General features: G+C 45.9%; 1 protein-coding gene across 1 annotated transcript; it reads right to left on the minus strand.

The window, feature by feature from the left end:
- Window positions 1-44,465: 44,465 nt before the first annotated feature.
- On the minus strand, window positions 44,466-102,090 carry IGFBP3 (insulin like growth factor binding protein 3). Its single transcript, XM_078688175.1, has 4 exons — window positions 100,072-102,090; window positions 87,873-88,093; window positions 77,457-77,576; window positions 44,466-45,224 (listed from the first exon to the last, which is right to left on the minus strand). The coding sequence occupies exons 1-4, from the start codon at window positions 100,451-100,453 to the stop codon at window positions 45,099-45,101; spliced, it is 849 nt and encodes a 282-aa protein (XP_078544301.1). The 5' UTR covers window positions 100,454-102,090; the 3' UTR covers window positions 44,466-45,098.
- Window positions 102,091-144,179: the final 42,089 nt, after the last annotated feature.

Raw genomic sequence — 144,179 nt, forward strand, 5'->3', positions numbered from 1 at the left:
ATATGAGGGGTGGGTGGATATGACTCCCAGCAGTGTCCAACAGTATGGGGGTGGGTGCAGAGGACTTCCAGCAGTGGCCAGACATATGAGGGGTGGGTGGATATGACTCCCAGCAGAGGCCAACAGTATGGGGGTGGGTGCAGAGGACTCCCAGCAGTGTCCAGACATATGAGGGGTGGGTGGATATGACTCCCAGCAGAGGCCAACAATATGGGGGTGGGTGCAGAGGACTCCCAGCAGTGGCCAGACATATGAGGGGTGGGTGCATAGGACTCCCAGCAGTAGCCAGACATATGAGGGTTGGGTGCAGAGGACTCCCAGAAGTGGACAGACATATGAGGGGTGGGTGCAGAGGACTCCAAACAGTGGCCAGACATATGAGCGGTGGGCGCGGGGGACTCCCAGAAGTGCCCAGACATATGAGGGGTGGTGGAGAGGACTCGTAGCAGTGCCCAGACATATGTGGGGTGGCTAGAGAGGACTCCCAGCAGTGCCCAGACATATGAGGGGTGGGTGGATATGACTCCCAGCAGAGGCCAACAGTATGTGGGTGGGTGCAGATGACTCCCAGCAGTGCCTAGACATATGAGGGGTGGGTGCAGAGGACTCCCAGCTGTGCCCAGACATATGAGGGGTGGGTGGATATGACTCACAGCAGAGGCCAACAGTATGGGTGTGGGTGCAGAGGACTCCCAGCAGTGCCCAGACATATGAGGGGTGGGTGGATATGACTCCCAGCAGAGGCCAACAGTATTGGGGTGGGTGCAAAGAACTCCCAGCAGTGGCCAGACATAAGAGGGGTGGGTGGATATGACTCCCAGCAGAGGCCAACAGTATGGGGGTGGGCGCAGAGAACTCCCAGCAGTGGCCAGACATAAGAGGGGTGGGTGGATATGACTCCCAGTAGAGGCCAACAGAATTGGGGTGGGTGCAGAGGACTCCCAGCAGAGGCCAACAGTGTGGGGGTGGGTGCAGAGGACTCCCATCAGTGGCCAGACATATGAGGGGTGGGTGCAAAGGACTCCCAGCAGAGTCCAACAGTATGGGGGTGGGTGCAGAGGACTCCCAGCAGTGCCCAGACATATGAGGGGTGGGTGCAGATGACTCCCAGCAGTGGTGAGAGATATGAGTGGTGGGTGCAGAGGACTCCCAGCAGAGGCCAACAATATGAGGGTGGGTGGATATGACTGCCAGCAGAGGCCAACCGTATGGGGGTGTATGCAGAGGACTCCCAGCAGAGGCCTACAGTATGGGGGTGGGTAGAGGACTCCCTGCAGTGCCCAGACATATGAGGGGTGGGTGCAGAGGACTCCCAGCAGAGACCAACAGTATGAGGGTGGGTGCAGAGGACTCCCAGCAGTGCCCAGACATATGAGGGGTGGGTTCAGAGGACTCCCAGCAGTGGCCAGACATATGAGGGGTGAGTGCAGAGGCCAACAGTATGGGGGTGGGTACAGAGGACTCCCAGCAGAGGCCAGACATATGAGGGGTGGGTGGATATGACTCCCAGCAGTGGCCAGACATATGAGGGGTGGGTGCGGAGGACTCCTAGCAGTGCCTAGACATATGAGGGGTAGGTGCAGAGGACTCCCAGCAGAGGCCAACAGTATGGGGGTGGGTGCAGAGCACTCCCAGCAGTGGCCAGACATATGAGGGGTGGGTGGATATGACTCTCAGCAGAGGCCAACAGTATGGGTGTTTGTGCAGAGGACTCCCAGCAGAGGCCAACTGTATGTGTGTGTGTACAGAGGACTCCCAGCAGTGGCCAGACATATGAGGGGTGGATGCAGAGGACTCCCAGCAGTGCTCAGATATAGGGGGGTACATCATGATCAGCATACCACAACTACATGGGGGTATGTGCACATCCCTAACTTGTGACTATAATGATAGTGCCATAGCAACACATCACTTACAGCAATGTCCCACTCCCTGGAGGATGGATTACTTTCACACACTGCGTGACACACCACATGTGGGTGTGATGTCAAATTCCACATGCATACCCTCCCATGGAGGTTGCTGGCAAAATACACACCCTATCATCATGACACAATAGTGTATAATGATGTAACAGCTTACCAAACAAAGAGAGTGAAAGGGAACACACACTGTCTCGCACATCCCAGGACTGATATGAATGTCCAAGTGGTGGTCAGACCACCAAGATGTAGTCTATCATGGAAGGAATAAGGTTGAAACCCCTTAGATACAATGCACAAAATGTTTAATCATGTGCCCAAATATCCTGCATAACAATCCCCAACTTAGGGGTAGGCTGTGATTATACACATGCATAGAGGTGAACAAGTTGAATGTGTCCATGAAGGCATTTGTACATACTCAAAACACAAGTACAGTGATTTGCAAGCATGGCACAGATTAATCCGTGGACGTATCCTCCTCAGTGGTGTGCGCAGGGCCGAAGGTGGACTCATACACTGCACTGCACACTGCAGCCAGTTCGGCCAGCCCAACCCCTAAACCCGAGGACACAATTGGAGTGGAGGGAGAGGGCTGGGAGGGTTGCGCACTGTGACTCTGGCTGCGTGTATGCGGTCTAAGCCCAGTCCCTGTGGGTGTGCCTGCAGCCCCCTGAGTGTGCATGGCAGAAGGTGTGCGCTTCGCCATATGTGGGGGGTGCTGCCTGTGTCTGTTGGGGTGCGCGATGGTGTCTTCTTGCGGATGCGTTGGACAGGTATGGGAGAGGGGAGTGTGGATGGGTCTGAAGGAGCAGGGGGACAGACCGCTGCAGCAGGGAAACTGCTGCCGTCAGTGATGAGTCCATGGACTGCATAATCCGACGTTGGGCAGACATCTTTGCTGACATGCCCTCCATGAAAGACAACAACTGGGTCAGTATTTGAGTGTGGCCATGGACGACACTCAGCATCGATGTCTGACCAACCTGCAGCTGGCGGAGTAAGTCCACAGACTTCGCCCTGAGGGCAGCAGGGGTGACATGGGCAGGGGCTGCGGTGCCGGGGCTGAAGGAGACATGGGGGGCTGCATGGACAGAAGTGATGGGAGCAACTGGGAGGGATTGAGATGGTGCTGGAGGGGGCGGGTACAGACTCTGTGAAGCTGCCTGGTATTGCTGCATATTCCCCCTCCTCCAGGGAGCCAGAATCGGATCCGTCGGCATGGTAAGATGTTTCGCCTTCCAACAGGTCTGCAGACCGACTCCCCTCACCCTCCATGCCACTGGGTCCCTCTGACTCCTCCACGCTGGTGGCACTGTGGCTGGGTCCCTCCTCTTAGTCCGTGCAGCTGTCTCCTCCTATTTCTGGTGATAATGCTGTGGGCAAGGAAAAGAAACAGAAATGCATCAGTCACCTGTACACATCTGACACATGAGCACAAAATGAGTAGGTCACACTGCAAATCATGCCATTCATCATGAGTAACAACCAGATAACTCTGCACATATTTGAGCCTTGTACTGCTCAGTTGGTATAGACACAATGCTACCTGGACACAGTGATCCAAAGAACACACCAGGCCACAACTTGAATAAGAAATACACAGAGAAGCTAGTGTTTGTTTACAGGAGAGCAGATCAATACAATGAAGTGATGCCACCTGAAGTTCAAAAATAAATAAACAGTAGTGGTGCCCCTCAGGGCAAACTAACCCACCTCACTCCCCAAGGTGACACCATACTCAGAGCCCTGTAAGTACATTGGGCAAAATATAAATGTAAATAAATGTTGGTATCTTGGGACTCACCATACTTTACACAATCGATATGTATTGAATGTGGTTATTCGCCATCTTGTGAAGAGAACACGTATGTGCCTGCATGAAAGATATCTCACAATGAAATGCACACTAAAAACATTTACAAATTAATTGAAAAAGCTGGTACCCTTTAAGATAAAACACTGTTAGAAACAAATGGCGTTGCACATTGTCCAGATACATGGTCCAACGGAGGTCTTGATGTCTTGACACTCATTAGTTTGTGTAATTGACAACAAAGGAGTTTCAAGACCTCAAGACCACTATGTGGACATGTATATGGAGATCAAGGCACACCATTAATCGCTAACACTGGTCTCTTTGAATAGGTGCCAGCTTCTTTCAAGAAAGTGGAAATGTTGTTTTGTGTGCATTACCTTGTGAGATATCTATCGTGCAGGCACATAAGTGTCATTTACACATTTCCTCATATTAACACATTATAAACATGAACAATTTTTAACAAGTGTTGTTGCCAAGGTACAATCATTTATGTGACACAACTTGAAATATGTAAGTCCTCACATGGGCATCCATTCCCTGATGACACAGTTGCTCGCACATAAAACCTACTGGCTGTCATGTGGAGTGGCACACATGTCCCGACTCAGGACAAAGCTTAAGCTATTGAGCCAGCAATTGTGATGAACAAAATCATTGCTGCATTGTGGACACACCGTTATCCCCAGGCAAAATGTCAACACAGAAGTGTGCACACTAAGACAAAACAGCGTTGCATCTGAACTACATACATATGGCAAACATGTATGAGCCTGAATCATGTCTGGAACAAAATGACATAGGCTGCCAAGCCCCAACTGAAATCACTGGCCACCATCACAGGGGCAGTGCATGGTGAATCATTGTTCAGCCACTTCTCACCCACAGGTCAGACCTGGCAAGGCTAAATCAGGCAGGCCCATGTAGACCTCTCCTGCACAACACCCCCATCCCTCAGTCAATGTGATTGATACAGCTCAAGAAATGAGACCTCTGAAACGGGGTAACAAAAACTGTGCAGTAACAATTCCAAAAGTAACCCAAGCTCACCCTGTGGGGCTGGCAATGCATATTTGTGACAAACAGCCATCAACAGATTGTTGGGAATAGGCACACAGGCATTACCTAGTGTGAGTACGCACAAGCCAAATGTTGTATCCCTGTCCAGTGGACACATGTAGCAGACACAGGAAAAATACAAACTATGCCAGGGACCAATGCCACAGAGGCAGACCCATGCTGAACCCACATAGAATGGGCACAGTGTTGGATGACAAACATGATTAGGAGGCCAGGGTGTCTCAGGGAACTGTAGTGGGCACACTGATCTGTATGTCTGGAATGAGCTGACTGTACCATGAGTAACTGTCATGGCACTATGCATATCTCCCACTGATGTACATCATGCCTGAGAACACAACATAAGTCATGCATGCTGCAAGAGTATGCAGTTGAAACCTCACACTCCTATGTTGAGACTCATCATCAGTGCAAACAAATATGAAGGCCAAACACAGTGCACAGGTAATGGCACAGGCAAGGTCCCAACACATGTCACAGACCACCCTCCCACATGATGCGAAAATCAATGTGCAGTCTTATTTTCTTGCACCCTAGATGAACATATGCAAATGTGATGACACACAGACCAGGGGACACATGTTAAGGAGGGGAAGGGATGAAAATGAGCACCAGGTGACTATGGGGAACCGAAAAGACACGGTGCATATAACCTGTCTGAGAAAACACCCCAACTGTGGGAGTGTAGCCAGGCTTCAGAGCACTTCAAAAAACAGGTGACACACAACACAACAAACAGCCATGTACCTACCCCCTCCTTACTGCTGTCTCTCCTGCAACTGCCCACCTAGGTCTGGGAACATCACTGCCAGGACACGGAGCATGTGGGGGGTCAGGTGACGGTGTCCACCACGCCGGCGTGGAGGTGACAGCTTCAACTGGACCCGAGCGATACACCGGTTCCAGCACGGATGTCCGCCCACCTCTTCTGCACGTTGCACAGCCACCGGCGAGGGCCCCCCGCAGACCTGACAGCCCTGACGATGTCCCGCCAGATTTCCCCCTTCTCGTAGGCAGTTACCTGTCAGGAAGATACAGTGAAACAACATTACTACACCTGCTCCATGTCCCAGAGACACACACTTGCACACCTTTGATAATGTGAACAGGGCATGGGATGCTAGCAGGACTTGCATCAATGTCCATGTGAATTTGGCCTGTGTGCAAGCCACAATACACTACATGTCATTGAAGGCCAACAGATAGCGTAACGGGTGCAACACACTCACTGATCATGGCACACATTGGGTAACACATGCAACTGCAGGGTGTGGGACAGCACATGCCAAGCAGTCACATATCCCACTCCACTGAAGAACCCTCAGCAGATCAGGGCACAGATCACTCGCCTGTCACTGACAACAGCGGATACGACCCTCACTTTGCACATGTGCCACTTGCCACTGGGGTGTCATGGATGTCGTGCTAGCCTTGCAAGCCAGGCACGCAGCACTGCTTACTTGTCACATCAGATGTTTAGAGCTGCTGCATACGCCATGCAGGGATGTATGACGTTAGAACGCATACTTTTAGCACGCATACCTTTACCACGCATTTTTTACAACGCAGGATCCATTACAACGGAGTACCATTACCACGCATTTTTTTACAACGCAGATACCTTTACAACGCATACCATTACAACGTAAGTATTGGTAAGTATATAATTTTTTTTTAAATGTAAGTAATTTAAATTATTATAATTTAATTTAATTTTAATTTAATTTTATTTTAAACCCAAACCTAGCCCTGAACCCTAAAAATACCCCTTTACCCAAAAACCCAAACCTAGCCCTGAACCCTAAAAATACCCCTTTACCCAAAAACCCAAACCTAGCCCTGAACCCTAAATATACCCTTTTACCCAAAAACCCAAACCTAGCCCTGAACCCTAAAAATACCCCTTTACCCAAAAACCCAAACCTAGCCCTGAACCCTAAAAATACCCCTTTACCCCTTTACCCAAACCTAACCCTGAACCCTAAAAATACCCCTTTACCCAAAAACCCAAACCTAGCCCTGAACCCTAAAAATACCCTTTACCCAAAAACCCAAACCTAGCCCTGAACCCTAAAAATACCCCTTTACCCAAAAGCCCAAACCTAGCCCTGAACCCTAAAAATACCCTTTTACCCAAAAACCCAAACCTAGCCCTGAACCCTAAAAATACCCCTTTACCCAAAAACCCAAACCTAGCCCTGAACCCTAAAAATACCCTTTACCCAAAAACCCAAACCTAGCCCTGAACCCTAAAAATACCCTTTACCCAAAAACCCAAACCTAGCCCTGAACCCTAAAAATACCCCTCTACCCAAAAACCCAAACCTAGCCCTGAACCCTAAAAATACCCTTTTACCCAAAAACCCAAACTTAGCCCTGAACCCTAAAAATACCCTTTTATTTTTCGAAATGCGTTGTAAACGTACATGCGTTGTAATAGTACTTGCGTTGTAATAGTATCTGTTGTAAAAGTTTTTGCGTTGTAAAAAATGCGTGGTAATGGCATTGCGTGGTAAAAGATGCGTGGTAAAGGTTACATACCGCCATGCAGCAGTGGTGAAACACATCACATACACACTCACCCACATGATACCACCATGTACACTCCCTGGGACTCACTACAAAACACATTGCATGTCTGTCCCACCAATACACAATGCCTGTTGTGACACTCACACAACAGGTGCACAGTCAAAGGTAGTGGAGTCAGCACTCACCTGCTCCTCTGGTCTCCCATACTGCTTGCTGTACTGTGGTAGGAGGCTGTCCAGGAGGGCCTGGTTCTCCTCCTCAGTGAAGGCAGGGGCCCTCTCCATAGTATGAGTCATGATATGCCAGAGGATGCAGAGACAGCCGCAGTGTGGTCCACTCCAATGTTGTGCAGGCAAGTGCCCTCTCAGGGGTTCATGCTGCCTTAAATCAGTGCTGCTGAGGGGCTTTCAGTTCAAGGAGTACAGAGTGATAGGTCAGATTAGTTCGCATCGGACGTTTCCTCCAATCCCTTTAAACATATGGCTCTGACAGCATTCGCATCATTTAAAATTTGAGCTTATGCTCAACAATCAATTTGCAACATTGTATTTTGTTGGCCAACTTACTTTTGCAGCACACCTGTTAGACACATAGCTAGTCTAAACTCAGTATCCATGACACCCAGTATGCATTCAGGGCCTACTACATGTCCCCTAAGTAATTTTGAGATCAACACACATATACGGTGCGTTTCATGCGTTCGCGTATGGCACCATTACAATAGTAATACGAGCAGTGCACACACGCCATGAATGTTGGGGTACGGTGCGTTTCACACACTCTCGTATGGCACCATTGCTATAGTGATACGATGCGCACACACGCCATGCATGCTGGGGTATGGTGTTTTTCACGCGCTCGCTTATGGCACCATTGCAATAGTCATACGATGCGCACACACGCCATGAATGTTGGGGTACGGTGCGTTTCACACACTTGCGTATGGCACCATTGCAATAGTGATACGATGCGCACACACGCCGTGAATGTTGGGGTACGGTGCGTTTCACATGGTGATGCAAATGCAGGGGTACGGTGCCTTCCACACGGTGCGTTTCACATGGTGATGCAAATGCAGTGGTACAGTGCCTTCCACACGGTGCTTTTCACACTCAGGGGTACGGTGCATTTCACATGGTGATGCAAATGCAGGGGTACAGTGCCTTCCACGTGGTGCTTTTCACATGCAGTGATACTGGGCATTTCACATGGTGCGTTTCAGACACAGGGGTATGGTGCATTTCGCATGGTGATACGAATGCAGGGGTACGGTGCCTTCCACACCGTGCTTTTCACACACAGGGGTACGGTGCGTTTCACATGGTGCATTTCAGATGGTGATGCAAATACAGGGGTATGGTGCCTTCCACAGGTGCTTTTCACATGCAGGGGTACGGAGTGTTTCACATGGTGCGTTTCAGATGCAGGGGTACGGTGCGTTTCACATGGTGATGCGAATGCAGGGGTACGGTGCCTTCCACACGGCGCTTTTTCACACGCAGGGGGTTTCAAATGGTGCTTTTCAGATGCAGGGGTACGGTGCGCTTCACACGCTGATGTGAATGCAGGGGTAAGGTGCGTTTAACCCACTGATGTGAATGCAGGGGTACAGTGCGGTTCACACACTCATGTATGGCACCATTACAATAGTGATACGAGGTGCACACACGGTAGGGATGTAGGGGTACGGTTCGCACAAGGATGTCTATCAAGTACTTGTCATTGCATACTTTCATGTGCAGGCCCTAGGTGTGGCAGCCAGTGATATAGTACAGGGCATCTTATCTTGTTGCACAATTGATGTGTGATGACCTGTGGACACATGTCATGTGTGATGGGGCACTATGGGGCACACATCACCTTGACACTTGTCCCATGTGTATCATTAGGCAGATTTTGTCATGCACTGCAACAGTGGGATGGCACAGTCATCACTACCGGCACCTTTCTCCTGATGCCAGGGACTGGGGCACTTTGTCAACTGACATGTCACGCTCAGCATGATCCTATGTGACTATGTCAGTTGTGTGTCATGTGTTACTATGAGCTTGCTGTTTGTGTTCCGTAAACTGCATCTGCTGTTGGTGCATCTAACATGGGTCTGTGTTGAGATGGGAATAGTTTCACATCTACGCAACCCATGCCACATGTCCATTCCCATGGCTGTTGGATCTGATGGCATCAGACATCATATTTTCCCAGGCATACATGTCTGGGTCATAACAAAGGCTGTGTTGTTTTGTTGTCACGTGTACACCTTAATCGCAATGTGGTTGATATGTACATTTGACATTCCATGTGACCTGTGCATGTGCCTTGCAGTCATCTGTCTGGATGGGATGACAACCTTCCACTGCAGGTATGGTGACGTGAGTCACTCCAGTGATATCTCGGGCTGTTCACTCAGACCGGCCCAGCAGCACATTTCAGGGCATGTCATGTTTATTTGTCAATCAACAGGTGTATCTGGCTTTTCGTAGGAGTGCCATCAAGCTGGCATATGTGTCCTGGATGTATTGCACATGCCAGACTCCATAGTGACATGATGTCTAGTAGCAGTTTTGCATGTGCTATGTACATTGCCATTGATGTTGGCTGGCTGTTAATCTCCATTATTCCCAAATATGTCCTCCAGGGCACCGCCTCTACCAAGGCCATTCCCACACTTGGCTACCATGAGGGAACGTGCCTGCATCCGACGTTACAGATTCAGGAGTTGACGAACAAGCTGGCACCACATCTCCAACCGCAACACACGTATCCTACTGCGCTGACCCCCAAGATAAAGGTGATGGCAGCACTCCATTTTTTTGCTACAGGTACGTTTCAATTAACCATAGCTGATGTTGGTGGAATGCACAGACAATGTTCAGCCGTGTCCTGCGTGATATTTTGGCAGCCATGTTGGAGCACATTGATGAATTCATCAAATTTCCTACTCCTGAAGAGTTAAGAGATGACAAGGGGGATTTCTATGCCCTGGGAGGGATACCACATGTCATTGGGTCCATTGATGGGACACATGTGGCTTTGGTGCCCCCATAGGCACAGGAGGAGGCTTACCGCAACCGTAAACATTATCATTCAATAAATGTCCTTGTGGTGTGTCTTGCTAACATGCTGATTTCCCACGTTTGTGCACGCTTTCCAGGATCGGCACACGATGCATTCATCATGAGGCGTAGCAGGGTGCCACAAATGATGCTGCAGCTGCGCAACAAGCGGGGATGTCTTGTTGGTGGGTAAACTCTGTTTGTCCTGTGTGTTTCAGTATCTTTTGCTCTGACGGCTTCTCCTGACCCACTTATTTACATGATGTATCTATGTAGGGGACTCATGATATCCCAACATGCCATGGCTAATGACACCTCTCCGCAACCCAAGAACAGCTGCAGATCAGCAGTACAATAATGCACACGGGCAGACCAGGCGAGTGATTGAGAGGACGTTTGGCCTCCTGAAGAGCCGATTCTGGTGCCTCGATAAGACCGGCGGATCCCTCCCATATGCACCGGACAAGGTCTGTAAGATCTTCATAATGTGCTGCATGCTGCACAACATGGCAGTTCAGAAGGCAGTGCCACTCATCCTGGATCCTGAGGAGCAGGAACATCCACCCATTGAGGATCAAAGGCTTGGTCACGATGCAAGTGATGAGGAGGAGGAGGATGATATCCGGAGTCAGATCACACGCAACTTCTTCTCATAATTGTGAGCCACTGGGAATGAGTGAGCAAGCATGTAGCATTGAGTGGCATGTGTTGCAATGTGTGTGTCCAGCTGACTGTATGCAAAGTGACTTTGATATGTGTTCTGATGTGTCACGCAAGTGCTGATGTCATGCCACACAGTAATGCGCAATGACTTTCCTTGAAATTTGCATGTGTCCTACATAGTTCCTGTTTCGTAACTGCCCATGTCTTTTGCAAAGATTTTTACCGGTAATCTCTTGTGTGTCTGTCATTCCCAGGTTGCTGTGCCTGTTGTCTTTTCGTGTCATCTTTGTCCTCCTGCTATTCCTCATGATGATTGCAACGTGGGCTGAATCAGCGTTCCATGCACGGACATGTGTAAATGTCAGTTCGGGTAAGAGATCCAAACAGGCTTTGTTTGTGTTGGTAAGGTTTGGGAATGTGTGGGAACTGTTTCTGTGCATGTTGTAGTACCATGCCTACATGTCTCATTAGCAGGATCAAATTACATGTTGCACCACTCCCATGACATGACAGTCACCCTTCTTGACAGTCATCTGTAGTTTAGTGTGGACTCTGGTGAAGGCATCAATGTGTGTAAACCTTGCCCCTGACACATTGCGGATACCACGTGTTGACATTGTGTGGGACATCACAACAACAGGCACTATGGGGAATTGTAGCCTCGCTGTGTGCAGCAGGATGTGTGCAGCAGGATGTGTTTGGCTCATCCACTTAATCTTGTGTGCCAGTACATTTTGATTTCCAACAAACATGTTGTGAAGGTGTGGGCCAGCGTATGTACCACATGTTCGGTCAACTGTCCTGTGAGTCTGTTCGTATGGATGCATTGCCCTTTGTGCCAGTATGTCATGTCACTGTCACGTCACTTCCTCAGGGCCGGTGGAGAACACTGCTTTGCAAGCCTTCTCGGTAAGTTGATAAGAAATTTCTGTTCCCATGAAGTAAAGAACGTTGCGCTGATGACGTCACAACGTTGCGCTGTAGCAAATGTAAACGCTTCCGTGGCACCAGTCGGGTGCCGTAAATTCCAGGATTCTCTTGTGGTGTGCTGCATTTCCTGGTCACGGTAGGAGTGCTCTTGTGCCATTGCTCCTCATTAATCTCTCTGTTGAGTTCCGGCCCAGCAGCTTGTTCTGTTTGGCATTTCAAAGCCCAGTTGGACGAGCCGATGACTGGCTCTTGTGGGGCTTCCTTGTGTTTACCTAATTCCCTCCCTCGTTGGACGAGCTTCTTAAGGCTCTTGCGGGGGATGTGTAATTTCCATTCTTGACCCGCACTGATTCCCTTGGGTAACTATGGATTGTTGGCTTTGTGTGAGTCGCCCTGCAGCGCTTTTGAATTTCTGTTTATTGGACCTTATTCATACACCGTGATTTTCAGGATTACCGCATGTCTTAATTTGCCTTGAAGCAGCCTGCAGAGCGTCATACCCCCTTCGTATCGCTGCAATACTCTGCTACCTTTTATGTTTCTTCTGTGATCCCTGTGCTACTTGCAAAATCCTTGGAACAGGATCATAATATTGGCCATTTCCTTTGCAACTCGTACAACATAATCTTTGGTGTATTATGGTGTTTCATCACCTTTCAATGTGCTATGGATTCATGTGCATTGTTCATCTATGTTTTCACAGCAGGGGCTTGTAGAGCTCGTCCAGAAGTAAGCTCAAATTTCCCAGTTACGTGGCTATTAAGACTTTTTTGGGTATGTTGATAACTGCTGGATAAATACATGTAAACGTATGGAACATCCTTCTTTGTAAGTGTGTAGTAATGTCCTTGTTTGATCCTCAGATCTAGTAGCACTTTCATTACTGTGATCCCAACTCGGATACAGTGGCTGTTATTTTCCTTTACAGGTGTAACTGTTACAGTATAGGTCCTGAGGTATTCTGTGATTCAGTGACAAAAAGTGTTGAATCCTTATGCTTGTTTACCTTTGTTTCAGATCTCCCTCCCTGCTGTTCCCTTCCTTTCCTTCCCTCGCCTGATCACCATTTTGAGTCTGTCATTTCTACTCAGACCAAGGGGCTATCGGGAGATGGACAACTTTGAGCATCACACATTTCAGAGGATTCAATGCCCTGACAGTCACAGGCAGTCCTGTGCACATTGTTTCACCAGCAGTACAGTTAAACTCATTACATGACTGTTAATTTATTCAGAGCAATGGCACTGGCCATGGACATTGGCTCATGCAGCATGGCCTCAACACATACTTGATCCATTTGTGTAGTAAATGTGTTCACCACAGTACAATGTGCCTCATCACTGTCACCACAGATCTCTTGCCACTTTGCATGCGTCATCTATGGAATAATTGGCAAAGATTGTGCATATGGGAGTATGTGTATTTTGCCAACATGCATGCAGTTCTTCATGGCTAATGATCCCTATTGTGCATGAAGTACTTGGTTGTGTATGTATTTGTGCAGGTTGCTACCCACAAAGGGCAGGCAACACCTGTTGATGCTGTGTGTCCTGGGCGCAGCTTAGCCTTTTGATGCCTGATCCTGTGCCCGTCATTTTTGGTGATTTTTCATCCATTTTCTTTGAGTAACCCATGAGTAACCATACACTCCTTCCTTTCCATACACCTGTTACACTGTACTTTTCTAACGTGCTTGTCATTGTGGGCTACATTTTGCCTGGTGTCTAACCCCTTCCCCTGAAAGGTGTTCACTCATTCCTGCTGCTGCCTCCCCTGCGGCACCGCACCATGGAGTGCCCTGATTCTGCAACCCACATGCCTCCGAGATGCTCCTCCCTCCACCCATTCTTAATGCAGGCAGCAGGTTGTCTGTGCCACTGTTGCACCACCTCCGTGCCAAAGGCAGGACTGTCAGCGCCTGCAATGTGCACTGTGCAAGACCCTCTGGGCCTTGCATGACCCACGTAACACAACAGGCTCATGCTCCAGCCACCCTCCAAACAACGAACACCAGACAATCAACCACCTGCTATCAGGCAACCCCAAAGCGCACACACGACAGCTTCACATGCTGTGTGTGCAACTCCTCCTGCCTACACCGCTCTGCCCCACCTCACAGACCATGTCCATACAACCAGGTCATGTGTCTCCTACTGCACACCTGCTCCATCCACCAGCACGCCATTGGACTCTGTTACATCCTCAACACAACAGCCCCACACATCGCCTTCATTACAATAACCTGGTTGAACGCATCCTCAGCACACAACTTCACCATTGCCATTACAGACGGATATAAGATCACCTGCAGGGACCGCACCAACAATCCAGGAGGATGAATTGCAATTTATTCAGAAGTACACTCTCAGAGTCACATACAACAACAAGGACACACTCAGCATTGTGAAGCACCTGCACTTCAGGTTTCACACCAACCCCCTGACCACCCTCAGTCTAACACTCATCTACAGATCTCCAGGCCTACACCCACAATTCTGCTAAGCCATCAACAACTAAATCAGCATGCAGGCCCTCACCTACACAGACTACATGTGGCAGTGGGACAGCAACTTCTGGCTGGAGGACAACCACACCACCATCCTTCATTGGTACATCAACATTTGCATCCAGTTCTTCAACAAACAACACACTGCCCCACACTCCGCTACAGATGTCCCAGAGATGCTTGACCTAAGTCACCACAGACGAGCTGTGTGGCACCCTCGCCCAGGATACTCCAACCAACACCACTGCCACACCCTGCAACCTCACACACTGGATCAGCGACTGATCCAACACTCTTGCCACATTGGCGGACTTTCCTGTGAAGTACAACAACAGTGAAGCCACCTGGGACAAGGCAGACCTACTGGACTCATACAGGTCTAGCCGGACTCTCGTGCATACTTTGCGAAACAAACAACCATCAGTTACCTTTCAGCCCTGAAACCCGCCACACACAGACATCACCATATTATCAGCACGGACAAGAGGACATCCTTCAGGTAGGGCATAGGTACCAACACACACAACATCAAGGAGCTCATCGGCATCGTGTGTGAACTATCTAACCCCAGCTCTCCATCCAAAAGACATCCCACACTTGCAAGGCCAAGGGGATCCCTCGCAACATTCTACCACTGCAAACTCATGAACGTACACGACAGCCTCACCACACAGAGGCAGACATCGCTATTATCCACAGGACATACCCCCCTCAGTTCCTGGACTCCTGTCAGCAGCAAAGAACCCACCCAGCTCATGTACACAGTCCACTCCGGCTCTCCTTCAGGACCCTTCCCACACAACATCTCAATCACAGCATACCCCATCCTTGGAGCCCACCTCCAGCATGTCATGAATGTCTCCTTTCAGTACGCCACATTCCATGGGAGCTGGAGGCATGCAGAGACCCAGGCCCTTCTTTAACAATGGACAGCAGTAGTGCAGGATCGCCAGGAACATCACCCTGCTGCCCTACCCGGCAAATGTCAATCAAGAAGACAGTCAACGAGCAACTGAGCATTTCCCGCCAAGCAAACACCTCCAGGCAACCCGCCCAGTCCATCTTCCACAGTCATCACCCCACTGCAACAGCCCTCATTGCAACCACCAACAACATCTTGGATCCTGCTCAACAATGGTGAGACCACCACCCTCACCCCTTTGACCTCTCAATGAAATTCTACACCATGTGCCACCACACTGTCAGATCACACATCTCCAACACTGGGATTCAGAGGAGGGCCCAGGATGAAATCGCCAAGTACCTCACCAGCAAGGCCCAGGGAGTCTGCCTCCCCCCTTCAGCACGTAGTACACTGGTGTCATCTGGCCAATGCCGCAGGGCTCATCTCTCAGCTTCACAATCTTCAATGTCTCCATGACCCCCTCTTCACCATCACATGTGCACACGACCTCATCATCATGTCCTATGCCATTTACACCCAGCTGCTCCTCACCCTCACCAGAGACCCAGCCACTCCCAGATCCAACCTTCAAGAGGGCATGAGGTGCGTTGACGAATGGATGAACATCAGCCACCTGGGGCTGGACTTGGACAAGACTGAGGGCCTCATCTGAGGATTGTCCCCTTACAGCTGGGACAACTCCTTGTGTCACATCGGCCTGGGCAGCACACCAGCACACTGTGCCCACGCATGCAAGCAGGTGTTCATCATACTCTCCTCGCTCACAATAACCATGCAACTCAAAACAATCTCTACCTCATGCTGCATCTCGCTCCGCATGCTGCAAATGATCTTCAGATAGATCCACTCCTAGGCAAGGCACACATTAACCCAGGTCCACGACACCAGCTGACTCAACTACGTCAATACCCTCTACGCAGGAACAACAGCCAGACTCCAGGAGGACTTGTGCATATCCAGGGTGCATCCGCATACCTCATCCCCAACATCCCCTGCCACAGCCACATGACCGTCCACCTGAGATACCTACAATAGGCTCACTGTCAACTGCAGGATTACCTTCAGACTCCTCAGCCACACTCAGGAGGGAATCCACAACCCCAGCCCCAAAGACAAACATGGATTTCTCCCATCCTTCACCCCATTGCCCCAACTCTGTCCATCCAACCTTGCCCTCGGCAACATTCATCACATCCACAGTACAACTGCATGCAGGAGATAGTTCTCCTACCTCACCAAACAGACCTGGTACTCCCTCCCTGGGCACCTCCACATGATGACCCATGACCTCTACGCCTTCATAAAACTCTTCCAAACCTGTCTGTCCAAGCAGCATGGCAAGCCCACCCCCCTCAGCAGCTTGAAACCATCACGGGTGAGTATTGCGCTCCATGTATGTATTTGATGATACATTATGACCTATGTGTGTCCTCGACCAGACTCAGATCCCAGTGTATGGATGGCTTGAGTTTGTTCCACACTCTGGCATACTTTGACATATACCCACACGTATGTTGTTGACTCATACTAAATGACTTGCAACACCAATTTTACTTGTGATTGTTTTGTTTATTTATCTGTCTTGTGCTTGAAACATGAGCAAGTGATAGGTGCTGTACAAAAATGCCGGGAATCCAATGTTCACAAAGGGAGATGTGATGCCTTGCAGTTTGAGTCAACAGAGTCCAGACCCCAGTGCTTGGCATCATTGTTTAGTCTGCAACCAGAAAGTCCATGTGGGAGAGTAGGACAGTCAATGAGGTGATGCTTTTGCACACAAAGTCAAGGTGCCAGACCAGGTGACCTGGGAGATGCACATGGCCCGCTGCCTCTCACTGTCTTTTCCGTGGATGACCCACCTTCCTTGGGGGACCCTCATATGCAGGCCTTGACGATGCATGGGATGCTCCGTCGGACGATTCCTCCTCCTCCTCCCTCCCTGTGCCTGGTGGCGGTATTCGCCGAGATGTTTCTTGCCTGGTGACACAGGGAGGGTGCTCCATGTTGTTTGCGATCCGAAGGAGTGAATGGCTTATGTCCCTTTGCACCGCCAGGAGCTCAGCCAGTCTTGCCTCCATCCGTCCTTGGTGTTCTCGTTGACTGGCGTGTTTCTCGGCCTGCAGGTTTTTGATCTCTGTAAGGGTCCCCACTACCTGTCAGAACTCCCTAGTGTCCTGCCGGTATGCCTCCATAATGTTGCGTAGTTCAGACATACCGGGCCCTACAGCTGGCTGGTCAGGTTCTCGCCTCCGCCTGTCACCACTCCCACCACCCTTGCCCACACGAGTCTGGCCTGCCGTTGTGGGCACATCGGGTCGACGGGACCCCTGATGGATGGCAGTGGTGGTGCTGTCTGCCACCTCCTGGGTGCCCGGCGAACCTTGTCCCTCATTGTCAGACTGGCTCAGTTGTTGACTGTGGGCAGGGCTCCGAGATGTCTGCTGGGATGTGGCAGGAATGATGGTGGTGGTTGGCGCAGATGTTCCTGATCCAGGTGCTGCACGGGTTTGGGCATCAGAGTTGCCAGGTTGGTTGGGGTCATGCGTGGAGTGGTGAGAGGCGTCGCTGTCAGTGGGATCAGAGTTCTGCGGAGCCTGAGACTGTGATTTATCTCCCCCTTGTTGGGTGTAGATTCCGCGCGTTGCCCTGTGGGTGTGAGAGACAGACAATGTTAATATCATTTAATGCAACGTCCATTTTTCATACACATTGTAGTTGGCACTGTTCCACCTGGTAGTTGTCTATGCTTTGGATTGTCCTCAATGTTCACTTGTGGATGGGTATGTTGTGGGGTCAGATTGATCTGTGCTCAGGAGTCATTGACATGTGGGGGCATATTTACAATACCTGGCACAGCCCTGTATATCACCATGACATTGGCCAGTCATTGTGCACCACAGCTATGCCAGCATGGATGCAACACATTTACAATGCGGAGTTCCATGGGGAACAATGGCACAGCTACGTCACGCATCTGTGCAGTAGAAGTGGCGCATTGCTGGAGTTGCGTCACCGACCCAACGCAGCTCCAGCAATGCTCTATGGGGCCCTATATGCACAATGTTACATCAATCCTTATGCCTGCTTCAAACATGCACTGGGTTTTGACGCAGCATGTGCTTAAAAGTGACTGAGTGAAATCTTGTAGATTTCACTCAGCCACTTTTGTGAGGCGTTGCTGAGGCGGAACGACCACCCGCACCCTGTGCCAGAACACCTACTTCTGGGGCAGGGCTTTAGAACTTGACACATCTCCCAGATGCGTCACCTTGTAAATACACAGCACCATGGCACCACTTTTGTGCAGCCGCTGCGTCACAAAGGTGACGCAAGGGCGGCATGAAAGAAGCGCAAGTGGCTTGTGAATCTGCACCTTGCATTTTTTGCTTGGATGCTTCAGCAGATCTGTATTTGCTTTGTTGTGTTACATGACCATTGTGACAGTGGGGCACTCCATTGCCTGTCCCAGGAGGGTATGTTTGTGTAAGGGGTGTGTGACAGACCGTGCTGGTAGTTGCAGTCTTATTTAGAACTGGGCCTCCCTCGTGGTGTGGCTGTCCCCCCATGGAGCATGCTGCCATGACAGTGGTTGTGAATTCCTGTCAAAGATATCTGACCTTGTTGTCCTGGTGTTTGTGTTTGCACTGGTCCCAGGGGGCCTTGTGCTGCCTACACTAGGGCCCAGTGTCAGCTATCTTGTCAGTACTTTCCCACTCTCTGTGCATTGAGCATGGTGCATGGTTGTGTACCTGGGCCACATGGGATGAGTGCAGTTGGCCATGGGCGTCCACAGAAATGTTTCTAGTGGTGGGTAATGTTCCACCTCCGCCTTGAACCCTTTTCTACCTTGCACCCTTCTTCCCTCTGCCTTGCACCCTTCTCGCCCTCCCCATTGCACCCTTCTCCCCCTCCCCCTCGCACCCTTCTCCCCCTCCCCCTTGTACCCTTCTCCCCCTCCCCCTTGTACCCTGCTCCACCTCTGTCTTGCACCCTTTTCTACCTTGCACCCTTCTCCCCTCTGCCTTGCACACTTCTCCCCTCCCCCTTGCACCCTTCTTGGACACCCCCTTGCACCCTTCCCACCTAATGGAGGGGGCTGCCGCCTGGAACAATGTCACCATTTCAAAAGCATGATGGACTAGGTCCTGCCCTGACTGGGCCCACACCAGATGCACTGGCGATCCGGGGGGCAAGAGCCCCCCTTGCCCACCCCTGCGGACGCCCATGCAATTGGGTCTGATTTGGAGTCCCACAATGCATTTTGTGACACCCACCCTCCCAGCATACCGGACGTCCATTTTTGGGTCTGAGCTTCCTGTAGCATGGGACATAGCATGGCCTTGCTTTCTCAATTTGGCATACACATGTTAGTGGCATTAGCGTTGTTTTTGGATGTAGTTGTGGGCGGTGGGCGCTTGGGGGTTGGTGCTGAAAGTTTTGTACTTGGGGTGTAGATGCCATTACCCCCACGTTACAGGAGTTGTTTGTGTACTCACCAGGCTCTACTTCTCCTTCAATTCCATGTACTCCCAGGGCTGGTACTGTACTGGTCTGTGGGGACCACCACCTCCAGTGTGCTGACTCTGATTGTACTCCTCGTCCATCTTCCGCTTGATCATCCTCCCCAGATTGTAGCACCTGGCCTGGCACTCCTTCCTTGTGCGTCTGATGGGTGCAACAGCATTCACCCTATTGACTATCCTCTCCCACAACTGTGTTTTCTCAGCTATGCTGGTCCGTCTGACCAATGCGCCAAACAGCTGTGGCTCGACTCTGATGACTTCATCTACAAGGATCTCCATCTCCTCCTTTGTGAACTTTGGTTTCTAGTGTGCGGACATGGTGTGGGGTGAGGGTGTGTATTGATGTGGGTGTGTGGGTCTGAATGTGAAGGGGGTGTGGGTCAGAATGTGATTGGGGTATATGGGAAGGTGGATGTGTGCAGTTGGTGGTGTGTTGTCAGTGTGTCTTTCTAATTGTGTCTGTTGCAAAGGATCATGGTTTGTGTGTGTGGGCCCTTTTTATTGGTCCATTTGTGAGTGGGGCTTAGTTTGAATTTTTGGTGGGTGTGTTATAAAGGGTGTTTCTGAGTTAGCCCCTCTGTTTGCCTGCTTGGATCTGGCCAGGGCATTCATTTCCATGGTTTGTACACTGGAGGCGTGTTTTGTGGTGTTGTGTGAGTCGTTTTTACCCTCCTTGTGCTGTTTTACAGTGTCTGCGTGGTTCAGAACGGCTTGTTTACTTGTATTTGCTTCTGTTTATTTGTGTGTGCAACGCGACGTTGTCGCGGTACGAGTCGCTTTCTACATCCTTGTGCTGTTTTTAGGGGTTTGCATGTGCTTCGTTCAGGAGGGGTTAGTCTCGTATTTGATTTTGTGGCTGGCTCATACGCGACGTTTTTACGGGGTTCGCGTGCGCTTCGTTCAGTGTGGGTTTGCGTTGTATTTGATTTTGTGGCTCGCTCATACGCGACGTTTTTACGGGGTTCACGTGCGCTTTGTTCAGGGGGCTTCGTATCGTATTGGATTTTGTGGGTTGCTCATACGCGACGTTTTTACGGGGTTCGCGTGCGCTTTGTTCAGGGGGGCTATCTCGTATTTGATTTTGTGGCTTGCTCATACGCGAAGTTTTTCGTACGAATCGCAGCTCATATTTGACGTTTTCCGTACAAATCGTATTCTGATTCCCTGGTCTGGATCGTACTTGTCGGGTCGTACAGCATGTTTACGATTTGTACGGTTCACTTTCAGGGTCCGTTTCGTACAGATTTTCCCTTGCTTTTCGTACGGTTCGCAAAGATTCGGACGTATTTTTTACCTAAGGATCATACTACGCGATTCGGACGGATTTGTACGATTCGTACGGAAACAGATACGAATTCGAATCGTCGTATGGATTTGTTTCCCGAATCGGAATCGACCCCCTAATAATCATTACAAAATTTCCATAATACATTTTAAAATAATAAATTAATATCTATTAACAACTACTTAATAACTAATTAAAAATAAATTACTTGCCACCCTTTACCACTATAAACTTCACAAATCACATCTAAAATTAATTACGCAATTGCCATATTTAAATTTGAATTAATTAATTATCATTAATTAACAAATAGTTATTAATTAATCAAAAATAAATTACTACCCACCCTTCCCCCCTATAAACCCTAGAACCCACTCCTCTAAAATATGATAAAATTAACATAATTAATGACCAATTAATTAATCAATAATGATTAACAACCAATTAATTAATAGTTACTTAATAATAAATTACTTCCTAGAATTAGCACTATGAAATATAAGTTAAATAAATATTAATAAATTTAAAAAAAAAAAATTTATGAAAATTAAATTACTCCCCACCCTTTACCCCTAAACCCCACAGCCCGCTCCTGAAAAAATAACACTATTACCATATTAATTAACAACCAAATAATAATTAATTAATAATACATTACTTCCCACAATTAACGCTATAAAATCCAAATTAAATAAATATTACCCAATAAATATAATCATTAATTTCTATAATTAAATTACTTCCCACCCTATTCCCCTATAAACCCACAACCCGCTACAGAAGTAAAAAACACAAAAGAGTAACACATATATTAAAAAACAAAAACAATACTTATACAAAAAAAAGATCACATACATTTAAAATACATACTAAAAAACATAACACTAATTAAAAAAAATCGATATTTTTGCAAACGATACCAATGATTTCAATATTTTTTAAAAACAATGGGGGTCATTAGGATGGCGGTTGGACTTTGTCTGCCCGCCATCCCACCATGAGGGCGGGGGTCCCGTGGGGGCCATTAGGATGCGCCCGCCACAGTGGCGGGCACATCCTGCATTCCTGACATTGTGTTGGGTGGTGCACTCAGCACCGCCCGCCACAATGCCAGGAAGGCATGTTGTGCACTTCCATTCACAACCCGGGCGGGTTCCTGCCATGTTGTACATGGAACTGCAGGGGGGTACCATAGGTACCCCCATGTGCACCCTCTTCCCCCAGAGTCCCTGGGGTGCCACAACAAGCCCCGGCAAGCAATTCCCACATGCCTTTCCGTGGCAAAAGGCATGTTTCTGCCCCCATAATAATATGGCTGGCAGTGTTGAACAGACACCGCCACCATATTAATCTCTTTTCCGCGTGGTAGACTTGTTGACCGGGCGGAAAAGTGGCAGACGGTCTTTCGTGTTCCACCACGCCATAGTAATGTGGTGGGGGAAATGGGTGGCAGGTGGGGACGGATCTCGGGCGGATCGCCATCGCCATGGGGGTGGTGTTGATCCGCCCGAGATCCTAATGGGCCCCTATATTTCTTACCTTAAATTCGATATTCTTGACCACGCTATTCTTGCCGTCGATATTTGTGTGTCGTGCTATTTCGACATTTCCAACTCTATACTCTGTCTGCATAATGATTTACAAGCCCTGACACCCTCCATCCACTTTACTAGGGACTTACTAGTAAATCAAATATGCCAGTCATGGAAACATCAATCCATAATACAATTTACTATAGAAGCACTTGCACTTTAACCCCTAACAGCAGTGAGAAAGTGTGCAGAGACACGAAACCAGCAAAAACCGGGAAGCCAGAAGCAAAAAAGACAGGGGAAACAAGCCAAAAGGTGTCAGGTCTGTCGCATGTCCCCTCCAGCTGGAAGTAGGAAAAACTGCCCATCCTCCTTGGAGTTCTCTTCACTAAGGCAGAAGAACTTGGGGACAGACCATTAGCTTTGGTGTGTTCTGTGCCAGGGTGGTGTTCCACCGTAAAATCCATTCTGTGTAGGGAGATGGACCACCTCAACAGTTTTGGGTACTCACCCCTCATCTGCATTTACCGTCTGAGGGGCCTGTGGCCTGTCTGATCTCGGAACTGAGTCCCAAACAGGTAGGTTTTTAGTAAGGGTGGGTGTAGTTCACGAAGAAGCTCTACGCGAAGCTACGCGAAGCTACGCGAAGTGCTCTTCGCACTACTCGAACTTCACGTAGCACTACGCGAGCTGCGTAGTAGCATGTTCGCACTGTGCAAGATGCATTTTCAATGATTGTACTGTGCGAACAAGCATCCGGCACTGTGCAATAATTGAAAACGGCATCTTGCACAGTGCAAGCTGTAATTTTCTGCCGCTCGAGTAGATTTTTACTCGAGCGGCAGCTATCTCAACGCGAACTGGTAGATTCTCATCGCGAGTGGACGCGAGCATGCACGACCACTCGCAATGAGAAACCTGACCTCCCCGCGTTGAGAGTCTCGCCGGGATGTCATTTTGCTTGTTCACGGTCGCGAACATGACGTTGAGGACCGCGAACAAGCAAACAAATACCGCTGCACTACGCTACGCTGTGCTACGCATGTTCGCACTGTGCTACGTGAAGCTCGCATAGTGCAAAGTTGCACAAACTTCGCAAACTACGCTAGCATAGTGTAGTGCTTCGCCCAGGGTTAGTTTTTAGCTTTTTCAGTTCCCAGACCACAGCAAAAGCTTCCCTGTTCCCTGGGGAGTTGTCTCCTGCTAAGGAGGACTACAGGCTGGTGTAGTCCCTCATCATTCATTTGTGAGAGCACTGCAGTGCTCACACACCATGCTCTGAAGTGTCAGTCTGCACCACAAATTCCTTGGAGAAGTCGGGTGCTTTGAGCATGGACGCCGTGCACATGGCTGCCTCCAGGGTAGCAAAAGCTTTCTGGCAGGCGTATGTGCAGGTCACCTTCCTGGGCTGCTTCCTGGAAGTCTGCTCTATCAAGGGTGCAACAATGGTGCTATAGCCCTTGACAAATCTCCCAAAATAAACTGTGAGACCTAAAAATGCTTTCACCTCTGTCTGGGTCTTGGAGGGGCTCCCAAGCCAGAATGGTGTCAATCGAAGGCTGTAGGTATGCCCCCTGGCCGCTTTCTGCCTGGTGCCGTAAGTACACCACAGATCCCTTCCCAATCCTGCACTTACTGGCCTTGATTGTGAGGCCTTCCCTCTGCAGATCCTTCAACACTTCCCAGAGGTGCTGCAAGTGTTCTTCCCAGCTGGAACGGAACACTGCAATGTCCTCCAGGTGGGTGGCACTGAAATCCTCCAGTCCAGCCAACACCTGGTTGACCAACCTCTGAAAGGTGGCAGGAGCATTCTTCAATGCAAAGAGCATCACCCAAAACTGGTAATGCTCCTCTGGGGTTGAAAATGCGGACCTCTCTTTGGCCTCCTCGGTTACGGCAATCTTCCAGGACCCAGACGTCAAATCAAACATGCTGAGGGGCTTGCCAGCTCCCAACCAATCAATGAGCTCATCAGCTCTGGGGATGCGGTGCGCGTCAGTCCTGCTGATGGCATTAAGCACACTGTAGTCCACACAGAACCGCAGTTCAGGAGTAGCATCGGTTGTAGCAGCCTTTAGGACCAAGACCACTGGGCTGACCTGAGGACTGTTGGAGGGCTCGATAACCCCCAACGCCAAAATCTTAGAGACTTCCTCTTTGATGCTGGTTCTGACCCGGTCAGTCAACCTGTAAATCTTTTGTTCCACAGGAGGGCTGTCACCAGTGTCCACGTCGTGGGTACACCAGTGAGTAACATCAAGGAGAACAGCGTTTCAAACTGCCCCAACAATTGATGACAGTCACTCTGCTGCTCTGGGGTCAGTGTAGGGTAGAGAATCACTCCTTCCACCGACCCATTGTGCTCCTTGGCAGACAGAAGCTCAGGGAGAGATTCACTCTCCTCTTCCACCCCATCATCTGTCGCCATGAGCATGCTCACGTCTGATCTCCATAGACAGTTTGCAGTGTATTTGAAAGGTAGTGCATTTCCTAGTATGTGTGACATGTCCTGATAGTGAAATACAGTATAATTTGTTTTTCACTATTGAGAGGTATCTGTCCAATAGGATAGAAACAGGGTATATCTATAACATCTTATAAGTATAACTTCCCAATGGGACAAGGTAGAAAATTGAGTTTAGCATGCCTGAACTCAGAATATAAAAATGCATCTTTTAGCAACATTGATTTTTGTATTGTGTGTTTGAAAATACCACTTTTTAAAAGCAGGGTATTTTCCTGCTTATTCATCTTATGTGCCTCTGCTGGTTTGTGGATTGACTGTCTGGCTTTGGAGTGACAGGGTCTGGGGATGTGCTTTCACTTCAGACAGCCACTGGGGGGTAGAGGTATGTCCTTCCTCTCCTGGATAAGTCAGGGCTGGGCTGAATAGAACTGTGCTGCATTTAGAGTAGTGGTAGGAGATTTCCTTGCAAATGAATAGGCCTGGTCTGCCTTGGACAATGCTATCTCCTCCATGTGCCTGGAAGCTGGGCCAGAAATAACAGAACTGGTTTGGAATGAGCACAGACACTCTATGCCCAAGAGAACAAAGAGAAACTGAGTATACATATTGGGGCCCAGACCCCAGAATTTGGGAACTCGCTTGAATCAAGGAACTTACTAAGGAGAAGAGCTGGAAGAGCCAAGCTAGCTTGAATTAAGTTGGCAGGGTATGCTCGGACGTGGGTCTCTTGCTCACATTGCCACTGGATTCAAGCTAGCCTGGCTGATAACAATGTTACCCAGAAACCAGTCCCAGGTTGCTTGTTTCCGGTCCAGTGAAGACATGGCTTGTCAGTTCGGGCTGGACTGTTCCCATGAGGCACAGGGTCAAGACTGATTTGCAAATAGCTGTGTCTGAACTGGGGTGGCGAAGTGAGCTTAAGAATGATGATGGATTCAACCCAGATCTGTAACAGGGGGTGAGTGTCTGAAAAGTTTCAGCTCTCCGTCCATCATCTCCTTGTGTTTGCCATCTATAACTAACTTCATAGGAAACATAATTTACCATAAGTGTAATTCATTTTAGTGCTAGGACCACAAACAGGACAATTCCCTGTAGAGTTAGAGCAGTGATTACCTCTGTTGCTTTTCTCCTATGGCTCTTTAACACACGGCCATATTGTTTGCCATTATTTGAACAATCTACTTTTGACTTCTAGCCACCAATTCCCCAAATTAACCCATAGGAAAGGACATTCTTGTTTTTTTTAATAAGGCCACTCGTTTTTACTCATTCATGTATTGCTGAAGTAAAATATATTTTTTTAAATATGTTAATTCTAAATTGTTTTCATTAACTTATGTCTTGTAATCTTTTTATGTGTACATTACATGCACAAGCTACTATCATACCTGGTGCATTTAATGTACTGAAAAGTGCTCTCAAATATTGCCATGAGTTCTTGTAGGAAGCTGGCCCTTTATGTGATATACCATTAAAGTGGTTATATTGTGTAAAGAATGTATAGGGCTCAATGTAAGCCCAAAGTGCTCTGTTCGTGGTAGTGTGCTCAAGCAGCCCTAGGTCTAACACAGAGTAATGCAAGACATTTGTTTTACACACAGTGACTAATAAATAACCCCCGACTCAAAAAGGAGATCCACACCTATTTTTATTAAAAACAGTTTCTTTCAAGATGTATTTTAAGACCAAGATGTGCGTTAAAAGGTAAGCGTGTTTTTAAATAAAATGATGTTCACTTTAAAAAGTGGACACAGTGCAAATTTTCAGTTTAGCAATGTTAACCTACGAGAGGAAAACAAGAATGCAGTTTTGAAGGTAAGTACACAACTCACAGATCCAGTCTTCTGTGTTTCGGGTCAACTCAAGGTAAGGTTCAAATTCATACCAAGAGTGCATCACCAGCGATTCAGGGAACATGGTAGAAATTAGAATGTAATATGCCTGAACTCAGAATAATAAAATACATCTTTTAGTAAAGATGGTTTAATGTTCTGTGTTTGAAAATACCACTTTTAGAAAGTAGGTATTTTCTTGCCTAACTGTCCAGGCCTGCCTCTGCTAGGTTGTGTATTCCTTGTCTGGGTTTGTGAGTGACAGGGCTGTCAGATTCCAGGAGATAGGCTGGGGCAGCCCGGTGGTGAATAGAGAGATCTGCATCTAGGTGGGAGGGAGGAGTTGCACCTGGGACCTGAATAGGACTGGGCTTTCCCTCTACAATGCTGGCTCCACCTCCTGTGGCTTGTCTGATGTCTTTGCCCTGCACTGTGAAAGGAGAGAAGGAATCTTGTCAACAAAGTGCTCCAGAGCTGTGCCTTCCCTCCCCTGTGCTGGCTTCACCTCCTGTGGGGCGTCTGATGTCTCTGCCCTGCACAGTGAAAGGAAGGAAGAAGTCATGTAAACAAAGTGCTCGGGAACTGGGTTGGACTAGGCAGAGGCCTCTCTGCCATCACAGAACAAAGGATTTGGGGGTATAAATATTGGGACCCAGTCCCAAGAACTTTAGATCACTTCTGGAACAAGAAACCTTATGCCAAGGAGAAGAACCAAAGTAAGCTGCAGGAATTTGGACTGCCCCTCTGCCAGTGTGCTGTTTGCTGGGTTGGCCTGCAGTGGTTGCTTCATTGCCAAGGAAAGGAGAAGGAACTTTTTAAGAACTTTCATCATCTTCAAAATATTCTCCAAGGGCTTGAACTGTGCTTGCCTCCTGCTGAAGTCTCAGGGACAAAAGACTTCACCTCCAGCTCCCCCTGTGAAATTTCCTTGATGGGAATTCTGTCTAAAGACATTTGCGTGTCGCTGGGAGCTGGAAGCGCAACGCATCGAGAGGAAGCGTGTCACCGCCTCAGCTGAAATAATCACATCGCCGGAGAAGCGTGCCGCCGCCGCCGCATCTCCCAGGAAGCGTGTTCATTGAAGCTGCCGCCATCGAGAGAGTCGCCATCGCATCACCGGAGAAGCGTGTCGCAGGGCCTGTCGCGGCTCCAAAGTACAGAGTTGTCGTAAGGCTTCACATCATCATTGCATCGTCGAATCAAGGGCGCCATCTTCTTGCATCGCAATTAGATCATCGCATCGCATCGCATCAAGGCACCATCTTGTGCATCGCAACTGGCCCACGGGCCGAGAATCCACGCATCACCTCCGCACCGGTAAGGATCACAACGCATCTCCTACTCTGCACAAGCATTGAGGCAGAACACAACCTTTCCCCCGGATCACGGTACCGACGCATCATGCCTTTTGCAAGCCTTTTGTTCACTTTGTGTTATGCATTCAGGTACTTTGTTGAAAACTTTGTCGCATTTATCATCAACTTGAACTAAGCAACTTTAATCATCTTTAAGTCAACTTTAAGTATAGTATTGTGGATTTTTGTAATTTGTGGTCTTGTGTTAAGTCTATATAAAGAATACTTCATTTTATAAAACCTGTGTTGTGTCCATCTGTAGTGTTTTCACTGTATTACTGTGTATATTCACAAATGCTTAATACACTGCTACCAAGGGGGTGAGCAGGGGTTGTTAAGGAGTGTAATCCCCATATCCTGATTAGAAGTAAGGCTCCCTATTTGGACAAAGGTGAATACCATTGCCAACTAGAGACCCCCAGAACTAACAGTCAAGGAGAAGGACAGAGCTTCATGAGGAGTGTACCAAGAAGGCTCAGAGACAGTGCAAAACGCATGTGGACTCGGAGTTTCACTTTTGCCACCAGAGCAACAAACACACAATTAGCAGCATTTCTCAAATCAACACACCTCTCTCAATTCCACATTGAGTACTAGGCCTCAGAGTCATGGTGAGACAATATTGCCCTCTCTGGAAGTTGAAGGCAGCACATCTTCTTCTATGTGTTCGGCTTGCTCCACAATCCACATCTTGTATTGTGAAACATCCTTTTCAGATAAAGGATTGAAAGTAAGTAGAATTTCTTTGTACCATGTATCATGTGGTGTGGTCCAGATGTTCTCTTTGAATGAGAGGATATGATTTTGCAGCCTTGTATTACAAGCCAAGTGAAGGATTGAGCTCTCAACCAAGGCATGCGCTTCTGTTTTTTCGGACCTGTGAGTCTGGACCTTTCAGACATATTCTTTAGCTGGTCCTGTAGCAGATGCAACAACAGGATAGCTTAGCCCATCGTACTGTCTTCCTTGCTAACTTCCCATGTGAAAACCGCAAAAGGGGGTGTGCCAGGCATTTGACTAGGCCCCATTTTTCTGCCTGAATCCATGGTCATAGCTTTCCCAATTGCATCCCTTCATCTTTGAATTACATAGCCATTGATCTGTTTGTACTGCTCAAATGGAACATATAATAGGATGATTGCCAAAGTATTGGTACCTCATGTATCAAGGCTTTAACTGGTACTCTATTAGCACACTGAATAATCCGCAACTGCCTCCGGGCATTAAAGGAATCCAAGATGTTTGCAGCTGTATGTTATTTATTCATAGTGAATATACCTACTGCTTCATGCTGCCGAACACTCTTAAAACTTTCTTCATCCAAACAGCAAACACTTGTAGATCGCTTTTGCTTTACTTCTGCAAAAGAGGTCCAGTGTGCAGTGATGCACATAAAATAGGTCAACTGACAACTGGTCCACATTTCTGTCGTCAGGTGGATCGTGTGAACAATAGTTTGTAGCAAAGCTTATCCAACCAATTGAAACACATCATGATTCAGCACTGGAACAGCAGCTCTGGCAAAATAGTTCTGACGTAGAACCTTCTATTTTGGGCAGATTGCTGTCACAAATTCTAGAAATCCCACTCCTTCACGAAAGAAAAAGGGAGAAGGTCCAGCGCTAACATTTTTGCCAGCTTCCCATTGGACAAATATGCTGTTGGGAGGTTGCAGTCGTAGGGCCCCTCCTTCCTAAACATGCCCGTAATATTAGCCTGTATTTTCTTTTTTTCTGCGCCGACTGACACAGGTGAATTTTGAGAAGTAGGTGGTGGTATACTCAGTGAACGTCATGGTGGGGCACTCACTGGAGGTAGGTGGGTGCATCATCGGTTGACTCTCTACAGTGCATACTTCTACTGAGGTAGGGGTTGGTGCAGGTATCAGCTGGGGCTTTGCAAATTTGTGAGCTGATTGTGCTACCTGTGTCACATCCCTTTGAGCAGGTTGAATAGTAATGTCGGACTCCTCTAGGTCACCTTTTATATTGACTAGCTCATCATTGTCATTCTCCTCATCAACCTCTTCCATAATGTTAAGGCTTTCAGGAACTTTTCTTTTCTTTTGCCTCTCTAGGCATCTTCCAGACTCTGCCCGGGTCCAATTCATGTCCCTATCATCATCATCATCATAATCATCATCATCGTCATCATCAGAAGTGGTGCTTGGAGAAGATGGTGAAGGAGTACCCTTCCTTTTCCTTGCTGGAGACCTAGGAGTAAATGATTCTAAAAGAGGAGGTTCTTGCTCGGCAGGAAGCTCAACCCCCTGTTCTGCTCAATCATCAGGAAGATGTACTTTTGCTGGCTGCATTTGCTGTCCACTTTGCTCCATTTCCTGAAACGATTGGGTACTACTTTGTGAAAGGGACCAATCCAATTCAGCCTCACTGCTCACTGGCATCGCCATGATTGCAGTAGCTGCCTCACTGACGGACAAGGTCTTGGAGTTAGGGTAAGGTGGTGCTCTTGATGCTGGAGTGCTCCTCCCAGGTTCCTCCCCAGAGGCTAGTCCGGAAGGCACATGTCTCCCGAAAAAGGATGCAGTCGGCACATGACTGGTGGAAAGCTGCTTCTTCTCACTGACCACTTTCTTGGTAGCCACTTTTGTTGGGCCTTCTTAAAGCTGTCAGTTGGCAGTGGCACTAAGCTGCACAAGCAGAAGAGATTGGAGGATTGACATCACTGTACAGGCCTTCTGTTTGGCAGAGATGTCTCTTGTTCTCTTGTGCACCTAAAAGCAAACAAGCAAGAAAAATATTCAGGGCCTAATTTAGATATCGGTAGACAGGTTACTCTGTAACAAGGTGGAAGGATATTCTTTCCACCAAATATATAAATCCCATAGGATATTATGGGATTTATATTTAGGAGGACGCGATATCCGTCCCCTTTGTGACAGAGCTACCCATCCGCCAATATATAAATCAGGCCCTTATTGAAATGCGCCATTGTTGCAGTTTGAATTAGTACTGACAAAGGCAATATTAGTGTGGTTTGTTACTTAGGTAATATTAATCAGCCACTTTAAATTCAAACCACACCATCATTCCCCAAAAATCCAATTTCATATTGGGATAACACAACATACAGATAGAACTCTTTGCTTTATGTTCATTTATTCGAAAGGAGTCACTTGGGGCTCTCAGGGAGGTTGTATGACATTACAACGCGGACTTTTACCACGCGTGCCATTACAACGCTGTTCTTACAACGCAAGTCATTACAACGACTTGCGCTGTAAGCGCTGGATAGTGGAATAGTTTAATATTCTATTCCAACTCCAGCCCATGTTACAGTAGGGAAGGTGTTGGAATAGAAAATTAAACTATTCCCTATCCAACAGCGTCCTCCAGCGCAAGTCGTTGTAACGACTTGCGTTGTAATAGCAGCGTCATAATGGTAGCGCGTGGTAATACCCGCGTTTAAAGGCTGTTCCCCCTCAAGGAACTACATAGGTAAATGGAATACTAAAAGTATTAAAACAAGGAAGGTTAATGTGTGCCTCTGGCAGGCAATGTGGTCCAAGGGAAATGGAATAATCATGAAAAAACTTGAATGATGCTGATGTGTCTGCAGTGTACCGCAGCAAGGGTATCCAGGTGGAATTGGAATTATATCTAAAAAAACTGAATGCTGTGAAAACAGCATATACCACAGAAAGAGCTGTGCGCCCATGGTGTATGGGTGGATGGAAAGATGATGAATGGATGGATGGATGGACGGACGGACAAAGGCAAAATACAAAATATTTAAATAACTAAATAAATAAAAATATGAAAATTAAGGAAAAAATATAATAAAATAATTAACACCAACATTTATAATTAGTATCAAAAATATTACAATATAAATAAAATGCGTTACATTTAATAAATAAAAATGTAAATAAAAATGTAATAAAACAGTTACAATAAAAAAAATTACACAAATAAAAAATAAAAAAGGAAAATAAAAACTAACCCTGGGCAAAGCATCACACTACGCTCGCATAGTTTGTGAAGTTTGCGCATCTTCGCACTACGCAAACTGCACGTAGCACAATGCAAACATGCATAGCGTAGTGCATGGGTCATTTTTTGCTTGCTCGCGGTCCTCAACGTCAAGTTGGCGACCGCGAACAAGCAAAATGACATCCTCGCAAGACTTTTTCCTTGTTCGCGATCAGTTGCTGATCGCGAGCATGGAAAATAAACCTCCCTGCGAGATTCTCAACTCAGGGAGGTCAGGTTTCTCCTTGCAAGTGGTCGCGCATGCTTGCGACCGCTCGCAATGAGAAACTACCAGTCTGCGTTGAGAAAGCTGCAGCTAGAGTAAAAATCTACTCCAGCAGCAGAAAAGTACAGCTTACACTGTGCAAGATGCTGTATTCAATGATTGCACAGTGCCGAATGCTTGTCCGCACTGTGCAATCATTGAAAACGACATCTTGCACAGTGCGAACATGCTACTACGCAGTTCGCGTAGTGCTACGAGTAGTGCGAAGTGCACTTTGCATAACTACGCGTAGCGCTACTTTGCGAACTACGCCCACCCCTATTTAAAAAACAAAATAAAGAAACACTCAATAATTGCCAGTGTTTCTATGGGAGAACAAAAATAAACCTTTTGTGAGGCACAGAGGTGCGAAATAAAGAAATGCACACAAATGCATTCAATATATTTGCAGTGTTCATCAAAATCATATTCTTAATGTACACATACTACAAGGATCCTCAAGCACATTATTAAACTGATATCACATCCATCCATGCAGGCTTAAGGCACACTGACTGGATGCACAAAATGGCTGCCAGACATATGGTCCAACAACAGCAGCAAGCAAGGGGGCACGAGGAACAAAGAACACATGCAAAACCTATGGCAACTAGGACAAGACCGAAATACTTATCCTGGGACCAGCCCTCTCATCCTGGGTTGAGTCCTGGTGGCCCACCACACAAGAAGCCCCTCCCACATGCACACAACCTCAGCATCATACTGGACTCATCGCTCACAATGAACCACCAAATCAAAGCAGTTTACTCATCCTGCTTCCACACACGCCACCTGCTTGGAAATACAATCAGATAGATCCCCGCAGAATCCCGAAAGATGGTCACCCATGCAATCATCACTAGCAGACTTGACTACAGCAATGCACTCTACACTGGCTTCACCCAGACACAGCTCAGGAAACTACAGAACATCAAAATGAGGCAACCAGACTGGTCCTCGACATCCCCTGCCGCAGCCACATAACACAGCACCTCTGACATCTACACTGGCTCCCAATAAACAAGAGAATCACCTTCAAGCTCCTCACACATGCCTAAAAGGCTCTCAATGATGCAGGACCAGATTATCTGAACCACCGCCTCGCTTTCCAAATATCCACCAGACAACTTCCCTCTGCCTATCTTGCCCTGGCTTCTGTCCCACAGATCCACTAGACCAGAACAGGAAGAAGATCCTTTGCCTATCTTGTCACCAAGACCTGAAACACCCTGCCCCTCCATCTCAGGCATTCCCCATGGAAGACCCAATTCAGGAAGAACCTCAAGACCTGGCTCTTCAACTGAACCTCCATGCCGAAATGGATCAGCAGCCCCCTTCCTTTAGCACCTTGAGCCTCTCACAGGTGAGTACCTGAGCTTTATAAACTCCTGATTGATTGGCAAAGTCACCCTGGCTGGATGCATAAAATGGTTGCCAGCCACATGGTCAAACAATAACAGCGAGCAAGGAGGCATGGGGAACAAAGCACAAATGCAAACATATGGCAAAGACACATTGGCTGGATGCACAAAATGGCTGCCAGCCAAATGGGCAAACAACAATAACAAGCAAGGAGGCATGCACACAACAAAAAACACATGCAAGCCGATAGTGAAAGCACACTGACTTGCTACACAAAATGGCCACATGGTCAAACAGCAACAAGCAAGGAGGCATGGGGAACAAAAATCACATTCAAGCCCATGGCAAAGGCACATTGGCTGGATGCACAAAATGGATGCCAGCCACATGGTGAAACAACAACAGCAAGCAAGGAGGCATGGGGAACAAAGAACACATGTAAGACTCTGGCAACGGCACACTGGTCAGATGCACAAAATGGCTCACATCCACATGGTCAAACAACAACAGTGAGCGAGGAGGCAAGGGAAACAAAGCGAGTTCATTCAGGCGTATGGGCACAAACTCCAGAAAATGGTTCCTGGCCACATGGCATGTAGAACAAAGACAAATGGTGGCCTATGGCAAGCACAATCTCTGGCCAGGCAAAGGAGACATGGTAACACTGAATAAAATACTACCATTAATTGAGCAGTGCCAAAAATGAAAATTTACCGAGCTATACATTTTTTACAAAAACACACATCCTCCCAAGGCATCAAATATTACCCCACATATACACTTTTTGTATACAAAATAAGTGAAATACAAAAAAACACTCACATTTTAATTTAATCCAATGTCATCCCAGCCCTGAATGTTGTTTTAAAACAGCATACCACAGAAACAGTTGTTAAATGCACCCATGACCAGTATTGGCCTGGGCCTACAGATTGAATGACCCGCTGACCCACTAGGCCACATAGTAAAATAAATAAATATTGCAAATTTACCAAAGATGGAGATGGAGAAAATTTACTGAACTGTGAAACATTATTCCTTTAAAAAATGAACAAAAATGAAGTGCAAACATATAACATGAAAATCCACTTGAAATCCTCTTTTTGTAGGTTTAGCTGCTTCACAAGCACAAAAGATACTCGAGTGGTCTGTTCACGAGGGCCTACTTTGGCGCCGGAAGCTGTGCATGCTTGCTAGCGGCCTAAGAATATTGTTGTGCTTGCAAGCAAGCGCTAAACAAATCTGAGGTACACAAATGGAAACAAAAACTCCAGAAGTCAGAGTGAACGAATTCTGAAAAATGTGCAGGTGGAGCATAGTTTTCCGCCCAACCCTACTTCCAATCCATTGGTGCAAACATCTCATTTAAAGACAAACAGACTTTTAATATTCTTTCAACAGAGCCCCCGTTGGCTTGGCTGATAGCGCCCTTCCTCTGATGGCCTGAGTAGGGGCAGTTGGAAAGAAGACATTACACCACCTGTCCTATTGAGGACAGACAAAGCAATGTGTTAGTGCAAGGATAAACCTGGTGGTTAGGGACGGAAAAAAAGAAAACAATCCTGACCCCCACACCCTATGAGAAAGCTCCCAGAGTGTGAGGTGAAATCTCATATGAAGGTTTGTGAAAGTAAAAGGTACCTAGTTGCTGGAATCTCTGTCAATTACTTTTTCTACTGTGCTGTCACACTGGTATTCTATCATGATAAATATGAAATGATCTCTCAATTCTTTGACTCGCAGGCCATTAACATTCCAAGACAGACATTGCAATGTTCTCATGGCAGATTAAAACACTGTGATTTGAGTTTACTCCAACCTATAACGTGCCGGCACCAAACCAAAAAGAGTAACCAGTGAGCATCAGCTAAATTACGAGGCAAATTATTTTTTTCTTTGTTTTACCCTCTGCCCCAACACCCGTGCTCCCCTCCCCCTTTCCTCACACCCACCCACAACACTCTGGAGAACCCTACCCCCATTTACCTGGGCAAGTCCTGATTCTGCCTGTTGGCATGCTCTGATCTGCTCCAATTTATTTTTACCTATTTCCGAAGCTATATCTATAAATTCATAACTTTAGTTGAATACAAAGAAGGGCCTAGTCAGTTTTCGTAAACAAGCCTATGTGCATACAAAGGGGCTGGGATAGTGATTTTAGCATTTCTAGGAGCTTGTCCACTTCCTGCACTGTTTTAACAAAATACATTTTGTAGTTGAACATCATTTCTAGTTGCGCTGCGAATTTTAATTGGACAGTTGCATGTACTTTCTTAAAATCTTCCATTCTTTTCCCCAGCTCCCACTGTCTGTCTAAAGGGGTGCGTGAGAGGTCTGATCTAATTTCAAAAGAAAAAGAAGAGTCTCTCGGTTTCAAGGACTTCAGTTTAAGGGATGCTGTTAATATTTTCTCTTCCAGAGAAAAGGTCAAAAATTAATTCAGATTTTCCTGGGTTTTGTCCGATTGGGGGGGTCATCTTCCGAATCTTCAATCTGTATTGTATCTTTAATGAGGGAGACAAAAGATTTAAGATCCTCGCCCTCTTTCCCTTATGGAATATTTAACAGCTGCAGGTTATTAAGCCTGGAGTTGTTCTCCAACAGTTCAACCCTGTCTCAAAGGGCGGCTTCCTCTTTTTTAAGCGTAGAAATATCCGCTTTAACTACTCCCTGGTTGTCCTTAAGAACTTCCACTGAATTCTCTAAGGCCACTGTCCTTGAACTTAAATTGTCCAGTTTTTTTTCTAGTGATTTACAAAATAGTTGAATCTCTCCCTGGTTTTATTCTGAAACCGCGAACCCTTTTTTGATGTCTGTGTCCATTGTAAAAAAGAGTGTTTCCAAAGAACTTCCCATAGTTCCCAAAGTGCCACTACAGACATCCAGTGCTCTCTCTACCACTGTATCCGGCTCACCACTGTCTTATACTGGCTCCCCCATACATACTGCTATTGGCAAGCTGTCCTCTGTAGTAACCAAGTTTTCAGACTTCTTTAATGGATTTACCCATTTGGCTTGTAACTCGGGTTGCAGCACTGCTATCCCAGAGAGGTTTAAAAAAGGATCTGAAGAGGAGCAATAGTTGGACGAGGGATCAGTCCCAGGATCTAGCTCAGGAACCGAGGACGAGGAAAGACCTGAATCCATGCCAGAAGGCGAGGGTAGTTTTACTGACCCAGCCAACTCAGAGACCTTCCTAAGCGCCTCTCCCTGTTTAACTATGTCTAACACTTGAGGGAGAACTTTAAAATAGGATGTCAATGAAGGGGTTATTCTGATTTTAGCATCTGCTGGAATGCCCTTCTTCCCAGAATTTTTAATGCCCTTCCCTTTGTGTTCCCGGTAAGGCGGGAAGTTTTTTCCACTGCCTCCCTCAGAACCTTTAACTAAGAAATCTTTTTTCTCCGTAAGTGCTTTGTTTGAGCCTTTATTCCCCTCAGTACTCTCCTGAGTTTTATGCTCTTGAGCCTCAGTATCTCGCACTACCCCAGTTTCCTGCTCTTCTTAGCCAACTTATTTTTCAGAGTTTTAGGAGTCCTGGTGGCTTTCCCTACTTCTCTGCCTTTAGCCCCCTGTGCGTCTCTACTGGGCAGGGTAGGCAGAGAGGACAACGTTGGCGGTGTAAGCACACTGTGTTTGGATGTACCAGAGTCCCCCCTCCGACTTACTTTCCTTAAACAATTCAGTACAAAATGTTGGGTAATTCATATTCTCCTTTCCCGAGGGACAAGTGGAACTTATAAAATGGTCTTTGTGGGACTTTATTTTGCCATGTGCCTCATCAGTCCCAGCTCCCCCTACATCACCATGTAGGTGGCCTTTTATGTCGTTATCCATATACCCACCTGATTGTCTAGTTAGTCAGTCAATCTCGGTTAGGTCTGAGAATGCCTCCTACCGATTAGGGTGGAAGGAGGAGGGGCGCATAGGGGCATCAATGATGTGTCTAGGCCAAGTTAGCTGCATGTGGTGGGGTAAAATCTGACTGGGGGTAAAAGAAACCCAAAGGTTGAGTCTTTATCTGTACGGTAGGTGAGTCTTTCAACTGGTTTAGTGCATCATAGACACACTTTGCTTTGCTAGAATTAAGCAGGACACAATCCCCTCCAATGCTTTTCTTAGTGCCACCAATCCTGCACACCCGCCTAGCCATAATAATATACTCGAACCAATTAAAATGAGGTGGATTTTTTTTTAGAGCACAAGTGAGCCGCTTTATTTATAAGACTCTGGCAACTTTCTGTTTGATTGGGGGATAACCGCGGGACCCTCATTAAAATCAAAGTATAGGGGATACTTTCTAGGGGCAGGTGTAGCCAGTCTACAATCCAATCCCGCCTGGGGTACCATGTAAGCGACTATGAGACTTTATGTCTCTAAATGGGGATCTACCCCATCCTTTAAATTAGAACTGTTGGAGGACACGACGCCCTTACCCCAATGTTGGCTCTCTAGGAGGAAGTTTTCATGGGAGCAGATTCTCAGTTAGCTCCACCAGTGCACTAGTGTTTGTGGTCTCTTGTATACGGCCACAGATTGGGGGGATAACACTAGGGATAAGTGGTACCTTCCTGGGGGCCGCCTCATTAGATATAACATCCAACCGTTTTCCTCCATTCCCTCCGGCTATACCCCTTGCCGATAAGCCTCTCTCAGTAAGATATGTGGTGAAGTTACTTCTACTGCTACTAGGGCTTTACAAACAATAGTTAGCTGTTCCTCAATTTTGGTTAATCTCACCAAAATTGGTGCCATAGCCTCCTAGATTAAGTTACTCAGTTTTCCAGTTACAATATCACATCCATCCTGCCTACCTTTATCTGTCCCTCCATTAGATGACTTAACAACTTTTCATGCAGTATATATTTGTCTGGATCTTTTGGTTTTGGGTGACTTGATTGTTCGTCTTACGGGCAGTCCCCACCCTCTCTGTTTGCTTCCTCTTTCCTCCTATCACGAACAATTTGCCAGGCTCCATCAATGCTATGTTAGGACTTTCTTCATCATGCTGTGGCCCTCTTGCCTCACCCTGTGATAAAACAATTACAGTGGGAACAATAGGGACTTGAGGCCTGTCCTGATACTTTCTACTGTACCAATGTGGGGGTTATTATTTGGAGATAATGGCTGGTTAACAGGTGGTAGTTCAGATGGTGGAGCCTGGGAAAGTCTGCGTTCAGCGCGCTCTATCTCTTTATTAATAGCTCCCACCGCCTTTTTCAGGAAGACGTCGACAGTGGTATTGTGTTTTTGTGGGCTGGAGTTGGTTTCCCTTCCCCATGTTGTATTGAACCAACGCCTTCAAGTAGCTAGCAATCAAAAGCTAGTGCAATGCTGTTACCTTATATGGACTTTTGTGATCTAGATGATGGATAACACCACAGGACCGCTTGCAAGTAGCCTGTGTTACAGGACCAAGAGAGCAGGTCCAGCCCATCCTCCACGGGGCTCTGATGGGCGCAGATGGGCGTGCCCATGTGCTTCTCACGCTGAGGGAGCCCTTGGCCGGTTTTAAAGCACCTCCTGGCACTGCTTGGTGATGCTGGCGGCCTGGCGCCACGATAGGGCAAAGTAGGCTGGATGTTGTGGTCCCCCCTGGACCAAGGATTTAGGCAGCAAGTCAGAGCGGGTCCTGTTTTACCCATTGTACATGTGCTGCGTTTAACAGCACACATAACATTTATGGAATGATTAAGAATTTGTCTAGGCATTGGATTTTGTACTTGAAAGGTATGCTGCCAGTACAAAACCTATCCCAGACAGAATCACAAATCTCTACACCATGGTACAAAAGTTGGCCCAGAGCTATCAGCACTTTTTGCAGGTTTGCATCACAAAAGTGTTGGAAACTTAAACAAAGTGCTGTTTTGGTATTTACTTTCAGCGTAAAAATTGTTTTGCACTGGAAAGAAGCACTAAAGTAAGGAAACAGTGCTATGCATTACTTTGGATCAAGGGGCACATAAAGGGTGGTAGAACCTTCCCTCCAGCAATTCACTAGTGCCACTTTGTTTAGACCTTGGCATTTGTCCACTTACTCATAAAGAAAAACTGAGGGGCATATTATTAAGAACGGCGATAAAATTATCGCTGCTTTAATGGCAGGAAACTGCCGCTAAAATGGCGATAATGGGCTTGATAATATAACCTTATGAATTCCCATAGCAGCCCAGGTTAACACCAGAACCTGGGCTGCAATGGAAATTCACAAGGACATATTATCAAGTCCATTATCGCCGTTTTAGCGGCAGTTTCCTGCCGCTAAAGCGGCAATACTTTTATTACCGTTCTTGATAATATGCCCCAGAGAGCGTTGATGTACTGGAGGAGGATTTTATCCTCAGCAGATCTATTGTCCCATCAGCTGGGCTTGGAAAAGATCACAAAACGTTCCAGGGCCACAAGAATTTCATGGTTGGGGTACATTAAGAAATCACTCGAGGAGATCGGGTGCAGTGACATGTGGGCTCACCCGGAAACAACTAGTGGCATTTCCAAGTCTAGACTCAAGGAGGGGTACTGGAGATACGCAGATGGTGGGTTGCACCAGTACGGGGGGCAGATACCCTAACTTCTACCTTTTTGGAATTTAAAGGCATTCATCTCTTGGAAAGGTATTTAGACATAATTGAGCCTTAGGGTGCTAAGACACTCCACATAAAGTCCTGAATCTGGACTTTGCACTTCGATCATTTAGTGTGAAGTGGTGGCACACCCTCGTTGAACCTGACCTACATTGCCCATTTTTTCCAGAGGTCAAGGAAACCGTAGACCACATCTTGTATTTTGCCCACAGGTTCATGCACATAGGAGGAAATGGATTCTTCTGTTATGCCATAACTTGGGCAATAGGGACTACATATTTTGCTAGGGTATTCAGGGCAGACAAAGCTCAATTAATTGTCTTTGTTGTTTTCCAGTTTCGTCTATATATGTGGAGACACAGACAGAAACAATTTGCCACATTGCCACCCTGTATCAAGCACGTAAGAATCTGGTGTGTCTGAGTTACCCTCCGCTGTCATTTATGATTTCCTTTTTAGACTGTGTAACAGTAGATAACCAGGAGTTATTAGGTGAAATTCACTCTCGTATCTTAAAACTGTTGTGATGTTCCCCCTATTTATTGCAAGTCTCAATTAAGAGTATTACAAATATTTTTATTATTTTATATGCTATACTTCCCCTATATGCTGCTAGCCTTAATTGTGGGTTTTATAAATATTCTAACTATTTTATATCTTATATGTTATGTTTCTAAGTGTTTTATGCATGATTTTACAGTTTTAAGTTATTGTGTTTGCTTTTATTTCAATTGTGGAAATAAAGCTTATTATGATGAGGATGGTGGTATATGGAATTTCCAATACAATCAACAATGGACTTATAAGCAAATGTATCTAATCAAAAAGGTAGACAAGGACTTGAGTGTAAAAAACAAAGGGCCATATTTATCAAGTGTTAAGTTATTTATGCACACTGTTGCATGGTGCAATTGCAATGCAACCCTTGAAATGTGATTTATCAACAAACAAGGCCATACCTTGCGAGGTTCTGAGTAGCTTGATAAATCTGGAGTAAAGCCTTGCAGCTCAAATCACTGCATTGCGTTAGTCATCCCCAGGGAGGAGCAGCACACATAATGAGGAAAATGCCTCAGGGGATTGTTTTTGTGTAGTACGGAACCCCTTCCTGCACAAAAGCAATCCAGCTTGCAGCGCAGGCACCCGTACACCATGGTGCAACAGTGTAAGAGTGTGCTAGGCAGCACATTGTGTACCAGCACTGGGTAAAGGCAGGAATGCTCTGTAACATAATAAATACAGCTAATTTCTCTCCTTTCCCTTTAATGCAGCTCAGGAAGGTGAGGTGCTGCATTGTGTTTCTTTTTGACATAGGGGTTGATTAGGATAGCGGTTTTTCCGCATCCTCCGGGCCGGCGGAAGCCACCGCCGGCCCGGAGGATACGGAAAAACCGCAGCGGACCCACCAAAGACCCACCGCCACATTAGGATGGCTGGTGGGTCCTGGTTTCCGTCCGCAGTCCTGCGGCGGAAAAGCACTAATATGGTGCCGGTGTCTCTCAGACACAGTCAGCCATATTAGGATGCCCAAAAAGAAATGCTTTTCCACGGCGGGTTTTCCGCCGTGGAAAAGCATATGGAGCTTCACTGCGGGGGCCCGTTGCGGGCCCCCTGGGTGAAGGGGGGGTGGGAGTGCACATGGGGGGTACCTATGGTACCCCCCTGCATTTGTATGCAGTAATCGGCAGGCACCGCGCGGTGCCTTCCGCTTGCTGCATACAAATGCAATGTATGCATTTTTAACATTGCGGCGGGTGCAGCTTGAAGCTGCACCCGCCGCAATGTTAAAGATTGAGGATGTGACCGCCACCCTGGCGGTCACATCCTAATCTGCACGGAGGGACCGCCGCAGCCCCTGCGGACGGTCCCTCCTACTCTATGCTGGCGGACAGACTCAGGTCCGTCCGCCATCATAATGTGCCCATAAGTCCTTAAGCCTCCACAAGGAAAGCGTAACAAGTCAAAATGTTCTTTTCTTAAATCATTTCTAAATTTGCATATGTGCTGTAATGTATATTAGAAAACTTTTTAACTAAGTCTACGTATAGTATTTTGTACTGTTATGGTGCCCTTCCAGTACTAAAACTATAATAGACATCACACACACCCTTACTCTAGGTTGCATGGGTGTGCATGTGGCAAAAATAAGTCAATAGTGCACCAGTACAGAGGGAGAGAGAAACAGCGCCATCACTTAATATTGTGCTTCTATACTCGTTCCTTTTGAAGCTGTACAGTGGAGCAACTTTGGGTGCTGTGCTGACCAGCATTACTTTTTAATAAATGTCCTCTTTTGTATGTGACACTATGCAGGCTGTTTGTGCATCAGCTCAAAGGCAGTGAGCAGCCACAGGCCACTTTTATTAATAAATGTGGCTCTGCTATTTTTCCACCCCTTGCACAATGCAGGTACTTTGGTTTCTGCACTGCGGTCCGCTAAAAAATAATGAATTTACCCCCCCAAATTACTATATGGCATTTAGTTACTTTTACCGAACAATTTTACAGTCATTTAGAATTGGTTTAGGGAAAGAGAACTGTTTATATGTTGACTCATAAAGGCCTGATTTGGGAAAATATCGGTTGTAGAATGTGTACAGGGTAGGTTGTTTCATTAGGAAAAGCACACAATGGCTGACCACTGAGAAATCCAAAACTGTTGAAAATCCACGACATCTGCTTTTAGAGCCTGTGTATAAAATGTGTAACAAAACATAATGAACAGAGAAAACCATCTTCATTATGCTCAAATAGCAGATTGTTGTGACCATGAGAGGAACAAATAAACATTACCCAGTGCTCAGAGTAGATTGCATCTTGAGGCACAAGTATTAAGGGTCCTTATTTATCATTATTTCACGCAACGCAATGCAAGACATCTTGCTGCGCTGTGTGAAAGGGAGAGGGCAGGAACTTGCCATATCTATCAAGATATGATGCATCTCTGTTCTCTGCCTGCGCTGCCGCACAATTTGCTGCCTAGCGCCAACGCAGGCACCGTTGCACCATGGTACAAGGGTGTCTATGTGACAGACAGGATTATTTTTGTGCAAAGAGGGGCACCTCCCTGCACAAAAACAATCCTGTGGGGCTTTTTCTTCTTTCTACAACTGCTGCAGAATGTAGAAGGAGGAAAAATTATGAGAAATAAAGATATTTCTCTTTGTTATGCCTCCCTTGGGAGAGAGTAGCATTCTGATGCATTCCCAGGTCTAGGAGTATTGGTAAATCTGGGAATGCTTCAGAATCCACGGGTGCATGAGTTTGAACACCCATGATCCACCCATGGAATACCTCCCTAGAACAGAGTAACACAAGGCAGCTACTTGCGCTGCCTTTCATTGCTCCAGATTCACCAAACCACACAGGGCCACACAAGGTGGCCTTGCATGGCTTGGTAAATCTCATTATAGGTTTTGCATCACCCTGTGCCCCCTGGTGTGGCACAAGAGCGACACAAAACCCTTGATAAATACGGCCCTCATTATCCAAGTGTGCATGTTTGTATATGTGAGTGAGTGAGCACAAGTATGTGTGTGCACAGGTGCGCGCGTAGGAGCAAGTACATCTTGCAGAGAAGAATTCAGTTAGTTTAAATTTAGTCAATGATCACCATATCCAGCAGGATGCCACTTTCAGATGTGTAAAACGATCTCCCGAGGAAGAGGTTCTTTTCCCTCCAGGTATCCAAACTGTCGATAGACCCTTCACAGATTAGGGTGCTGTTAAGAGTACAAAATTGATAGGTCGCAATCATAACCAGTTGTTATTTAAGTGCATTGCCTTCAGTCACTAGAACAAGTTAAACTAACGCACGGCCAATAAATAAACTGAATACATTTAAATAAAGTTTATTAAAAAACATACTTATATTAAATACAGACTAACAGAATAATCATAATATATTTTACAGAAAAAATAACCATGTCTTTATTTTAGAAACACGTTTTTAAAAAAAAGTCTTTGAAATTCTTATAAAACATTTTTACCCGTGCAGATAAGTTTCCCGTAAGACCTGTAAAAAAAGCTTAAACTTAAATTCTTATTTTTTTTTTTATACTTTACGAGCATAAAATCTAGAAATTCTTTAACATAAAGACAGCATCTTTTCGGGATCAAATTGGTCACAGGCCGTTCTATTTTTTTTAAAGTCAGTGGAGACTCCCTGAATCCATTCTGAAGTGCCTTTTTTATCCCTCTCGTTCGCGCTCTCTCTCCATAGGGGTCAATAGTGCATATTTACTTGGAAATTCAGAGCTCCTCCCTTTGTGTTCAATAGAAAGCTGGAAGTGTGTCTGTGGCAGGAGGGCCATGTGCAAAGTCTGTAAGGTCCATAATTGTCCCACCCTGAGCAAGAGAAAGGACTTGCTGCTCCGCTTCAGCACAGTCCTTGCTTGCTTCCAGTCAGAGGACAGATTTTGATGGGCCAATCTGCCTCACAAAGTCCAAAGGAGAGTGCCTTCCCACATCATTTACTTTCCAAGTTGTAGCAATGAACATCTCCTTTAATCTTGCTGTCATAGCCTCGTAATGGTTGTCCATATTTATCAACACACCAGCAGTTGCCTCTTTTCCGGCCTTTGGATGAACGACACTGTAGACAGAGGATACAAAACAAAATTAGACCACTCAATGTCAGGCACAGTAGACATAAACTCATGTTTTGGCATTTTCGTTTTTAACATCTTGGTATTGTCTCAAAGCATGACTTGAGATTATTGATTTGAAAGGGTCTCAAAGCAATATGACATGTTGGCAACAAGGAAAAACAGTGATTTACAAAATATAGATAGAAATTCACCCTTTGCAGTTTTGTGCTTATATTTGGGGCCTACCATGGAAATTAAAAAGGAGTTCAGGCCTCCTACAGGTAATCTGAGACAGTCATAGATTCCCAAGAGTAGAAGTTACTCTCGTGTGTGACTTTTTTGTATGCATAGTTTAAGTATTTGTGCACTTGTGCATCGTTAACTACTACCTGATGGGGAGAGAAGTTGCACTAAGGGCTAGGACGGTCGACCTCGAATCTGGGGAACTGGGCTCGAGTCTCGGCAATGACGCTGAACATCCTGTGATTCTGTGCAAATCACTTAATCTCCCTGTGCCTAACAAAACAAAAACAAGCGCTGTCATTTCCTAGGTCCATTTTGAAAACCCGTACAAAAGGACTTTCGCCTGCGCGAACACTGCTGCACAGTGTATTGCGTTAGGCGCCAGACCTAATGAATTTGTCCTCATGAAATGCAACTGGTGCTATGTAAAGCGCTCTGATTCCCAATTTGGGTCAAGGTTGCGCTATAGAAAACTCTGTAAAAAATAAAAAATAAACGTGCACTTGCTCTATGAAGCTTTTTTTTTCTCCTCTGGTGTAATGTTATTTTCCCTAAGGTGAATACCATTCCTTTACTTTCCCACCCTAACCACTGTTTTCCCCTCATTATAAGAGCTTTTTTCAAGAGAGACAGCATTGCTAGATGTGATGGGTGAGCAGATGCAAGTGTCAGATAAGACTGGCAGGGAAATGTTGGATTTGTTCTTCCACGCCTTAGCTGCTCCTGGTATGGTGCCTCAAGAGTTACTGATCCTCCTTATGAAGGCAGCGATTGAAGCAAACGATCTGCATGGAATACTTTATGTAATTTTGGAGTAACTGAACCCAAAGCATTAGGTGAGGCTCATCTGTATAGCATTAGGTGAGGCTCGTCTGTATCATCTCTGTCATATATCATTGCAGCATCCCTTAAGGATCACCATGGCAGCCTGATCTAATCTAAAAAGTCTGAGATCGTCAACGAATATCGCCCAGAGGCAACGTTTTTCTGTCCACATTATGCTGGTGATACTTACTAAATCTTTGGAGTGGTGGAAGAGCCACAGAATCAAGATACACTACATGACTTTCTACATTGAGTGGAAACATGCAAAGATGGATGCTAGTTTAAGCTCAAGGCAGGATAAACAGAGGTTATTCTGAACGATTTAACAGCTAAGGTGAATACACTAAAAGCAAGATAGAAGCGCTGTTTGACCAAAGTGTGGCTCTAGATCACACGTACGAAACCTGAATGTTATACTTAATGAACTCTGTCTTTGGTACATCTAGCTGAGAGTGTGGAAAGAGCTTATCTGTTTCATCTAGCCTGACTAAGAGAAATCATCACCTTGATCTCTAAAAGGTTTAGACCCCACAGTAATATATCATTTTGGACTGTCTAGGGTGCTTAAGGTGATTTTCAGCCCACATTTGCGGGGGCCACAGAAAAGACAGGGGCAGTTGCACCAAAATGTGGGCCTTGGGGTCGTTTGCCACTGATGTACAGTGGTCTGTCCTACTAGAGCTCTGCAAACTTAGTCAAGCACAAAAATGTTCACACTTATCTCTGGCTTGTGAGGACGAACAGTCACAGGCTTCTCAGGGAAGTAATGAGGGGGACACAATCTCAGAACTCAACTTCCAACCCACAGTCTTACACAATGACCAGCCCAATGCTTATCCTTTATGTAAAAGTAAGTTTATTGCTCAAACAGCAGAACTACACTCTATATAGTTGAATTCAAAGGACTTACAGCATTGAAAAAACACCCACATTACACTGTGAATTGCTACACCCCTTCTTCCTGGTATGCTTCTGGCAAACTCTTTCCTCCTGCTATGGTTGAGATTCAGTAACTGCAGTCCCTAACATACTATGGGCTTAGGCAGGACTAAGTACAGGTGCGCATGGCTCAAATACTCTCACAGGTCAAATGTGCAACTCAGTTTAATATCTCTTTACTCCACCTGAAAAATGTTTTGCAGAGTACTGCTGACAAATCTCCAAGTATTTTAGTATCATGTTCCTGGTGAAAGGCTAAGCCCTGCAATTTAATTGCTGGTTACTGAAATAGTTTAGGCTGTGCAATAGATGCGGTCTAGTCCTGTGCTCATGGCAGTTGGTCTTCTCTGGCAAGGGACAAGCTAGCAGTCTTACTTTGAATTATTTTGTAGGGTGATTTGTGAGACAGGCCTGCAGGCAGCATGTGTCCCCTAAAGTAGCAGCCCTCCAGGCAGGCAGCAGACAGGCGTTCTAGTATTGCAGTTGTGGCCTTGCAGTGGTGTGGTCTCCAGCCAATCAGTGCTTCCTGCTTCAGTGGACACACTGTTTTCACTCAAAGCATCAGAAGCACCAGTCTCTTAAGTAATCAACAAATTGCTTAGTGACATGGGATACTTGCTCCAGTACTTTCTTGTGTAACTCACACTGAAACGTTGCAGTGACCAAAGGGGGACCTCTCAACAACATAGGTTACTCCTGGCTTCTCTGTGTGGACAAATGAGCTTTCTCTGGGTGCTCCTCACACTGGGATCAATTTAGCCTTTTCCTCCTGGACAGAGTCTCCTCCAGCAGGACAAGGCACTCCATTTGCTCTCTCAGCAGCCAGCCAGGTTTCTAGACACTTCAGGCAGACCCTCAGCTTCTCCACTAGAAACTGCAGACTTCAAGTGATGTTCCCTAAACTCCGGGAGACACAGCTCTTCAAATACTCTCCAGAGCACTCTCTTCCTTGGTCATGAAGAACTTGAGACTGGAACAAAGTGGGCTGGTATAGATGCCACTTTTGTACACATTTTACTGACAGGGGATATGGATCCACGGTCTATATTTTGAAACCAATTTTGGTTAGCAATCTTTTAAATGTCCTCCTCAGGGTGATCTCCGGATGCAGCCCTTGTGTGAAGTGGTGGCTTTTACAGATGGTAGCAATGGCACTGGCTCCAAGCAGAGGTATCGGAAACATGAGCACAAGAAACTATGAGATCTCTGCACCTGGCTCTCATGTGACTTCCTGAAGCAATAATCAGGGACATACAAAAGGGCAGCACCTGCCTAGACACTTCCCCATCCTGAACAGCAGATACAGTATTCCCACCCCTCCCCCTACCATCTTACAAATGACAGTGATCAGGAAGAATGAATCTACATTCCTTTGCTACCAAGGCCCGCATTGACTTTCCTAAGGTAGCCCTATTTCTATCCTCTCTCAATTCTGGGTGTCCAACCTCCAGCTACAGGAACTCAGGCAATACACTTCGACTGTCTGAGAGAAGATTTTCTCATTCTCCATCATGTGCCATACTAAAACCATAATGGATTCCATTTGCCACCAGAGCTAAGATTCACACAACATATATAGCCCTGCAACCATATATGAGCTAGATACTCACTGCACATCCACACACTCAATATGTATCCAGGATGTCAACACAAGGTTTGGCTTTTCACTGAAAATGTTAACTTCACACAAAAGAAGTTTATAGGTTAGCCTCCCTTTAACTCAGGAGAAAAGAGTAAAAGGTTGGTCTCGCTACAGATTTAAAGAGCACTGCAGCGTTGCACCATGTTTAAACCACCATTTTATGTGATACACGAAGAGCATGGACAGTAATCCAATGCTCCCTATGTGGGCACACTTTGTTGTGCCCTTCAGGTTAAAGAACAGGTTGTGGACTTTGCTTTATCATTCACATTCTAGGCCTCTTCACACACTCCAGATTAGTGAGACATGAAGATGAAGATAAAAGTCAGGATACCTGTCTTACTTGCAAACCGGCACTCTGGGCAGGGGAACGCTTCTGTTCACCATGCAGAAAACATTTTTCTCACAGTAGTATTATTACAAGTTCCTATCCTTTCCTTTGCTGAATGGTTCTTCTAAACTCACATACACATTTTCCCATTCTGTATAACATCTCCACTTTTTGTATTCCTGATTATTCAAAACTATTACACACCATTGCAAACAGTCTTCCGTGCTTCTCAGATATGTTGCAAAGGGATTTGTGAATTAACTCAAGAAGAATAACTCTAAACTTTTCTTCCCTTAAGTCCAACTTGTAACCTACTTTTATTACAGTAAATATCCCAACCCAGCTTTCTTGTAGTTGACATCTACTCCTCCTGTAATCCCAGCAGAATGAGATTATAAATCTTTTCTGAGAAATAGTAGTCAAGGCTTTTGGAAGCCAAAATATTAAACCTTGATCACCATGCTATCATTACTTACCTGTTAAAAGTCAATTCCTCAACACTGATAACCTAGATATCTCACAACATTCCTTCACTGAACACAGGTCTTCCTCGTCTAAATGTAGGTTTACATAGGTAGCTTTTTCTATCCTTAAATGTTATTTTGATATCATTCAATCACATGAAGTGTGCTCGGGCTTAGTTAGTATTGTAGTTAGTGTGTGAAGTCTCACAAAACCTGAATTGTTTGTCTTCAGTGAAAGCCATCTTTCAATAGTGGGGACCTTTCTGAAAATGTTTCACAGGCGAATCATTTCAAAGCCTTTGGTTGGCTAATGTCCATGACACTGTCTTTGATTAATACACTAAGATATTCTAGCCCTTTGTACGTGTTTATCGGGACTACATATGCAAACTTTGAGTTTTATTATGAAAGAATGTTGCAGTCTTCTGCAGCTCTGAGTGTAAGAAAGCTGGCTCCTGCTCTTTTATTTCCTCTACCATACCTTGAGCATAGCTGCTCAAAACTTGACTGCTTAGGCATCTCTCATTTTGAACCACATACTTCTAGCCCCCTTCTCTAACTTCCTGCCACTTTCCTGGAGTAACAGTATTTTGTCGCTGTATTTCTTCTAAAAGTAGCTATGTACTCATGATGATGGGCAAAATACAATAATTCACAAAGTTATTCTCATCATCTTGACCATGTTAAATTTAGTAAATCGCTTATTTGGAAGTGAAATCAAAGGTTCCCTGTTAGCTGAATAAATTCAGGTGAGGAATATTCAATAAATTTTTCTTACAATGTATTTAAACACATGCCAAATGTTAAGAGGAGCACATGTGTGTCCTTAACATAAAGAACATATTCATTTATGTCCAGAAAACGTAGATATTGTGAAGATACATATCTCCATACTGTTTGCGCAACATGATATTTTGATTAACCTAGATATTTATTAAGATCCTTATCTAAAAAGCTCCTTTGTAGATCAGTATGGTAGACAATCTTGCTCTTCGTGCACTGTAGGTGCAATTAGATAGGGAAAATTAGATAATTCCTAAATTTAGCCCAAAAATACTAGGCCATTACAACAGTGTTTGAAATCATAATTTTTAACGGTTTAAATCAAAATAATATTCATTTGATAACTTCCCAATGAAGTCAACGGTGCTCAACGTATCTACCTGCCATGCATCAAGCCACTATCAGTGTTAGACAGCGGACATGGATGATCAGGTGCCTTTTTTATGTCTCGCCTACCTACAGCATTAGCAAGAACTCATGCCTTTACCCACCACACACATCACACAACACAAACATACTCTTATATACTTATTTTATTTATTTTGAAAGTTTTATATAGCGCGAACAAGATCTTTGCAGATAACAGAGCGCTTTACAAAGGCAGGTGGAAGGGTAGGGGAACAGGGGGCATAGTAAGGAGGTAGATCATCAAGTTCATGTACATAGCAAAAATATTACATATATACAGATATTGAAATGGCTTTGGCTACTGTTGTTCTGCTGGATTAAGTATTGTGTCTGTAGCCCTCATTATTGGTACCAGCCCATGGCGGTTGAGGGATATAAACGACCTAATACGTTATCCACAACATATTAGCTTTAATTCTTTCCTTTCTTTTTTAGGTGGAGTCTAGGCAGCATACATGCACTGTCTGCAAGACCAGCTGTATTCAATACAAGCTACTTTTTCCTGGCTCCTGCTTGCCATAGGTTCACTGAAGTGTCCCTCTTCTTTTTTTTTTTGAAAACTTTTTATTATTATAACACAAGAGGAGAAATATACATAGACATATCGGGTGGCAATAGACGAACTAAAGTATAGCCGTGGACGGGCAAAATAAGTGACAGAATAATGCACAGCCATAAGCCACAGAAATTCAAATGCAGCGTGAACCAAAAGCAAGCAATTAGATAGCAATGGCAGCAATCACCTCCCACCAACACCCGCCCACCAGACGTACAGGATATACGGAGCAAACATGGGCACCCGAATACGCTATAGATAAGAATCAGGAGAATACGCCACAGCTCTTGTGAAGAAAGGAAAGGGGAAATAGAATGGTCATAGAAAATAACAAAGAAAAATAACTCCCCCCCCCACCCCACACCCCTGCCGATGGCTACGACCCAACCCCACTAGCAGCGTGCCTGTCGCCCCCTAAACTACACCCCAAGGAAGGGAAAAAGATGGAGGAGGAGAATGCAACAAATCAATACGAGCTCCCCGACTCCCGGCCCCCCGGCAAGAGCAAACACCCCATAGCGGAACGTTAAGCAAGTGATAGCAGATCAAGATACATTTCGTAGGGGAATAGCAAACAGAAAAAGGAACATCCCGCCCGATTCCCAGCACCACAGAAGCATCTAACCCGTCCCGCATACAGTAGCTCTCGCTCCCATAGATATAACCCAACAAAGACAAAGGAGACATTGCGTCAATGTCCAATCAAGTTCAGCTCAAAGCATCATGTTCCATCAGAAAGACCCCTTCAAGCACTAATGAGTTGTCGCGATTTTCCACACGGATCAAGCTCGGGAATAAGAAACAATTAATATATAGTAATGCAAGGCATGTAACGCCACATGACGCTAGTCGTGATACCATTATAAACGTGTCCCCCATTGTCACCGGTCAGACAAACACCAGAAAGCACCAAAGCGTCCTCGGCCCTGGCCCGCACGATCAATTGAAGATGAGAAGAAACCAACATCCGACTCCAAACGATGTCCCGCCTGTCCCCCCAGTCCCAGCACTGTGAGCTTTAGCAATTCAGAAAGCATCCTCAACCCTGCCCCCTGCGATCAAGATGGTTGATGGAATCCGGCAGTCCAGCCGCTATCAAGGACGGCAGAGGTGCCCGGTATGGCCAATACAAATTGGGAAGACAAGAGAAAACAACAATGCCCCTGCGCTATACAATATTGATATTTTGATCACTTAGTGTAAAGAATGTCAATTCTATAGATAGTAAGAACAATAGAACAACACCCAATTCAGTTGGACATTTGAACAATTGGCGAACAGGCTCGACAAAATAGAGGTGTAGATAAGATCCGTTGTTGGTGTAAAAGTTCTGTTTATTGTTCCTATATGTAGGCCAACATATAGGAACAATAAACAGAACTTTTACACCAACAACGGATCTTATCTACACCTCTATTTTGTCGAGCCTGTTCGCCAATTGTTCAAATGTCCAACTGAATTGGGTGTTGTTCTATTGTTCTTACTATCTATAGAATTGACATTCTTTACACTAAGTGATCAAAATATCAATATTGTATAGCGCAGGGGCATTGTTGTTTTCTTATGTTTCGTATGGACCAACCCTGGTCCATCCCCGAGCGGTTGTGAGGATTTACCGTTCGCCCTATTGCCTATACTGACCATTCACTTCTCTTACCTTTACCTTGCGGGTACTCTGGCTGTGCGCCTTGAAATTCTGGAACACCTAAAAAACCTCCTAGCTGTCTTGTGGACAAATTGGGAAGACGTCCACCAGAGTCCGCCCAGACCACCTCCGCGCGTCCGACAACAACGCAAAAGGGGTCAAGGTAGTGCAGAAGACCTCCGGAAGCAGCAGTCCCGAGCGATAGCACCAGCTCCAAAAAGGAAGAAAGAGCCAAACCATCAGAACACAAAGGAGTTGGCAAACATGGCGCCCGGGGACGACCTCCCAACCACTGCACGAAACCACGAACACCAGCCCCCCTCCGGGCCACCGCAGTCAGAACATCGGCCGCCCCCGAACCACGATCCTCAACCGCTTCCGCAGGCACCTGGGTAAGCAGATCATCACGGTCCGGCGCAGGGTGTGGCGCAGTGCCCAGCCCCGAAGGACAACCACGGCCAACCGGAGTAATGGCAGCAAGCCGACTCTCGAGATCCCGGGCATTGTCATGTAAGGCAGCACGTACAGTTTCTAGAGCACTCAGGATATCGCGGAGCCCCAGGGGTTCCCCAGGAAGAGAGGACGCAGCAGTTCTCTGTGTCCAGGGCTCACGGACGTATATCAGCTCCGGAATCCGGTCGCCATCTTCACCCGTCAGCAGCTGACCACCCCGCCGGTAATCTGCAGGGTACAGCCGAGCCAGAGGCATAGGGGCAACGGACTGCATCGCGGTATCACACACAGGGCTGATAGGAAATCGGCAATGATCCGGACTCTCGGCCGTGGTCTAGGGTCTCCACCTACAAGCGCTGTATGTGCGGCGTATAAAATGGCTTCCACTACAGAGCAGGGGCAGACGAGGGATCTGCACAGGTCGCTTCCAAGCCGGGAGGCAATACAATGTGCGTCTCGTAGTTACCATGCGTCCAGGCGGGCAAGATCGCGGGGCGGGATGAAGCGCTACAGCAGGAGGCACAGCGCGACAGTCTCCCACCGGCCGATCGACTCCGCCTCATCTGCGATGTCCGCCGTCGTCGTGGTCGGGTCCGGCCATGCCGCATAAACAAAGACCCGGACCTTCCGCTGCGCAGGGCCAGGAAAGAAGCGAGGGTGTAACACCGCCGCTACCGCCTGGAACGAGCCGGGAAACACACCATTGTGCTCAGGATTGGTTCCCCGTCTCAAAGCTGGGCTCAAGCTGGGCTCAGTTGCAGGATAATTTACAGGATCTCGGAGGAAAGCGTGAAGGTCGGCGGAGCCGAGAGTCTAGGCGGCCATCATGGTCGCAGGCGAAGCTCCTCCTCAGTGTCCCTCTTCTTGGCTGCCTCCTAACTCATCTGCGCAGCCGATACCTCACCTCCGTTTATTATAGCTGAGGACCACCGGCCAAGTACAGTTTAATTACGCATGCATTCCTTATCTCTCCTTTAGGGGAACTCTTTCTTTTTTTATTGTTACTTTCCACCTGTCACAGACTTCTAACGGCACCTGCACCCCCGGCGGATTTTCAATTGTTGCTTTTCACCCCTCGCTTTTTATCCATATATTCTATATGTCGCGTTTGCCTGACCAGTGTTCGTTTAGGAGGCACCTCCACCTCATCTGCATCATGCAATGAATATTAATTGTGTGTACATGAGCACTTATTTACCACAAGGCATGAGAGGAGTAAATAGGTAATATGAGGCATATCTCACAAGACACGGTTTCCGACCCACAACTCAAATATTTGCACGTCCACATTCTACTAACATGGCCACCGGAATAGTCACCTCGCCATAAAGAGAGACATTCCAAGTTATTCAGGTGCTTGAGCGATTAACATTCGCCAACAAATAATAGTGCTACATTTTATATTTTTAAATAAATAAATTTGGGACTCCTAATGTATTTGCCGATTATATGTTTTTTTGGAAAAGCGCAACTGTACTGTCAACTAGTGTCACTCCACATCATTCTCCTACTAAAATGGCCGTCGTGTCGAATCATTCTCTGACTGTGTCATACAATCTAGTTTTTTTCCACGCACATGGGTTTTTTCAATGTGGCTAGTAATGGCAACTTGTGTTTTCCCCTTCTAACACTTTGCTGGCAAGTAGAGTCCTGGTTCTTCTTCCGACTCATGCATCAAGCTTTGGTGAAACGCTGTAAGTAATTGCGCCATCTTTCCAAAATGGTTTACACAATTGGGACAGCATTTCTCTAAGTCTATAAACATGATGTTTAATTCTATAGACGCTTGAGAGCATTAAACCAATTTCACAAAGACTGTGATAAAGCTAAAACCCTTCATTATCTTTCTGTGTATGAACACATTGGTATGCTTTAGCTGATGTCCCGCTTCCTCTCTTTCCTGCTGAGAAATCTAGGTACTTTTTGCATTTGTAATGTGGGTCTACATCAGACACATTCATTCCTGCAAAGTATCACTCAGTGAGTGTTGGAGTAATGGATTTTCATATTTGTGCCCGCACTACTGCACGGAACTTTTTCACACAATTAAGATCTCCTCTCTGACTTGAAGATGCTTGTGTCACTTTGAACCATTGCCACAGCTGAATTAATTTTTTTCCAGTCACAATTCTGTTGCTGGCTATTGAGGCATTGTTCAGTCAGGGTCAAGGAGAGGTGGATTGGTATGGTTATGTCACCTGTGCACTCTTGTCACAGGCTGGAGTCTTTCTTCCTCAGTAAGATAAAATACTTTTTCACCACAACCGGCCCGCTGCAGTCTCAATTTTGCACCCAGGGTCCAGCGTCCCTCAGCCCATGCTTAAACTTGAACATATGGATACTTATTTTATTGCCTTTTTCCTTGACTTTCAAGGGCCCATTAGAAAAGGTTTGAGCTATTGCCATTGCAAATAATAATGCAACACCAATAGCTTAAACTTTTAGTAATGCGAGACCTATTTCATTGCAAATGCTTGTTTTAATGTGGAGGCCCCTCATCCCTGGGCATTGTCAAGACGCTCAAACCCCACTCTCAAACCACGCCCACTCATCTGTTAGTCCCTGGGGTTCTCCCACCGATTGCCACCCCACACTCCCATTGTTTTTCTATTTGCTTTTTCGTTTCGAGGCCGTGGCAGCTGCTAAGTGATATCAGGCCTCTTACTTTCTTTTTTTCGCTCCCGAGCACATTCATTTAGTATTTTTATTTTACCATTCTAAAATTGTTGACAGCCAAATCAGAACAGTAAAATTAGAAAAAAGCAAAACCTGGCTGCTGGTATGCCACTACGCATGCAGACTTGTGCAGCGCAACTTATGCACACATATGGAGTCACCACAGCCATACTGGAATTAAAACTATTGAAACTGGCTGCTGTGTGATCGCTTGAGTGCACACGATGCATCAATCGCGATGCACCAGCAACCATTTATTTTCTTCATTTTACAGTTCTTCCATGGATCACAGCCATTTACAAATAGTAAAATCAAACACATAGGCGCCAGTATGACGCCACCCACCAGTTTTCAGTGAGATGCATTTTCTTTGCCAATACTTGCCTTGATAGTGAATATTTGATATAATAGGACAGAACTTTGATCAACATCCTTCACCAAATACTAAAAATGGAGCTCATTCCTCTTCCAAAGTGGAATTAGCATCACTGGCTTAACAGTGTTCACTAATTTGTCTTCAATTAAAAGATGCATTTCAATTCCTATGAATCCTGTCACGGTAGCTATTCGCCTCATCGAAATTGCAAAATCTGAAATAAATCAGAAAACCCAGTAAATTTCACCCTTGGATTCTTGGGGTGAAAATCCAAGGGAGAATTAGAACTTGCCAGGGGAATTTGACCGGAAATCATTGGTTTGCTTGGCAATACCCCATTTATCAGGGAAACGTTCCATCTGTAATTCCCATAAAGTTTGTCACCAGGAGAAACTGGCAACCTCTGTATTGGTAATATCGATGGGGACAATATCAGGAAAAAAATATGGGGACATTGAAATGAGGTCCATTGCATTCGGTCTTCATGTCAATACTAAGTCATGGTAAGATCAAGGGAATTCTGGAAAGACGTTGTCAATGAATGTGATTCACCACTGTCAAAATAGACATATGGTAATTTCAATTAATAAATTATACTTCAATATTACATACTAATGTTAATATAGATACTTATACTGTCAGCAAAATAAGTTAATCAGTAAAGAAAGTATTAACCCTGCATTCTTTATAGGCAGCAACCCTTAAAAAACACACAAATGAAAAAAAGACATGCATCATGTGCAGAGGCTACTATCACACTGGCATATTGTTTGGTCAAGCACTGTATTTCCCATTTCTGCAATATAATTGAAGTGTAATAATTCTCGATAGTTTAATTTTGTCATAGCCAAGTGTTGTGTATAACGTTTTATTATTGCACAATCTTCTGATAGTCAAGTTATTTGCCTTAGAAGAATGACATGCAAATTTGGCCCTGGCATTCTTTGAATTCATGACCTGCAAAGCACCCTAGATGTCAGCAGTGAGTACTCATCTCCCTGCCTCAAGCTGCAATACATATTTTAAATTTAAATCATGTTAACGGTCAATAGCAAATGTCTGCAATTTGAAGCAGTAGAATCCTTGATGGGTACATATCTTGTAGCTTATAGTGTAAGAAACCCAACTACTGCCACACACATAAACACAAAAAAGAGACTGGACCACTAAGGGCCAATTCTGAGTCAGGTGGAGATTCTGGTCCCACTTATGCATGACCCGGTTTAAAGTGTAGGGATAATGAGAGACCAGAAATAATGTTTTCAGCACATATCCTCTCACATAACTTCAGCTATTTTGAGTGTCTATCCAGAGAACATGGAACAGCAGCATTCCGTGCTCCCATGTGCCCTAGGAGGAAGTCGGGCTGTGGTCGGGCTGTGCTTATTCCATTAGCTTTTTCCCAATGTGAGCATGATTTTAGCAGCCAGATTCTCCAGCTGATAAAATCAGTCCCAATATTCATGCACCACGAAAATCCGGTCCCTTTCCCACCTCAAGAATCCAGTAATCTTTACCCATTTGTTTAGTTAAATCATCTCTTCTTATATTCCCGGGTTAGGCCCATGTAGCGAAGCAGCTTATTTCCTACACTGTCCTCACCATAACATTTCAACTGTGACCTTTTGAACATGAAAATAAACTTGTGTACACATCTAGCTTTGCACAACATTAACACAATGCCCTTAACATCAGGTACAAGGTGTCTTTTTGCACTGTGTACAAATGCCATCTCTATCTTTATTCACGGGGCGACAGGGCTATGTACATATCCATTACATCACTTATCTATACGCACATCACAAGGCTGCTTTCTATTGTAAAAGATTACCATCCCGATAGATTAGGAGAAGAGGCACTTCCGCTGACACCTAGGGTGCTTGCATGCTGGGAACTCAACATGCAGTGGCTGACATCTCGTGAGGTGTGTCCAGTTTGTGACCAAGACGGGGTTCTTCATTCTGTCTTGTCAGGTACTGGGGTTGAATCGACCCTCGGGGGGATTCTTGGCTCTACACCTACACACACTCTTGGTACACTTAGAGTTGGGTTTGCATTGTAGGAGTACGCTTGATTACATCTTTGTTTTATATGCCTGCATATATACACTGTTTTAGCACTATGGTAGAACTATATCTACTATTTACGCTTTTGGTGTTGTAAGCACGTTTATCTGTTTCTGTCTATTAATCATTGCAGCACACGTATTTTATACAAGAATAAAGTTGGTTCAATAAACGATTGAAAAACGTCCCACTGTGTATTCTCTATATACTTCTGAGAATAAGTGAGCATTAGTGACTGAGCGAAAGGTTCTGTACTGTTTCCACGATCCCTGACGTGTCAGGTCTGTCATTTTCAGTTGTTGCCAGGAACATTCGCTCCCTGGTAAGGTTAGATGGGCTGGAAGTGGCACTGTGAGCTAGCTGATCTATAGGCCAACATACCGTGCAGGAGGTCTGGAATCAGTCTTGGCACCACACCCTAGTTTTTGTTGTCCAAACAAATGTGCATATCCTACGGATTAGTAAGAACTACACAACACTCTGAAAGTACATGCTTGGTGTGCGCCACTTAAATTGCTCATTTATCTCAAACTGCCGCCACCACATAATTACACATATATACTTGTAAACTGGTAAGGAATCAAGATTAAATTAGCCCGCACTTCTGAAAGACACTACTTAAAAGACTGTTACGAGCATTTTAGATGTGGAGCATCAGAGCTCTCGGTACAGCATATGTTCAATATATTTGATTCCCAAAGAAGAGTGAATTATCAACGGAAAATTCTTTTTCACTCTGCAGTTCCCCAAAGCTGGACTGGGCGGAAAATGGGCTCCGGCACCAAATTAAAAGTGGCCCCCATTAGCCAATCAGATAACTAAAAAAGTGGCCGAAATTTGCAAATCAGGACAGTTTAATACTGGTAAAGACAAGTTATACAGCTGTTTTGCAAGCTATGGGATGCCGCATAAATTTCTACTTGGAGCAGTCAATGTTTGTGGTGATATCAATAGAAATCAGCAGTAAAAACCGGTCTAATAAACCACAAATAAACCACAAACAGGCCCACAAACAGTCAAACAAACAGCGCATACACCTATCTGTCAGACCAGCCCTTCGGGCACAGCCAAATTGCCCTTTGGGCCAACCCGACCCTGTCTGAGAGACAGTCAGACAGGCCTGACTCACAAGCATTGAGCGCGGCCATTTGTAAACAGTTGTCAGCCCTGTATACATCTACACTATGTTTCCTTTTCCTGACAAATAAGTTAGTGCCGACTACAGTTTCAGCCAGCTTAGTGGCAAAATCGTGATGTCACAACCGCTTCACTGTACGGCGTTCTCAGAGGACGCCAGCTGAACAAGGGTACCTACTGTGCAAGCCAGCAACCCCTATGCTGGAACGAATGCAGTTTATGCATTCCTGTATATTTAGGCTGTACACAGCGTCATTTAATGCGTGCCGAACCAACATATAACATATCTGACATACACACAGAAATCATTGTGGGAAAGAAATGAAAAGCCTTCACTTTGAAAACCAGTATACCATCTGCAGGCACCAATCAAGACAGGGCGAGCAAATGACTAAGTAATATATATGGAAAACGTTCTAGGCTATACTTTGGGTAGAAAAAAAAGTCTATTTCCTGTAGTTCCCCTTGCGAGCGATCGACCTAGTTATTGTAAACCATAAACACCGCCTTTGCTAACACATGGTCAGTTCTGAGAGCTTGTTTCCTCAGTCGCTTCAGACCACCAAGGATGTGGCTAATAATAGAACTTCGAGTTTATGCTGCAAGCAGAGCAGAAGGAAACACGTGTGGCAAAAAGCGCATAACAACAAATTAGACAGCAATCTAAGGAGCTGGTGGCAAGCAGATGGGTTGGTGGTGGCCCCTCGTCGACATGAGAAGGCACGATTTTTTTTTTTTGCATTTCATTTTATTGCAATTACCTGCAACACTTATAGAAAACTGGTGTCAGAGGGCCCTTAAAGTGAGTAGTACCAGAGTACACTGCAACATCAATATTAGACTTTAAGTTTGAAAACCAAAAGTCTGAGTACAATGAAAGTCTGAATGAATACATCTTAAAAAAGTGCACTATTGTAAATGTGTTCATTAATGGAGAGGGGCGTGAAACAAAATGAGGCATAAAGAGATCCCCATGCCAGACCAAACTAAGAGTGAAAAATGTTTACGTGCACACTTTGCTGGATATGGTTTTCCTCTCCTCTTTTGATTACAGCTTTGTGTGATGTAAAGTGGAAAAGCCACAATGCAAATGATTGTCTTTCCACTGCTGTTGAAGACAGAAACTAGCTCTTGTGGTGACAAGCGAAGAATGTTCACATTTTCAGACCCATTCATGTGAGGAAAACTTTAGGGCATGGTGTGGGGTCCTTCCCTGCCACGAAGAAGTTCTAAAAATGACTAGAACCATCTACCTATTTTAGTCATTCTCTGGTCGAAACGTTTCTGAGTGAACTATTCGGGCTAGTGATGAGTAATTGCTCGTTTTCCCGCTGTGTGAAAAACTGGTAAGGAAATTTATCATATCGAATCACTTGGAAAAAAACCACATTTGTCGTCTCCCTCGCTGAAGCACACTGTGTTTGCTCTTTCAACATTGTTCATGTGTGAGGCATTTAATTAGGGACAGAAGAATGTGCTTAATTAGGCATTAAGTGTGGGATTTTTTGGAGACTTTCGTTTTTTTGTTTTTGCTTCTGTCCCATTTCCTGGCTCTCCTGCCTTTTCTTATTTCGCTCCCTTTCTTGGACATTACTTTGACAGAGTATAGCCATGATCCCAATCTTCCAAAGGCCATTTCCTGCTGTTAGGGCTTCAACGATGCACCTTCTTCCAAAGGCCTTAATGCATCAAAATATGGTTTCAGGAATAGGTGTTGCTTGCTGGATAGCTGTTTCTAGGGCGTTGTACAATCTGCTTTGGAGTAGATGGGCAAAGAACCATCTTTAGTCTTCTATTTCAGCATATCAATTGCTGAGGGACAATCTGTTCACTGCTCTTTGCAGAGTTGCTGGCAAAACTGGGCATCATCTTGATACCTACTATTATGAAAGAGGTTACCGTCACTGAGCAACCAAAAGCAACCCTGGCAAAAGTGTTCAAACCAGCCCCTCTCCCTTTACCTATTCACACAATCTCTCTTTTCATCCATCCGTTCTCTCTCACCACTTTCCACCTCTCTCATTCTCCTCAGATTGTTTTCTCTCTCCCTTTCCCCTCCTTCTGTTTCTTTCTTTCTTCAAGCTTCCTCCATGCCTGCAACAAACAACATCGGGGAGCTGGGGAAAACATCAGAAGCACCAGAATTGGCCTGGGCTTTCAAAACCCACCTCAAGGGCTGCAGCCCACTGGGGAAATGCCTGGTGGAATAAAAGGCCTGTACGGCCTTGGATATCACTAATTAGGAAGGTCAGGCTACCCATTTGGTTTTAGAGGGGGCCTGACAGCTTCAGGATAGGGTCCAGTTTAAGCTTTCATAATTCCTATGCAGGTAACAAACAGACAAGGTGGAGGAGAGATAAGTCCTCAATTTCCTCACAGAGGCACAAACAGCCAGGTGATGCATTTCTGCCCCAGCCAAATGTGGTAAGAGCCACTTCCACATTGTTGGGTTTACGTTCAAGAAGTGGCAATGGTCTTATTCAGTTTTATCTTATCCAATCTATCTATCAAATCCATCTTATCTTATCCAATGATTTAAATACTTTTTTCATTTATTAGTTGGGATAGCAAATGTTGTACCTGGGAAAGTTCTTCAAGTTAACTAGTTTCTCTAATCTTGGGGCATATTAAGACTGATTTTACAATTCATATTTCAGCTTTTCCTAGACTCATGCGTGGCAATTACCTGGATAAAAATGAAGCAAATAGATTAAACATATCTTTCCATTTCATGGATTTTAAATGGAAAGTTGATCATGGATATCCATGAATCACAATCACATTTCACAGCTAATATGCAGCATTTGCATAGTTATGTGAAGCCTGATTCATAATTAATGCGTATCTACTTCATTTTGTTATATTGTGTGCATTATCAAGTTCTTTGTCTGAACCGACTTGACATAGTTAGAAATTTTTAGTATGAGATAATTTTATGTTTCATGTTCACAATTTTTTGACTCACCTGAAATGCATTCGATAGAGCATGAAAACCAATTGTGTAGGTACGTTTTTTCAGCATGTTTAGGCAATTTCACAGGGCTTCATAGTGGAGGAATTTGATAACTACAATTGTTTCTGTTCCTTGCATACCACTGCATACATTTTGCATACATCATTTGGAAATGGTTTTGATTTTGTCAATGTGAAGCCTGTATGCATTTCCTTTCCTCTATATCATTGTAACAGTGTTTTATGCTGTATGACTCAGGCAAAAAAGATCTACTACAATAGTTTTACTGCATGACAACATTGATAACTGATACACGGGGAAGCCTCCTTGATCAGGAAAGGAAATCTTTAAAATTCAATAGCAAAGTGTAGAGGTGTTCACCTAAAATGTGGGCCATACAATGTGCTCAATAGCCCATACAATCTGCTTGGTGCCATATACAATACAAAATATTAAAATACATACATATATAACCATATTTTAAGAGTTCGAATATAATCAGCTATAACTTTATTCAAGTGCATTCACTGTCATAAAATTATGTGGACTAGACCAATGACTTGGATGTCACAGCTTACTATCCTAATGTGGCCTTTCTGAAACAAAGGACTAATTGGTTATGGGGAAATGTTTATAAGAGAACTGTAGGTGCATGTGGATAACACATAGGAATAGGGCAATTGCATAATCCTGACCTAGAACACCTCGAAGGCAGGTATAGATTGGTGCATTGCCACAGAAAAGAATTGATGATCGAAGGGCGAGTTTAATATCAGAATATCATTTATAGAAATGTCATGTGACATACACATTGTATCCTGAATACAGTTTCCAATATTATTGTCTGCCCATTGTGCACTCACTACTCGTTGTTTAGTAAAGAGTGCAAGCTAGTACTGGCTATGATTGTCCGACGGGAGCACTCCCTCCCCAGTGCTGCCGTCGGCCAACGGCCGACGAAGCCCCGCCCACCTATTAGAACGCCCGCACCGCGGCGGAAAAACAGCCGCGGTTAAGGCGTTAATTGTCAAACAAGTGGCCTCAGAGAGAAACAAAATGTGGATTGTTTCGAGAAAAGTTGAGATATGCTTAATCGTTCACCTTCTTGTTGATAGGCATCTCATGCCACATTGAAAGAAGAGGGGCCAGACGCATCAAAATGTCACGCAACATGTTGTACCTTACCAGACGTAGAGCTGCTTCACAAGGAAAAAGCTGGAATGTGTCAAATCCACTAAGATATTACGCATTCCTGTCTCTCCCTGCACTGGTGCAAGGAGAGCTGGCTATGTGCTGCGCAAGGGTGCCTGTGTTACAGGCAGAATTGTTTTTGTACAGGAAGGAAAACTTTCCTACACAAAAACAATCTTTGAGGCACTTTCCTCATGCTAAGTGCGCTGCAAAATACAGGACACTGTTTTTCTCCTAGTTAGGAAAGCATACCATTTTGATGCATTCCTAGGTTTATAAGTCTTTGTATATCTGGCAATGTGCCAAAATCCATGGGTGGCTGCATGAGAATGCCTATGCTGCAACCATGGAACACCTTCTCAACGCAAAGTAGCACAAGGCAAAGTTATGCACTACCTTGCATTACTCTGGCTTTCCTAAGCCATGCAGAGCAATCGAAAGGTGGTTTTGCCTGGCTTAGTAAATCTTACTTAAGCCCCTGCTCTTCCTTGCTTCGCCTTTCGTGATGCAGAAGCACTGCAAGGAAGTGTGTAAAATGTATATTGCACCAGCATATTCTTGTAGAGTTCCTGATTAGCCTTCTCATAGTTAACTGAATTTTCCACTTTTCCTATGCCTACTCTCTTGTGTGGTTTACTCTAGTGAATGTTAGTTGGTGTGTAAAATTCACCTACATTTTTATGTGAGAAATAGCTGCTTTGTTTATTTTCAAAACTACTCTGAATCCATGTGGCGCCTTTGGCTCACGAAGATTTTGTACACAAGGGCACAACTTGATCAGCTTTTATGCGTGTGCGAGTAAAAACAAGTTATGCTTGTGTACAAAATATTCAGGAATCTCCCGATTTTCAAGCAAATTATCAACTTAACTTATAATTTCACATATTCTTTCATAGATTTCACAAAAAAATAAGTCGAATTGAAAACCTTGCAAATCCTCCTTCCCCCAAATCAAACGCTTGAGCAGCTAAAAAAGAAAGAAAAACTTCTTTCGAATTCACTTCTCCTTTATGTAGCCAAAACATTTTGTACCAATTGTAAATACACGGACGGCTGGCACCACCAATGTTCTTGCTGCTGAATTTCAAGCTAAATTATGTTGTTGTTCACAGGCATGTTGCTGTAGGCCTGCAACACATCCACACCACCGTCCCAGCAGGACATTAAAGAAAGCCAAGTAGGTGGACTTGGTAGTGGACAGGAGTGTGTCTATTTGGAACAAAGTGTGCTCAGTGTAAAAACTGCTTTCCGAACCCCTGCTGGTATTTCAAAACAAGTTGGTAGGGTATCTGTAAACTGGCCGCGTCCTGGATGGGAGTAAGCAAGGGTTAAGAACTAAGGAATTCTGAGCAGAGACACTGTGGAGGATGGAATGCCCTGCACAGGAAGCTGAGGCGGAAGGAATTCTCAAGCAGCTGTCGAGGAATGCTCATGAGAGCGTTGCATTCCTGGGAGGCTATCTTAGTTGTAATGCTATAAAAATGTTTCAGTGACATAATTCTCTTTCTGGAGGCTGTGGATTGAAAATGGCCGAAAAACAAGATGCTCTCATTTACGTTCCTCTCTATTAAAGCATCAAGCTTGGAAAAAAAGAAGCCCGTCTAATGCACAGACGGGATTCCTAGAATACAAGGCATGCTTTGGAATGGGTCCCTGCGGCACGTTTGGGAAATAGCGACCAAATCTTCCTCTGAAAGCAGCCCAGGAAATGCAAGAGTGGGAGAACGACCTGGCCAGCCCTGATATTGGGTCGTAAGGCTAGAACGGGTCCCACCACACCTAAGTGTACGTCAGCCCCTTTAATTGGTCTTGACACAGTGACACAAAGCACCTATGGGTGGGCCATCCCTCCCTTCAACCGAGCAGCCGACCTTCCTCTAAAAGCAGCCCCTACCTGGAAAGTGCAAATGTGGCAGAGTGACTGGCCGGCCCTAATGTTGAGTCATACTGCTAGAAGTGGATCTCACCACACCTATTTGTGTATCAGTCCCTTTACCTGCGCTGAGGCACTGACACAAAGCACTTATAGGCCACCCATCCCTCTCATGACAGCAGGTAATTCATCGAACTAAGAAAAGTTCGGACAAGTAAAGACACTTACAATCATGACGCCATGCTTCAATATCAAACCTACAGTAACATCATTTTTTTTTAGCATCAACCGAGTCTCCCCTAACATAAGTATTTGTAAAGTGAACGTTCACCCATAGGTCTCTTGGCGCTGAATAACAGATGTTTATTGTTAACCAACTCAATGGTACTCATTTTATCGACCTCAGATGGATGAAAGGCTGAAAGGACCCACCGTGCCTTGGACCATGAGGTCGAACACAGGCAACTGCAGTGGCTGCATTAGTCCACTGCGCCACCAGACCCCTCTTTACTGTAGGAAATTGCTGGCAGTGCTTTATCTGTCTGTTGAAGAGAAAATCAAGGGAAGTCAAGGTTCAGCCATGTCCTTGTGGAAGATCCCTAGTTTTACAGTCAAAAGGTGAGGTATGCATGAGTATTGGCTGTGATTTTCTGTAAACGTGACACATAGGGTACCTAAAGTATAGGGGGTGGAATCCTCCGAATTCCGCAGCATAGATGTGTGCAGTCCAAACCAAATATCTTTGCACACAGTGGATGGAGCACTGCATTTGCTTGACCTGAGAACTGGCCCATATAATAATGAGAGGTGCATGTATCCGGCAAAACAGTCCCACAATGGCTTTGCTTTCATCTTTTGCAGCATCGCCTATATACTTTGTTGCAAAGGGGGATAATGGTTAGACATCTTCTTCCCAGGACACCCTAGGCAAGAATGAAACAGGAAAACTATTGCCCTTTACTAAGGGGCGTTCTTTAGATGCTGGAAGGAATAGGCGTGCTTTTGGTTTGGCGGAACAATGAGGAGGGTAGGACACTCGAAAAACGCATGCGCTCCCCTATATTTTATCATTTGTTAATGACAGTGCCATAGGGGTTTGGAGGTCAAGCTTAAAAGAAGTAGTTAGGAGAGTTATGAAAATTACTTTTGTTGCAGTGAACATTGATTTTAACTTTATGAGCTATCCCTTGATAAATTGGAGCAAAACCGATTGAGATAACGGTGTATTGCATCACGCACAGAACATATACCTTCCAAAAGAACTCCAAAAGAGTGATATTTGTTGTATGCAGAATCTGGCAAAATGAAGTCATGTTGGTTCGGAGAAGAGTATGGGTTTATATGCCACAAAATAACACATCTGAAAGGTAAAGGACCCAGGGGAAGATGTGAAACTAAAAGAGTGTGCAAGAGTGACTAGGAGATGGCCTGGTTTGGGCGGCCCTGAAAGTGCATCAAGCTGTGCTTAATTTGTTAAAATAATTCAGATGATAGATAGATAGATAGATAGATAGATAGACCAAAGTTTATCTTAGGAGCCCACTATTCACGTCGCTAAATACTGAAGTTGCTGAGTACCAATGCTGGTTAACACATGCTGCCACGTCTGTGAATTGCAATCCACACATGATTTTTTTTATCATCCTGCATATTCTGCCTCTTTATCTGCCGTTTGCAGGTTCTTTTTAATCTCTTCTTCCTCCCTGTGTCAATATTTTCCTACTTTTCTAGTCCTCCTTCATTTTCAGCCTTTCCCTCGCTTGCTCAGAATTAAAGTGTGAGATCAAAAATAAGTCCTGGTCATCAGATATGCATGTCGCTGGCCATCACCCGTAAGCAATGGTACGAATTTAGCATCACTACTGCCAGTTTTGCTGGATGTGCGTAGTTTGTTGTTGCCCCATTATAACTCTGCTTCCGTTCCGTGCCTTCCGTTTTGGTGTCACAGCTTTAGCTATGATACACATTAAAGCACACCTCTCTGTGACACCCACCACCACATCCTCAGGTGGGAAGAGTGACGCAAAATCACGCCCATAATGTGCCACAAGAAATGGCAAAGTGGATCTATACACATTGCTGGAGTAGATAAAAAACACATCTAAATAGGTTTAGACTTTAAATGTCTCCGTGACTACACAGCGGGTGTCGCTGTCATGGAAAGCCAACCCCAACCCTGGGAGAAATATATTGCGTTCTCAAATTGCTGCTTAGAATAGGAAGCCATCGAGTTCTTCTAGGAACTCTTAAAGGGCTATTTACAACTCAAAACCCTTACCTATCACAGTCCCGTGGGAGCTGAAACATGTATCCCTGAGTTTTATTACACAGGCGCATTGCTTTTTTTAAACTGCGTGGTGGCATTCGGTGCTCTTGCCGGTCATGTTTAATATCACATGATCAAGAGACTTAGGACTCTGTTGCCAAGGCCACCGGATCTAATAAAAATACTTGGCTCTATTTAACGGGCGTGCATGGTGCTAAAAGAGATGCTAGCTCACCCAGTGAACTTGTGTCCTTGCGTCTAGTGCTTTAAATGGGCAGGTACTGTCGAGCTCTTAGTATAAACGCTCCTTATTTTTTACTTCGGAGTATGGGACAAAAGAGCACATCTTGGGAAGTTTGCCAATCACCTGGAAACTCTTTGCCAGTACTTCTCAGAAAATACATGGAAAACGACACTTTTTTGTAGAGGACATCAGAACCTACTTTGTGTCTGTGGGAGTGTGAGACAACGAGCTTCTGGAGTTGTATTACTGAATCAAATGCAAGGTGCCCGACTATGGCGAGCGCACAAGCACAGACTAGGACCGTGAACCTAACCACACAAAATGTGCTCTTTTCATTTTTGGTGTAAACTCATTCAATTTATGCCTGAGCTGGAGAGAGCACTGCAGTGAAAGAGAGTCAGCAGCTTCAAACACTTGTTCCATCTTTTACTGCTAGAGGGCCTGCCTGCCTCTGGTGTGGTGGCCAAGTCCGTCATGCACGCCCTGTTTGTAATGGCACTTTTGTTAGAAATGGGGTCTATAGTTGGCAGAGGTATATACCTTGCCCAAGTAAGAAATACCACTCTAGTCAGGGTAAGCTAGACAACCACTAAAAGATAACCTGTGCTCACCCTGTGGAAGATTGGAACAGAGCAGTCAGGCTTATCTAAGGAGGCCATATGTAACGTATTTGTGCAAAACACAGTAACACAATGAAGACACCACAAACCGACACCACAAAGGTTTAGAGAAATAGATGATAATTTTAGAAATAAATCAAAACCAAAACAACAAAAATCCAATAAGTAGAAGTCAAGTTATGAATTTGTAAAGATTAAGAAGAGTACTAGCACTTAGAAGCAATAAGTGTCAATGGGGGTTTTATGTTCACACTGGAAAAGGCAAAGTCAATAGCTCAGGCCAATTGTGATTGAGCTCAGGCTCACTACAGGACCTATGCAGGCCCCTGTGAACAAAGTACTTTATACTATCACAACAGCGAGATGTGAGGCGTAGTCGAGCGATGTGTCGAGCGATACGTCGATGTCGATCACGTAGTTGTGGCAATGCATCGGTTCCCTAGATGAAGTGCTGAGCTAAGATGCGTTGATTCCGCAGTGCAATGCGCCATGTTTCTCATGCAGTTGAAAGTTGTGTTGATCTCTCCACACTTGTGCATTGCGATATACGGTTCCAATGCGTCAGGTTCTCAAGGCGATGCGTTGAATCCAAGAGCAATACGCCGATTCTACGCCCGCAATCGGGTAAATGCACTGGTTCTGCTACACACAGACTGAAGATGCGTTGATTTCCATGATGGAAGTATCTGGGCCCACTTTCAGTGAATGAGGCACAGGAGCAGGGCTAGAGACTTTGATATCCCTGAGTCTTAAGCAACAGGAGGCAAGCCAACAAGTCCTTGGAGATTACTTTGCTGAGGAGCAGCAGAGTCAATGAGCAGCAGGCAGCAATGTAGAACAAGAGAAAACCAGGCTGTCCAGATCAGCAGTTCAGCAGAGTGTCAGTCTTTGATGCAGCATAGCAGTTCTTCTGACAGATTTCAGTTGTAGGTCCAGAAGTGTCTGCCTTAGTAGAGTCAGACACCCAGTGCTCATACCAAGTTGTGCCTTTGAAGTGGTGCTGACTTCAAAGAAGAGTCTTTGCAGTGCACATGGGTCCTTTCTTCCCAGACTTGGCTCCAGACTATCCGCAGGGGGTGATCAGCCCGTTGTGTGGGAAACAGGACTCTGCCTAGTTAGGTGTAAGTGTCAGCTCCCCCTCCCTTCCTGCTCAGGAAGAGCCATCAGAATGCAAATGAGTATGCAGACACACCTAACCTTCCTGTGTTTACAGCTGTCTGGAGAGAATGCACAAAGTGTAGCTGTCACTTACCCCAGACATATATTGGAGAGAGGCTGCAGTCACACAGACCAGTAGGAGCAGAAATATGCCCACTTTTCTAAAAGTGGCATTTCTAACAAAGTTTATGTTAAATCCAACTTTACCAGTAAAGAGGATTTATCAATACCATTCCAAAGATATAAAACATGAGGCAACTACTCCTTTCTAATCAGGAGTTACAGCGTAAAAGTGTATGAAGGAATTCCCAATGTTAACTTATGATATGAGTAGGCATCTCAGTAGTGAAAAACCAATGTGGGTGTTTGTGACTATTAAGACACACAAAATGTAAAAATGCATCTCCTACCTTTTATTTACACAGCACCCTGCCTTATGGGCTACCTAGGGCCTACCTTAGGGGTGACATGTGTAATGAAAGTGGGTGTAGGGCTTGTCAAGAAGTTTTAAATGCCAAGTCAAAGTGGCAATAAACTGTACGCTGAAGCAGGCAAACATGTCTAGAGGTTACTTTGCTAATCAGGCCTCATAGGTATTTCTAGTACTGAACATACCATGCATGTTTGCAGTACATACACCATACACTCCTAGGGGACCTCAACTTCCACCTGGAGAACAACAAGGACCACAACACCGCCGCCCTGCTGGACAACCTCGCCAACCTCGGACTCAAGCAACTGGTCAACACCCCCACCTACTACGCCGGCCACATGCTTGACCCCGTCTTCTCATCCAGCAAGCACATCACCTTCAGCCACTCCACCGGACTTCACTGGACCGACCACAGATGCATCCACTTCAGCTTCAGAAGAACCACGACCCACCACCACCCGCAACAGGTTCCTCACAGGAGCTGGAGCAAGATCACCGCCGAGCAGCTCTCCACCTCCCTCAGCCAGAACCCACCCGCCAGCACAACAAACCCCAACGAAGCAGCCCGAAACTTCACACAGTGGCTGACTGCCTGTGCCGATGACCTCGCGCCACTAAAGAACCCTCCCAGCAGACCCAGAAGCAAGAAAGCCTCCTGGTTCACCGACGAACTCAAGGACTCCAAGAAAAACTGCCGCACCCTCGAGAAAGCCTGGCTCCTCGGCCAGACCACTGACAACATGACCGCCCTCAAACACGCCACCCGCAAGCACCACCAGCTTATCCGCACCACCAAGAAGAAATCACTGAAGGAACGACTGGACAACAACGCCCATGACAGCAAGGAACTCTTCAGCATCGTCAAGGAGTTCTCCAACCCCAGCACCGGCAATAACGACATCACTCCTTCACAAGATCTCTGCGACTCTCTCGCCTCGTTTTTCCACCGCAAGATCGCCGACATCCACAACAGCTTCAGCGCACCATCCACGCACCCAACCGTCGAACCAACGCCCCCCACCGCCACCCTTCGCACCTGGACCACGATGACCACCGAAGACACAGCCCGCACGATGAACACCATCCACTCCGGATCTACAACCGACCCCTGCCCCCACCACGTCTTCAACAAGGCCGACTCCATCATCACACCCCAACTCCGGGACGTCATCAACACCTCCTTCAACACCGCCACCTTCCCGAAGAGCTGGAAGCATGCCAAGCTCAACGCCCTACTGAAGAAACCAACAGCGGACCCCACCGACCTCAAGAACTTCCGCCCCATCTCGCTCCTCCCTTTTCCTGCCAAAGTCATCGAGAAGACCGCCAACAGACAGCTTACAGCCTTCCTCGAGACGAACGGATCCCTCGACCCCTCGCAGTCCGGTTTCCGAGCCAACCACAGCATCGAGACCGCCCTCATCGCACCACCGACGACATCAGAACCCTGCTCGACAACGGGGAAACAGCGGCCCTCATCCTCCTGGACCTCTCTGCAGTGTTCGACACTGTCTGCCACCGCACCCTAGTTCAACGCCTCAGCAACATCGGTATCCAATAGAAGGCACTGGATTGGATCATCTCGTTCCTCGCCGGAAGAACACAGAGTCCGCCTCCCCCCGTTTTGATCCGAGGCCACCGAAGTCATCTGCGGCGTACCGCAAGGATCATCACTCAGCCCCACCCTCTTCAACGTCTACATGAGACCTCTTGCAGCCATCGCACGCCAACACAACCTCAACATCATCTCCTACGCCGACGACACCCAACTGATCCTCTCCCCCACCAGAGACCCCGCCATCGCCAGAACGAGCCTACACGAAGGGATGAAAGACGTCGCCGAGTGGATGAATAACAGCCGCCGAAACTGAACTCAGACAAGACGGAAGTCCTCATCCTGGGACCATCGCCCTCCGCCTGGGACGACTCCTGGTGGCCCCCCACCCTGGGCACCACTTCCAAGCCAACAGACCACGCACGCAACCTGGGCTTCATCCTGGACTCCTCCCTCTCGATGACCAGACAAGTCAACGCCATCTCCTCATCATGCTTCAACACCCTACGCATGCTCCGCAAGATCTTCCGATGGATCCCAACCGAAACCAGGAAGACGGTCACCCAGGCACTCGTCACCAGCCGACTGGACTACGGAAACACCCTCTACACCGGAACCACAGCCAAGCTACAGAAAAGACTCCAACGCATCCAGAACGCCTCCGCCCGACTCATCCTGGAAATCCCCCGACGCAGCCACATCTCCGGCCACCTGAGGGACCTGCACTGGCTCCCCGTCAGCAAGAGGATCACGTTCAGACTCCTCACCCACGCACACAAATCTCTCCACGACCTGGGCCCCAAGTACCTCAACAATCGCCTGACCTTCTACACGCCCACCCGCCAGCTACGTTCTACAAGCCTCGCCGCCGTACCATGCATCCGAAGAGCCACCGCCGGAGGTAGATCCTTCTCCTACTTGGCGGCCAAGACATGGAACTCCCTCCCCATCCATCTGCGGCTGACCCAGAACCATCTCGCCTTCAGGAGACAACTCAAGACCTGGCTGTTTGAGCAATAGCGGACCCCTTCCCCCAAGCGCCTTGAGACCCTGCCGGGTGAGTAGTGCGCTATACAAATGTTATGATTGATTGATTGATTCACAAAAAGGTACAATATGCATATTTTTCAAGCTGAAGGGCTTAACAGTGTATAAATATTAGGAATCCTTGAATATGCTTAAGTTTAATTTACTTCTTCCATGGTATTGATGATTAGAAATCCCGTAAACATTTCTAGGACCTACAAGTTAAACAAGTATACTTGCCTGATACTCCTTGTACAATAGAAGAGTCAGAGAGAAGTGAAAGTATTGGATGTAGCAAAATGCATGATGTTATCATGTCACATGCTCATAAATTTCTGAATTCAGACAAAATCCTGCCCTCCCCCCCCCCCCCAACCAGGATTCAGAGAGAAATTGTACTGCAATGACCACGATAAAAATCACCCTAATCACTTGAACTGTCCTGGCTACTGCTGTATGGTATCAGCACGTCTAGTTTTCAGGCTTGCAGTTATAAAATGCAACCACAACCCTATGCACCCCACTGGTGTTTTGCCAGAATATCCAGGTAGACTATTGTCTATAATAGATATAGAGTCCTAACTATTGTTTATAACATTTTTCCATATTTCAGTTAATGATATAATATCTAAACCCAAATAGGTGATATCTTTGTGAATAATTTTAATGACACAATATTTTTGGTATAATATGTTTTTGACTATAATATTGTGACATAAAATCTCATCTCACAATGATGGGGCCACCGCTTTCAGACATCTAGAGAAAGGTATCTATATTTCTCTGCATCACCAGGAGGCCCTGTAAATGTGTAAAGTTTTGCATGGAGAGGCAGACCAGCATCTCAGGCCTTACAAGGAAGAGGCAGTTGGGAGTTGTAACCAAAGCACTGATGTCTCAAGTGATCCAACTGGATGGCTTCATCTCTACCCCACAACCCACCTCTTGATCTGTCAGTAACTACGCTGCAGTTATGAGCTAGCCAGTGACAGTATGAAGCGATGTAATCAACAAACGTCTATCGACTACCTCAACAGTGACATCAAATGTCTGGATGAGTGGAATGTGGCATCTCCATTGCATCTTGTAAACACATTGCACAGAGAAGAATATGGAAGCAGGCCAGCTGGTACACTGATGAACTCCGTGCAACAAAACAACAATGAAAACAAATGGAAAGAAGATGGAGAATGAACCATCCAGAAAACTCTAAAAAATAAAAACATACACAACACCACTGAGATGATACCACAAACAAATTAACAAAATCAAGAAGGCCCTAGCAGAGCACATAGACAACAGCTTCAACAACAGCACCTACATCACCCCCTCACAAAAACTATGTGACAAGCTCTTCGAATTCTTCAGCAACAAAATCGAAGCCATCTACAACAACGTCAACACCCAAGCAAACCTCTGCACCCTTACCTCAGCCTTCCCACAAACACTCACATAAAAATCCTGACTGTCCGGGAACACTCACTGTGGAAGAAACAGCCAACATCATGAGTGCACCAACGGACCCCTGCCCCCACCTCATCTACAATATGGGCGCTGCTCCTATCAGCAAAGACCTCAGAGCGCATCCTGAACAGCTTTATCACCTCTGAGAAGTTTCTGGATGCCTGGAAAGACATGATGGTCAACACATTGCTACACAAACCCTCAGCAGACCCTACGGAACTAGCAAACTACCACCCTATCTCCTTTCTACCCTACCCAGGCAAGGTCATGGAAAAAGCCATAAACTTTCTCACTGCCTCAATGCACACCATATCTTAGACACCAAGCAATTAGGTTTATGGCCAACCAGAACACAGCGACTGCACTCATTACAGCAACTTACTACATCAGGCGCATCCTTGACCATGGAGACACAGCAGCCCTTATTGTACTTGATCTCTCTGTATGTAGCTTTTGACAAGGTCTCTCACTCCACCCTGATCAGAAGACTATACAAAGCAGGCATCCAGGGACCCCTCCTCGACTGAATATGCTCCTTCCTCACAGGTAGAAAACAAAAGAGTCAACCTGCAGCCGCGGCCGCTGGTGGGAGTACCTGCGGGGTGGTGACGTGGGGAGGCGGAGGGGCAGGGTGGGGGGTAGTAATGTATGGATTATGGAGTTTAACAGGTAAGTAAACATATAAACAAATAAAACAAATTTTGTTGCGCGCTCTGCATCGCATTTGGCGATGCAGTGCATATAACGAAATTCTTATTTATTTATTTATATGTTTACTTACCTGTTAAACTCCATAATCCATACATTACTACCCCCCACCCTGCCCCTCCGCCTCCCCACGTCACCACCCCGCAGGTACTCCCACCACCGGCCTCTGCTGTCAACCTGCCACTCTATACTTCAGAAGCCAGGAGCCTCATATGTAGAGTCCCCCTAGGCTCATCTCTCAGTCCACCATTATTCAAATATACATGACTTCACTGGTGGACCTCAACAGATCATATAAGATCAACATACACTCCTATGCGGGTGACACTCAATTGATACTCTCCCGGACATACAAGACCCCCACTACAAAAACCACTTTGCCACATGCATCACTGTAGTAACCACATGGTTGAAATCCAACTATCTCAAACTAAGCATTGAAAAAACTGAAATGATGATCTTCGGAAGGAAAGCCTCTCGTTGTGATTCCACCTGGTGGCCAACAGACCTCAGCCCTTAACCCACCCATACTACCCAAGCAAGAAATCTTGGAATCATTCTGATCGACAAGCTCAACATGACAGCCCAAGTAAATGCAGTTACCCCCATTTGCTTCCACATTCTTAGGATGCAGCGAAAGATCTTCAAATGGTCACCAGAGAACACCAGGATAACGGTCATATAGACCCGGATCACCAGCAGACTTGACTACGCCAACACACTCTATGCAGGAATCACTAAGATGTGTAGGCTCCAGACCATTCCAAATGCCACAGCAAGACTCGTCCTCAACCTACCTTATCGCACTCTCATCACCCCACATCTCAGAGAACTGCACTGGCTCTCAATCCACAAAAGAACCCATTTCAAACTACTCGAACAAACATAAAAAGCACTACACAATGCTGGCCCGGCATCCCCTAACAGCTGCATACACTTCCCATCTCCCAGGCTCCTCTGTTCAGTCAGAATCTCACTGGCATGCACACACCATTTCTGCAAAGCCACAGTTGGAGGCCGCACCTTCTCCTATATCAATACAAATCTTTGAACAACCTCCCTCAACACATCAGAGCCTTCTTATCACTTCTCAAGTTCTTCAAGAAGCTGAAGCCCTGGCTCTTCCAGTAACCTCTCCAAGGAGACAGCTACCTAACCCACCTCCAAATCGCCTGGATATCCTCACGGGTGATTAGCGCACTATACAAATACTCATAACACCACATAGCCAGACTTTTGCCATGAAGTAGCATTCAATGCACCCCTTAAATGCCAGGTGCTGCCGTATAAGCTCTACATCCCAAATTAAAATTCGACTCCTATAATGAACTGTAGATGTTTCATCACCATCATATATGCAAAAAAAGTTACTAAAACACATATATGTGCACATAAATCGAGGGGCTTTGGGACAGCCTTCTTTCTCCACTTATCTGTTAAACTATCATTTTTGTTTTGAGACTACAGGATCGGGCAATGCATCAGCCAAGTTCAGCTATTGTCTCTCTTACCCTGTTAGGAATTTTGCCTGAACAAATGAACACATCCTCCTATAAAAAAAGACGCACTTATGTGCGAGGGCTGAAGAGATAATACAGTAACAATGCATTCCTTATTCTTGTTTTCCATAACACCAGCTTGCCATGGCCAGAACTATTGGCATTGCTTAAGCTTGCCATTCTTGTAACCAATAATATGTCATAATACTGCAGACATTTTAATATGATAAAAGAACCCAGTTGAATGGAATGTGTCACGATTGTGAGACTAAAATACCTCTGAACTAACATGGAAGTGGCCTTTATCAAAGGGCCCAATTCACAAATATTTAGATATGGGTAGGCGTGACTTATGTTTGCAGTACTCCTTGCTTACTCCTAAAATACAGTAGTAAATAAGAAGAATTATAAAAACAGTAAATCGGGGAAAAGCTTTGGTAATTGGGCCAGAAGTGTGTTTTTTAGGGTTTTCATGTCCACATGCCTAGCTTGCAAACTCAAGTTGTGTCCCATAATTGCAAAGCAGCATCAGGTTTATTTGCAGCAGCTGATGCACGGCACAAATTCGCAGTAATGTGAAAAGATGCTATTTTGATCTAATCGATATTGTAACATTTGAGACTAGAGAGTCTGTTTGTACATCTATCGCCAAAAAAGAAATGAAAATTAGTCATTTGAAGAGCTGTCGGTACATTCTGCTCACCTGCTTTTTCTTGTAGAATCCCTTCTTGTCACAGTTTGGAAGATGAAATCCCCTCGGGCTTAAATTATTCATAATCTTTATCTGGTTTAATATGCTTTCCATTTCCCTTCTACAAGGGCCCTGTCAAAGCAATCGGAAAGAGAAGACAATGGGTAAAATGAATCTTCAAGCTATTACCTGAGCAGTACACATCAAGTGTGATTAGCAACGTGGCATGTTTTTGCAAAAGCAGGAACTGAAGATGATGGAAATTAAAATACGTTTTTTTTTGTACAACAACAGACTATAAGTCATGATAGCCTCCAAGTCATTACGTTATTGTTATAATAAATCTTAGCTCATTTGGTCATTTGAGCTACCAGGAAGCGTCCTTTCTGGCGTTAAGGCTACTCCTTCGCTGAAAGCGATAGTGTTAAATCCCACGAACTACTTTTCCCATGAAATGCCTTTACAAGTGCACAATGGTTGGTAAGCCCCATGCTTTGTATTCTTCCAACTCCATGCATTCAACTACAGGCCAGAACCTGAAACTTCTTGCGGCCTACAAAATCTGGCGGGAGACTCCTGCCCAGCCATGTGTCAATGACATCACTTCTCTGTGCCAAAGCTTGACATTGAATTTCCAGCCCAGCGGTGTCAAAAAATGTGTACGAAAAAACATAGTTCCTGGGTGAGGCAGATTTGTATTGCCCCACTACTCCAACATTTGCAATGCATGAAAAGATAAAAAAAAAAGCCATGTGCTTTGAATGACCAAGGCAAAATTAACATTTTACAATAGTAATTTGGTCAAGTTGTTAATATAACAGTTGAGGAATTATTGCACCTGCATCACAGCTGTTTATATAATTTCGGAATCTTTGTGACAATTTGCACCATCACAGATGTAATCTAAATGTTCTGGCACCTAGGCAAAAATATACTCACTCTTTATTTATTATGTATCTCATTAAATATTCAGTTTCAAGGCAATGCAAAAGGTGCTCAATGCAGCCACCGTGTGCAACGTGATGTGCTTGGGAAGGAGAGGATGCACAAACTAGGTAACAAGGGTGTGCAAATCTTCATATTTCTCAAATATTTTCTTTAACTTAAACTGGTGAAGTCTAAAAAATGGAAAAAAAGTGGCGTCTATGCTGCAGAGCTTTACGTGCACCACGCGGCAGTCCCATGTCCATGTTGGGCGGGATATCCGGTTAAAGAGAATGACAACAGGAAACTACACACTGGACAAAGTCGGAGAACTTCACACTTCTATGACTTTGCAGGCCTAGTGTCGCATTTCACGCACCCCTATTACCTACGAGAAGTTATAAAGGGCACTAGCAAAATGTGCTGAATGAGCACCTTCCACGTTGCTGTTGTGACTGTGCATATCAATTATATGGCCTGGACCGGAGCCACAAAAAAACTAACATTAGTGTACTGAATTTTTGCAACTCGCAGATGTGCATGTACTACATCTGCACAGTGCACACCTGGTCCTATCACAAATTTCCATGTCATGTGCCATTTTTAGGTCTCAGCCTGCGATGGCTGGGCTTGCGCAGTCTCGCTGGCGAGATTTAATGCGATTGAGAGAATATCACCAGCGAGGTTAAGCCCCGCCCCTCTTCTCCATTGGCTGGCCTTCTAAACGGTGGCCAGCCATTGAAGAAGAGGTCCTAGTGATGTTCTTCTTTCTCTTTTAGTCCCATCCATTTCAGATTGGGTTCCTTGACTTATTGCTGAAGTAAAAGGTTTCTTATCTTCTTTATGGGTCCAGATGGCCCCATAAAGAAGATAAAGAACCTTTTATGCCAGCAGGAAGTCGGGCGTCCAGTTTGAAAGGGACGGGGCAAAAAGATTAAAGGCAGCGCTTTCCCTCTCTCCGCCATCCTCTTCCCTCTCCCCCTCCCGTCTTCTCCCCCTTTCTGCAGTCCAGTTTCTCCTTTGCATCAAACACACCCGGTGTGTTTTCTTTGGGCCTGTTTCTGCGCAGTTTTACACACTTCTTTCTCATTGAAGTGAACATCGCCGGTGGCGCTCCACGCTCTGGGACGTGGGTGGACCATCGGGGCGCCGGGTGGGCACGGACCCCCAGGGCAGCAGGGACTCTCCGGATGTCTGCCGCTGCCACCGGAGCTGACAAAGGCTCCCCTAAAGCACTGCCTGACTACTGTCGGGGCTAGCCTCGTCACCATCACCGCCCGCCTAGAAGAGCGTCTGCGATGCACGCAGACCAAGGAGAACGACTGTTGTCTCCCGCCCCTGATCCAAGCGTGGCTATCAGCTGAGACCTAAGATGAGCTGACTTCAGCCCTATACACAGCAACTCGGAGCCTCCGGAACTGTGAGTACAGCCTCCTTGCTGTCCTGCGTGGGGGCCATCACTAACCCTGCTACCATTGTCAGTAGCTGCTCACGATACGCATCTCTGGCCGCCATTTCAGCGTGTGATGCACTGCAGCAGCACCTGCTAGCAGATGAGCCGGCGCCCGGCAGCAGCCCCCAGCAGCACGGCTGTCAGCAGCAACACCCGCATGCCGGCCATGGGGAGGGCGGACAGCGCCACCCCCGAGCAAAGCTGGCCGAGGTCCGGTCGCAGAGTGTCTGCATGGGGCTTGGCCCTAGCAGTGCATTCCATGCTATCGTTTTAGCTCATCACTATCATTTCAAAAAGAATCAATCGCTTGGACCTTGGTTTTGCTCCTCGTCCCCTCTTGAAGATAGTCAGATGAGGGTTCTATTTGATCACCAGCATCATCATCGAGCTGTATAGTGCTACAAATTTCAATCAAAAGTAGTGCTTTTCTAAATCCTATTAAGGATTTTGAGGTTTTTTGGAACTTTGCGCCAGGAATTTACAGCGACTCTGGGGCTTTGTGTATGTGTGTGTGGCTCTGTGTGTGGCTCTGTGTGTGGATGTGTGTGTGTGTGTGTGTGGCTGTGTGTGTGTGTGGCCGTGTGTGTGTGTGTGTGTGCGTGGCTCTGTGTGTCTATGTGTGTGTGGCTCTGTGTCTGTGTGTGTGGCTCTGTGTGTGTTTGTGGCTCTGTGTGTGTGTGTGGCTCTGTGTTTGTGTGTGTCTGTCTCTGTATGTGTGTTGCTGTGTGTGTGTGTGGCTCTGTGTGTGGGTGTGGCTCTGGTGTGGGTGTGGCTCTGTGTATGTGTGTGGCTGTGGCTGTGTGTGTGTGTGGCTGTGTGTGTGTGTGTGGCTGTGTGTGTGAAAGGCTCTGTGTGTGTGGCTGTGTGTGTGTGTGGCTCTGTGTGTGGCTCTGTGGGTGTATGTGGCTCTGTGGGTGGGTGTGGCTCTGTGTGTGTGTGTGTGGCTCTGTGTGTGTGTATGTGGCTCTGTGTGTGTGTGGCTGTGTGTGTGTGTGTGTGGTTATGTGTGTGTGGCTCTGTATGTGTGTGTGGTTCTGTGTGTGTGTGGCTCTGCGTGTGTGGCTCTATGTGTGTGTGTGTGTGTGTGCAAATACAATAGGTCTCGCATTTGCGAGAGATTAAGCTATTGGTATTGTAAAAGAAAATGCCATTTATTTATCTGTTTTCAAAACCAACACATACAAAAAAAAATTGTCATTTACAATGCCAATAGCTCTAACTTTTGCAAAGGCGAGACCGTTGCATTGTAAATGCTTGTTTCATGTTGTATTCACCCCTTGGAGAAATCTAATCCCCTGCATTTCCTCGAGAATGAGGGTGCTCTGCTCCTCTACCACTACTGAAAATATGTAAGGAGCCCTTTGCTCGAGCAACTCTACGAACATTTCAAGGGTGGGAAGGGGTCTGAGAGAAGTTTGTGATTATCCACAAACTTGTGAGCCTGCAGGTATTTACAAACTATCAAAGGCAAATCACACCTTGATCTGCCCACCTCCATACCTGGGCAATCATTTACTAGTCTGCACTTGAATGAAGTTGTGGCATACACTGCAGCTTTGTTTAATTTTATAGTGGGTACACATAAACATCATTCTCTAAGTGTGAAGGCTTTTATTTACAGTTTTTATATAGATGGTACTTGTCGCATAAGAAGGTTCTACATGAGCTGCCAAATAAATACATACGGTCACATTGTTTATTTATTTTTCTGTTTAGTTACAAGGACAATTAAGTGATTGGCCTAAAATCACAGAATGTTGAGCCAATACTGCACCTTGAACCTGTTTCCCCAGTTCTAAGTTCTAGCCCCAGATGTGCCACAATTCCTCTAGTCGTTGCTGATAAACTGACAGTGAGGGATTCACGATAATTTACAGCAATTAAAATAGATCAAACAGAATTAGATTCATTTTACAGTTTGGTGAAAAATGTAGTATTTGTGGCAAGCGGCAGACTGATATAATAGGAAAACAAATAATAGAATGTGGTAGTGTAACATTTTCAGCTAAACCGACAGCAACCGCAATGGTTCAGTAAACTGAGCAGTCTGACTATGCGTTGTCACAGCTATTTGTCATTACAGAAGGTATTATGAGACCACTTTCATAGTCAAGAACGATGCAAAGATTTTGAATACGATTGTCAAAATAAAATTTCACCATGAGGACCACTCCCCAAAGACTGAAGATGCCCATCTTTCAGTAATATGGCACCACCACAATGTAGGTCACGGATGCAACAGCAGTACTTTTTTCTATGGTATCCTCACCCTGTTGTTACCCTAGTACAGCAAGAAAGGGTCCTGCTAAAGTGTCTGTAAACTCAAACGTAGAGATGTAATCATCTTCATAGACAATGTGTGTGTGTCCTGTCTTTTGTTTAACACGAGAATAAAATCGTAAGAATTCTGAGCCTTGGAGTGCGATCCATTCTTTTGCTGCTGTAAGAGAAAACCGAGCGTTAATATATATATATATGTATGTATTAATATATAGATGTCTCTGTCTAGGAGTGGGCTGCGGTGTGGCCTCAACCCATCCTAAAGAAACAGTAGGGTATCCTGGAGCAGAGCCAGGCAGCGCACTCAAGCCTGACCAATAACACTGGGCCTGATAATTTATTTGGGGAGATTCATGAGGGTTGGGGAAGTCTGCCACTGCAAACTTTGTGATAATCTGGGGTCTCTCTCAGAGGTTAGACACCCTGAGTAAGTGAGTACGGTTACGGGCAACGGCGGACGCTGTGACCACACACCCCTGATGTGTTCCCTTTGTGATAGTTTCAACACTAGTTCCGGCTGAGTGTGCACAAGCTACTCCAGCACCTGCCGTCATTGGGTGCCAGCTGCTAGCCAGAAAATGAATGAACCCAAAATTTAGAGTGGTGTACCACTCGAAAGTGAAAGTTGTTTGTCAATAAATTATATAGTCTTGTTTTTATTGTCTTAGTAGATCCTTTATTTTCATAAGTATCCAAATGTAAAAATTGCCAGCCAACGTGTTTTGCTCATATATAATGAACTTCTTCAGGGCATAGAGTGATGTACGATCCTCGGCGCGAAATTGCAAGTGTACAATATGGCTGAGTAGGCCTCCTTGATAAGGGCCAGTATACGATGAGTCTGATAACGAACTGGAAGCAGCCGTCAGCTCTGTTTGGTAGTAGCTGGTGGCTGACAGGACAATGTCCCACACCCACCCAAAGGTGGCATGCTTCATCATAGGGTACCCTCCTCGCACTATGAAGCTAGTCATAGTGTTGGCTTTTGTTTTTATTTATAATATAACAGAGCATGTTTGTAACACGCACGCTCACCCATGGGTACCTCGGCGCTAAATAACCAATGTTTATTGTTTTCCAACTTTATCGACTTCGGAAGGATGAGTGGACATGCTGGTATTAGAGCCTGTAACCATGAGGTCAAACACAGGCCCCATACAGTAGATGCATTAGCCCCCTAAGGCATCTGACCTTTGTTCTGAAAGAAAATCTTTGGTGAAACAATGCTAATTTTGAAACCAGGCAATTCCAAACCATGTACTCTCTGGAAGGGCTACACATGAAAGTGACAACTCTGTTGAAAGGTTTCTGTATATGACAGGTATAATGGGAAATGGAATGTTAACGTACAGTCTCTGGTGACAGAAATGAACTATAAACCGTTCTGTCAGACCATCGAGTCACTGTCAAAACCATTGGTAACGGCACCAACAAAAAACAAAAAACAAAAATGTTAATGTGAGTTGGAATCGATGTGAGTGTGTGAACAATATTGTAACTTCAAAGAACATACAAGGCTGCACAGTAGAGTTCTTCAGGTAGTTCATTCATATGATGAACAGGATTTGTCATGCCTATTCCATTCCAGTTCGCAATTACATTAATTTTGTATTTTATTTTTGTCGATATGTTTCGACACTCATTTTTTAATCAGTTTCCCACCAATTTGTCCTTTCCATGTAGATTAAACCTGATTTCTGCAGCATTATATTCTTTGCCTTTTTCACTAGAGAATATGGGAAGTTCATTATAAGACATGGCTATCAAATCCATCCTATTTCAGTGAAGACTAAGGGAAGTTTAATGTAGATATGGCTATCAACCCTAATTTAGGGTAGTGTGGTTTTCTATTTTTGACCTCATATGCTTCCGTTTATGTCTTGAAGATTGGAGCAGTAAGATACCCCTAGAGGATACTAGTTTGCACATTACAAAACACAAACATAAATAAATTGTATTTATATTCATGGTTTGTGTGACAATCACTATGATAGTGCAGCTGTAACTGTAAAAACCTTTTAATAAAACTATGTTTGATTGTCAATACTCACTAAGAATGAGGACATGACACTCTTTGGCACCAGAACACCAATGCCTAAATATCGTCTGACAAAACCATTCGGTCCTGAATATCGTTTACAAAAATCGTTCCATAGCTACAATATGTATGTCAGATTATAGTTTTATTCTAACATACAACTGGGAAGCATAGGGCAATCAAAAATATTGATTTTATTATGGACTTTTACCACCAAAGTCACATAATTTCTGCTTAAACTGTTCCTTATTCGTGTTTGGAGCGAAAAGGTTTCCAAGATGGTTTGCCTTGCTTGGGCAGAAGCCTGCAGATGCCATAACAGCCTTTTACAGTGGTCACTCAGAGCCTGGAGTTGGCGGTTTAACTCTTAATGAGGTGTGAATACCACATGACTGCAAATGTCATTTCCCAACAGCAAGTTCAGAAACGACACTGTAGGTCTATTCTGAAGGCAGCGGTCACGGTTGTCAGGAGTACCTAAAACCACTGGGTCCAGAATAGAACCAGAGCTGCCTGGAATGTTTCTGGAATGGTTGAGTACACAAGGCCTGCCGGGATCCACAGCGTTGTATTCTTAGTGCGGCCGAGCTGATCCCTGCGCTTTCTATGTGTGTGACTGAAGGTGTGGTCTTGTGGTCACAGCACGGGACCGGCTGTCAAGGACTCCCTAGCTTCTTGCATCGCTCTGGCACAGGCTCGCCCTGTCAGCTAAACAGAGTCCTGTCACATCCCTCAGGCATCGTCTTGTTAAACGTGATTAGATCATTAAGCTTTTGTTTACTTTCTCTGAAAAAATCATGGTTCACAGACGCTTATGACCCAAACAAAAATAATTTGATATTTTTAGCAAAAATTGTGTCTTGCAGGTTTATGTTTAAGGGTGTGCGGTAATAGAACACGAGCAAAAAAAAGTGATTTGCCAAATGAGACAAAGGTGTGCAATAAGTAAAGTCACTATATACAGGGCCAAGGAATTATGTGATTGCGCAGCACCACACATTTTACATAATTGTGAATTTTCCACATCCAGCAAATAATTCCAAAGAAGTAGTTTCTAGGTCAAACGGTTCAGAAGTTACTAAAAACTCAGTAACACGTGTTACAGCCAGGCCCGGACTGGCCATAGCGGGCAATCCCCCGGTGCGCCGCAAGGGTGAAGGCCGTTTTTGAGCTCCTGGGGGCCGATTTTGTTAGAGGGCCGTTTTTGCAGCATAGCTGCAAAATCGGCCCTGCAACAAAATGGGCCGAAAACCAGCCCTAGCAAAGCGCTCGGCGGCACCTCCAACCCCCCCGAGTGGGGGGGGGGGGGCCGGACGAGCATTTTGCCAAGCCCGGTTTTGGCTCCCAGTCCGGCCCTGGTTACAGCTTAGTAGAAGGCCCTTTGCAAAGGTTGACTGGTCACCTTACAGTTGCTTAATGATATTTTTGGGTGCTACATGGGTACTAATGAGCAGTGCACAAGTCGTAAAAAAAAAGTGGGGGAACGCTGTCACCGAAAGTGACGTGACGACAGGAAGTGACGTCACGAAAGGTGTCGAGCTCCTCGTCCCAGAGAGGCCAAAGAGTGAAGTCCAGCTGTTTGGCAGGGGGGGGGGGGGTGTCCTCCCGGTAAAATAGGAGGGGGGCGCCGTCCACCCCGACTCGAGCCCTGCTAATAAGGTGCAACCATTGCCCAGACAGTGTGAACAGGGTAAAAATGATTTTAAAAAACAATGAAGTAATACTGCCACATAATTTACTCAACCCTGCCACATAATTTGGATCCCCCTTGACACATAATTCCAGTGGGCCTGACTATAGACAATTAGGGAGTCAAACAATGGATACTTGACTAGTGGGGGGCTAAAAGTGTACTCTTGAAATGCTGTGGAGGTGGAAAGTTACTGAGGTTGTATTACAGAAGCTTAAAGACAAGGTTGTTTTGGAGAAAATATCAAAAGCCATATGAAAGGGGGTTAGGAGGAATATATATGTGATGTTTCTGAGGAGGAGGTTTTAGTGAAAATTGGAAATGAAGTAGGAGAGGCCGGGTACTCTTTTCCCTTCGATGGAATACTACGTTTTGCATCTACAATGAAATGCTCAGCATGTCGTAGGTAACTGAGCTCACTCTACTGCACCAGGCTGTGGTTTTCTAAGGTGTACTTTGGACCCTCAGTTGGGAAACACAGGCATTTAGATGATACATAGACAGATAGACAGACAGAAAAGTTTGGCAGAAAGATGACAGACAGACAGACAGAAAATTAGGTGGAAAGATGACAGACCGATCGGCAGATAGAAAGTTAGGCAGAAAGATGACAGACAGATAGACAGACAGAAAGTTAGGCAGAACGATGACAGACAGATAGACAGACAGAAAATTTGGTAAAAAGATGACAGACGGTAGACGGACAGAGAGTTAGGTAGAAAGATGACAGACAGATAGAAAGCTAGGTAGAAAGATGACAGACAAATAGACAGACAGAAACCTAAGTAGAAAGATGACAGATAGAAAGTTAGGCAGAAAGAAGACAGACAGAAAGTTAGGTTAAAAGATGACAGACGGTAGACGGACAGAAAGTTAGGTAGAAAGATGACAGTCAGATAGACAGATAGAACGTTAGGTAGAAAGATGACAGACAGATAGACAGACAGAAAGCTAGGTAGAAAGTAGACAGACAGAAAGTTAGGTAGAAAGATGCCAGATAAATAGATAGATAGATAGATAGATAGATAGATAGATAGATAGATAGATAGATAGATAGATAGATAAACACTGGAGAGGCCTAGTGTGTGCCTATTTTTTTAATAAAATACCATACCTTTCAGTGTACAACGTAAATCATATTTTAACATTTCTGCAGCTGATCAGATTCTTTGTTAAAGCGCCTCCCACAAGTTGCTTCAGTATGGTAGCCATTCTGGTTTGTTACAACTCTGCCGGTAGAACACTCGGGCTTTTGTAAGTTTTAAAATTCCTCTCCCGAAAAAAGTACCTTGAAATAAATGCCGCATCTGTGTCACCTGTGAGGCTTCAGCGCGCCGCGGAGGAATACTGAACTCCAATTGGTGCTCCTTTTCTGTGCTGGCTTGAGAATAACCAGGTTTGCCTGCAAGGCGCAGTCCATGGACCACAATATTGCCTATTCAAATTCCCTCTCTGCGGAGCTGGCGTGCGGATGCTGTCCAAGGAATGCAGAACAGTGGCAACTCACATCCGAGAGTGGGTCCAGCCTCACAGTGCGCCGCTCCACGCATAGTTTACACATGTGTAGTGCGAAGAATTTGATAGCCAGCCAGAAAAGCTCATACTGCGTCCCACAGTCTAGAAGTGCCTTACATAATGCGCCTCTTGGAACCCAGTCATATACCTCTGCTGTAAATGTAAAATAACCACCCCCTCCCCCATAACTCATTCGGGTGCCTATGCAACTTATTTACACAGTAAATTTCAAACTAATCAGCAAATTCATCAGCACAAGGTTAATAAACTGAACACCAGGGGCGTAACACAGGTCCCTGCAGCCCTTGTGGTGCAAGGGGGTGGGGGGCACAAATCCTTCAATCCCCCAACCCCCAGCCCTTTAGGGTGGCTCATTCAGCCTAAGGCCAATGAAAATCAGTGAGAGGTTGAAAACTCGGGAGTCCCACTTCACATTTCGCAAGGGGGGGCATCATTCTGTGTTACACCCCTGCCAAACACTAAAGACACATATGCCTCTGCAGGTGAAGTGCAATCGTGTATACTTACATAGTCAGTCTCTTGTTTGGACTCTGAAGAGAAGTTCTGGGTGTCTGTGCTCTGTGGATCATATGTCAGCTTAAAGCGGTGAGTATTTTTGGCTTGATCTTTCCTGATGATGTCTATTTTGGTGTGGTGTGGCATGTGACTGGACACTCTCTGTGCACCGGAATTAGCTTTATTCTCTGTACTGCTGGCGTTCCTCTCTTCGTCCGACTCACTCGAGTTTCCTTTAACAGAGAAATGCAGAAACAGTTTATGATTATGGGATTCGTTTTGTGCAAACAATTGTACAGTAACTAAAAGCATAGACTATATAATGATAATTTATTTCCTGCTGCAACCATCCATGCCTCAGTTTGCACCAGTGGCCACTCAGGGTTGACCTACTTCACATTCTGGCTGGTCACTGAAAGAGAATTACATTGGACGAGAAGACAAGATATCATTTTTAATGGATGTACCAATTTCAATGTGGAATCTCTAGGGATAGCATGGACAGGTTTGTACGGTGATACTAAGGCAGAAGTATTTTCCCTTTGGCCTGATCCATAGTGTCTGCAGCAAGCACCCTGGAGTTAGTACCTATTTGAGTCAAAAATTGACAAATATTTTTTAAACATTATCTGCTTGTTCAATATGTAGATCAGGCTTTTGCATAACATACGTCTCCAGACATACAGGTCTAGATGCTGGCTCTTGCCAGGACAGGTCACATGTCAAGCAAACTGCAGTTCCCTAATACATTGCTGAAAATATGCTACGTTGCAGAATGATCACATTTGCACCACACAATGAAAATGAAGCAATACATCAATATGTAACCTATAAGTCCTGGAGTAGTAATGCATCACTGTAGGGATGCAAAACCACCTTAGTGGATCCTCCCTTACTTTAAAGATCTTGAGCCTCTCACTAGAAAACAATGTCTCTAAATTTGCACAATTTTCTTTTTTTTAGGACTGTAATGTGAGCATCTTCAAAATGATGTCAGAGGATGAGGTCTTGTATATCAAACGCAAACATTCCCAGAGTGCGGTTTTCAGAAATGTATAAATCTTGGAAATAAGTATTGGGAAAACAAGAGGGCCTCCCACGGTAGGGATGATAAATAGGTAGGGTTGATAAGCTGGGTAGAAAGTATGCTTTAAGATTTTACAACACATTTTCCCTTAGCTTTGCAGTTTCATTGAAAGTAGAAGGTACCAATGACAGAGGTAATGAATGTTGAAAGGGCTCTAAATGTATCAGCTTTTCAGTAGCTACAAGATGACATTTGAACATACAGTAGGATTCCTTGGAAATGTAATTAATTTAAGAAGAAAAAAATCTGGTCTTCTTGTGCTGCTAACCTCTGTCACAGCTAGATAGTCTATGAAAAACCTACCCTACTATATCAATGCTGTATGTGGAACAGGTTCCCTCCGGGATGGGAGCTGGCAAACAGAAACAAAATGGACATTTAACCAGGGGGATGTGGAATCCTTTATTTCTGTTGTCGCTGACTGAAGATAGACAAAACTACACCTGCCGCATGTCATATGCTAGGGGTTCAAATCAACATCAAAAAAGTCCCCTTCGAGACAGGAGGATGAAGGGCCCTCATTCACTAAGTACAGGAATTTACTCACACCACTAAAAAAGCAGGACAAGCCCTAACCTGGATCCCTCAACGGAAAAGGAAAATAGGGTGTTCAAGAAACACCTGGTGCTATTGTCTCAAGGCTGACTGGAAGGAGATGGGTTAACCCTGGAGTCAGATTGAAAGAATAGCCAAGGAAAGAGATGGCGGGAAAGTCCAGTTAAATTGCCTATACCCAAGGATGCATAGCAGACATAAGTAAGTAAGTTCTACCAAACAAGATCATGATCTCCAAAATAGATTATGATCATAACTATTGTCACAACGGAGTAAACCATGAAATTACTTTTCTCTAGAACAGAAAAAAATGTCTGAGAAGACATAGGATACTGTTAGCTAAGACCTTGAGAAAAAAGAATCAGAAATCAACCGAAATGCATATTTTTTTTAATCTGTAGGGATATATTTCGGACTATTCTGAAATTCACAAACAACCTAGAGAGAACCCCGGGAAATCTATTTTATGAGTTCCATGGGATATCTAACTCCATCATAATGCCTTAACTAGATGGTCCACAAGGCAGGCAACCTACATGAGAAAGATTGATAGAAAGAGGCATGTGCACATGCAACATTCCTACCCACATGAAACTAAGTTTCCCTGTGAAGGAACTCATTCCCCTAGGTAATCTGAAAATAGCGTGGCTACATGAAACATTTTTATACCACTTACACTTAACCCAACACGTGCTAAGGAGTACATGTAATTACACTCAGGTACACCAGCTATCCTCCTAAGCCTAAAACACGCACAGATTTGAGTGCAGTGCTCTGATAACCTAGAACATGCAAAAACTCACTCTGCATGCTTTTTAAAGTCAACATTCTATAAGAGTAAGGTTTCAGAACCTTTGTGTTTAAATAACAGCACTTTCAACTCAGCTCATAAGTTAGGCAAAGAGCCTTCAACTTCGACTCTTCCAACCATATACACTAATATGTGGGCAAAATATCTACAACAGTATGAAAACAAATGTTCTTGCTTCACAATTAGCATTACAAGGATAGTAATACACTCAATATTCTATCAAGCATGATGCTTGTGGTTATTTTCTTTTTTCCTTAGGATGACAACGTCTTTGTGGTTGGCATTACCACCTACGTGGTGTTGAATCAGGATGTATCATTCAGTCTTTACCTGACAATCCTTTATTGTATGATTTCAAAACCGTTAACAGTATGCTAGTGAGGGTGACCTCAAAAAAACTAAAAGTAATTATAGAATATCTCTTTTCCCATGCAGAGCACCTTCAATTTGCTTCTAATCATGTTTTCAGTCAATTCTTAGGGGTTTAATAAGAGTCTGGCGGTCCACAGATGACAACACTCGCGGGCACAGAGGTGGCGGTCTTCCAATTGCCCTATTATAACCATGGCAGGCGGACTGGCCTGGGACCACTGCAACAGTCAGGGATCAGAGATCGCTGGCACGGGTGAGGCAGTCTTTAGCGTGCAATATGCTTGGTGGGGTGGCTGCAGACTGCCAAGTGTATTACGAGTTTCCTCACCACCACACTTTTCATGTGACCGCCATGTGTGGCAGTGAGGAAACAGAGGGTGGCCTACAGGGCTCCCTTTTGCCTCACGCCAGGTGAATGCACACAGGGAGGCACAACATGTGCCCCTCTGTGTGCATGCACCCCAGTACCTGCTGCACAGCATGTACTGCGGCAGTCCATGCTGTGCAGGTACTGCCTTTGACGTTCTCACTGCGTTGCCTATTTCATAGGCACTGCCCGGGGAATGCCAAAGAACCATCCACCAGATCAGGAGAAAACTCCTGATCTGGCAGTCAATTCAAACATGGGTTTGGCGGTGCGAAAGCATGTAGTCCTGCTCCCGCATGCCAAACTCATGATGAGGCACTTATACTTTACCATTGCAAAATATTTCTGTGATTCAGAAATGCATACCTGCCTGAAATTTGGCTAAAGGGCCCAATTTATTGTGAGAAACCAGGGTACATTAGAGGTAGCTGATAGCGTAATACAGGGGACTCTGAGCTGTGGAATATCTTGCCAAAAGAGTTACGTTTATCACAGCCACATATCATTTTCAGATTAGTTTTGCTAATCCACAGCCGTCTACTGAAACAACTTGATGTGGTTACATCTTTAGTTCATTCTGTATGGAGATCCTTCTCATTTCTTATTCCCAGCAGTGTAAATTCCATTTACAAAGAGCTGGATGGTTTGAACGTGCTTTTAGGAGTAATATAAAAGACTGACTGGTCACACTAAGTGTGGCTCATGCAGCGTTTGTCATCTCACGTGCAATTCTAAAACCATTGACCTTGGCCTTTGCACTCCCTGGGAACAGAGATCCCACACTAACTGTAATTCCCAGGGAGTGATATACTTGATAACATGCCCCTGCCAACAAAGGTATGTAGGGATGACAAGTAGGAGAGTGCGCGTGAGAATTACGGAACATCGGAGCACGATAAGGTGTGGAAAGACCAACACGAGACTCACAGCTCACTTTCAAGAAAAAGGACATGGTATAGATGACCTGAAGGGGACTGTAATTGAGAAAATCCAACTAGGCAGACACCAAGCAGATGACCAAAGTCTTTTACTCCGGTGGGAGCAGAGATGGGTGTATCGATTGAGGAGCCATCTGGTGGGACTCAATGATGACATCCCATGGCAGGCATTGAGCAGACAGTAGATTGCTTTGAACAAACATGGCGGGTTACTTCTATCACCTAGTAAACTCCGTTAAGAATAATGAGAAGCCCCCACTGTCGTTTGGATAGCTCCATGGTACACTAGTATCTACATATTAATTCCCCTTTTTCCGGGAGATTTTTAGTACATATGACACCCACCCCGAACATTTACCCTCAGACTTTTGGGAGTTAATAATCAACTGGAGAGAGATAACAATGATGGTTCATAGGGGTCTGTATCAGGCTAGAACGGCAGTGATTCAGTTTTAAGCTTAGGTAATACAATCCCTATGACATATAGTACATTTTGGAGCTATGGCAACACCATGCACGAGAAGGACAACATGGTGACGGGGGACGCCCTGCCCTTTAGTGGGTGGTCCACATCTACTGACGGACTTAATTAATAATCTCCCATGGCCGTCAGTGTTAGGGATACCCGACTAAATATCACTCCGACACCAGGTGGTTTTACTGCGGGCTAAATGCTATGTAACATACTGCGGGGAAGATGTGATTTAAAATATTTTGTGGTGCCACAGGAGTCTCAAACTGGCAAACGCGAGGTGATTCACATGTCCGGAACTACATTTCCCATGACACGGAATACGTGTGGGAGTGATAGCGCAACACGTGACGACGCCGACGGCGCGGTCACGTGGGACTCTCTAGCCGGGATCGGACATTTTAATCTCTGACAGACACTGCGCGTTTCATCTGCGCGGTGTCATGGTTTGCAGGTGACTGAGCCGGGACTTGCCTACAGAACAGTAAGGAGAGGGCTCTGGGGGATGAGCGCATATAGCGCTTGTGGCTGCACAGACCCGATGAAGGCACCATAACGCTATACGTAGTCTTAGCGTTTTTAAAACAGAGGTGTGCATCGGGAGGTGGAGGCGTTCAAGTTAACATCTCCTCCCACATTTATTTTATTTTATTTTATTTCAGATTGTGTTCTTTGGCGTCCTTCATACCGGACACCAGTTCGAGTTTGTAATATCTATAAACTCGGTAAGTGCACAACAAAACAGACAATCTTTATGAACGGGGGCACTTAGATAGTAAGAGAAGTAGGTTGTAGCATAACAATGGTCCCATGAACATCAAGGGGGCAAGGTACAGGGTACGAATGATCACGCAAACTGTGAGGATATGGACTGGTGTAAGGGCTTGTATCTTGCATATATCAGGTCATACACGGGCGAGCGATAAGTAAAGTATGAGCAGGATTCTGGGCACAAGATGTAATCGGAATTTGGCTCATCATTAGACGATGGGTTCTAATGGGTTCTGAATAGATATGATGATAAGAGAATGATAGAAAGAACATGCGACTACTAATAGGTTGGTTGTACTATCTTCTCTTTTATTGCTATAATGAATGTTTTCCTGCACCTGAGGGAACAGTCTCCACACACAACACGGGATAGGTACGGATCTAGTAGACCTACCTCACCCTTGGGGTACCATTATCCGAATTACGGAGGAACCCAGAGTGGCACTGAATGCGACGGTCCTGAAGAAGACCGGAATGACCTTATAGGCACACACAGAGCGGTCAAAACATGTTGACTCTGGCAGTGGTAGGAGGGAAGCTTTGAAGTTCCTAATTATCTCTTTGAGGTTTTTTCCCATCCTCTTGCATCTTTTTAATCCTGATAGGGGTGTCAAGAAAGGCTTAATAAAGGTTGTGTTCTGGTTGACACCCTTAATCAGTTTTAATCACTCTTCAAACTGCACCTTTCATCGCACTTTTCAGTTGTGGTCACTTGGTGTTTGCACGGCTTTTCTATGTCCATTTGTCCTGATTGTATGTCTTGTTAAGAGAAATTTATTATTTTTTCCCCCTCCCTAATGCACCGCCCTGTGTGTGGCTACACGAGGGCGTATTGTAAGCAGGCCCGATGATGAAGCATGTCACATACCTTGGTATGTGAGTGAGGGCAGTTTTTTCAAATAGAGCGATTTGCCTTATTGGGGCCTTCTCTGTTTGTATATTTTGTATCCACTCTATACACCCCCTTAGTGCGTATATTAGAGTTTCTTGGGGGCCTGGGGTGTTAGAGTATAAACTGACGTGACCCTTGCCCCTTTTTGTGTTAAATACTTTTAGGAGTAATGCCTTTGCTCCTCACTCACAATGTAGTTATCATTACTTCATCAATATACCTTCAAACATAAGTGTTCTAGGATAGTAATGAAGAACATGTAGGGAAAGTAAGGGGGCAGGGAGCAACGTACTCTTAATTCCCATAGTTAAGTACCACCTCTGGAAGGCAAAGTTACAGGGTGATCTTAAGGCGAATGGGGCAGTAAAGAATCCATTGCCAAATGGAGATACAAGGCATGGGAATCTCCACTGAAGACCTTGGGAAAATCCAATAGTGCTCCATATTGCTGCGGGACAATTGACCATCAAAGTGCATTCTGATGTTGCAATGTCAGAAATAAGAGCACCCAATTTGCCCACGTTGTTGATCAAGAAGCAAGTTGACGCTTCAGAAAATAACATCAGGGGGCGAGTGAGAACTCATGGTAGTTCTCCACATAAGTGCGTAATCGGCTTAGCTCATCCTATTTCCGACTGCCCCGGATCACTTGCACGTTAGTCCAAACCTGTGTTATCCCTTTCTTGCCTCTAACGAGATATTTATTCTTGAATTGAAAATGAATAAAGCTGGTGGATGCTCTGCAACAACAAATTTGACCTGTGGATGGAAATATCCGCTGATCATAAAAATGTTAAATGTGAAATATGAACGTAGAATTTTTGCCCACTAATCAGTGCTTTTGCTCAAGCTCCACTTACAAGCACAATTAACTATACGCATAGGAGTGCATTGAATTATGTAGACTGCAAAGCTGTATGTGCATAGACAGATACCACTTGAAATATGTGTTCTTGTACTAGTAATGTACTTCTATTAATGCCAATTACATTATAAACACAGTGAGTCAATACACTGAAAATATTAAAGTACGTGTACACACAGCAGAGCGGCTGTATTTGCTCCTTTCCTACTTGAAATATATGCAAATCCTACATTGACAAAACTCCAACTCGATCTTGACTAGGGCACTTTTTAATCCGCCCCGCCTCCTACCCCACACCGCTGCACTCATTACACGTCAACGCGAGGCTCGCTCATTCGCAGTGACATTTCTTATAATTCCGTCTCTTGCCTCGCAAACCACATCTCCCTTGTGGTTACTCTTGGCAGCAATGGGCCTTTTACACGCCTTCGCTAATATTGCCGGTGTTGTGTTTCTCTAGTCGCTCTTTGTCACAGTAGGGAAAGCGTTAGCGGCGTGCGGACTTTAGCCAGCACACAGAATTTAAGAGAGTTTCAAGCTTTCTAATTCCATATAGATATGAACAATTTTTTTTCTTCTTTTAATCTGTTTCTTCCATTTCACAATCTACTTAAACATCCTGCCACGCATACTAAAAAGACCCATACATTTGAAGAAGTACTTGATTCACAAGATGTTTCTCCATTGGTCCTCCTCCCACAAAAAATACACCAATCAGCAATGAGGACATGGCATCTTGATGGGCCCAGCTGCCCATTCCCCGGGGGAACCATAGGTGGCCGCTAAATTTCTCCTTACCAAGTAGGCTTGCTCTTGAATACACACTTGTTGATCAGGCGTAACCAAGGACCACTTAAATCTAATTGCACTCAATATATAGAGTTATTAGCGCATTTTTTCCACAAATGCTGTGGTTACCAGTTTACGAGCCCTGCGAGAGTACAAGCTCAAGTTGCCTGTAAGGCCCTTATTGAACAGAGTGGACATAACGGAATATGATGGGGAATCTGCAGAATATGAAGAATGGACCATTGAGACGCTCGTATTTTGCAATTTATTAGGCCTTATGCTGTATGGGGCCTCCTGAAGTGTGACCCACCCCCTCTGAACCACAGGGACTCTATTGGTCTGTGTGGCCCTTTTAGGGGAACTCGGCTTCAATGGGCAACCAGTAGGAGACGTACTGCGCACTGAAGTCATCCTGAGGGAAACTGAAAGCCTATGTGTGCCGCGGCGTCTGCTGCTGCTGCCAGAGAAAGGGATGTTTGTTCAGCACAGCCAGACGCAGACTGCAAAGGCACTTTCGAGTGACTCCCCGATCCCTGTTCTAAGCGAAGCAACTCCAGATCAGGAAATGCTTGCTGCTTTCAGAGAGCAGGCAGCAGCGCTTCCCAACAGCCTTCCATCACTGCTTTGCAAACATAATCCTATTATTTGTACACGGGCTCTCCCATGTCCCTGGCAATTGCCTAGCAGGCGTGATCAGTCTGTGCTTTTAACACCCGTTTTACAGGATCGCTCAGCACGGAAACTGGAGCAAAGGTTGTCACTTTGGCAGGGAATGTAGTTGATGCATTGAACGCCAGAAGCGTCTGGAAGCCAGGCAGTTTTGTCTGCTGAGTGACCCAATCTATGGTGCATTACTTTGTTAGTAAAGTGCTTTCAATTCAGTCATCCTGCCTGCCACCATTCCACTTCTGCCACCTTGAAAGTACAAACCCCAATTGAGAGTGGACAAGCATTCTCAGTGCTGGAACGTAGGCTCTGGAATTCACTTAATATCAATTTTCTCAAAAGGTTAGATCACTTTAAATGTAGAGATGCTCTATGGGTATTACTTCATCTAGTGCCATCATAAGCTTTGGGGCGTCCTGGGGCAAAATGTGTTGATGGGGGCCCTAATGAAGAAATGATCATCTTTAGAAGAATGAACTGCTTAGAACATCTGCCAGAATATAAATCTGTGGTTTTCAGGTAGCACATAGACAGCTAGAAAGGTGATGAACCTGGTATTTGAATAGCGCAAACTAATCACTCGTAAGGGTCTCAAGGTGCTGGAAGCCGTCAGGGAGATTAAGTGAGCTATTGCCCAGAGTCACAAGGTGCCGAGCTGATCTGCCTCCGGTGCTGTGGATCGTACCGGGAAACATCCTTTACAATGCAACTTTTACCACGCAGTGCTATTACAATGCAGGTTTTACAACGAAAACCATTACAACGCATTGCGCTGAGGGGCGCTCTAGGATAGGGAATAGATTTAATTTACTATCCAACACCTTCCCTAGTGTCCACGGGGACTGGAGTTGGAATAGTAAATTAAACTATTCACTATCCAGCACCCCAAAGCGCTATGCATTGTAATGGTATGCGTTGCAAAAACTGCGTTGTAACAGCATGCGTGGTAAAAGCATGCGTTGTAACGTCATACATCTGATCGAACCATGAGCCCCGGGCTCCAGAGTTAGCTGACCCTGGCCGCTGCGCCACACCTCTCCCATTAGCCCATTATTCTATACTAATTGCACATATAAATATATTCCAAATATGTTAGTCGCTGTCTCCTGAGCCTCTTTGTCACGGAGAGCTTGTGGCGGGGTAGCTAACCCCTAGAAGTCCACCCAATGTGCTCAGTCCTCCAAAGAGAAATCACACTGCCGCTCTGCTGCTTCTCCAAGCATATTTATTAGGTATCTGCAACAACGTTACCTAATGCATTTCGGAGCTCCTGACTCCTTGTTCACGTGTGTGTTGCTATGACAGTGGCCCAGCGGCACATTAAAAACATACAATGTAAACTGCTGTGACAGTACCACTATCCTCCCAAAACAAACACTAACATTGCTGCCTTCTCACCTCTCTCAAGCTTGTCACTGTGAACACTGACATGTCTTTGCTTGGTGTCCTTGAGGGATAGATGGCCGCAAGCGTTTTTAACCCTTCAAAGTTCTGTGTAGAAGTCAGCTGCTTCAAAGTGGCTAAGTTACAACATGCCCTTCTAATGCTCATACCATGGTGCTTTTTCTTAATGCCATTTGGCCACATTTGTTCTATCGATTGCTGTGATGCTAAAGCCTAAAATGTGCTTTAAATTTTGTTCTTGAGTTCATAGTTTTCTTTTATTAGCAACATGCAATTCAGCAAGGGTAGGGCAATTGATCAACTCTATCCCAGTCATTACGGACACTACCTCCAGTCCTGAACTTTTTACCTACAAATCAGCCATTTTAGATGAGTTAATCTAATTAATTCGATGGGAGCAATACTAGATAGACAGCACCCAGAAGGCATTAGGCTACCACACAAACATTTCAGGACTGTAAACTGTGTCCATAAGTTGTTCTCTAGGTACTCTCCCATCAGAACACTCAGATCCACAACGATGGGCCTCATTTGCACTCCGAAAATCCGCAAGGTAAGGTGGCGGGACGTACCCTGTAATTCAAATAATAGCCTAGAAGGATGGGTCACCTTAAGCAGTCCTATTAAAACTTACTCAGTGTTCACCTAAACAGTCCACTTAGCCAACCTTCGGGGATTTAGAGCTCTTCAGTGCCATGATTTCTAAAGCAGGCAGTGTAGAAACATACCACAATCACTTTTTCACAAGAAAATGATCTTCTGGGTCCTAGTCCTCTCCAAGCCATCTAACAAATTCACTAATCTCTGCTAAGATTGAAACCAGGCCTTCTAAGATCCCAAGCATTCAATTCAAAGTGACATAAATTGGCAAACATCTGGTTTCAGATGGATTATCTCAACAAATTCCACACCTATCCCTGAGCTCCTCAGATCAGAAGTTGTATCTTCTCAAGCACCCCATTTTCATAGTCATATGGTCTCTTGCACCCAATAATGCATGCACGTCTTCCTCAAGTGTCTCATTCCTGAAGGCACATCTTCCAAGAATCCGATTCAGGTCAGCATCTATCCCTAAGCTCTCATGCTCAACGATGGCTGCATAAGATTCTTGGGAGTATTCATCTAGGAGCCCAAATCAAATGCCACTGCCTCTTGAACACTCTGCTCACTGAAATTGCCCCCTGATTACCCCCAAATGCCACTGTCTCTTGAACACTCTGCTCACTGAAATTGCCCCCTGATTACCCCCAAATGCCACTGTCTCTTGAACACTCTGCTCACTGAAATTGCCTCCTGATTACTCCCTTCAAGAGCCAACACCTTTCTGGCACAGCACAACATCATGAGATTTCATTCGATGAGGTTTCACGCGCTAAGTCGATTACAGTATTTGGGCTCACTTAAGACATTTCTCCTCAACTTCTTCTGCATTGGCTTACTAATTCTGCATTCTGATGCACACTGCTCTTAAGCTACCCCAGAGTACTTTGCGGGGTATAATAGCGAGAAAGACATGATTGATCCCTTTGGGATGGTTTTTCCATGTTGAGATTCAAAACCACTACTTCAGTCTGTTGAGATGAGGGTCAACTGTTTTGGGGGATCCTGGAGATGCTGAAGGTCATTTGTGTTCCTGAAGATACAGGGATTTTAGATCAGTTTTAAGTGGCTACATCATTCCCCCTCTGAGCACCCGACTAATTATGACATTTCTTCCCTGCACATGCATTTTCTAGCACTTCTCTCTTGTACACCTCAGTCGTTCCTACAAGCCCTGGCTCAGTCAAGTGTCCTGCACTCACTGAACATGTGTTCATTGTGACATTTCCTGTCCACGGAGACCTAACTCTACCCTGGGCAGAAAATTAATTTTACAATTAACCCTTGGACATTCAACCCGGTGTCGTTTTCTCGATGGCCACCCCTTTTGTCCCCAATGTAACATTTCTCTCCTGACCTCCTGTTCCTATGATAGTTCCCCACTGAGATTACACTGACAGTTAAAACTTTACAGCATGCACTAAAAACTTTTTACCGTGCCCCTGGTACAAAACTCCTGGACACTTCACAGAGTGCTCACGTGCAAATTCCTACCACCCTTGAGGAGGATGTCAGTCACACAAACAGTCCTCTCCCTCCCTTTATTCTTTTCTCCTCCTCTTCTCTGTACCATTCGTGCCCTCCGAATACATGTCAGCAAAGTGCAGTCGTGTTGCTCTCACCTGCAGAGGGCGCTCCTGTAGCCGGCAGCAGCTTTCTCCCGGGATTTGAGATGTTAGCACAGACGCCACGGCCCTCCAGCATGGCGTGCAGGGGCCGGAGCTCACCGGGGGCAGGCTCGCAGCTGAGACCGGCGCCACAGCGCTCGCTGTAAATGCCGCAGGGCCGCCCCTCTGTCAGGGCGCACGTCAGGCAACAGCCACAGCCTGGCTCCCGCACCAGCTCGGCACACTCCGCCGCCAGGGGCCGGCACTGCTCCAGCGCCCGGGAGTCACAGGGATCGCAGCGTACCACTGGCCCCACCGCTAGAGCTGGCAGAGCGAGCAGCAGTGGCACCCACAGGGGCAGCGCGGCGCCCAGCCACACACACTGCCGCTGGTCCATGGCAACCCGGGGAATAGCGAGGACAGCGGGGGGTGGAGAAAGGGGACCTGCCCTGAGTGGGGAGAGAGGTTACACCAAGGGCCCCAGCCAAGCGACAGGAGCAGAGTGAGGCGCAGTGAAGGACAGAGTGGAGGGACAGAGGTAGAGAGAAACCGGGCATAGACAATTAATAGAACAGGAAAGAGTAAATGGACAGAGAGGCCAAGGTTGGAATGGGACTGCACCAGAAGGTTGTAATAAAGGTGCAGAGGAAACAAACCTTTCAACCAGGAGGAAGAAGCAAACACCTCACTGGGATGACAGACAGGCAGTGCCCACCAAAGCGGGGCAGGGTCAAGCTAACTTGAAGCAAAGCTAAGTTAGTATGCAAAGCATAGAATAGACAGGCAGGAAGAACTGTGTGGAGGAACGCAAAGAAGGGCACGGTGAGATTTCACAAACGCCACTCAGAGGTACGGGGCAGGTGTGAACAACAGCGCACAGAACGTGCAAAGAAAGTGGCAGAGGGGAAAAAAGGGGGAGCCCTCCCACAAGAAATAGAAGGGCGAGAAGCAAGCGCGACAGACTTGAAGGGATGAACGAGGATGAAAAGCGGACACAGAAGCAGACGTGTCCACGGGGGGCCACACAGCAGAAACTGGCACGCAACAGAATGTCAGCTCTCACAAGACACTCACCACAGTCACAGAGCCACACTCAGGCTGCCAGGAAAAACTCAGTAGGCAAGAATAAGTAGCAAAATAGTTTTAGAAAATAACTGACAGGTCACGCTTAAATAAAGCACCACACAGCCTGCAAGCGCTTCAATTTCAAGACACTGACCTGATAAACTGGAGAGAGAGAATGGGAGCGTACCACAAACACAGAACAGAGGGAGAAACCGGGGGCCAGAGAGAAGGGGTGCGCACGCACACAAAGCTTCACACAAGCTTCTGGCCGCAAGGAGCTCCCTTTGCACGCTGACGGCGAGCCGTCAAAAACCTGCAAAGTACAAAAAGCGAAGTAACACAAAAAAACACAACTAACATACAGTCCAGGAAAAAAAGGGAGTCGTGCAGCTTTCACACACTCCAAAGTGCAAATCACTCTCAACAGGCGTCAAACAAGAAAGGGACAGAATTAGAAACCCCGTTTTGCAAGCAGACGCCTTTGCAGAAGTGAGGAAATAGCTTAAAATGTTCTCGAGGAAAAAGATGTGCAATTTTAAAAAATAAATAAATAGCTAACAAGGAAAAAAAATCTCGCTCTTAGAGGTCCCCTTGGTTCTCTCTGTTGCCTCTACTCTCTGTAACCCCTTTCTCCATCTGTTCGCTCGCTCAGTACAAGTGCTGTTTAATATAGAGCTCTGCGGAAGGCACGCCCCGGAACATGAATAATGCAGAACACGGGCAGCCACCGCGGGGGGAGTGTGTCAAAGCCAAGTTTCGGTTTAATGGGAGAGGAGGGCTGGGGGCTGCCTTGTTCCTGATTTGCTCTCGCGCGCACCTCCAAGAACACCAATTTAAGAAGAGGCGGTGGAGTCATAAAAAGAGACGACATTCCGCCCGCTTTTGTTGGGTGGGGGGAGAAGCCTTTGGCGCTGGCACAAGGAGTCAGTCGGCTCACGCGGAAGCAGCCGGGAGTGCCTCGCTGGACTCGGGTTGAAATCCCGCGTGCCCGCTGCAGTTGAGTGAAAGCAGATCCAACCTGCGGGGCGTGTCTGTTGCTGTCAGGTTTAAGGGGCCAGCCCTTGGACCGAGTTCAGATCGTAAATGGCACTAACTGTCCTCCTAGACGCCGTCTCTTCATAGGGATAATATGTGTGCATATGGGCGTCTACGTGGAAAGGAACACCGCGCAGTCTGTCGCTATGCTTTCGAATATGCTTTATGCCATGATCCCTCTCTTACTCCTCTCTCGTTCTCTTCTATTTCACTTCCTTACTGAACCCCCCCAACGCCCCCACCTCCCTCCCCACCGCCTATGTGTCTCTTTCTCTGTCCCCTCGCTTGCTCGGTCATCCTCTTATCTGTCGTTCTCTTTTCAATTTCACTTTTTCACTCCAACTCTCCACTTGTTCACCCTCTAAATGTTGCACACTTTTCTCTCAGCCTCTCTCGTGATCATAATCTCCGTCTCTCCCCACCATGTGTCTCTCACTCTCTCTCTCTGCTTCACCCAACCTGACCATGCCACTCCCTTCCCTCACCGACTCTCTCATTTTTTCGTTCTTTCTCTTTTTCTCTCCATGCTGCTCTCGCCTCTCCTCCCTCCCCACCTCTGTCGAATTCTCCTCTTCCTGCAGCTTCGCTTTCCTTCTCTCTCTATTTCCTCCTTTCTTGATCATTCTCTCCTCTGCCGCGCTCTTCTCCACTATCTCCTCACGTTTATATTGACGGGCTTATTTCATTCCATTTTGAAGTGCCACCGCGAGCATTTTCAAATGTTGACCTGTGGCGCAGTGTAATTGCAGCAAATCCACGTGAAGGGGAAACTACACTAAATGGGTGTAGCTCACTACTCGACTAAATATTTCTGGACGAGTAGCCTTTTCTGATGCTTGGCGCATGTTTCAAAGCATGGCATCGGACACTGGCATTCTCTGTACTCCTTCAAAGCAGGCCGACTTGAGTTACCACACTCTTCCTTTTACAAAAGAGGGTGTATCTTTAATTGCTGGCTAGTGACTTCATGTCATATAGTACCACAACCTTTCTTGGACAGCCACCTCAGTTTATTCATGGTCATGCTTTGCCATGTCGTAGGAGCCCTCTTTGGCACAAGCTTGCCCCCTTTCAGTTCAATTTGGCAGGCGCTATGCTTTATACTGTTGCCATGAAGTAAAGGGTTAATGGAATGAAGAAAGGATTCATTAAAAGGTGTAGGTCCGTTTAATTTTGATCATCATTTGCCATGGTACACTCGGCATCGTTTTAAAAGCACCATGTATAAATATATATTACCTTTCAATGGGTCCCAGTAAAGATATACGTATGGAATTAGGATAGCTTCCAAATTAGACAAGGGTTGGCAATGCCAAAAGTTCTGGCTTATGAATGCACTGTCAAGCCAGACCAAAAATTCCACGTACGGTAGTTAGTGACTGCCATTTTAACAATCTGTTGTAATGGCAGATAAACACCATAACTTATCTAGTTATCTAAGACACTTTAATAGCATAAGGGAGGCATGTGTGTGCCCCTTAATGTTCAAGCTTAGGCAGCTGGATAAATAAAATGATCACAGCTTTGGAGAGAAATCACTGTTTGCTGTGGAAGCTCACAACCTCTACCCAATAAAAACATTTAACTCTGGCTCCCAACATGTCGGCAGAGCCAAAGATCCTCTCCTGGTAGTTCTAACATAATTATTTGGCGACAGCAGTGCTGTTAAGCCAGACCATAAATAACTCACCATTTTGGTGATTCTAATATATGTAGCCTTCAGATTAAGGTTATCCAACACAGTTTTTGTGGTATCAACCCGTGCCAGAGTTTAAGATAGTCCTATAAAATGCTCTTGCTCACAATGATTCTATATGGGATTCCCTTACGCCGTCAGTGGATATCGTGAAATTAAGCATGTATCCATGGACCGTTGGTGTACACCGGACACTCTGCTGCAGATCTTTCAGACAGTGATGCCGACATGCAAGTAGGCCTGGGCAAATATCAAGGAGATCCACTATGTGGAACTCTGCAAAGTGACCCAAAAAATCTGCAATGCTACACGGAGTTCCGCAAGCAGCGGAGTGTGTTAGGTAGCGCCATTCACACTGATTTTTAGCGCCAGGTATTTTGTCCCACGCTGGAAGGGTGCACTATTTTTTTTTGTTGCTTGAGTAGAAGTTCTACATGAGAGGCAGCTTCCTCAACGCAAACGGAATGTTTCTCAGAGTGAGCAGTAGCGGCCATCTGTGACTACCCGCGTTTAGAAATCTTTCCGGGAGGTGGTCTGGAGTAAGATTTTCCTCGCTCGCCAACTTAATTTTGGTGAGCGCAAGTGAGGAAAAAACTCTGCTCCGCGGAGTAGCATTTTTCAGAACTCCGCACACTACACAGAGTGTGGCGCGGGAATAACTCAACAAACTCCGTCAACAGAGTTTCACGCCCAGGTCTACATGCAAGGAGCCGTAGACACCTTCAGTAAACTATTTCAATTTTCAGCAGCAGGCATATAGTAGCCCAGTGCTTGCCCATCCACAGTGCTAGTCTTATTGCACGTGTGCACAGTTTCTGTACATCCTGATTACTTTCCAGACACGAAATGTGTTGGTAGCTTAACCGTTAGCCAATGGTGAGTCATGATATGAGGTAGCTATACTAAGAACAGAATCAAAACAAGAGTCATCAAAGTGATACTTAACAGCTATGTGGAAGAATATGGTCAACAAAGGCTCTGTAGTTTCAGAATAACTTGTCTATAAGCACAGCCACTAGAATTATGCAGTAGGGAGCACCAAATTATGCAGCATGGTTGACTAAATTATGCAGCAAGAACAGGCAAATTATACAGCATAATGCAGTGTTTGAATAGTGTTACTTCATTATTTTGTAATTTTTACACATGCTAATATGGGCTGGGCAAAGATTTCCTCTCATTAGTAGCAGTTTAATAATCAAGTACAGAAATAGGCAATTAAAAGTTGACCGATTAACCCCTGCGAAGGGCCTTCCACTGCGTACGAACCTGTTACAATATTGTTAGTTACTTTTTGATCTGTTTGAACTAGAAACATATTTTTTTAGCCTCATGCGTGCTCATGACAAGCTGAGTTCGTCATAATGGCTGCGGCGCACACACGCAGGGATAATTCCCCCGTTGTGCTGAAAGTTCCGAGGAAACGGGTGTGGCCGTGACGAGCTCTGCTCGTCATGAGCACAGCGCCACCGTGCTGCGTGACGAGCTGAGCTCGTCACGAGCACCGAGGCGCTGTGCACACCCCCCTCCCCCAGCACAGTGGGGGAATTACCCCCGCGGCGACGGGGTTAATCTGCAGATTATGCAGCAGATGATGGATTATGTGGAAAATCCATAACTGTGCAAAAATAGCTGAAACCGCAGAATTGCATAATTCCAATGGCTCTGGCGATAAGCCAAATTAGGAGATACAATTGTGGAGAAAGTACAAGCTATGTCAGATGGTGATGAAAAAGTGATACTTAACATGTCCAGGCATCCAAGGCAACATTTACAAATGGCAGTTTATAATAAACTGATTACAGCAAATTCATTTGAAAAATATAGTAATGTCGTGTAATCCTATTCTGCTTTTGCATTTTCCACTAAGTTTTTATGTTTAAGCAATTTAGTTCCTGCAATAGTTTCTCATTATTATTTGCAAAGCAATTATTTTATAAAATAGTTGACAAATTAATTGTATTTATTTGTGTAGGTCGTTTTGAAATCGATATATGTGAAGGCATATTTAGATTTGTTTTCACTGCATTGCTTTTTTGTTTGTTGCTCATTTGACAGGATTTTCAAGATATATCTCTTGTCAGTTTGAAGTATTTTTGTTCTTTAGATTCTGGTGTGCCCCCCCACACCAAAAGTACAAAACCAGTTACACAATAATACACCTGAGTGACCCAACATTCTTTTATATCCCTCACTACATTGTTCTCATTTCAGCAGGGAGAAACTGATAGTCATAACATCAACGAGAGCAGACACTTTATATATACATGTTGGGTACCAAGAAAAAAGACTGGTGATAGCATAAACAAAACCACCAACCCTTTTGTGCTTTCTGCATAGAAATATGTACAGAAGGTATGAACAGCTGACTATGTGGCCGCTCATACAGTTTCCTCGTTGACTTGGGAACTGGTGTAACAGGCATGACTTCTTTATAAAAATGTAGACCTCTGTGACATACGAATGTATGGCATACTAACCACATACCTTGACGGCAGTACCCGCCCGTCATTGCTAGATTTTGTTACTACATGGGATTTCACGTTACGGTTTCGGCTTATGCTGCCTTTTTGCAACTTTGTACCCCAATCAGGACTGGGTTGGAAGTATCGCAGGTCCCCGATACCGCTCCTTAGAGACCCTTTCAGCCCTGAAGAGTCACAGGTAACTACCCCTCTGACGAAACATGTGTCGGCGGGTTTTCTCTTTGGATCTCCTCTTGAAGGAGGACCACAACCACTTATAAAACCTTAAGCTTGAACCATTGATTGTCGATCTTGTTTTCTTACTCGTGTTCTTTCACTTTAAGGGACCTTGTTACTTACACAATACATGTGCCACAAGAACTAACTTTACGTGTGCTCTGGATCTTGTATTCACAATGCATGCTTTTGTCCACACAACATGAGCCTGGTGCTGGGTGAATACCTTTAGATACAATGCTGGCTGAATACACTTAAGTGCAGTGGAGTAGTGTGGCTCACTGGTTAGAGACGGCAGGCCCGAGAGCAGAAGTCGGCCCGGTACCAGGGTTCAATTCCCGCTGCAGCAGGGTCGTGGACCTTGGTCAGCGGACTCGATAATTCTCGCTTTGGTGCTTACTCTAATCAGGGGTTCCACTCGGCAACTCTGGGCATTAGCTTGCCTAATCTCCACAACGGTCCCACCAATTCCGGGGATGCCTGGCTCCACCTTGGGGACTCCCAGCAAGGGACCATCCCACAGGGAAAGCCAGGACGAGTTCCCCAGATTTATACAGCGCCAGGAGACCTATGGACGGGTAGCAGTGTGCTTTACAAGCTCAAAAACATTTACATTTACATGTTGTCCACACAATATCAGCCTGATGCAGGGTGAATACCTTTAGATACAATGCTGGCTGAATACACTTACATGCATGCTGTTGTCCACACAATATCAGCCTGATGCAGGGTGAATACCTTTAGATACAATGCTGGGTGAATTCACGTACATGCATACATTTGTCCACACAACATCAGCCTGGTGCTGGTTGAATACTTTTAGGTATGATGGAAGGTGAATAAGTTTACATTCATAGTGCTGTCTACACAATATCAGCATGTAATGCTGGGCAATACTTTTAGATATGAGGGGGTATGAATGCGTTTACATGTATGCAGATGTCCATACAATATCTGCTGTGATGCTCGGTGAATACTTTTAGATATGATGGTGGGTGAGTAGGTTTACATTCATGCTTTTGTCCACACAATATAAGCCTGATGCTAAGTGAACCCTTTTAGATATAATTCAAGCAGTTGTACGCACAATATCAACAGTAATGCTGGGTGAATACTTTTAGATAGGATGGTGGGTGAATACGCTTACATGCATTACGATATGCACACAGTATTAGCCATGAGGCTGGGAAATAACCTTTGGACATGATGCTGTGTGAATACCTTTAATAATGCTCGGTGAATGGGTTTACATTCATGCTGTTGCCCACACACTATCAGCCGTGATGCTCGCTGAATTCCTAGAGTAATGGTGTTTGGTGAATACGATTGCATACATGCAACTGTCTAAACAATTTCTCATTGGTGCAATGACTGTCACAGTCGCCAAAATGAACTTCTGCGGATACAACCCTTAAATCGTGGCCTCTATGACTTAAATCCAGCTCATATACTATTCCATTCGTATATTGTATATATCTGCTTTAAATGCTGTTTTTCCCGCACACTTTTTTCTCAGTAGGTACTTCGCTCTCAGTGATGGCAAAAAAGGAGCAATTGTTTTAACCCTTTTTGCAATTTCTCCTTCCTCTTCCCAAATTATGACAGGTGCACAATGATATCGTAGTTAACATTGTTTGGTTGAACCACTAGGTATGCATGCGCATTTGTTCTATAAAGCGAATAAAACAATTACACTGGACTTTATATCATTTTAACCATGTATTCAGATAAATAAAGTTGTCCAGCGTGAAAGACAAACTTTAAGTGAGATCTTTTTTGTTGGGTATTGTGGCTATATTTAAAAATTGCCTCTAGAGGGCAGTAGTGTTCCAGCTTTGACTCTTCTGCACCAGTAAGCCCTAGGCTGTTCCTTCAATGAGGGCATTGATCCACTTGCTTTGAAATGAACACGTTTTTTTGTTCCGAGAGACTATTGTAGGAAAGACTTCTGTAATTCGTAAAAAAAAGCCTAGAGAGGGATCTGAAAAGCATCAGGACCAGTTTGCACCAAGACACACATATCGCTCACAGTCTTAAGAATTGCAGGCCCTCCCCGTCTATCAGAGCCAGCGGAAAAGCTGGGTGACACCTTAAAAACCCGAGTTTCAATGCTCTTCATTATAATCGTACTGGTCGTACTGATCAAATTAATTGTATAAAACGTTTCAGCAAGTTGTAAGCAACTTAAAGAAAAGGGGGAATTACACACGGCCATTAGTGCCACCCCCTTCCTGTAGGACAGAAAACGCTTGTCTCAGTCAGTAAATCGCCTGCTTGGCAGATAGTATCTCCCAAGCGCCTTATGTTGTCAGGGAATGCAGTCTGGCTCATTTATGTGGCATTCAGTTGACTTTGAGTTCTTTACACAGCTCTTCCCAACCTAGCAATTACAATTATTCGCAGTCAGCATCGCCCGGGGGCTTTGCTTTAAAAATAATTCTGCTGAGAGACTGTCTCCATAGCAGGTGACAGGCCTAGGGCTAACAGAACGGGAAGGTGTGGGGGATTGTGGCCCAACCTGCCGCAACAAAATGTGGCATTGTTTCTGGAAATGTCATCTTATTGGTTAGTAAGCAAGTTTGGTATAGGGTACATTGAGACGATATCACAAATGTGATTATATGTATATTTATTGGAAAATTCTAAGATGAAAGTAACATTATAGTTAGGTGATATAACGTAATATCTGTCACAACATAATGTTTTAAAATAAAAAAAAATAGAAATTCACCAGTTATAGTTATCATAGATAACTTTAACTTGCACCCCGGCCATGCACTGCTTGCGACCTCATCTATTACATCACTCATGACATGTTCTACGACATCACAGATGACATCTCAGTTTACATCATTGATTGCATCACTGATTACACCACTCGCAACATCATTCAATGAGTGTGTTAGTTTGTTTTATACTTTACTTAGTGGCAGGTAAGTCTAATCCTTTTCACTACATCATTTTGAACAGCCTCTTTCTAGCTAATGGGTTTGCTTGAATTTTTTTTGCACTTTTAAGGGGTCCTAGGTGTCAGAGGTTTTGAGCTTTTTATAAATGAACGTGTGCAAGCCTTACACTGTGTGCAGGTGATAGTTCTTGTCTTGTGTGCAGTATGTACAAGAGAAGTAGTTTGGTTTTGCATAAACATTTCCAACAGGGCAAAAAGTCCATGTAGTAGATACTAAATATTTCGATATGAAGGGGTCTATTAGGATGGAAGTCAGAAAACCATTCCGATCGCCGTGGTAGCGGAAATGAACCGTCCGCACATACCGCGGCGAAACTGGCCTTCCAATTAGGATCAACCACCAGAAAAAAATGACCACAGCAGAACGATGCCACAAAAGACCTCCGGTAGTGGGCGGAGGCGGTGAAAATCCGTCTGCGGCGGTTGGATCCTCTGCATAAAAAGCCAAAAAGGCCACACGGCCAGCAGAGTGATCGCATGTCCAACTGGGATACCATTGAGGAGACAGCGGAACGATCCACTGTTTCCGACCGCTGCGATCGCAACTAGTGATAAATAGGAGAACCGGCAGAAGGGCGGTTGCATACCCACCACTGTGGCTGCTCCTGAACAATTATGGCGGTCGACAAAATAAAAACACAACAAGGCCACCAAGTGTACACATCAAACTAGCTCAGCCCCTAAAAGCACCCAAATGACACATCCCCATGGCAATTACAAAAATATAAATCCCAGGACAACCCACACAACACACCTGACAGCAATACTCCATCTTAACACACCCAACCCCACCCCTGACCAGAATCCTTTGCAATATTACACCCCTGCATGAACTAACCCTACAGCACAAAGGAGAGGCAAAACAACACACATCTCACCAGCACAATAACACACACAAACACCACTGACATCACCACCACCACTCTCACACTTGCAGCTTTAACATATTTGCACACCAAAAACCATGGCACAGAAGAACATTTCCAAATTCACTGACAATGAGTTGTCAGTCATGGTAGATGAGGTAATCAGAGTAGAACCACAATTGTTTGGTAGCCTGGTCCAACAGACACCATTAGCCACCAGAACACAAATGTGGGAAAGGATCGTCAACATAATCAATTCAGTAGGGACCACGCTCGCACCAAGAAGGATATCATGAAGCGGTGGCATGACCTCAAGAGACAGGTGAAAGAGAGGAACAACAAGAACCGTCAGTTGGCTCAGATGACTGGCAGTGGCCCTCCCATTCCACCAAGAACATTCACTGCATGGGAGGAGAAGTTCAAGTTCAAGTTCAAGTTCATGAATTTTGTATAGCGCTCTACTCACCCAGAGGGTCTCAAGGCGCTTTTGGCAGGGGGAGCGTTATTTATCGAATAGCCAGGTTTTAAGTTCCTTTCTGAAAGAGAAGTGGTTCTGTGTGAGGCGGAGGTGAGTGGGGAGAGAGTTCTAGGTCTTGGCTGCCAGGTAGGAGAAAGATCTTCTTCCCATGGTGGATCTGTGGATGCGCGGAATTGTGGCGAGCGCTTGGTTGGAAGATCTTAGTTGTCGGGTGGGTGTGTAGAAGGACAGTCGTGTGTTGAGGCAGTCGGGTCCTAGTTTGTAGAGGGCCTTGTGTGCGTGGGTGAGGAGACGGAATGTTATTCTCTTGTTGACAGGAAGCCAGTGGAGGTCTTTCAGGTGGCCGGTAATGTGAGCTTGGCGAGGGATGTCCAGTATGAGTCTGGCTGATGCATTTTGGATGCGTTGGAGTTTATTCTGTAATTTGGCTGTGGTTCCGGCGTAGAGGGTGTTTCCATAGTCCAGTCGGCTAGTGACCAGTGCGTGGGTGACCGTCTTTCTTGTTTCGGTGGGGATCCAGCGGAAGATTTTTTTTAGCATACGAAGTACGTTGAAGCAGGAAGATGAGACGGCGTTAACTTGTCTGGTCATCGAGAGGGAGGAGTCAAGGATGAAGCCTAGGTTGCGTGCGTGGTCCGTGGGTATGGGAGCTGTGCCTAGGGCCGTGGCCACCATGAGTCGTCCCAGGCAGAGGGGGAAGATCCTAGGATGAGGACTTCTGTTTTGTCTGAGTTGAGTTTTAGGCGGCTGTTTTTCATCCATTCGGCTACTTCTTTCATGCCTTCATGAAGATTGGTTTTGGCGATGTTAGGGTCTTTGGTGAGGGAAAGGATCAGCTGGGTGTCGTCAGCGTAGGAGATGATGTTGAGGTTGTGTTGTCGAGCGATGGATGCGAGGGGACTCATGTAGACGTTGAAGAGGGTGGGACTGAGTGATGATCCTTGTGGTACTCCGCAGATGACTTCGGTGGCCTCTGATTTGAAAGGGGGGAGGCGGACTCTCTGGGTTCTTCCGGCGAGGAACGAGATGATCCAGTCCAAGGCTTTTCCTTGTATTCCGACGTTGCTGAGGCGTTGTATGAGGGTGCTATGGCACACTGTGTCGAAGGCGGCGGAGAGGTCGAGTAGGATGAGGGCAACTGTTTCTCCGCTGTCCAGTAGCGTTCGGATGTCGTCTGTCGCTGCAATGAGGGCGGTTTCGGTGCTGTGTTTGGCTCGGAAGCCGGACTGTGAAGAGTTGAGGGAGTTGTTGGATTCCAGGAAGGCGGCAAGCTGGTTATTGACGGCCTTCTCAATGACTTTGGCAGGGAATGGGAGGAGGGAGATGGGGCGGTAGTTCTTAAGTTCAGAGGGGTCTGCTGTGGGTTTCTTCAGGAGGGCGGTGAGTTCTGCGTGTTTCCAGCTTTCTGGGAAGGTAGCGGAGTTGAAGGAGCAGTTGATGATATCACGGAGATGGGGTGCGATGATGAAGTCTGCTTTGTTAAAGATGTGGTGGGGACAGGGGTCGGTAGGCGAACCTGAATGGATGGAGTTCATTAGGCGGATGGTGTCTTCAGTGGTGATTGGGTTCCAGGCGCTAAGGTTGTTAGGGATCGGTTCAGGTTTGGAGGTGGGCGGGGTGGAGTGTTCTATGGAGATGTTCTTAAAGCTGTTATGTATGTCGGCGATTTTGTTGTAGAAGAAAGAGGATAACGAGTCGCAAAGGTTTTGGGAGGGAGTGATGTCGTTTGAGGCAGCGGTGGGGTTGGTAAATTCTTTGACGATGTTGAAGAGTTCCTTGCTGTTATGGGCGTTGTTGTCGAGTCGATCCTTGAATGCTGATTTCTTGGTGGCTCGGATCAATTGGTGGTGTTTGCGAGTGGCTGCCTTGAAGGAGGTCAGCTTGTCAGTGGTTGGGTTTTTTCTCCATGTTTTTTCGAGAGTGCGGCATAGTTTCTTGGATTTCTTAAGGCCATCGTTAAACCAGGGGGCCTTTTTGTTACCTTGTTTGATCTGGTGGTTTTTCAAGGGTGCTAATTCTTCAACGCTGTGAGTGATCCATTTTTTGAGTTTGGTGGCAGCTTCGTTTGGGTCCGATGGGAGGGCGGGAGGGTTCTGGTTGAGCGATGTGAGGAGTTGGTCGGTGGTGATTTTGTTCCAGTTTCTTCGAGGAATAGGATGTGGGGTGTTGTGGATCGTGGTGGTTTTGTAGCTGAAGTGAACACATCTGTGGTCTGTCCAGTGGAGAGATGTGGTGTGGTCGAAGGAGATGTGTTTGCAGGAGGTGAAGACAGAGTCGAGTGTATGTCCGGCTACATGAGTGGGGGTGTCAACAAGTTGTTTGAGTCCGAGGTTAGCCAGGTTGTCCAGGAGGGTGGTGGTGTTGCTGTCGTTTTTCTTTTCCAGGTGGAAGTTGAAATCTCCCAGTAGAATGTAGTTCTCGGAGGGGAGGGCATGTGGGCTGATGAAGTCAGTGATGTCTTCGCTGAATTGTTTGCGGGTTCCTGGTGGTCTGTAGATGAGGGTGCCTCTAAGTGTGGTCCTGGGGTCGGTGTGGATCTGGAAGTGGAGATGTTCGACGGTGCAAGGTTGTCGTCGAGGCTGGTCGTGATTCTGATAGTGTTCTTATGGACGATGGCTAAGCCTCCTCCTGTTTGGTTGGTGCGGTCTTTTCGGATGATCTTGTATGCGTCCGGGATAGCAATGGCTATGTCGGGTGCTGATGATGCGTTCATCCAGGTTTCTGTGAGGAAGGCGATGTCCGGTGACGCAGTGTCTAGTAGGTCCCAGAGTTCGGTGGCGTGTCTGTGGACCGAGCGGGTGTTCAGCAGGATGCACTTCAGGTGCTTAGAGTCGGAGCTGTGTGTGGAGGAAGAGGGTTTGGTGTAGGTCTTGATGCAGGCAAACTTGCAGGAGTGGCAGGCGAAGGGACCATGGGTACGTCCAGGGGCAGCTTCGCAGCATCGAGGAGTGCGTCCGGGGTTAAGGGCTAAGAGGGTGGCGGCGTCATACGTAATGCGGGAGGAGTGCGGTTTACGGGGGCAAGGGGGTCTGGCACTGGGGGCTGTCCAGGCACGGATGGGCACAGACGGGCTTACCTTTGGCGCACCTTTGGCGCACCTTCGGCGCGCATGGGGCGCGACTGCTGCGCGTGAACCCTGCGCGTAAATGCATCTGTCATAAGTGGAGAAGTGGAGGGGGGAGGGGCGAGGGAGGGTCAGCTGGGAGGCGGGTGCGAGGTGTAGGGGACGGTCTCCAAGGCAAAACAACAACAAAATGGCCGGAGCAGCAGCAAAAACGAAACTAGAGAGAGGCTGGGCCAAAATCAAGCAGTTTCTGCGATTATTCAATAAAGCGCTACAGATATACAAAGCACAATTCAGTAAAGTGCTAGAAAAATTCAAAGCACAAACTTCTGAATAAGAGCAACACAGCGAGCGCTGAGAGTATAAATATTAATGCAATTCGGCAGGGCTTATCGCAGAATAGCGCGATTGTACACAGCAGCCAGCACAAGAATACTCATCTAATGAGGGCAATGCGCGCAGCCTAACGATACCAGGAGTAAAGCAGGGAGCCAAACGATGCCAGGATTAGAGCAGGGAGCTTGGGGAGCGACCGCTACTGAGAGGGTTAGGACGGTCACAGCGCTGCCAAGGGCGGGAGCAGGGCTATGCGATCAGTGGGAGGGAGGGTCAGCTGGGAGGCGGGTGCGAGGTGTAGGGGACGGTCTCCAAGGCAAAACAACAACAAAATGGCCGGAGCAGCAGCAAAAACGAAACTAGAGAGAGGCTGGGCCAAAATCAAGCAGCTTCTGCGATTATTCAATAAAGCGCTACAGATATACAAAGCACAATTCAGTAAAGCGCTAGAAAAATTCAAAGCACAAACTTCTGAATAAGAGCAACACAGCGAGCGCTGAGAGTATAAATATTAATGCAATTCGGCAGGGCTTATCTCAGAATAGCGCGATTGTACACAGCAGCCAGCACAAGAATACTTATCTAATGAGGGCAATGCGTGCAGCCTAACGATACCAGGAGTAAAGCATGGAACCAAACGATGCCAGGATTAGAACAGGGAGCTTGGGGAGCGACCGCTACTGAGAGCGTCAGGACGGTCACAGCGCTGCCAAGGGCGGGAGCAGGGCTATGCGATCAGTGGGAGGGAGGGTCAGCTGGGAGGCAGGTGCGAGGTGTAGGGGACGGTCTCCAAGGCAAAACAACAACAAAATGGCCGGAGCAGCAGCAAAAACGAAACTAGAGAGAGGCTGGGCCAAAATCAAGCAGCTTCTGCGATTATTCAATAAAGCGCTACAGATATACAAAGCACAATTCAGTAAAGCGCTAGTAAAATTCAAAGCACAAACTTCTGAATAAGAGCAACACAGCGAGCGCTGAGAGTATAAATATTAATGCAATTCGGCAGGGCTTATCGCAGAATAGCGCGATTGTACACAGCAGCCAGCACAAGAATACTTATCTAATGAGGGCAATGCGCGCAGCCTAACGATACCAGGAGTAAAGCAGGGAGCCAAACGATGCCAGGATTAGAGCAGGGAGCTTGGGGAGCGACCGCTACTGAGAGCGTCAGGACGGTCACAGCGCTGCCAAGGGCGGGAGCAGGGCTATGCGATCAGTGGGAGGGAGGGTCAGCTGGGAGGCGGGTGCGAGGTGTAGGGGACGGTCTCCAAGGCAAAACAACAACAAAATGGCCGGAGCAGCAGCAAAAACGAAACTAGAGAGGCTGGGCCAAAATCAAGCAGCTTCTGCGATTATTCAATAAAGCACTACAGATATACAAAGCACAATTCAGTAAAGCGCTAGAAAAATTCAAAGCACAAACTTCTGAATAAGAGCAACACAGCGAGCGCTGAGAGTATAAATATTAATCCAATTCGGCAGGGCTTATCGCAGAATAGCGCGATTGTACACAGCAGCCAGCACAAGAATACTTATCTAATGAGGGCAATGCGCGCAGCCTAACGATACCAGGAGTAAAGCAGGGAGCCAAACGATGCCAGGATTAGAGCAGGGAGCTTGGGGAGCGACCGCTACTGAGAGCGTCAGGACGGTCACAGCGCTGCCAAGGGCGGGAGCAGGGCTATGCGATCAGTGGGAGGGAGGGTCAGCTGGGAGGCGGGTGCGAGGTGTAGGGGACGGTCTCCAAGGCAAAACAACAACAAAATGGCCTGAGCAGCAGCAAAAACGAAACTAGAGAGAGGCTGGGCCAAAATCAAGCAGCTTCTGCGAATATTCAATAAAGCGCTACAGATATACAAAGCACAATTCAGTAAAGTGCTAGAAAAATTCAAAGCACAAACTTCTGAATAAGAGCAACACAGCGAGCGCTGAGAGTATAAATATTAATGCAATTCGGCAGGGCTTATCGCAGAATAGCGCGATTGTACACAGCAGCCAGCACAAGAATACTTATCTAATGAGGGCAATGCGCGCAGCCTAACGATACCAGGAGTAAAGCAGGGAGCCAAACGATGCCAGGATTAGAGCAGGGAGCTTGGGGAGCGACCGCTACTGAGAGCGTCAGGACGGTGCTTGCCATACTGCATCCAGAGAGTCTCACAGGAATAGCCGGGGGAGTGGAGGCTGGTAAGTACAAACAAATGTCTATCATCACACTGCTATGTACTGTCTTGCACAACTACAAAGCTAAACCTCCTAGGCCCAAATGCATTTATGTGCACCACACACTCTCCAACACCTGTCTCACAGATCCAACATTCACTCCCTCTGATTCACCCCAAAGGCAGCTAGCAACATTCCCTGGGTTGCATGTGTACAGGCAGCCAGCACTACAACTCCCCTCAGGCCCCCTGTCCCACAGCTGAGCAGGATGGAATACTCCCCCCACCCAAGAGCCATGTGTAACCATTCCCTTCCTCTGCTCCACAGGGAGCCAGCCATCTTAACAGGGAGCGGTGTCTGTGGATAGGCCGCCAGCACTACAACTCCCACCAGGCGCGCTTGTCCCACAATGTTGCAGCCATTCAATTAATCATATCTAACTTACAGGTAGGTATCCATCTTAACAGGGAGGGGTGTTTGCTCACATCAAACTTACTAGTAGACAGCCATTTTTACAGGGAGGGGTGTTTGTGGGTAGGAAGACTGCACTACAACCCCCACCAGGCCCCCTTGTCCCATAGCTCAGCAAGATGGAGCACTCCCCCTCCTAGAAGCATGTGGCAGACATTGCATTGTTCACCTTCACCTAACAGGTAGGTAGCCATTTTCACAGGGAGGGGTGTTTATGGGTGGGAAGACTTCACTGCTACTCCCACTAGGCCCTTTTGTCCCACAGCTGAGCAAGATGGAGCACTCGCCCCTCCCAGAAGCATGTGGCAGACATTGCATTGTTCACCTTCACCTAACAGGTAGGCAGCCAGCTTAACAGGGAGGGGGTTTTGAGGGTGAGAAGACAGCACTACAACCCCTACCAGGCCCTCTTGTCCCACAGCTGAGCAGAATATAGCATTCCCCCCACCCACAACAATGTGGCAGCCATGTCATTGTTTTCATCAATCTCACAGGTAGGTAGCCATCTTAACAGGGAGGGGAGTTTGTGGGTGGGAAGACTAAACTACTCCCCCCACCAGGCACCAAGTCCCACAGCGCAGCAAGATGGAGCAACCCCTCCCAGAAGCATGTGGCAGCCATTTCATTGTTCTCATCAAACTCACTGGTAGGTAGTCATCTTAACAGGGATGGATGTCTGTGAGTGGGAATTCTGCACTACACCCCCCACCAGGCCCTCTTGTCCCACAGCTGAGCATAATATAGCACTCCCCTACCCACAACCATGTGGCAGCGACTTCATTGTTCTCATCAAACTCACAGGTATGTAGCCGTCTTAACAGGGAGGGCTGTTTGTGGTTGCAAAGACTGCACTACAACCCCCACCAGGCACCCTTGTCCCACAGCTGAGCAGGATGGAACACTCCCCCACCCAGAATCATGTGGCAGACATATCATTGTTCACCTTCACCTAACAGGTAGGTAGCCATTTTCACCCCGAGGGGTGTTTGTGGGTGGGAAGACTGCACTACTACTCCGACCATGCAGAGTAAACAACAAAGATGCTTCACATAAAGTTGTGCTGCTAGTCGTTAGGTGACGACATGTCCTTGTAATCACACAATCTGTATGTGGAACATGTTCTCAATTGACATGCCACACCATGGACAAGTAATGTATGTACCTCCACATCATGTCATGATGCTCAGTACCGTGCAGCCATACAAAGTGATCTCAATGTAAACTGTGTGGTTTTAACATGTAACATCCAAACATCTAACACAAAGCTTGTGGGGTGCACTTCAATGACCATTTCCCCTCTGTTCCACAGGTGACAAAGAACTGACAGCTGCAGATGACAACACCAACTTGCAGAGTCATTCCCCCCGCCTGAAACATGGACTCTCTGATGCAATCTCCCTTGATTCCTTGGATGCGGACCCAGAACCCGGCCCATCAGGCCTGCCAGGGCGCAGCAGGTCCCAGGTCCCCACTGTCCCCAACACCACCACCACAGCAACAATAACTGCATTGATCCCTGCTGTAACGACCTGTATGGCCTCCACCATCACCACCATTGCGACCTGCAACACTGTCCCTGCCTCAGTGGATGCCCACCGCACTCACAATCTGAGGAGCACAGGGAGAGTACGCAGGTGCAAAGAGTGGTGACGCCACAGGTCCGGGACAGCACGGTAGGTGGGAGGGCAACTGGGCAGCAGAATCAACCGGACACTGGGAACGAAGCCCTGACCAATATCGCCATAGTCCTTGGGACATATGAACAAGCCCAGGGACACACGGGCCAGGCTCTGGAGGAATCACGTGAGCTCTGCCTGCTGATGAGGTCCATAGGCACACGTGTGGGCCAAATCATTGACCTCTTAGGCCAGCTTGTGGGTGTCCTGAGAAATAGGGCTGTGGCCCCAACAACAGCTCAACCTACCTCCAGTGGCCCGTAGGATGACAGTCCCTCCACCTTCCCTACGGCCACAGAGAGGGATGAGTCCTCAGACAATTCTGAGCCCACAGCAGAGGCCCTACCTGCCAAACGCTTAAGAGGCAGTTCAAGGAAAACCAAGGGAGGAACAAGTGGCAAAGCACCAGCCATATGCCAGTCAAGGAGCCAGCCATAATGGCACCCCTCTTCACCATTGACTTTGTTGACTCTCCTTATTCACACTGCCATGTAGTTGGCAGGCGTCTGTTGGACTGTATCACCACATCACTGTGGTGACTACTACTCTGTTGCCTCATCTACCATCTCTGACAACTCATTGATTACCTTTTCACCTTTTTGTTAATATTTACTTCCCTGTCACATATACCCTTTGTAAATAAACACTCGTTACACACCTATGTTTTCGTGTCAGCTCCATGTTTATCACAGGATGTAAAATGTTGACTCTGACTACAATGTACCAGGAGCACTGATTGTTTGGAGGCATTGAGAGGTTGAAGGGACCTAGGAAAACACTAGAGAACAATATTTACCTGATCAGTTGATGGCATCACAGTCATTACAGAACACTTGTCATCAAGGTACTCAATCTGCACACATTACATTGAGCAACAGTACCGACAGAGACTTCGTGTAGCTTTGCATAACTACCCTGTCTCAGAAACATTAGCAGCCAGCACCGAGCCAACACCAGGCAGCAGTCACAAAACTCCCCTAGGCCTTTTCACCAACAACAAAATCAACAGACAATGGCACTGTTGTACATTTTCACTCACCTTCAAGGGAAGTAGTGGTTTATGAGCTATTGACGCAGGTCGACACCTTCCTCCTCTCCACTATCCTCATTACTGGACATGTGTGGGTTAGCAGGCGGGGGCCTCAGCTACTCATCATCGTCCAGGAGCAGGGGGACCTCTTTGCACAAAGCTAGGTTGTGAAGCATGCAGTATACAACTACAATCTGATATACCTTTTTGGGGAAAGTACATCAGTGCACCTCCATTCTTTTCCAGGCAGCGAAACCATGACTTAAGTAGACCATAAGTATGCTCCTCCACACAACCTGTCCTCCCATGGGAATCATTGTAGCGAACTTCACCCGGGGTCTGGGGATTCCTCAGTGGGCTCAGCAACCAAGGCCAGTTGAGATATGCAGAGTCACCTGGGTGTGACACACCCAGAACAAACTTATAACAGAACTGTGGCAGAGGACTGCATGTCACACGTATAGCATGCTCATTGTCTCTGCGTACTCACCCACAATACACGCACGCTCTGGATGCAGATTTGCAATCAGCTGTGGTACGATGCTGTAACGTAGGATGTAGGAGTCATGGGCTGATCCCGGAAATTTGGTGCAGACATGTGAGATTATCATATCGGGCTGGCATACCACTTGTACATTGATGGAATAGAAAGGCTTCCTATTCCTGTAGATGTGCTCCTGTGCCTGTGGTGGAACTAGGCCAACATGTGTGCAGTCAATGGCACCAACAACATTAGGGATGTGTGCAAGTAGATAAAAACCACCCTTCACAGCCGCCAATTCATGCCTCCTGGGGAAATGGATGAATCTGTCCTTGTAGGTCATCATAGCAGACAGGACATCACGTAGCACCATGCTGAACATAGTTTGCGACATCCCATCTGCGCTGGACACCATATACTGGAATAAACCAGTAGCAAAAAAATGCAGGGCCCCCCAAACCTTACATGTTGGTGTCAAAGCAGTCGGATAGGTTGTGCGAGGCCTCAGATGGGGGTCCAACAGAGCACATAGATCTTGAAGGGTAGAAAGATCCAGACGGAATTTATGTATGATGTCCTCATCCTCAATGTCCGCCAGCACTGTGAATGGATAATGCACATTTGGTCACCTCCTAGGTGAGATGAAAGGGGACACATATCAAATTAATCCCCCTATCAAACTTCAGCTTACAGCACAACTTACATGTAGGGACATCTTGATCTAAACTAGTCGTACACTTGTCCAGTATTCACACAGTGAGTACCCCAAAACAGATTCAGACTATGTGAATGCAAAAAGGTACATTTCAACATCTTGTGTCACCACCCCTGAGAGTAATTGACACAGCACATGTGTGAGACAGCAACACTGCTAGCTTCTACGTAGCTGCTGTACCTGCCACATCTTCTTGTGTAAGTTGGACAGGGCACACATTAACAACACAATGATTTCAGTGTGTGCATAACGATCTAGTATGTACAGGAGCTCGGCAATGTATACAGTAAAATTGGCACGTCATGTTGTCAGACCTTCATTACTGTGTGTTGCTTAGGCATCTCACACATTGAAATGTGTACATATTTGAGAGTCCATCACACCACAGATCTGTGTTCATGCACAACAATATCATAAGTGACATGTGAGGGAGTACATGTTAATGCATGTTATCCTGTGCACTGACATGGCATGTGTAGTCATCCGTGGGCTAAATGTTACACTAGCATTGGTTTGCATTACCAGGTGGCATGATTCATGTGTCTACTGTACAAAGTTGAGAACTGACCATTGCCACTGCCATAGCATGATGAGTCCATAGGTGCCATAAGCGTGCACCGCCACCGCAATCACAGCCATAGGCACCAAAGTCAAGTGGCAAAATGAATCGCCGTAGCAACCGCCTGACCCCTGTGGTGTGTCATCGCCAATGCCCATGCCCTTACAGCCAATGGGAACCGCAATCGCGGTAGCAATATACCCATTGTGAAATGGTGGTTGGCGTGCTCTGCCACCACAAGCATTGCCATAAGCACCAATGTCAAGCGGACAAACCGCGGTAGCGACTGCCTGGACCCTGCGGTGTGTCACCACCAATGTCTATGCCCTTGCAGCCAATGGGAACCGCAATCGCGGTAGTGATATACACATTGTGAAATGGTGGTTGGCGTGCTCCGCCACCACAATCATGGCCCTAGGCACCAATGTCAAGTGGCCAACCGCCTGTCCCCTGCGGTGTGTCACCGCCAATGCCCATGCCCCTGCAGCCAATGGGAACTGCAATTCCGGTAGTGATATACACATTGTGAAATGGTGGTTGGCGTGCTCCGCCCCCACAATCACGGCCATAGGCACCAATGTCAAGCGGACAAACCGGAGTAGCGACTGCCTGGCCCCTGCGTGTGTCACTGCCAATGCCCATGCCCTTGCAGCCAATGGGAAACGCAATCGTGGTAGTGAAATACACATTGTGAAATGGCAGTTGGCGTGCTCCGCCACCACAATCATGGCCATAGGCACCAATGTCAAGCTGCCAACCACCTGGCCCCTGCAGTGTGTCACCGCCAATGCCCATGCCCTCGCAGCCAATGGGAACCGCAGTCGCAGTAGTGATATACACATTGTGAAATGGGGGTTGGCGAGCTCCGCCACCGCAATCATGGGCATAGGCACCAATGTCGAGCGGCCAAATCATGGCAGCGACTGCCTGGCCCCTGCGGTGTGTCACTGCCCATGCCCATGCCCTTGCAGCCAATGGAAACCGCAAAGCGGTAGAGAAATGCAATTTTGAAAATCGCGGTAGGAGTGCTCTGCCACTACAGGGCCGGTCATTGAATGCAATTGTAAGATGCACAATCGCGGCAGCGACCTCCTGGCCCCTGTGGTGTGTCTCCACCAATGCCCTTACAGCCAATGGGAACCACAGTGGTGGTAGAGAAATGCAATTATAACATATCTGAATAGCTGTGCTGAGTGTGTGCATGCTCCTGTACTGAGGAACAGTGGTACATAATCCAGTGTCACTGAAACTTCCTCCTCTTGTCTCCCTTGCCTGCAGCTCAAAGTCCACCAGTGTAGGCCGTATGGAGGGCCATTGCACCGATGATTCGGGCTCTGGGTGTCTCCAACCGCCGGCACACTCATTGTCACAAGAGGTGGGATGACATCTGCCGGCTGAGCAAAAATGTGGCTGAGATGACGCTGGGGATGCTCCGTTGGACTGGCAGGTTGGGCCCAGGAGCATGACACCACTAATGGCCCACATCTTGGCAGTGACACTGCCAGAGCTGGATGGACGTTTGAGGGCTCATCAGCAGCGTGTTCGGGGGGATTATTCCGGGAAGGGTGACTTTGGGAGTGAGTGACTGCATGTATTCCAACCCTGAGCCATTGCGAAGCTCTGTGATGTTTCTAGTGTGATGAAAAGGCTTGTAAGTGGCCTTTGTGTTGGGTGCAGCTGTCAGGCATTTTCGCTACATATACTTTCTCATGTCTTTAAAGTAATAACCCTTGACATTGCATGCAGAGTTGTGGCCTTATGGCATCGGCTGCATTAGGGGAGTCAAGGACATTCCCTGGCAGTGAACAGCAGTGTGCCTCATCTTAGTGTGCTTTCGTCAATGTGTGCAGTGCCTGATCTTGCTTGAAAGCACAACATGGTGGATAGCAGGAGCTTATGGCCATTGCAAAAGGACATTTGGGAGTCTGTATCTGTGTTTTCCCCTTATGGTGACTCCATATGTGACTGTGACAACATGTTGAGATGTACATCTTTTTCACCTCCAGGGACCTAGGTATGCTTACAGGGATCTATATGTCAGGTTAGATGGAGGCATGGGCAAGCAATTTGGCTCTCTGGACATCACATGGGTCATTATTGCCAAGCGTGCATGTTACCATGCATGTTTTGAGTTTGGAATTAAGGTTGCACAAGCAGACTGCACAGGGTGGTGTGCAACATGGGGCGATCATCATCTTGTTTTGTGCTTTGCTTGCATATGATGTTTGTGTGTATGGCACTAAACTGAACTGAAGTCTTTGTCTCATGTAGCATCTACCAAAGGCACAGAAGGACAGGGGACAGACACCAGAGGTGAGGCCTCTTGCATGACTGCTACACATGAGCACACTGACACTGATGTGCCCAGTGCCTCTGAGGGGGACAGGAGTGCCCTTGAGGAATCACTCCCAGAAACACCAACCTCAACCTCATCTGACGCCAGCAGTGACTCCTTGATGTTGGCGGGTACAGGGAGTGGGAACTCTGCCTCCTCTTCTACCTCACATTGTCCAGTGCCCACCCTCCCAGCTACTTCCACTAGTGCTGCACGTGCTCGCAACAGTAAGGAGGGAAAAATGTCCTTCCCCCCAGGCACCGCCTGGTGCCCTCAGTGTTGAGGCTGTGGACCAGTAGCAGTCGTGGTGGGAGTGCTGCCAGGCGGTGACGTGGGGCGGGGGAGGGGCAGGGTGGTGGGTAGTAAACTACGGAATACAGCCAAATACAGGTAAGTAAACATTTAAATAAATAAAATGAATTTCGTTGCGCGCACTACATTGCATTTGGCGATGGACTGGCCACTGGGTTTGTTGTTTGTAATTGGGATGCCCATTCCCTGTGCAGGTTCTAATGCACACATGTCCCTCCTTTGCACTATGGACTGGCCACTGGCCTTGCTGTTTGTAATTTGGATGCCCATTCCCTGTGCATGTTCCAATGCACATATGTACCTCCTTTGCACTATGGACTGGCCACTGGCCTTGCTGTTTGTAATTGGGATGCCCATTCCCTGTGCAGGTTCTAATGCACACATGTACCTCCTTTGCACTATGGATTGACCACTGGCCTTGCTCTTTGTAATTTGGATGCCCATTCGCTGCGCAGGTTCTAATGCACACATGTCCCTCCTTTGCACTATGGACTGGCCACTGGCCTTGCTGTTTGTAATTGGGATGTCCATTCCCTGTGCAGGTTCTAATGCACACATGTACCTCCTTTGAACTATGGACTGGCCACTGTCCTTGCTCTTGTCGACTTTTGATGCCTATCATGGTGATATGTAATAAATACAGTTACTCCTGTTGTCTGCTTTGTCAGTGTCATTGCTAAATAAAAAGTTTTATGTATGGGTATGGTTTCATATGACACATGCTCTGTATGCCACTTTAACATAACCAATTGCTTCTTTCACTTTTTCAGGGTTTGCCAGTGGTGAGAGGCAGTTTAGTACTTCTTTCTGAGAATGAGGGTGCACTGATGGGTGTTTGTGATGATCTACTATTTTAATAATCATCATATGGTCATGTTTGCTAAATTGTACACATGTCATGTAATAGTGCTATACCAGAACAAAGGTGAATTCTATCCACAGGATTACTTGTGGGGTGGCCAGGGTCCATCATATCTGTGTGATCTTTCTTGATGTGTGAACAGCAGTGTTGATGTGTGGTCATATTGTGATGTCCTGTCTTCCTAGTCATATGGGTACATTTGAATGTATGCACTTGTGTGGTCATGAAGTGTGAAGGGGTGACTGTGGCACTAGTGTTGATGTGTGTGTGCCCCTGCAATGCCAACTGCACACATTTATGACCCAGAAGCTGAGTGTCTGTTTGCTTGAATTGTCAGCCATGTGCTTCAGATTGTGGGCACATGTAGGAGTTGTAGGTTACACACTGTGCAGTGTGTTGGTGTGTCCTTGCACTCCTAGGGGACACCTACTTGTTGTTGCTGTAAGTTAGGAGTATGCAGATTGTCTGACTGCCAGGTCTGTGTTGTGTTTTGTTGATCAGCCATGTGTCTTGTTACTGTCTGTGCTCACTGTGCAGACCTGCTCAGCCAAACTGACATTATTTGTGATTTTTCTAATGCATTGCTGTCACTTTACCCATTTTTGACTCCAGTATGGTATGTGGGATGTGGAGTCATACCTCCCCGATCTGTGCTTTTAATGCCTGGCCATTGTGAGTGACTCCTTTATGCGTTTGTGTACATAACCCTCCTGACCTGTCCACTACTGACTTACACACCACTTCAATCTCATGTCACCCACTCCTTGGGTTGAAAGTATGTGAGCCTCCCCACCACTTCATTTGTTACACTATGCTTTGTGGTGCTGATCTGTACACAGGAACAATGTGCCAGTCAGGACAGTTTCCCAATTAGTTATGTGTGGGTCGCTTGTACTGGTTTGCATTTTTTTACACAAAACAAGGGAAAACCCAAAAGGAATAACACTAGGGTCCTTGGGCAGTAGTCTATTATACAGAACAGAGGACCCTAGTAATTTTAGGATCAAACATAAAATAGACATACACTAGATAGTACATATGTCCTTCGTCCAGCCGGACAGGAATTTATTTTTGGAATATTATGTATTGGTTCATATGGCAAACATTTATACACAAGTGGGCACAACCTGTGACCCACAAAGAACAAGACAAAACAAGTGAAAGAAAATTATGTAAGGACGTTCAAGACGGTCTGTACTAGTATTCAGTTTTTTACAGACTTAGATTCATTTTAGCAAACCATTGTAAAGCATAATGTGACTTTGCAACAAACATATGGTGCTTTTAAGGTCAACGACGTTTCGATGCAATCTAGAATACATGCATCATCATCAGGACAAAAAATTAAATAAACATTTCATGTTTGTCTTGAGAGCATATTCATAGCCTCTATGACATATTTACATAATGGCTGGGAGAAAAAATGGGGAGAAAGACATAAATCAGTATAGCGTTAGAAATCAGGTATGCTAGGCATGGTAATAGTTCACATTTCGTGAATGGATGCACTTATTAGTGAGGAAGTGGAACAATTGTGAGAGAAGGTTATTACATCTGTGAGTAATAGTTCTCATTTTGTGAATGGATGCACTTATTGGTGAGAAAGTGGAACATGTTATTATATCTTTAAGGTTCATTTAACATGTCTTTCCGAGTACTGATCGTGATTGATGTATCCATGCTTTTGAAACGGAAAATAATTGCTGCAGAGTTCAAGTGACAAACCGTGGCGTGGGTGAATAAAACTATTCGGCGCAGTGACAACTGTTCGTCGCAGTGATTTATGTGCATAGGACAATTGGGGAGAGGGAAGAAGATGCGGTATACCTGCGTGGGGGGACACGTGAGTTTCCGATAAAAAGGAGCACGAATTTGGGTGTGTACTTCACCAAATCTGTTAAAACGAATATGAGGGGAATTTAGGTATGCAGGAGGCTACATGGATTTAAACACGTTACTCGCGTAATGGTTGATTGCATACTCACTGTAAATATCTATGCAGGTTGGTGCACCGCGTTGGGTGAGATAAAAAACTGCAGGGGGAACCAAGAGTTACTTAGTAGGAATAGTATTTTAGTGACGCATTTTAGTGAATCCGCAATATACCCGTAATTCAAGCTGGACTTACGTATTGTAACAGAGTCCGAAGTATACGTGCACGGCAGCGCAATGCTCCGGCGTTAAAGGGTTCTGAGGGATAAAAACGAATTATTAGCTATGGGGATTTATTTCGGGCACACGGGTGCTCCAGGGAAACGAGCAGAGTGCTGTGGTTACTTACTTGATAGCGTCTTGCTCGATGGCACGACGGATGGGGTTCTGGCAGTGATGGCTGCCGGGAAGTGGGCTGGGCGAGGTATTTGGAGATTGTGGACATGGAGAAGGGACTCGTAGCAGGGTAGAGGCGGTGGCCATCTTGGAGAGGAGATAGTTCCCGGGAGTTGATATAGACACATTGTTACAGTATAGACCTAATATTCAGGGGTGAATTGATTGGGTGAGGTATTTGCAGCGCAACCCTAAAGTTTGGGACGAGACTTGCAGCAGGGGTGGAGCAGTGGCCATTAAGGGGAGAGGGGAGACGGGACCAGTAAGTGAGTGCCCAGTGCAGATTAAAACTCGAAAAACAGTGACTTATGTGTCTTAATATACAGAATTTAAAATTCACACAATGTTACATTGTAATCCATATATACAGGGTTTTTTTTTTCTTTTTCTATCCGAGGCAACTACTATTGTTTAAATGCAAAAGGTCACAATAATGAGGTCCAGTCCTCAACTCTGTTCAAGCCTGTTCGTATACTGTCCGTTCTCAGGATTATTGTGACCTTTTGCATTTAAACAATAGTAGTTGCCTCGGATAGAAAAAGAACCCCCCCCCCTGTATATATGGATTACAATGTAACATTGTGTGAATTTTAAATTCTGTATATTAAGACACATAAGTCACTGTTTTTCGAGTTTTAATCTGCACTGGGCACTCACTTACTGGTCCCATCTCCCCTCTCCCCTTAATGGCCACTGCTCCACCCCTGCTGCAAGTCTCGTCCCAAACTTTAGGGTTGCGCTGCAAATACCTCACCCGATCAATTCACCCCTGAATATTAGGTCTATACTGTAACAATGTGTCTATATCAACTCCTGGGAACTATCTCCTCTCCAAGATGGCCACCGCCTCTACCCTGCTACGAGTCCCTTCTCCATGTCCACAATCTCCAAATACCTCGCCCAGCCCACTTCCCGGCAGCCATCACTGCCAGAACCCCATCCGTCGTGCCATCGAGCAAGACGCTATCAAGTAAGTAACCACAGCACTCTGCTCGTTTCCCTGGAGCACCCGTGAGCCCGAAATAAATCCCCATAGCTAATAATTCGTTTTTATCCCTCAGAACCCTTTAACGCCGGAGCATTGCGCTGCCGTGCACGTATACTTCGGACTCTGTTACAATACGTAAGTCCAGCTTGAATTACGGGTATATTGCGGATTCACTAAAATGCGTCACTAAAATACTATTCCTACTAAGTAACTCTTGGTTCCCCCTGCAGTTTTTTATCTCACCCAATGCGGTGCACCAACCTGCATAGATATTTACAGTGAGTATACAATCAACCATTACGGGAGTAACGTGTTTAAATCCATGTAGCCTCCTGCATACCTAAATTCCCCTCATATTCGTTTTAACAGATTTGGCGAAGTACACACCCGAATTCGTGCTCCTTTTTATCGGAAACTCATGTGTCCCCCCACGCAGGTATACCGCATCTTCTTCCCTCTCCCCAATTGTCCTATGCACATAAATCACTGCGACGAACAGTTGTCACTGCGCCGAATAGTTTTATTCACCCACGCCACGGTTTGTCACTTGAACTCTGCAGCAATTATTTTCCGTTTCAAAAGCATGGATACATCAATCACGATCAGTACTCGGAAAGACATGTTAAATGAACCTTAAAGATATAATAACATGTTCCACTTTCTCACCAATAAGTGTATCCATTCACGAAATGAGAACTATTACTCACAGATGTAATAACCTTCTCTCACAATTGTTCCACTTCCTCACTAATAAGTGCATCCATTCACGAAATGTGAACTATTACCATGCCTAGCATACCTGATTTCTAACGCTATACTGATTTATGTCTTTCTCCCCATTTTTTCTCCCAGCCATTATGTAAATATGTCATAGAGGCTATGAATATGCTCTCAAGACAAACATGAAATGTTTATTTAATTTTTTGTCCTGATGATGATGCATGTATTCTAGATTGCATCGAAACGTCGTCGACCTTAAAAGCACCATATGTTTGTTGCAAAGTCACATTATGCTTTACAATGGTTTGCTAAAATGAATCTAAGTCTGTAAAAAACTGAATACTAGTACAGACCGTCTTGAACGTCCTTACATAATTTTCTTTCACTTGTTTTGTCTTATTCTTTGTGGGTCACAGGTTGTGCCCACTTGTGTATAAATGTTTGCCATATGAACCAATACATAATATTCCAAAAATAAATTCCTGTCCGGCTGGACAAAGGACATATGTACTATCTAGTGTATGTCTATTTTATGTTTGATCCTAAAATTACTAGGGTCCTCTGTTCTGTATAATAGACTACTGCCCAAGGACCCTAGTGTTATTCCTTTTGGGTTTTCCCTTGTTTTGTGTAAAAGTATGTAGTGCAATCGCAGGATTGCAAGGGACCGGAATCCCTCCCCATTTTTTTCAAGTGGGTACCCCAACCTCTACCCCCCTTACTTTGTCCCTTCTCTCTATCACCCTTACCTCTCTTAGTTTTGCTAGGCATGTCCGACCCTCACCCCCCTCTGTATAACCTAGACTACATCAACAAAATCCTAGGAGGCCCGTCTCTCCTTTCCGATGCAGACAACACTCCCAATACATCAAGCCCTACCTCTACAGTCGAATTAGAAAAAGCCAAGAAAAAAGAAGTCAGGCTCACATTAATGATAAAACTCTTGACAGACTACCTGAAAGCCAATATAATCCCCCTTGGACTTCAAGTACGTAACATCCCCGGTGTCTTTACAGACAACCCGAAATATCTTGGAGGATTTAGCTACATTAGCACTACATGCTCCCGGCACTGGATGGTGCTGGGGATTGACATCGCTACGGAGGAACTGAAGAAACTTGCTAGTGAGATCAGTGATCTTGAAAAGCAAATAAAAGACGAAAACACCACTACTGAGGCCAAGAAACTTCTAGACCAAATTCAGAAAACAATTGAAGATTTTCATAAATTTGAAATCAATAAAAAAACCATTAAAATCAAAAAAGATATAAAGAGTTTCAGTCAAGAGAGGACATATCCATATCTCAATAAGGACTGTTATACTAACCGTCCTTATAACGGCCCCCAAAATCAAAGACCTTGGGGTAGGTTTAACAGAAGGCAGAATTTTGTAGGATTCTCAGACAGCTCGGCCGAATCCTCAGGTAACTCTGACCAAAGCGACAGCCCAGGGCCCTCTAACAGTAATTTTTTAGGAAGGGGCCGAGGACAAACAAACCCCCCAGGAGTTGGCAGAGGGAAACAACCACAGCGATGGCCGAACCCTCCGGGAGAACGGTCCACCCGTCGCCAACATTACCGTTGGTAAATAGCAGTAATACATTGCCTAATGATGCCCCCACCATGGAGGGAAACAACACACCCTCCCTATTTTCAATCTGACTAAACACACACTATCAAGCAATGAAGTTTCATTGCTAAGTAAGGGACTCTCATTTGTCCCCACTGTACGCCCCAACTTTGTAGACGCCCAGACTGAACTCCTAAGATTTTTTAGGAAAGTAAGGTTACATGGTTTCTTCCTCTTGAATCCTAGCCAACAAAAACATAACAATACGCCTTTCAAACCCCCATCAAAATTCTCTCCGACAGGTACCATGGTTCTACCTGAAATTCTAACTTTTGAGAAATTAGTTCTCAAAGACCTGACTATACTGGAGAATAAGAAATCATTCATCCCCTATAATATCACCATCCAGGAGAAAGATGCCCTTCCCACCCTGAAAAATAACCAGACATTAGTGATAAAACCAGCTGATAAGGGCGGGGGGATCGTTATTCAAGAAATCGACCAATATAAAAATGAAATCTTGCGACAACTTGGCAACCATGAGCATCATTGCACATTGCCGCGTAATCCCACTGCAGAAATACAAAAAATGATTTCCAAAATCACCACTGAAGGGGTAGAGGCAGGTTTCTTATCGAAAAAGGAATTCGAGTTTCTCAACACAAAGGCCCCAAGGACCCCGGTCATTTACTGTCTACCCAAGATCCATAAAAACTCTGAACAACCACCAGGACGACCCATAGTGTCCGGGTGCGGCTCCATTCTGGAGCCCCTAGGACACTACATTGATTATTTTATCAAGCCATTTGTCCCCGCAACTACATGCTACATCAAGGACACCATGTCAATGATAAATCTCATTGAAGAACATCCTTTCGATCCCACATCCAGCACTATGTGCACGCTGGATGTGGAATCCCTTTACACTAATATACCCCAATTTGAGTCTCTTCGTGTGATAGAGAAGATCCTAGACACACGCCCCCGGCCCCATAACGTCCCGTCCAACTTTATCCTCCAACTACTGGAAATATGTTTAACGAAAAACTTCTTTCTATTTGAGGGACAATTCTATGGTCAAGTCCGTGGAACTTCCATGGGGGCTATTTTTGCCCCAAACCTGGCAATTCTTTACATGGATCACCTGGAAAACCTAAACATCTTAGATGCATCAAACCCTTTCCACAGTGGCATAGCCCTGTGGAAAAGGTACATTGATGACATCTTTATGCTGTGGACTGACTCAGAGGCATCATTAAACCAATTCCTCCACTGGCTGAACAACAACAGTGGGGGCTTGAAATATACCATGTCCACTAGCAAAGAATCCTTACCCTTTCTTGACATAGAAATAAAACACACTGAAGGCCGATTAACAACAAGTCTTCACCGTAAGCCCACAGAACGGAACACATTACTGAATTAGCACAGTCATCACCCCCGTGCCCTTAGAGACTCTTTGCCCTATTCGCAGTTCCTGCGCATTCGTAGAAACTGTTATTTCAAACAAGACTACTTTACAGAAGCGAAAACATTGAGTACTAAACTTAGACAAAGAGGGTACCCACGTAAATTAGTACGCCGTTCGTTAAAAAGGGCATGGTACTGTCCCAGAGACACGTTGCTGGAACCCCGAATCAAGAATGACCAAGACAGAATCACGTGTGTGACTACATTCTCCCCTGCATCCAATGCGATCAAAAAAAGTGTCCTTAAGCATTGGCCAGTGCTCAATGCAGGTTGCCTTAATTTGGAACGTCCCCTGTTTGCCTTCAAAAGATCCAAAAATATAAAAGACCACTTAGTATGTGCCTCACTCCCACAACCTGATACTAGAACCACTCTCAATGATTTGTGGAACTTACCTGCCCTCAAGGGCCATGCGAAATGTGGCCAATGTATTTATTGTGACTCAACTATCGAAGGAAAAACATTCACCTTTGGCACCATTAAATATGAGAGACATTTTTTCACTAATTGCAATTCTTCGAATGTAGTCTATGCAATTTTATGTCCATGCATGCAGATATACATAGAACAAACAAGCCAGAAGATAAAACTGTGGATAGGACAACATAGAAGTAGGATCCGCTGTCAAACGGCCAATGCGCCCCTGGTGGAACACTTCATGGAAAAAGGTCATACAGAAAACGATTTTACATGGACTGTGATCACACAGATTAAAGCTCCTCCCCGGGGGAGAAGACATTGCCCAAATCATGAACAAAGAAGAGCTCCATTGGATCCTGAGAACGGACAGTATACGAACGGGCTTGAACAGAGTTGAGGACTGGACCTCATTATTGTGACCTTTTGCATTTAAACAATAGTAGTTGCCTCGGATAGAAAAAGAACCCCCCCCCCCTGTATATATGGATTACAATGTAACATTGTGTGAATTTTAAATTCTGTATATTAAGACATATAAGTCACTGTTTTTCGAGTTTTAATCTGCACTGGGCACTCACTTACTGGTCCCGTCTCCCCTCTCCCCTTAATGGCCACTGCTCCACCCCTGCTGCAAGTCTCGTCCCAAACTTTAGGGTTGCGCTGCAAATACCTCACCCGATCAATTCACCCCTGAATATTAGGTCTATACTGTAACAATGTGTCTATATCAACTCCCGGGAACTATCTCCTCTCCAAGATGGCCACCGCCTCTACCCTGCTACGAGTCCCTTCTCCATGTCCACAATCTCCAAATACCTCGCCCAGCCCACTTCCCGGCAGCCATCACTGCCAGAACCCCATCCGTCGTGCCATCGAGCAAGACGCTATCAAGTAAGTAACCACAGCACTCTGCTCGTTTCCCTGGAGCACCCGTGTGCCCGAAATAAATCCCCATAGCTAATAATTCGTTTTTATCCCTCAGAACCCTTTAACGCCGGAGCATTGCGCTGCCGTGCACGTATAATTCGGACTCTGTTACAATACGTAAGTCCAGCTTGAATTACGGGTATATTGCGGATTCACTAAAATGCGTCACTAAAATACTATTCCTACTAAGTAACTCTTGGTTCCCCCTGCAGTTTTTTATCTCACCCAACGCGGTGCACCAACCTGCATAGATATTTACAGTGAGTATACAATCAACCATTACGGGAGTAACGTGTTTAAATCCATGTAGCCTCCTGCATACCTAAATTCCCCTCATATTCGTTTTAACAGATTTGGTGAAGTACACACCCGAATTCGTGCTCCTTTTTATCGGAAACTCACGTGTCCCCCCACGCAGGTATACCGCATCTTCTTCCCTCTCCCCAATTGTCCTATGCACATAAATCACTGCAACGAACAGTTGTCACTGCGCCGAATAGTTTTATTCAACCACGCCACGGTTTGTCACTTGAACTCTGCAGCAATTATTTTCCGTTTCAAAAGCATGGATACATCAATCACGATCAGTACTCGGAAAGACATGTTAAATGAACCTTAAAGATATAATAACATGTTCCACTTTCTCACCAATAAGTGCATCCATTCACGAAATGAGAACTATTACTCACAGATGTAATAACCTTCTCTCACAATTGTTCCACTTCCTCACTAATAAGTGCATCCATTCACGAAATGTGAACTATTACCATGCCTAGCATACCTGATTTCTAACGCTATACTGATTTATGTCTTTCTCCCCATTTTTTCTCCCAGCCATTATGTAAATATGTCATAGAGGCTATGAATATGCTCTCAAGACAAACATGAAATGTTTATTTAATTTTTTGACCTGATGATGATGCATGTATTCTAGATTGCATCGAAACGTCGTCGACCTTAAAAGCACCATATGTTTGTTGCAAAGTCACATTATGCTTTACAATGGTTTGCTAAAATGAATCTAAGTCTGTAAAAAACTGAATACTAGTACAGACCGTCTTGAACGTCCTTACATAATTTTCTTTCACTTGTTTTGTCTTGTTCTTTGTGGGTCACAGGTTGTGCCCACTTGTGTATAAATGTTTGCCATATGAACCAATACATAATATTCCAAAAATAAATTCCTGTCCGGCTGGACAAAGGACATATGTACTATCTAGTGTATGTCTATTTTATGTTTGATCCTAAAATTACTAGGGTCCTCTGTTCTGTACTGGTTTGCAGTCATGGTTGTTCATGTGCAGTGCAAATGTTTGTGCTGCACAGCCCTCTTGTCATGTTGTTTGCACCTGGGTGTCCCTGAGCTGTGCATCTGTGGGTATTGGGTACGCTGTATGTGTGTTTGCTGAGGCACTGCTACCCTTCCTGAGTGTGATGTTGTCTGTGTGCTGTGCTGATTTGTGTTGTGGTAGTACATGTTGTGGCACTGAGATGTGTGTGCTACTGATTTGGTTTATGTGTACACACTGCTTGTTGTGCATGCAGTGCTGTCAGTATATATTGCATTGTACTTGCCTGGTGTGCATCCCCTTGATGTCCAGCTGAGTCTGCTATGTGATGGATTGGCATGTTCACCTGTTGTGATTTTGTTGTGGATATATGCAGTGTTTGGTCTGTGTTAGCTCTTTCTGCTGACAGATGCTCTGTGTGTGTGATGTTCTATTTGCATGACATTGGGTGTGAGTAGTTTGTGCTTTGTGATACATTCTGATGTGTGTTGCAAGTGTAGTGTGCATTACTGGTGTGTCTGTCACATGCCGCAAGGTATAATCTTGTTACTGGGCATGTTTTGCTTGCAGAATAGTGCTATGTCTTCCTATGTTTGAGCTGTCAAATGTCTGTATTGTGCATGTGCATGATTGTGATACACTATGACACCATGTTGACTTCATGAGTGATGTGGTATCTCTGTCAGTGTTAGCTTATTGTCCCATTGATCCCAGTTTGTGTTCAGGATTGTTTTGTAATAATGCCATTCTTGTTTGTGTTGGGGTATGGTGTCTGTGCATTGGTCCTGAGTGACAATGTTGTGTACTCCTGTTCTGTCTGAGGTCCCATTGCCTTTCCAATGTTTGGGTGGCCGTATGCGGGCTTGTTAGACTTCTGTGTATGTTGTTTGTGAGGTTGGTGTTTGGCTATTTTTTTTTGTGTCAGCATTGGTTCAGGCATCCCTGAGTGTGTGTGTGATGTTTGTGGATGCACCCCAGGGAGTGTGATTGTTTGTCAGTGTACTCACAGGACATCATTTTCACCATTCTGTGTGTTTAACACTGGTGGTGAGTGCTGCAGGTGAGAGGAGGAGTATTTGTGAAGGTCCAACTTGGGGTTGACAGCCAGGGAGTGTGACAATGAGCCATGTGTGTTATACTGATGATATACCCATGTCAAGTAAGTTGACACAGATGTGTGGCTGATCACTGTTTGACTTCAGACACTTCCTATCATTCCTGTGCCTATGCATGGCTTGCCTGGATGTCTCCCTGAGTTGTTGCATGGAGGTCACGTTGGTTAGATTTCAATCACTGTGCCACCCATGTCTGATTTGATGGCCTAAGGGTGGTGTGATATGTTCCTTCTCGTGCATGTGATGTACACATGCTTAGTGGCTTGCTCCATGGCTTTCCAGCACTGTTCACTTCACTTTTGGCTAGCCCATTTATTATCCTCCACTGCTGCTGAAATCTGGTATGTGTATGTGGCTGTGTGTCAGTGTGGGGTGTGTCTGAATGACTTGACAGGCAGTGTGGACAGTTCAGTTGATGTTCATATGAAGTGTGAGTTTTCCATTTGTGATTAGACTCAGTTTGCTTGACATGAGTGGAAGGTAGGTGTGAGGAGGAGGGGTGCCCTGCCCCTGAGCTTCTGTGCAGGGTGTTCCTCTTTAACCCCACCCTCTAAGACAGGCTCCCTGGTTGTTTGGTGTGTGCGGGGCAGGGTCTGGCTACACCTGGAATTGTGCAGGAGGGGGCACAAGAGGAGCACACAGAATGTCGCCAAATGGGTGTGGGGAATGTAGTGTGTGAAGGGTGAAGGTGGGGCCCTGTACATTTTTTTGGACTGCCCATGCCTTGTGCCAGCCCTGCCTACTACATTGTGTGCAGGTTTTCCCGTGTCTGCACCGCTGCTGTGATGTGACTGGGATGTTGCAGTGATTTCGTAGTAGATGGGTGAATCAGATGCGGAGGGGTCATTTTCTTAACCCCTTCCACGCTGATGACGAGCTGGGCTCGTCATGGCGTAGCCTCCTCGCACGCTGATGACGAGCACAGCTCGTCACGTAACATGCGCTTTAAAAAATCTCAGCGTAACAGCGGAATTCCGCCCGCACGCATGCGGTTAAAGGTAGGATATGTATGGGTACACTTGGGGATGTGTTCCTGTCCACACCAGAGTGTCTGATGTAGAGAGGAACCGTATGTCAGCACACGAGTTGTGTGTTGTGGTTGCGTGCGGAGTTGGGTTTTTGCATACCTGCAGTGTTGTCCATGACGGTGCATTACTTACTGGTAGTGGATGAGGTACAGCAGCGGAAAGGCTTTGAGAGCTGGATCTATTTAAGTCGAGACTGAGTGTTCGGGACCGGGAGTCTGATTTGGCGCTCCGCTGTCGTGCTTCCGCCATCTCTGGTTGGGTGGTCTCTCTGCTGCGGTGTGACGGGCTGTTTGGGGCATCCTGATTTGTACGGTGGACGGGAAGTCATTCCGCATGGCGGTGGGTCTCTATTGGCTCCCACCGCTGTGGTGGCGGGCGCATATTTATGGCAGTTCACCCCACAGGTGCATATTTATGGCGGTTCACGTTGCACTCTTACAGATGGGAAATGGGCTATGTTTGCCCATTGTAATATGGCAGCCATGAGGACCGCTGCTGGCATGCAGAAAATGAAATTTTCCGCCAGCACAGCGGTTGTGTCTCCGCACACCATCCTAATGAGCCCCTAATTATGGTAAACAGTCTGGAGATGTTTAGAGGAAATTGTCTCAGCATGACAGTTTCTACTTGTGATAGACAACAGTGAGCACCAGGTAGTTACCCATGTACATGTGGTTAATTAGGCACTCAACGTAATCTATCTAGAATGTTTTAAAAGAGTATGAAAGCTGTCAGTTGTATGACCTTCCGCACTTTGATGCCGTGGGTTTTTACAGGGAGTAGTCTTTCTTTGGATATTTTTTTCATAGAGTTAACACTTCTTAATAAATACATTTTGGTAATCTGTGGTGTATTCCTCATGGACGTTGACTGTCTGCAAACAGTGTGTTACAGGGTAAAGTCTGTGCAAAGGGTAAAATCAGTTTACAGTGCACATTTTTCTACTCTTTTGCGCTTCATATTTCACAAGGTATTCCCTATCCTCGCCTTAAGCCCACTGTGCTCCCACCCCCCTCCCAGGGCCTACTTAATGGTAGTTGCTGTGCAACTGACATGGTGCATGGCCAGTGGGCACACACACCAAATGCAAGCCCGTCTGCATCCGTCTATGCCTGGACCACACCCTGCACCATGGACCCTGGTCCTCCTGAGTGCCACCGCTATATAACCTCCCACCTGCAAGTACTCAACACTGGATGCTGCCACCACAGTTGCTTCTGCACCTCACCCCACCTGGCATGTGTTCTTTTCAACACCAGATCCATCAGCAAGTATACCATAAGATCTGGGGCACCATTGACATGTAGCCCCGGGCATCCTTTTCCTAATCAAGACTTGGCTCAGTTCCCTTATTGGCATCCACCATTAGTGACCATATCAGCGGGTTACAATATCTCATGTCATAAAAGACCGAACAAGCAAAGAAGAGGACTTGCCTTCATCGATAAGGATTTAATCGTCTGCACCATGTCTAGCAATGAGAATACAACTTTCATGGAACTTATGCATTTTCGACTACAAACTCATAGCCACACCATCATCAAAGGTACCCTAGCTTACTGATGTACCCCCTTCAGCAATCTCTTTACTGACCCCATTGCCATCAGGTCAAACAACTTGATCTTACTTGGCGACCTGAGCTTCCATTTCGCTGACAGCAAAGATCCCAACTCAACTGCCCTATTTGTGAGCCTTAAAAACCACTTATTCACTCAGCTCATCCAAGCCCCGACCCACAATGCAGAACACACCCTTGATCCCATCTTCACAGTCAGCAACAAGATCAAATTCACTTACCTCTCTCCGCTCCCTTTGACTGACCACTGCATCATCCACTTCTTCATCAATGCACCCCAACTCCCCACAGCCAAAACTATTAGCAACCTTCGACACAGCTGGACCAAAATGACAGAAACAGACTGGAGCAACACCCTCAGTACCTCCCAACCAAACCTCATCGGCAATCTGCACTCCAACATTTAAGCTTTCAGCAACTGAATGACAAACTGCGTAGACAACGTAGCCCCATGAAGGTCATCAGACAATCAAGACCCAACACACGAGCCAGCTAGTACGCCAAAAATCTTAGAAACTCCAAACACCACTTCAGACAGCTGAAGAGGAGATGGCGAACAAGACGGGACAACATTGCAAAAAACACATACAAATACCTACTCAGAAAATATCACACGCAAATCAACAAGGCCAAAAAACAGCCCTTGCTCTGACTGGAAACCAGCTCCAACAACTGCAAAGAGCTCTTCAAAATCAAAGAATTCTCCAGCCCCCCAGCTACCACCAACTCCATCACCCCTTCATAAGATCTCTGCCACAACCTCTCTGAATTCTTTCCCAACAAAATCCTCAAGATCTACAGGAACTTCGTACCCCAAAGTAAAACACAGGACCTCATCAACTGGCTGGCCACTACCACCAAATCCGACCACCAGACCACAAACTGTAAGCTCCTCAACTCAGGTGACACCACTAAAATTACCAGAACAATACTCTTTAGGGCACACATTGAATCCACCACCACAATATATAAAACGTAGGAGGCCCTCTGATCAACTGTCACCTCACCACCATCATAAACACCTCCACCCAAAGTGGAACCTTCCTGGACAACTAGAGACATCCAGAAATCATAGCTTTCCTGAAAGAACCTACAGCAGGCCCAAATGGGCTCAGCAACAACAGATTCATCTCCCTCGTGCCCTTCCCATCCAGAGTAGAGAATAAAAAACAATCAACAAACAACTCTCCAATCATCTTGAAAAATACAACGTCCTAGACATCTCACAGTCTAGATTCTGCAGCAGCCATAGCATGGAAACTTGCCACATCATAGCTATTGGCAACATCAAGCCCATCAAAGACAAAGGGGAAACTGTGATGCTCATACTACTTGACCTCTCCATGGCCTTCGATACAGTCTCCCACAGCACCCTCATTACAAAACTCCACAACTCCGGAGTGCGAGGACCCACCCTAGGATGGCTGGCCTCTTTTCTCTCCAACAGGACCCAGGTAGTCAGCCTCCCACCCTACACTTCCGAACCCAAGAACCTCATCTGGGGAATGCCTCAAGGATCATCACTGAGCCCCCCCTTTCAAGTCTACATGGTACCTCTTGCTCACGTCATAAGATCTCATGGAATAAACATGGCCTCCTACTCAGAAAATACTCAGCTCATCTTCTCCCTCACAGACAACAACCATACTACCAGGGCCAATTTAACCTGCATGTCAAACGTAGCAAACTGTTTGAAAGAGAACTGCCTAAAACTCAACTCTGATAAAACAGAAATCCTGATCTTCAGGAACAAGAGCTTTCCATGATATTCTTCCTGGTGGCCAACCGACCTGGGACCCATACACACCACCACTTACCTCGCTAAAATCCTCGGCATCATCTTGTACAGCATGCTCACAATGGTCAAACAGGTGAACACCATCACTTCATTCTGTTTCTTCATCCTATGTATGCTCCGCATGATATTCAAATAGCTCCACACAGACACCAGACACAGTCATCAACTTGAGTATATATATATATATATATATATATATATATATATATATATATATATATATATATATATATATATATATATCAAATCTCCAAGGTTACCCCCAACGGAAGAGTCCACAATCAGGTTAGTCTCTTTACACATATTTTTAATGAAGGTTGCAGCATGGGAGGCTTGACACACCAACACAGTCTTTCATAGCCTAACGCGTTTCGTGATGGTTCACTTTCTCAAAGGCTTCAGATATCGGCATTACGAGCCTCAGGTGTTTCCACAATAAATACGATCTCAAGCCCAAGTGGGCGTGGACGTTTGCACAGCCTTTTGGGATCTTTAGTTGCGATCAATAATGCTGCCGTGTGCGGGCTCGTAATCCTCTTAATATTAACAAATGTCAATCTACATTGGGTTGCTGGGTTCACAAACTCTACCCTTTTTGCATTTTGCCTCCTTCATCACGGTGCCTGTCCCAATAGTGTACGCCGGTTGGCGTCGCAACGATCCGTTTCACACAGCAGGTCTCCTTCCACGGCTGGGCCAGCCGTTTAATATCCAATCTCCAAGGTTACCCCCAACGGAAGAGTCCACAATCAGGTTAGTCTCACCACATATTTTTAATGAAGGTTGCAGCATGGGAGGCTTGATACACCAACACAGTCTTTCATAGCCTGACGCGTTTCGTGATGGCTCACTTTCTCAAAGGCTTTAGATACAGGCATTATGAGCCTCAGGTGTTTCCACAATAAATACGATTTCAAGCCCCAGTGGGCGTGGACGTTTGCACAGCCTTTTGGGATCTGTAGTTGTGATCAATAATGCTGCCGTGAGCGGGCTCGTAATCCTTTTAATATTAACTAATGTCAATCCACAGTGGGATGCTGGGTTCACAAACTCTACTCTTGTTGCATTTTGCCTCCTTCATCACGGTGCCTGTCCCAATAGCGTACGCCGGTTGGCGTTGCAAAGGTCCGTTTCAAACGGCGGGTCTGCTTCCACGGCTGGGCCAGCCGTTTAATATCCAATCTCCAAGGCTACCCCCAACGGAAAAGTCCACAATCAGGTTAGTCTCACCACATATTTTTAATGAAGGTTGCAGCATGGGAGGCTTGATACACCAACACAGTCTTTCATAGCCTGGCGCGTTACGTGATGGCTCACTTTCTCAAAGGCTTCAGATACAGGCATTACGAGCCTCAGGTGTTTCCACAATAAATACGATTTCAAGCCCCAGTGGGTGTGGCCGTTTGCACGGCCTTTTGGGATCTGTAGTTGCGATCAATAATGCTGCCGTGAGCGGGCTCGTAATTTTTTTAATATTAACAAATGTCAATCCACAGTGGGTTGCTGGGTTCACAAACTCTACCCTTGTTGCATTTTGCCTCCGTCATCACGGTGCCTGTCCCAATAGCGTACGTCGGTTGGCGTCGCAAAGGTCCCTTTCACATGGCGGGTCTCCTTCCACGGCTGGGCCAGTCGTTTAATATCCAATCTCCAAGGTTACCCCCAACGGAAGAGTCCACAATCAGGTTAGTCTCATATTATATATTATATATAAATATATTTATACATTTATACAGCTATATATACACACACGTAATATCGACTGGTGGTCGCCAGTAGGTAGTTATAGGTAGGGCCTAGTTTCCATTTATTTATTTGCCAGTAACTTTTGTTTTGTTCGACGGATCCTCAGGAAAATTTCAAAACTAATTTGCCACTCACTTCAGCTGCTTTGTTGAAAACTTCAGGGTGATCCATCAAGCGGGGGATGAGAAAAAGGGGGGTCCAAAAACAAGTTTTCCCCTTGTAAATGTCCATAAGATACTTTAGACACAACTACAGCCCGAACTGCTAAATGGAATTACACCAAATTTAGCAGAAAGTTAGCTGTTGGTACAGAAAGCGCTCTTTTTGTTAAATGGTTAGATCTGCTCAGTAGTTTCGGAGTTGTTTAAAGAAATTTCCGGTTGTATATCTGGAGAAACGGAGCATCCGGACACCACTCGATCTCGTGCTGAGATCTGATTGGCTGCCAACACTTTAAACCAGGAAGTGTTGGCAGCTATCTTGTGACGCGACTTGAAGTTGAATCACAGAAAAAGCATACAAAAAAGAAAAGGGGGCAGGGTAGGAGCACCCTGCCCCCTAGGCCTCTTGGGTGGGTCCCACATTGACCCCCAGGGACAAGAAAAGATGTTTTTGAAAAATGATTGGTGGAAGTTGTGTTGGATCCATGAATCCCACCAAATTAAAAAATAAAGTGCAGTCTATTGTGCTTAATTTCTACTCAGCCCCCTGGTGGGCCTGGTCCTAAGGGCATGTGTAAATAAATAGGAGGTGGGTGCGCTGGACCCCCGTCCTAGGATCCCTAAAGCCGAGGGGACTGCCATCTCCCTGGGCATTTTTTATAATTCATGCAGGGTTGCCCTCACTGCAACCCCCACGCCCTAGGGATTGCCACCTCCCCAGGGCAATGTTTTAATAATGCGGAGTCCCACACAGATCCCCAGCAGCCCAGGGGACCACCATCTTCCCCGGGGAAAAATATGAGATAAATGCAAGGAGAGCTCTGCTCCCCCCTCAACCTGGGGGACTGCCACCTCCCCAGGGCAAATATGAATAATTATGGTGTGGGTCGTGTGGCCCCTGCAGCCCAGGGGATCACCAACTTTATGCTCTAATGGAGGCACGCTGCATGGCCCCCCTCCTGAAGCCAACATGGCCCTGGGGGCCGACACGTCCGGGCAGGCTCCAGCAATGTCCCGGGGGGGCGATCCCTGGACTTTGCAGTTTGCTTTGGCTTGGTGGGAGCACCGCTCCTGCCAAGCCATAGCAAAGACTGCTCTGCTTCGAGTAAGCAAGAGCATGTAAAATGCTCTCGCTTACTTGAAGTAGAGCAGAATTTCTTTTGGACAGAGGAATCCGCTTCTTAGCAGGCCACCTTCATTTATAATACAAAATAGAAAAAAAGAAAGGCAGGGTTGCCTGGGCCAAAATCGGCCAGGGGAGGGGGGCCACACAGACCCTCTCCCTGTTCTAAAAATGCTTAATCCCCCTTCTCTTAAAAAACAAAACAGAAATAAACCTGAAACTTGCCTGAGACCCCGGCCCCTATGTCCACCAGTCTGCAAATGCGCCTCCTGGCCTGCTGCTGGTTGGGGGATGAGATCCTTGGCTGCTGAGTGTCCTTAAGGGCCAACAAGTCCTCCTGTTACCTCCAGTATGCCCCATGCAGCTGGATTGCTGAGAGGTGATTGGAGGCCACATCCCCATTCTACACCACTCTGCAAACTCGCCTCTCGGCCAACTGCTGGTGGGGGTATGATGTCTCCTTGCCTGTGTTTGGAGGCTTTCCAAACAACATCGTAATAGGCCCCTAAGTATGAGCCCCCCATGCGTCTAATACTTTCACTAATGTTGTTTACTTTGAGGGGAGACTAGTAAATATGATGCTCCTAGAGTCCAATATTGTCCCCAATGTTCCTTTGTTTTGGGGGGGAACTGCAAGTATGAGTCTTTTAAAGTAGAACAATTTCTCCAATGTTTCTTAGTTTGGTGAGGGAATAGTAGATCTGACTCCCCCTTCCCAAGTGCAATATGCATCTCAAAACTGCTTAGTTTGGTATGGGAATAGGGGAACAGTAAGTATAACCCCCTCCACACCTTGAGTCCGGACCACTCATCAATGAAACTTACTTTTGGGTGAAAATATTCAATATGATGCCCTCAGAGCCCAACACATGCCTCAATATTTCTTACTGGTAGTGGGAATAATGCATATGTATTCCCAGAGTCCAACTATATGTTAACACACTTGGGACTCCTTCCCCTTTTTACAATTTAATTTCAATGTTTTTAACATTTTACACTTACTTTTGATTGTTTTAAATTAGAACAAAATATACATCATTTTAATATGAT

This window comes from Lissotriton helveticus, chromosome 4_1, assembly GCF_964261635.1.
Source record: "Lissotriton helveticus chromosome 4_1, aLisHel1.1, whole genome shotgun sequence".
NCBI classification, from domain to species: Eukaryota; Metazoa; Chordata; class Amphibia; order Caudata; family Salamandridae; genus Lissotriton; species Lissotriton helveticus.

What these genes read in the sequence shown, in the direction of transcription:
- IGFBP3 (XM_078688175.1), bottom strand. Translation starts at nt 100,453, where the DNA reads ATGGACCAGCGGCAGTGTGTGTGGCTGGGCGCCGCGCTGCCCCTGTGG. An exon ending in TACAGGAGCGCCCTCTGCAG is followed by an intron (nt 88,094 to 100,071) that starts GTGAGAGCAACA and finishes TCTCTGTTAAAG; the next exon opens with GAAACTCGAGTGAGTCGGAC. An exon ending in GATTCTACAAGAAAAAGCAG is followed by an intron (nt 45,225 to 77,456) that starts GTGAGCAGAATG and finishes CTCTGTCTACAG; the next exon opens with TGTCGTTCATCCAAAGGCCG.